The sequence below is a fragment of the Archocentrus centrarchus genome, chromosome 1 (genome assembly GCF_007364275.1).
Source record: "Archocentrus centrarchus isolate MPI-CPG fArcCen1 chromosome 1, fArcCen1, whole genome shotgun sequence".
Lineage (NCBI taxonomy): Eukaryota > Metazoa > Chordata > Actinopteri > Cichliformes > Cichlidae > Archocentrus > Archocentrus centrarchus.
The window spans coordinates 4027740-4170482 of NC_044346.1; the positions used below are offsets into that span (position 1 = coordinate 4027740).

A 142743-nucleotide genomic window follows, 5' to 3' on the forward strand; every position below is an offset into this window, starting at 1 on the left:
GCTATGAACCCTAACCCTCTAACTGTGTGCTTCCTCTGATGGGTGGCTGGCCTCTCTCTTAGAGACTGGGTGAGGAGTGCAGCCATTCAGGAGGGGCTCAAAGCAGAGCCGCTGCTCCTCCACATCGAAAGGAGCCAGATGAGGTGGTTTGGGCATTTGACAAGGATGCCTCCTGGGCACCTCTTGGGTGAGGTGTTCCAGGCACGTCCTACCAGGAGGAGGCCCCTGGGGCAGACCCAGGATACACTGGAGAAATTATATCTCTTGACTGGCCTGGGAACGCCTTGGGGTCCCCCTGGATGAGCTGGTGGAGGTGGCTGGGGAGAAGGAGGTCTGGGGCTTCTCTGCTTAGGCTGCTGCCCCCGCGACATGGCCCCGGATAAGTGGAAGAAGATGGATGGATGGACAAAAAGAGCTTTTACAGAAAAAATATAGTTTCTGATGCATGTCAGTTAGAATTATTATTTTATTTCTCCCCTGTTTGCTAAGTCCTTTAAAACTATATAAATTAAAAAAAGAAAAAAAAGGATTTCACCAGGCACAGGAAAGTCATGTGTTTGATCCATTCATCAATGACAACCTCACCGTCTCATTTATCTTAGCACACGAGCCATAATTCCACCCTGACATGCTTAGCTATGACATCACAACAACACATAGTTACAGTTATGGTCCTGGAACATTAACACGTCTTATAAGAACAACACCGAGACAGTGATTAGTAATACTGAGCATCCAAGAGAGCTCATCAACTAGGCACATAACTTTGCCTCTTTTTAACCTAAAAAGCTGTAGACGTACTGTAGAAGCTGAGGCGAGTAACAGTAATGATAACGCAGCAGATCCCAATCAAAGCAGTTTACTGTCTGCAGACACTTTGTCTCAAGTCAGGTAAAAGTCCAGTATGAATGCTTCTCACATTTGGAACATGGGCTGCTGATGCACTGCTGTGGCTAACATTAGTATTACAAAAACAAGCCTGAAATGCTTGTACCATAACTTGATCCCATTTGTTTCACTGAAGCAAAAACTCAGTAAGTGGAACCTAGCAATTTCTTTTTCTTTTTCACTTGACAACAAATTTCATCAAAACTAATTTATTTAAAAAATAAAAACAAACAACAAACAACAAAAATAAAAACAACTTAGATTGATTATCTTTGCTAAATCTTTTTTTTTTTTTAATTACCTGTTCTTAAGTCATATGCACAGGAAACATTTGAGATCAGATTTAGAAAATGCATCACAGGAATGTTTTTGTTTCTTTATTTTCTCACCAGCCTTTCAGGTCTTCCGCAGACTTTCCATCAGTCCTGCTGAAATTCCTGGTTTCATGGTTATGTTTCCTTTTAGCCCTGCTGTGTTAAACATCTGGATGTTGCTGCATTACAGCCATGACATTCAAATATCAACATCTTCCCTGAGGAAGGATGGGCCATAAATACTAAAATCATCAAAAGACACTGAGAAAATCTACAACATCCTGCATGATAAAGCTCACGACATATTTCTTGTTTTCTTTTGTTGACATGTTCCGTGGAAACACCAAATCCACCACTATTTTACTCCATAATTTAACAGGTATGATCTAATACTTTTCTCCATGTAGTGTAGTTAACATGAAAGTCTTTAAAAAGAGCAAATGTGTTCATTAATTAAACAAGTTTCAGTAATTTCCAGCAGCATATTTTCAGGACTATTTCAGGAACAGGAATATTTTCAGCAGGAGATGAATGCACATTTGGTGCTCTTTGGGCAGCAGGTCATGTATGCACTGCTGTGTTAAAATGAGCTACAGTGTGTGCGCTTAGGAAAATTAATGCACAGATTGGCCAGTGCAACGCTGGGGCTTACTGAAAGTGTTTGTTTTAAAGTAGCTATTTAACAACAATACTGCACAACAAGAGAACTTTGGAGGAATGTGATGCTGACTGATCATTTTGATGTTTTACTAAGACGGAAAATGTTCTCATCAGGCCGATTCCTTTAAGTAAACTTGCAAAAAGAACAAATACACTCTGTATGAGACATAGAGTGCCATTTTTATAATTCAGCTTACTCAAACATTGCTGATTTCTTGAAGTGCTATTGTCATATTCACCCTGCTTTACTCTTGCTTCAACCCCGCCCCCAAACATCTAGCTTAAACACAGGCACTGCAGACTCCTGATTCATCACACCTTGTTATTGGCATCAGTGATAAATAAAAATGGAGCATACTGTTGTGGTGCAAACACACAAGAAAAATAAATGAATAAACAACACACGTGCTGTGCAGTAACTTTGCCTTCATTTCAGAGCGCCTTCTTCTCTGCCTTCACTATTTGCTTTTGTTTATTAGATTTCCGACTCGCTGAATGAATCGTCCCAGTTTGTTATCTGTACCACTTTGCGTCTGATACTCTGGATGGCCAGAGTCACCCCTGTTCAGGGAAGAGGTTCTCTCTTTGTCTGAGGAATATGAATTTGCCTTCTTCACTGACTTGTCAAGGCGAATATTTTCATTGCTAAGCAAAAGCTCATACCGGCTGTAGAGTTTCTCCCTTTTTCTTTGATAGAGAGTCTCTACTTCTTTATCCAGAGTGCTCTTTGAGCCGCAGTCCTGCTCGGCTGCAGGGGCCGTCTTCTTTTTGCTCAGACGCTGAGGAGACAATCTTGAGAATGGAGATTTATGCTTCTCTGTCTCTGATGGACCGCTATGGGAGCTCTGCAAACTGTGCATGCTCAGTGATGGGCTTTTCGTTGTGTGCGCTGCAGCAGGTGCCTGGGAATGGTCTGCCTTGAGTGGCTGGATTGATCCTGAGTTACTACGTGAGTTCAATGAGGTCTTTCTTTGCAGTGACTTCTCTTCTTTTTTGGAAGCTTTCTGTTCATCTGACTGTACCTTCATTCTCACAGAGTTCTGCCTCTGCAGTGCTGCATCCTCTGGCTTTGTTTGCCCCTTTTCTGTGTGCTTGCTCTTACTCCCCACTGCCTGCTGAAGTCCTGCAGATGGATTTGAGACTTCCAGAACAGTTTCCACCTCAGAAATGGATTTCTTTCCTTCCCTTGGAGCATCTGAGCCTGTGCTGTGGGTCACCTTACCATCCCTTCTTCTGGCTTGATCCTGCATTTCTCTTTCTGGAGATTTTTCAGAGTTCTTAGGAACAGCTCCCTCATCTTTGCGAATCTCATTCCTGTCTTTGATTGCTGGCTCCAAACGAGTGTTTGAACTGTCTTTTTCTTCAGGGACCTCGGTCAGAGACTCCATCACTCTTGCATGCTGAATGCTAACACTGCTGGACTGTAAATGAGAAAGCTTGAGCATTGCGTCATTCATTTTCAGGTCTAAATCAGCAGCTGACGCTGTTTTGGACAGGGGCTCGTGCCAGTCGTACGTCTGCATCGTCTTTCGGTCTGAAACCATTTTCACATCATGGTGAGAGGCAGAGCGGTGTCCATCAGTGAGCCTTGGCTCCTTTTTGTTACCTCCCTTCATGAGCTCCCTGTTTTCCTTGTTGCAGCTTTCTTGTGCTGCTGGCGTTGATTCTGAGACACCCTGTCTTAATAAAGACATCAGTTTGGATCTTTCTGCATTCGGATACATGGACCTCAAAGACTCTTGGCTTTGCCTGAAATTGGTGTAGTCCTGCAAACTGAACCTCTTTTGCCTTGTTTCTTCCATTCTGGACTTAATATCTCTTGACCTGCTGTGAATCAGCTGTGACTGATACTCATTTAAGCCTGTGTGACTGCTGTATGGAGACGTCATAGGGGAGCTTGCATCACACGATGCATCTGGAAGCATGTCGTTCTCATTGAGATATGTATCAATCTTCCAGCGGTGGAGTGATGTTTCCGAGTTGAATGGTATTAGGTTCTGGTCTGCACCATAGCGTGTCTGGTGCCTGAGGTGATGCTGAGACATCTGGTTTGGTAGCAGTGAATCCCTGCCTCCCCTCTGTTTAGATCCACTCCTCCTAGGAGCAGCAGGGACTCCAAAGTCCTTAGTTCCCATCTTTAGCCGAGTCATGGAGTTTAACTTCTGAAGCTCGCCCCCATAACTGTGTCCCCTCACGAGTTTCCCCATATCGGTATACTCGGGCTGATGCAGCCTGTCCTGGACACTCAGGCCTCTGGTCATTGTGGCAGAATTGTTAAACCTGGTGTCCTGAACACTTCTCATGCTATGCATCACCCTTGGTCTCGTGTGAATTTTATTGAGAGACAGATGGCTGGAGTTCAGGCTCTGCAGGGCCAAAGTATCTTTGAGGTATGGGACCAATGGCCTCTCATTCAGCAGAAGTGGAGGAACTGTGGAGCGAGCATAGAGTCTTCTGAACTCCTCGTCATAAGAGGAAACCAGTTGACCTGTGACAACCAGGACCATACTCATGTTGATCTTCTCAAATGTCCATGTGTAGCTGAAAAAGAAATTGGAGAACCAATATAGAAGACAAGGATGTAACTAATAATAAACTCATGCAGATCCTAAATATCTAAATTTTGATGTGCTTAATCCAGCAATGAAACATTACAGTGGAAATAAGGCTCAGCAGTGACCAGGAAATGCATCATAAAAAACTAAAGGCTCAGTAGGACCACAACTTAAACACATGATGGTTCAGCTTCATCAAGAAGTGTTCTTCTCATCTCTGATCAGATCTCAAATAGAAGAACTAGTTATGCTGGATTGGCAGATTTGTTAAGTTTGTCTTAGAACAAGCTCTGCAGGTATGTGTCTTTTTTCCTTCTTTTCTCTCTGATATGAACTATCACAGCAGTGAATGTTGTCATCAAACAAGTTTAAATAATGAGGACCGAGTATGTAAAAGTAACCTCTGTGAGCCACAAGCTCAGGCCTCATGCTGCTCTAAATGCACCCTTTGAGACACTTCTCCTGCTCCTTGCTCTGGATGATATCAGTGAGCGGGGATTTTCCTAATATGGTCATCTCAAGCACGCAGAAGCCCCACCCACCTTCTGTTCAAACATTCTGTCTGTGAGGGGCAGCCAATCAGGATAAAGACAACCTAAGTGAAGGAGGAAGGGAGCTAAATAAATGTTTAAGTGTTTCTTTTTCTTTTTTAAATAACAGAGTAGCACAATGAGTTACATGAAATTGCTTTAAAGTTTAATCATGGGAAACCTGAGGCAGCAAAGCTGGCAAGCACGAGTATGGACAGGCTTCTCTTTCAATTTAATCACATCTGAATGGATGCAAATAAGACTGACTCACCTGTATGTTCCATACAAAACCGTCTGGCAGTCCACAAGCATAAACTTCTGTTCCAAACCTCCATGAAACTTCATCGTAGACTGACACTGATACTGCTGCCCCTGAACTGTCCGAACACGAAGGGTCTGGTGGAGAAACAAGAGAATAAATCTTATTAGACTACGTGTTATGTATGAAGGCACTTTTGGCTTATTCACTAAAGATCACCACAGCTGGTATCCCTGCATCTTTGTTTTTTTTTAAGCCCGATGACGTTCCTGACACAAACCGAAATGGATTTGTTTCTCCTTCTGGGACTGAACCGGGGTGCTTTTGGTTTTTAGGCAACAGAATTTAACTACCATGCATGGTAGAGTTGGCTGAATTATTACCAGCCACCAGCTATTTCACATTTGACCAAAAACTTTGTCGTACAGGTTTCAGGTGTTAGTATGTCCTACAGAGAATTCATACATCATCATATTTCCATCTACAGCAGGAACATAGATGATATTTTCTTTATTTGGGCCTCTACTGAAGAACATCTCAATGAGTTCTACACATTCTCAGAGTGGACATTTGAAATTCACATCGGCTTATGATCCTGTACAAGTGCACTTCTTGGACATCCTGATCCATAACAACAAGGAGAACCTATGCATCACTTTGTACAGGAAACCCACAGATAGAAATTCACTTCTACATGAGCACTGAGATCACGTATGCCATTCAATATTCACCTCTGGCTAAAAATATGGCCACTGTTATTCACAAATGTTGGCAGATTGTAGCTTCTGACCCTACTCTCAAACATCCATCTTCTTCTACTATGTGACTGAATGCTGTGAAATCTGGGAATTACAAATGTAATAATTGTCAGCAATCTCACGGATCCATTTCCGTACATTGTTTGACCATGCCTTTCAAAAGAAAAACATTACACAAGAAACTGGAATGTGATTATACCGGTTTGATAATAATTTAAGTGAGGCTGGATATGACTCCTTCTAAAAGAATCACACAGAATTAAATCAGTTGTTGTGTTATTGGTTGTTAGGTTTGTTTTGGGTTAACGAGTTTGGCAGCTTCCGTTGGCCGGTTTGCTATCAGAAATGACTGATATATGTGAATATGATACAACCCTGTATCTAAAAAAGTTGGCTTTCCTACTCTAACTCCTTTTAGCAACAATCTGTGAGCATTTGGAGATTGTTGAGATCATTTGCGGGGAGTTTTGAAAACTAAATACCGTAGGATGTGATGGGCCTTGTTTGTTTTAGTTTTCACCGCATGTGAAATGAAAATAGGCCAGCTTTACACCCATAGCTTTCATTCTCTTTTCCATGGAGCCTTGCTGCTGTGATATGTGCAGAATGTGGCGTGACTTTGTCTTTCTTCTTCACTGTCCTCCCACAAAAAACAACCCCATAGGCAGTTTATGCAAACAGCTTATTCCATGTTTATTATGTGCTCTTGTCTCATTGTCTGTAGATGGGATGGAGCTTATCATCAAACTGAGCTTTCTTGCATATGTTTAGTATTGTGAAAGGTCATATCTGTCACATATTTCATATCACATTTTTCAAACCCTGCCCAAGTAGTTTTAGAGCCTAAATTCCCCCAAAGAGTGAGTGAAAAAGAAACTCAAACATAACTAAAGCCCAGTGTGAAATCATGCATGCTTGCCTCCAGGGTTATTCCATTCATCAGGAGCCTATATGTTTCCATTACTATTAGCTTCACACAAACTCAGAAAAACACGCATAACCTTTGTCACACTCTACATGATCAAACCTGCGCGTCGGTTTTCCTCAGGCTGGTATTTTGATGTGGCTACTGGCTAAGCAGCTTGCAAAGAGATCACAAAGCTGTCACTGTGTTCACTCTGTGTTCACACTTTGTTTAGACAGTTGAAGCATCATCCGATGCTGTTAGACGGGAAAATCCGGCCGCGCTGAGAGCTCTGTCCTGCGGAGGCTGCAGTTGTCTCGTGTGATAATGGCAGGTAGAGACGCAGCAGGGAAATGTTGGTAAATGACTGCGTTTCCACCAGGATACGGAGCAAATGTCAGATTTAATGCATTAAATGCTCGTTTGCCAACAGGAGAAAGGTCAGGACGTTTCATGGGAAACACGGAGGGAAAGCAAATGTAAGGAGATGTTTTCCCTCCATAATATCAGAAAATTACCACATCAGATCTTGTCAGCAAGTCAGCATGTTGCACGCTGTCTAGGCCTGTGTGCGGCAAATGAAGGCTTAATAGTTTATGTCTGACTTTATACAGGTCTACATGTCTGTGCAGCATCTTCTCAGTCTTAAGGTGTGCTGAGCGCACGCACGCACGCACACACACACACACACACACACACACACACACACACACACACACACACACACACACACACACACACACACACACACACACACCTACCTATTCTATCAAAATAAAATTCTTCTGTATCCTGTTATCATTATTTCCAATATTATGATTTTCTTCCCTTTTAAAAGAGGGTTATTTTTAGGATTACTTCTTATCATTGGTCATGACTTAGGCCTCAAAAGGAGCCACTCAGTGGAGTTTAAAATTTTTAAAATATTTTGCAACATGAACATTGTGCAACATGTCAATATGTCTGCTGTGCATGGGAACAGGAAAACTGCATTTGGCACGATGTGGCTGGGAATGCAGACGAGTGTTTACCAGAAGTGATTTTTTTACTTCAGGAAAAGTGGAAAACATAAGAATAGGTGTGCTGTGATAATCACATAACAGCAAAATATCTCCTGTTTTAGTTCACACATGGTATTCTAGTGGAAAATAATAATTATTATAATAATTATTTCAAGGTGCTGTGTTTCTCACCTTTAGGTCGTTGATATTAACCCCCACATTGTGTGACATGTCGAGGAAGCTCTTGACATGGTAATCGTCCAGAAGGATGTAGACCACGACTCCCCTCAGCGTGGCACTGATGAGCTCTTTGAAAATGTCGACATCGGTGAAGACGTCCATCGCAATTGCAATAACCTGGAGGCACATCGGACATGTGGACGTGCTTTTAATTGTGAGAAAATGTCATTTACTCAGTCAAAATATGTCTGAGTAGGACTTTAAATAAAGAATAGAATATACAGTATAGAAGACTTTCCACCTGTAACGAACTTTATCATCGAAGAGCACACCTGTTTAACTTGAAATAATCCTCTACAGAATACATACACTAAAGCACTGTGTAAATATTATTCTTTGCCACAAATACAAGTTAATACGACAGAACTATTTCAGTTAGATATTTTTTTTAAAAGTATTTAAAGTTCTCCTTGATGCGTACTATCTATGTTTGGTACTTGCAGGTGGATGCAGGATTTGTTGTTAATCGCAGTCAGGACTTCAGTAGTGAAGAAGATAACTACTTGATCACAGAACAACAGAGGAATATTTCCAGTTGTTGGTTTACAGTTTGTTAAATTTGCTTTTCTAGAATCAGTTTATTGCTAACCAGTCCAGCTCTGGTAGTTTATAGTTTTCTTTTTCCCCCTTTTGGACCTTTTGCATTTTGCACTCATTAAATGGTTCCCTTCAAGTTTAATCCAGCCTGCCTCCATTTATCTGCATTTGGGTCCTGCTTTAAGACTCCACACAGTCTGTAGCATCTACATATTTTACTTTTGTGGTGTGGGGATGCTTACTATGAGACTTAATATGGATCTTTAACCAGTCATACTTTCTTTCCATCTCATATAATTGAGAGTGTGACTAATCTGAAGCTACTGTGTCCTTGTTATTGTATCTCATGGTTTGTGTTGTGGATCTCCTTGCAGTAAAATCTTCAGCTCACGTCTTCAGCCTTTATTACCTCACCACTGACGGGTGAAGGGAGGTTATTTTTTCACCCCTGTCTGTCTGTCTGTAACATAAATCAAAACGTTTTGACCCCAAACTGATGAAACTTTGTGGAAATATTCCTTCGGGGCCCAAGAACATTTATCAGGATGAGATTTGGTACTCAGGTAAAAACAATTACTGCTTAAATTAAAATACTACACAAAACCCTACACAAAAATCACACACACACATACAATTCATATCTTGACAAATGTTTGTTTCTCTCTTTTTTTTCCATTTAGTTTTTTTTTTAAGGATGCAATCAGGGTTCACACTCAATAAAATATATCCAGACTACATACAGTGGCTTGCAAAAGTATTCATACCCCTTGAACTTTTCCATATTTTGTCACATTACAACCACAAACATAAATATATATTCACTGGAACTTAATGTGAAAGACCAACACAAAGTGGTATACAATTGTGAAGTGGAACCAAAATTATACATGATCCAAAACATTTTTTACAAATAAAAAACTGAAAAGTGTGGTGTGCAAAAGTATTCAGCCCCCTTTTCTCTGAGTGCAACCAGTTGCATTCAGAAGTTGCCTGATGACTGCTAATGACTAAAAAGAGTCCACCTGTGTGTAATCTAATCTCAGTACAAATACAGCTGCTCTGTGACGGCCTCAGAGGTTGGTTAAGAGAATATTGGGGAGTAAACGGCATCATGAAGTCCAAAGAACACAGCAGACAGGTCAGGAATAAGGTTGTGGAGAAGTTTAAAGCAGGCTTAGGCTATAAAAAGATTTCCCAAGCTTTGAACATCTCATGGAGCACTGTTCAATCCATTATCCGGAAATGGAAAGAGTATGGCACAACTGTAAACCTACCAAGACAAGGCCGTCCACCTAAACTTACAGGCCGAACAAGGAGAGCACTGATCAGAGATGCAGCCAAGAGGCCCATGGTGACTCTGGACCAAATGCAGAGATCCAGTTTAAAGGTGGAGGGAATCTGTCCACAGGACAACTATTAGTGGTGCACTGCACAAATGTGGTCTTTAAGGAAGAGTGGCAAGAAGAAAGCCATTGTTAACAGAAAACCATAAAAAGTCCCGTTTGCAGTTTGCCAGAAGCTGTTGGAGACACAGCAAACATGTGGAACAAGGTGCTTTGGTCAGATGAGACCAAAATGGAAATTTTTGGCCAAAATACAAAATGCTATGTGTGGCAGAGAATTAACACTGCACATCACTCTGAACACACCATCCCCACTGTCAGATATGGTGGTGGCAGCATCATGCTCTGGGGCTGCTTCTCTTCAGCAGGGACAGGGAAGTTGGTCAGAGTTGATGGGAAGATGGATGGAGCCAAATACAGAGCAATCTTGGAGGAAAACCTGTTGGAGTCTGCAAAAGACTTGAGACTGGGGCGGAGGTTCACCTTCCAGCAGGACAACGACCCTAAACATAAAGCCAGGGCTACAATGGAACGGTTTAAAACCAAACATATTGATGTGTTAGAACGGCCCAGTCAAAGTCCAGACCTAAACCCAATGAGAATTTTTGGCAAGATCTGAAAACTGCTGTTCACGAACGCTCTCCATCTAACCTGACTGAGTTTGAGCTGTTTTGCAAAGAGAAATGGCCAAAAATTTCAGTCACTAGATGTGCAAAGCTGGTGGAGACATACGCTAAAAGACTTACAGCTGTAACTGCAGCAAAAGGTGGTTCCACAAAGTATTGACTCAGGGGGGCTCAATACTTTTGCACACCGTACTTTTCAGTTTTTTATTTGTAAAAAAATGTTTTGAATCATGTATAATTTTCTTTCCAATTCATAATTGTATACCACTTTGTGTTGGTCTTTCACATTAAATTGCAGTGAAATATATTTATGTTTGTGGTTGTAATGTGACAAAATATGGAAAAGTTCAAGGGGTATGAATAAATTTGCAAGCCACTGTATATGCCATTATCTGTTCATGTGGATCTCACTTTTAAAATAAAAATATCATATTTTACAGTTTTTTTTTTAAAGCCAGTAAAATACATTTCTAGTCTTTCTGATTCAGTAATGTGTGATGGAGTATGACAACACTGCAGCGTAGTGTCAGAGCATACACAATTCTGGGTGTGTGAGGTGTGCTGAGTGCCCTCTGGTTAGAGAGGTTTTTTACCTCACCGCATACATGTGCACAAAAACAAGCTTCTCTTTAGTTATCACTATATTAACTTACTGCTAAATCAGAAACAAGGACCTTTATGATACCCCGTGTCTGCTCGTGAGCTCCACAGGCTCCTGCATGAGCATTCAGAGAGGTGAGGACTGATTTGTTGCTGCAGCTCTAAAGCAGCGCAGCTCATTAACTTACAACTGAATAACTGCACAGAAAGTACAGGATGGAAAACCTTCTTGATGAAGGTTCCTGTGGAAAATTAGGGAATTGCAAACTACCATGACCTGCTATCCTTATGATTCTGGTCATGAAAACCTTCAAAATTTTAAGCTTAAGTATAAAAACAAATTGCCACCAGGCTGCTTTCAAGAGCACATGACATTACTGCTACCTCTACATGGTTGCTACAGCTTTAAAGAAACTTTTCTATCAGTGTGTTTTTTAACACTTCTCTTGGGAAACCTGCTGAAGTCGAAGGACACACTCGGCTGCATCACGCATCATAAGCTGCACAGTAATGAGCACCTTAAAGTGGCTTGTTGCGATGTGTACAGTTTTTGATAAGAAGGCTTAGCTGCTGTAGGAGTATTTGAACTGGTGTAGTCAGCTGATTGTGTGTTAATGTATGTTCAGCCCAGCCCTGCAGTCTTCTGTGTATGCAGAGAACTGTGAGGCGTATAAGTCCTTTGTGAAACTGCACCTTTCATTGTGTGTTTGTGCTGTTGATAAACTATTACCCTTGTATTTGTTGATGAATTTCCCTGCATATTCATCCACACGACAGATGAGCTGTCACTTTTTGACATCACCCCAGGATTATTCCTTATATTTATATGACAGTGGTGAGGCCTCACCTTCTTTGCCTCCTGAATCTGCTTCCGAACCACCTCTTTAACGGTTGGCGTGTTCTGTCTGGGTGGGTTAAACAGCAGGCTGATGGTGGTCTCCATGTCCTCCAGCTTGACCTCTGGCCAGCCCAGGTCCAAGTCTGGCACCTCCTCATCTGACTCAGTTGGGAAGTAGGTGGAGGGCCTGACCTCATCTGCGCCCCGTCTCCCTTCTGAGTCATCCTCCACAACCGGTAACTCTGCATTTTTCACGATGAAGACAATCTCCTCCTCTGACAGGAAGTGGTTGATCTGCTCAGCTCGAATAAACTCCTCGTAGGCTTCTTTACCTCCACAGAGCAGGGCGTAAATGGCCAGGCGGTACGATTCTTTATAGTGTGGCTGAATGTAAACAGGAGCGTCCTCTTCAAGTGAAGACAGGCATGACAGATTGGACTCCATGGATGTCCTCTGATTCTCTATGAGCAGCAGGTTTCTCCTTTACCTTCGGTGTGACATACCACACGGCTGTTACAGGGTACACTGAGTTAAACCTGCTTCTTACCTTTACAAGCTATACCTAATTTCAACTAAAGGGATGATTAGGACAAAAAAAGCAAATACAATATGCATGAATTTAATATTTTTATCTCTGTTTCGGAGCTGGTTACAGCAATATTGTCCACCAGTAATCTTTAATCATTAAACATCACCATGTCAGACAGATGCAGCAACTGTCAACATATTAATTTTACACAGCACTAGAGGTTTGGAACAATAGTAAAGGAGATTTTCCAGCCAATCACATAAAACTTTTAAGCTATTACATTTTTAATGCCTTTAGTCCTCTTCTTAAACAAACTCAGTGCAGATCACTTGTGTTTAGTGCCATGCTGTGAAGACCTGTAAGCTCTCAGCAAAGCACTGCAAAAAAGTACATGTGGTTCACTACAAGTAGGTAAACAATATGAAGCATGCGGATACGTCTTCAGTTACTGAACTTCAAACTGTCAACAGCTCAACATGTTTTGAGTGAAATAGATAAACAGACTTACTTCATAACTGGAAAAAGGAATCCTGGGTTTCCTGATTAATCAGAGGCCAGACGCTTAAAAACAGTTTAAAAACTTTCTGCTCTCTGTCCAACCTGAACCGGCAACACTAAAAGGTGTGGATTCACGAACTCCATACAAACGACTAGCCTGTTGTACCTGCTCTGTTTGCTCCACCGACAGCTACAGTAACAAACCCCACCCATCTCAGCTCACCTGACTTTCAGAAGCAGGTCGGCTTGTCCCTCCAGCTGTCATGAGTTTGGATACATTTGACTTTTGGCTTCATTCACTGTGGCTGCAGGATTTGTGCTACCTCTTCTATGGTGAGGCAGAGAAGTGATTATTCACAGAGACAACAGGAGGAGGTTGAGAAGTAAAGTTTATTGCCATCACAAAGCACTGGGGAGGGAAGCACAACATGTCACAGACAGAAGAACCTCTTGGGTACAGAGATCAGGGCTGGAAGTGAATATTTGTATTCACAGGATAGCTCACCTCCAGATGATAACATTTACCTGGGAGAAAAATGGCTGTAATAAAGGAGCACGTAGTAATCTGGTGTTTGGTGGTAAATTTTCACCCAGGTGCTGACAACATTACCCCAGGTCTGTACCTTCTGACTCCCAGATCATCCAGTTTCATGGATAATTCTGCTGTATTACAACGTGGATCTTATTTCTGTGGTTTTTATAATATCGCACTCGTTGACTTAAGCGCTAAATGTGGGAAACACGGTAACGGATCCGATCCGGGTTAACCACTTAATTGGAGGTGAAACCTAAAATGTTATGGTAATAATCCTTCATTGCACACACAACCACAGTAAGTATGGAGTATAAAACTAAATACCTTTGGTGGAGTATTTATGATGGACAGTTTGGGTCATTTTTAATATTCTCTTTTATTTTGTCCTCCAAAGTTTTGCTTCTCTGTTTGTAACATAGTTCACTGTCTGACAGCTTGTGGCCCATATGACTTACTTTTAGTTGTGGCACTAAGACCCAAGTTGCAATAAAGCATAAGTATCCTTTGACATACACAGCTGGTTGCAGGCATTCCACTGACACTGCACAGTGGAAGGTTGCAGCTTTTAAAACTTTAAAATGAATCTACAAAGACCTTTTATTGTTCTTTGTGTTTATTTCTTGTGTCAGAAGCAACCAGTTTAAAGACAAATGACAGCCTACTGACTGAAAGGTGTAGTCCAGAGTAAGCAGCAGTTTCCAAAGTGGGACTTTGACATTATCTACATCTAAATAAACCTTAAAGTAAGAGCTCATTGTTTCACACCCATGCTTATAAATCAGTGTTGCTTAACAGCCAGCACTAATCCCCCTAACACCACCTTCTACTTCCTTGGTGGAGTCGGAGACTTCATGAATCTGGGTGGAGTTGGAGACTTGACACTGCGAGGTGGAGTAGGAGACTTCGGGGTCGGGGTTGGAGACTTGGAGAGCGGGGTAGATGTGGGGGTTGGAGTTGGGCTCTTCATCGATGGCGCTGGGGTCTGGGTTTTAGAAGGAGTGGGGGTTGGGGTCTTGGAAGGGGGAGCTGGGGACTTTGGCGGCACAGGCGTGGCTGCGGCTGTTTTGGGCTGCCCCAGTTTGGGCTCGGGGATCTGCTCTCCGTGCCTGTAGACGCTGACGGTGATCTCCACAAACTCGCCACCGTACTTGTTCCGTACATTGATGCTGTACTTCCCGGAGTCTTCCGGAGTGACTTTGTTAATGACGAGGCTGGCAAACTTGCCACCGTCAAACGTGACCCTGGTGTGCTCAGTGGAGGCGACTTCCTGCTCGTTCTTGAACCAGGTGACCTCGGGAGTAGGCTCGCCCCACACGGTGCAGGTCAGGCTCAAAGACTGGAGAGGACAGAACGTGTTTCACAGAGTCACAGAAATCAAAAGTAAAAATTGTGACCAATGACAGATGATTTTATAAATTTATCTGTTCTTTATGAACCCTGACCCCAGATTGTGGCTGTAGCTCAGTAGGTAGAGCAGGTCACCTACTGAATGGAAGGTCAGTGGTTCAATTCCTGGCTACTGCAGGCTGCGTGCCAATGTATCCTTGGGCAAGATACTTAACCCCAAGTTGCTCTCCGCCCGTTCCGTCGGAGTATGAATGTGAGTGAATGTTAGACGATTAAAGCACTTAGCTTAATTAATTAATCATGGAAGTGCTTGTATGAATGCGTGTGCATGGGGTAAATGTGAATGTGTTGTGTAAGCGCTTTGAGTGCTCATATCTGAGTAGAAAAGCGCTATATAAGAACTAGTCCATTTACCATTTGAGGTACATATCAAATCATTACATCTTTACAATGAAGTAAATGGAATTTGTACCATGGTTCTCAAATCACTGACATATACGCATTAAAGTCCAGTCGGAGGAAAAAACAGCATTCGACAAATCGTTTTTGTCAAATTGGAAAAAGTGTGTGTAAAAATACACAAAGGGTCCCCGCTGACTATTCACATTTCAGACATGATTATGTCAAAATGTCAGCTAATAAAAACCAAACCTCTCTGCACGGTCAGATTCCACTGAGGTAAGAAAAGAAAATACTTGAAGTGATTTTTTTCAGCAGCATCTTCGTGAGACCTTCTTCACCTTCTAAACTCTTTGTTTTATTGAGAGACGTGACGGCTCAAAGGTCCTCTTTATGTTTGTTCTTGTTCAGTAGGAACACTTTCAGGGCAGCTTTGACCTTTGACCGTATAACTGATATAATTACACAATAAAGCCAACCATCAACTAATATGTAAAAATACAATTTTGTAAGTTGATTGCTGAGGAAAAATCTTACCTTCTGTTCCATAATAGTGACCACATCTGGCAGACCACCAACCACTCTGCCGCGGTCTAAAAAAAAAAAAATCACTTTTTACTCCTGGATTCACTCGAAATCACAACTCCAAAGACTAAAGCAGTTTGTCTTTATATGTTTATGGGCTGATCTAAGGCTCCACCTGTACTTTGAAAATATTCAGACTGCTGTCGAGGTCACGAGGTAAGTTTCTATTGTTTCTCTTGTCTTGTATAAGCGCTTTGAGTGCTCAGACTGAGTAGAAAAGCGCTATATAAGAGCTAGTCCATTTACCATTTACCATGATACACAAAAATCTTTAAAAACATCATTAATCAGTGTAGCGTTAATGAAAGTTCAGTTCTATGGAATAAATACACGAGTACTCTCTCTCTCTAACAGGCTCGATAAAAACTGTGAGATACTCACTCTTCTCAGCAAATGCAGCTGCCCTAAAAGAAGAAGAAGTTCAGTATGATTAACACAATTTGGACACAATATAAAATATGCATGTCAACATTAAAACACTTACTTAAGCCTTAGGTACTCCTCATAGGCATCCGTGTATGCTGCAAATCATTATAACGGACTTCATTATTCAGTGACACAAAGAGTTTTACAGTAACTCCAAGATTAGAAAATAAAATACAGATTAAATGTCCAGAAACATTAACAGACTTCATACAGAAAAAAGGGAAACTGCAATGAAAGAAACACGATCGCACAGATGGAGATTTTTACCTTGTCCGGAGAGGTCAAACGTGCGGGTGTGGGTCTTGATGCCGTCTGAGATCTCGATGGCGTAATGACCCTTCTCCTTATCGGACGGGTCACAGATCTGCATCCAGGCCATCTCAGCTGTACCGCCAATCCTCATCTTCTCAGAGGAGGCGATCTTACTCTCCCTGTAGGTTTACATCACAGACCTCACAACTTAGTTATTAATTCATAGTGGGTGGAAAAACAGACACACACATTTCTATGTCTGTACACCAATTACACACTGACTGATTTCAAACACAAGACAAAAAAAGAATTCAATACTATACATCCAGTGTAAGCTATGAAAAATGTGTAAATGATGAGTTCTTTAAAAATTCTTATATTGTGACTTATGTTGAGTATTTTCAGAATAAAGCTGAAGGTTTAAAAAAAAAAAGCAAAGATGGAGGGACATTTAAGCCAGCTGACAGTTTCAGAAACTTCAAATGACTTCAAAACAGCGTTTTACCCTACGATGAACTGCACATAAGCTGTGCACAAAGTCTGAGGGGGATTCACCATGTGAAGTGCTATGTTGTAGCTGTAGATGAATGAGCGCTGAACATAATTTTCAAACAACTCTTTAGTATTGATTGAGTCTTCGAATGAAACCTGTCATGAACTGTAACGTGCAAACACTTAAAGCTGTTTTTGAGATGAAGGCAGAATGTTTGAATCCTTTTAAATCCTTGTAAAAACTTGTAAACTTGTACACAAATGACCCAACAAGTGACACATTTTGACTCAAATGTTACCAAATGTTGATGTGTGAAAGTACGACATTCCCTTTTATCAACTGAGCTCACCACCCACACAAATACTCAAACAACTATTATGAAAAGTGTTTCATAGTAACAAGAAGAACCTGAAAATTTGTTTCAGGGAATTTGATGCTCGAATGCTACAAATACACTGCTCAAAAAAAAAATTAAAGGAACACTTTTTAATCAGAGTTCAGCATCAAGTCAGTTAAACTTCTGGGATATTGATCTGGTCAGTAAGCAGCAGAGGGGGTTGTTAATCAGTTTCAGCTGCTTTGGTGTTGATGAAATTAACAACAGGTGCACTAGAGGGGCAACACTGAGACAACCCCCCAAAACAGGAATGGTTTCACAGGTGGAGGACACTCACATTTTTCCCTCCTCATCTTTTCTGACTGCTGTTCGCTAGTTTTGCATTTGGCTAGGGTCAGTGTCACTACTGGTAGCATGAGGTGATACCTGGAAACTACAGAGGTTGCACAGGTAGGCCAACTCCTCCAGGATGGCACATCCATGCATGCTATTGCCAGAAGGTTTGCTGTGTCTCTCAGAACAGTCTCAACAGCATGGAGGAGATTCCAGGAGACAGGCAGTTACACTAGCCCTGTGCTTTTCACAAATGAGAGCAGTTACATCCTGAGCACATGTGACAGATGTGAAAGGGTGTGGAGAAGAAGTGGAGTTGTGCTGCCCGTAACATCATTCAGCACAACTGGTTTGGCGCTGGGTCAGTGATGGGCTGGAGAGGCATATCCATGGAGGGATGCACAGACCACTACAGGCTAGGCAACAGCACTCTGACTGGCATCAGGTATCAGGAACAAATCCTTGGACCCACTGTCAGACCCTACACTGTCCCGACCTCATGTGGCGCGAGTATGCAGGCAGTTCTCGGAGGATGAAGGAATCGATACCACTGACTGGCCCCCACGCTTGCCTGACCTAAATCCAACAGAACACGTCTATGACATTATGTTTTGGTCCATCTGACATTGCCAGTTTGCCCCTCAGACTGTCCAGGAGCCCATGATGCCCTGGTCCAGATCTGGGAGAAGATCCCCCCCCAGGACACATTTGTCATCTCATTATGTGGGGGTCATAAAAACTGTCTTTAATTGTCTTTGAATTCAGCCCTCTGTAGGTTGATCATTTTCATTTCCATCAAATGATGTGGCTAACACATTACCCCGTCCATATCTGTACAGATATCCATCATTATTTTTTCCCCCCATTGAGAGCTGATGGTTTTTCAAAGTGTTGTTTTAATTTTTTTTGAGCAGTGTGTCTATGTGGCAGCCTTGGGTAAGCTCACAGACTGCCTGTAAATGGTGATGAACAACAAACACATGAAGAGTAAAAGTAAATATTTAAATAAGTAAACTTTAAAATAAGTAAAGTAAAATGAAATACTTGAATAACTTAAAATACAGTACCAGTCAAAAGGGTGACCAAACTTTTGACTGGTACTGTGATCTACTGGATTCACATAAAGGATTTAAAAAGTACTTGTGCTTCCAGATGGTTTTCATCTCCTCTGTGTAGTAGTTCATGTAGCACTGCAGTCTGATTCCCTCTGGAGTACACTGCAGCACCAGATCAGAGGCAGACGCACCTATTGACACAAAGAAACGCACAGCAACAGACAATCAGACAAAGATTCAAAAATGTCTTTACGGCCAAGCAGACTCACAGTGAATCTGCGCATTCAGAGAAGCTAGGCTTTTCACAGTTGTTGCCAGGGTACACTTATTTTGTTTGTGAACCACTTTCCAGCTCTGTCAGCATCAAACCGCAGCAGTATTTTTACTGCTGCTTTTTTTCTTATTCTGGAAAAAACCTTCAAGTCAAACAAGGTTCCTGGTAACATGAAGCAAATACGTTTTGACAGTTTGTGGTAACTTTGCTGATCCAACCTACCAGCAATCTGGGCGATGGCGTTGATGATGTCATCAAACACTACAAATCAAAGAGGAGAAAAGACACAATAAATACTGTGCAAGACGTCTAACATGACAACACAAAGCACTCACAGCTGACCCCAACCTTTGCCTGAAATGTCAAACACAGATGTGTCCTTTCCTCTGTCGTCACTGAGCATGGCTTTGTAAACACCGTGATCTTTTCTGGAGAACTGAAGAAACACAACATTATATTATATTATATTATATTATATTATATTTTTTAGTGTGGACGGTGCAGATGTTACCAGTGGGAGGGGAAGAGCGCAGGATCCAGACATGACATTGGGGGGAGTCTCTGGTACAATCTCCTCATCGTCTTTGTACCAGTATAAAGTTGTTTCCTTCTTCACATTGGCTGTCTGACAAGAACAAAGCAAAGCAATGAAGTGAAAAAGGTGAAAGAGATAATCTTAAGCCATAACCAGATGGTAAGCACAGTTACAGGAAATCCCACAGAATGACACAGTTTTGTTACCTTGCAGACGAGCATAACGGTACAATCCTCAGTGACAGTAAAATACAGATACTCAGAGAAATGTGGACCTAAAAGGACAATAAAGAAGAATCATGTAAATGAGAAAATTAATGGTCAAATGAAGGGGAAGCAACAGAAAAACCACCCAAATCTCCGCTGCGCCACACACACGTCTAAATTCATTATTTTAATCTTGAAAATGAAGCATTACTTGTGCCAGACTGTTTATAAGTCATCAAAGTGCTGATACCTTGCTTCCTAATGTGCTCTTTCCTCTGAAACTCAGCTTCCTTCAGAGCAGCCTTGAACACTGAATGAGAAAAAAAATGCAGCAGACACAGAAATCCAGTTAAAGATGAAACACTGCTGTGCTGCGTTTCTGTTGGTGTGATCAGAGGAGTACGGGCTTTTATTTTAAAACTAAATAATGAATAACCCCCCCCACAAAAATACATCACATTTTTCAAAGCTTATATCAGTTCCCTTACATGGGTCATAGAGACTGTTATGTGAGGGATAAAAAGTCTCACCATCTCCCACCAGGACCAGGGAGCTCTGGGTTTTGGCCTTGCCGTCGTGGATCTGAACAGTGTACGTGCCCTCGTTGGCTCTGGTGAAATGATCCACCGTCATCTGGATGATTCCAGTCGCCACATCGTGACTGATCTTATGACCCTGAGAGGACAAGAATGAAAACATTTAAGCTTCCAATGAGCATTAAATTTAAATGCTTTTAACCTACTTTTCTTCCTCCATTTGTAAAAACTTAGACTTGCATACAATGTTTACAGTATCTGCTCTGCACATAAGAAACTCCTAGAATAATATAAACAAGCTTTGCTTAGTTTCCTTCCACAGGTTCCTTTGCATATTTAACTAAATACATTGACACTGTATTGTATGCTTCACAACTCACTGATGCTAATTCTTCTCAAGCACAGTGTGGATCACCATTATTTTCTTTCTAATCAGTCATATGATCATGTTAAGACATTTTATGTTGAATCAAACATCAAAGTTTGAAGTCACCATGTTGCACGATTACAGAGATACTGAAAGTGAGACGGACAGATAAAACTGTCTGCCTGCCTCTCGGAAAATTAACACTAACGCTCAAATTATATCACGTCATGAAAGATGTCAACCAAAGCTGGGAAACAGCAGAACAGGAAATACTGGAAGCTTCATATATATGTGTGAAAGTCCCAAACACAAACTTCAGAGGTAGACTTGATGAAACAAAAGCCTGCAAGTAATAAACTACAAACAAAACAGAGGACACTTAATTAATAATAATTCAATTAAAGCCTTAAGAATAAGATGTGTGACTGTACTTTTCTATTAGGACTGAAGAGACACAGAAGAGGGCACGTACAACTTCCATATGATTTTCACAATCACCCAGTTCTGAATATTGACTTATATTAACTTTACCTCCCCACTGGTGACTTCTTTGTCATTGACAATGAATCTGTAGGACACAGACGGTGAAATTTTGACAGCCTGCAGCCAGAAACGCACGTGACCTTTCTCCAGGATCTCATAGTTCAGACCGTGTTTCAGAGGAACAACTGCAAAAAAATATGTAAAGATTAGATTATTATGAAACAGAATGTAAATGGGTCTGATGGTGAAGCACAACACTCACCTGGATGTCTGATGGCATAGCTCAGCTCCAGCATGGTGTTCAGGGCTGCAGGTTTCAAGAAAACAAATAACTGTCAGTGAGAAGAACTATAAGGCTCTGAATAATGAAATCTGTGGTCATTTGTATAATTGCGTTCTGCATGTATAACACTTTACAAACATAACTGACCATCCTCAGTAAGAGTGTGGCTGGCAGAGACCCCATCTGTGTCGGTGACGACCACAGAGTATCTGCCCAAATCATCCTTATCGGGGTTGGTGAAAGTAAGTCTGGAGCTGTGAAAAAAATGTAATATCCATTAAAGTCAGAGCAGGAATTCAACTGTGAAAATTCACAAGCCACTGTAGTTCTCACTAGGATTTTGAATCATTTAAATTCAGGCAGCACAGTGGCGTGGTGGTTAGCACTGCTGCCTCATAGGACGTCCTGGGTTTGAATCCACCTTGACCTCTCTGTGTGGAGTTTGCATGTTCTCCCCGTGCCTGCGTGGGTTTCCTCCCACAGTCCAAAGACATGCACTTACTGGGGTTAGGTTAATTGGTCACTCTAAATTGCCCATATATGTGAGTGTGAGTGTGAATGGTTGTCTGTCTCTCTGTGTTAGTCCTGCGACAGGCTGGTGACCTGTACAGGGTGTACCCTGCCTCTCGCCTTATGTCAAACAGTGTTTGAAGCAGAGCACTTTTGTTTCCTCTGTTATATTTCTTTGTGTTTTAGTCTTCACTATTTCTTCATAAATTCATTTTCAAAAATTCTGGAAAAGAAATATGTGATATGCAACAAATTTTAGGTGCACCTTTGGTCAGTCAAACTTTCAGTCAGTCAGTTCCTGCTAAATGCTAAGCTAACATACCACTGGTCTAAAAAATATGTTTTGTTTTTCTCCTGGGAACTTCAGACCAGCTCTTTATTTCAGATATGAAATCTGATTTAAGCTCGCACGCCAGGTTATTGAGATACACATCACTGATATCTTGAGATTTTTGAATATAAATATATCAACACAATGCCTGGAATTTGATCTATTTCTCACCACAACTGCTTTACCAGAGACACATTAAAGCATATTTCTGTGAGTTTAGCTCAAAAATAAAACAAGGTCAGCATCTGAAGCTCCTACTATTGCATTTGTACTGCAGATCCATCTCTCTTTGCAGGAATCAAAAGTAATCACCCAACATGCTCGCATTAAATTTCCCCTGATATCATTTTTCTATCACTTATATCTTGATGAAATCTTTCCCCTCAGCTCATTGCTGACATCACCCAGAGATGATAAAGTAAAAAGTGCACTCATTAGCTAATATGATTTCAGCATGTTATCCACAAACTAGGCAAAAACAGTTTGTTCAAGTACAGGGTTATTATCTAAGTTAATGATTTTTTTCTAGTTTTTTTTAGGTCAGTTAAAAATGCAGAATTGTAAGTTTTTAATTGTTAAACATATCATGAATGAGCCATTTGCTTTATGAATGGAAACAAAAACAGATCCAGCTCTGTTTCATGTTACCATTTCAAATTCACTGAAGGCGAGCTGACAAAGTTAACGAGATCCGGCCTCGAGGGAGGAAGGAGCACACTGCTGCGTTTACTGAAGGATTCTTTAGAGAAAATCATTCCTGCTGTCACCAGAGAAGAAGCTCAAAGCTCCGTCTGAAGCCTCACTGACGCACTGAGGATGAGAGCAAGCTTACGTTCTGCCTTTAGCTGTGACGGCCACTCTGGGACAGTCACCGATGGGCTTGTAGTTCTTCGACCACACAAACTTGGACGTCTCGCAGATCTCACAAGCCTCAAGAGACAGGAAGACGTCTCCGGTTTCCTCGTCCACACCACCCACAATCTCCTTAGTGCCTGCAAATGACAAGTAAAACCCTCCAGTGAGTAATAACAGAAATAAAGTACCCCGCTTGGCATTACCTCTAAAGTTAATGTCATACTTTTAACTGATACGGCCGTAGTCACAGGCTGTATTATAAAGTGTTACCTCAACAAGGTTTGTGTGCATGGGAATGATTTGCAAGTAACTGGAGGGAGAAGCTACAGTATCAAAGATATTCACTTAAAACGAATTTCCTACCAACATCTGCAGTGTTGATTTTCTTTTTAAAGACATATTGAATATTGAAAATTAGAAGGCATTATAGTCAGGGTTCTAAATTAACACCCGCCAACCCGCCAAAAAATCATTTTGGCGGGTGTTAATAAAACTTACTAGCCAATTTTGCCAGTGATGCAAGAGGCATTACATGCATGATACATAAGGCTCCGTTCTCGGTCATTTATCCCCTGGCAGTACTTCCTACATTTCCCATGAACACTATATGCCTTAACGCTACGTCATGACATTATACGCCCATTGGCTGCGCGCAGTTTGTAGTGAAAATAGCGCGAGAAACCATGGAAATGAACGCTAACACCACTGAATATATACACATATATATATATATATATATATATATATATATATATATATATATATATATATATATATATATATATATATAGATGCTGCACCATTGGTGTCCTGATGTCCTTGATCTTTTTGATGCTCTCCTCACCGTCTCTGCAACAAAAGCTGACTGCGAAAGAGGGTTCAGTGTCATGAAGCAGGTGAAAAGTGACTGGCGCTCACGCCTTAAAGATGATACCCTCTCTGACCTCTTGAAAATACAGTTGTGCTCACCTGACATAACTGACTTTGACCCGTCCAAACCATGTCCAAAGCTCACGCAGGCCTAACTTTGTGCACAAACGTGCAGCAAAAAATGAGAGTAGCTCAGATTCTGATGCCGATTCTGAAGAAGAAGAGCTCTGAAGATGTGGTTCAAATAATATAGATAGATAGATAGATAGATAGATAGATAGATAGATAGATAGATAGATAGATAGATAGATAGATAGATAGATAGATAGATAGATAGATAGATAGATAGATAGATAGATAGATAGATAGATAGACAGATAGATAGATAGATAGATAGATAGATAGATAGATAGATAGATAGATAGATCCCAAACCTGTTTGCACTTTCTGTGTATATTTTATGGTATGTGTTGTGTTTTTCATGCTAACAATGTTAATAAAATTATCAAATGCATTCAGTGGCACTGATTTCTCTTACTTTTACCGCATAAAATTTGGCTAGTGGAAATTCTGATTGGCCGGTAACTTTAGAGAGTTACCAGCCACATTGGCTGGTGATCAAAAAAGTTAATTTAGAACCCTGACTATAATGTGTCTATAGAAATAGAGTAAACTAGAAGAGCACTCAGTAGAGCGCACACCCACCCCAAATGTTCTATGTGTCGATGCCACACTGTAATAGATACCACCCAATGTTATCACTCTCCATCATAAATTACTAGATCACAAAGACTAGAAATTTATTTTATTGGCTTTTAAAAACTTTAAAATGTGATTTTATATTTTAACAAAAACATACAGCAGTAAACAGTAACTGTTTATACCTGAGTACCAAACTGCATCGTGATAGATGACAAATTCACTGAGATGTGAATTTAAAATTTTTGACAGTGATGAGATAGGGATTTTTAAAATTTTTGAAAATTTTTTGGTGACCTTGACCTTTGATCTTGAAGATGAAACCATGTGCTCTTGGGCCCCTGAGGAATATTTCCACAAAGTTTCATGAACTTTGGTTCAAAACCTTTCAGGACAGTGCAAATATGTCAATATTGTCCGTATCTCACAACGGCAAAGAATCCTTTTAAAATTCCTGGATCCAGATGGTGATCCGGATCACCACCAAAATGCAATCAATTGTTACTTGTCTCATGCAACGACTCCAGAAACTGTCACTGAAATACGTTCATAATCTTCTGAGTGATCCTGCTAACAGACAAACACAACTGAAAGCAGAACCTCTCCACCTACAGGTGGGTGAGGCAATGACACGAAAGCGCTACAGCCTCTATGGTTAGGTGTGCTGTATGATGTCCAAATATTTAAAATAAAAGACAACTATCATGCTGGTTTTCTCAAGACTCACATCTGTGAAACTTTCCCAGTGTAAATGTTTCGACAGGGTTTGGTGCAGAGTTGGCTGCATAAGTTCAGAGTGTTACGTTTTTGTCACCTGGAAGAGCTTTAGCGACGACTGGCTCAGACAGCTGGGAAGGCTTTCCGATGCCATGTGCATTGACAGCACGAACTCTGAACACGTAGCTTTCACCTTCCTCCAGTCCAGACACCTGCGAAAACCGACGAAAATGTCACGCGGATAGTGTGACTCGGGTGTAGGAAGAGGTTTGGCCATTTGTTGGAACATGCATCATGCATCAGGGTTGCTACCTGCAGGTAATGACGGTGCACAGTTTCCTGATTCAGAGTGACAAACTCTGATGAGCCCTTCTTAGCCATGTCCACAAAGTATCCAGTGACAGCACTCGCTCCAGTATAAACGGGAGCCTTCCACAGGACGACCAGAGAGTGACTTCTGACCTCACTGAAGCTCAAGTCATAGGCTGGGCCTTCAATTTAAAGAAACACATCATCAGGACCACAGAGAACACACCATGCTCTATAAATACAGCTTAACTTTCCCAAGTTATGATTTCAGAAGTCACTCAAGCATTCATATCTGTAAAAAGTCAGTATCTGTACGTAGATGGGTCACTGCTTAGCCATCACTGATGCTGTGGCTTGAATCTAGATGGATTTTTGACCTTTAATACAGGTCACAAACCTTGAATTCTCATTTTACTGATACATTTACAGGAAGTCAGAGGCAAAACAGCAGCTGCCAAATTCACAGTGCAGTACAGAAGAAATAAAGACAATAGTACAGAATCATGGAGGTCACGGGGACAGTCCTGTACCTGGCTCTTCCATGGTCCAAGCTTCACATTTCATTGGACGACTTGCAGCTGATGGCAGACCGACACCAGCCACGTTACCGGCTGTGACTCTGAACTCGTAAAAGGTTCCCTCCTTCAGATTTTCCACCTAACATAACAGGTGGCATGATCATCAGAATCAATGAATAACTGCCCCAAAGAGCAAATGTAAAGGTATCAAGTTTAGCTACACCTGATCAACTCGTGTCTGAACACTCACAGTGCACATTCTTTCCGTGACAGCACTTAGGTTGACCTCTTTCCAGAGTAAAGTATCCGCGTCCCGCTTATCAATGTAGTAGGCGTTGATCTTGGAGCCACCGCAGTGTTTGGGACTCTTCCAGGCCACAGTTATGGAGGACCCATCAGAGCTCAGCATGGTGATGCCAAAGGGAGCGCTGGGAGTTGCTGAACCACAAAGTTTCACATTCATATTTAAACTGTGGACCACAGAATTTTACACGACCGTATCCAGAGCTGTAAACATTTATTTTAATCAGTGTAAGAAACAATGATCGTGATGAGCTGCATGTGAGCCTGTCATGCGCTTTGTCTCAACTGACTGAGCAGCTACTGCAAAACCACATGAATCTGAAGGTTTTAAACTCTTGTGCTGAGTAACCATCAAACTCTGAAGTGTAAAGTGTTTTAGAAAACTTAACGGTGCAGTCAAGTTAAAAATATGTCTCTGTGTGATTAAAACAGACAATAATAAAAAGTGAAGGTCGATAAAGAGAAAGCTATGGGTAAGTAAGGGGGGAGAAAATAAACACAGCTATTGAATACATACCATATTCAGCCCCCCTGCCTGGACAGAATAACAAAATGAATCACACTGAGCATCAAGTTGGCTCAAAGACTCGAATCAATCTTATGAATCATCATTTCTCTGAAAATACACATTCTCCAGTGCATTTCAAACTTTTTTTTTTTAATCAACAGTTTCAAAGAGCTTTCTAACTTTTCAGAAGTAGCACATAAATGGATTCATAAACCTGAAGTTTCTCGTACCGAGGGCAGGCTCCACGGCGATGGGAGAGGACTCCTGAGACTCCTCACTGAGGCCGAACAGGTTGACGGCTTGCACACGGAACACGTAGCTCTCCCCTGGGATCAGGCCATGCACCACAAACCTGAGACACACATTCATTTTTAAAAAAAAAAAAAATCAAATATAAGTAAGAGTTACTGAAATCACCTGGAACAATTCATAGGATATTTTTATGTAAATACTGTTAGTCTAACACTAATTTTATGCAGATGATTAATGTTACACTGAAAGAAGCCATCATGACTTTGTCTTCAGACCTGAGAAGAGCAGAGCAAAGTATAAATATAACCTAAATATGTTTTTTAAATCATCATTTATCCATGAACTGAAACTCCACAAGCTGCCTTTGCCTCATATTGAGCCCAAGACACTCTGAGGCCCCGGAGCCCTCATACCGTTTCAGATAAATGAGTGAGCGCCGTGGAGTTACTGTACTTGTTACATGAAACAGGTAATTTAGCGTCTTGTGCGACACTCCTCTGAAGGAGGCACATTATATTTATATTTGTTAAACTCTGTGGTTTTGGTTCAGTCAGCTGAGCAGCAAAAATGTCTTTGTCAAACTGGATACGGGTGCACAGCTAAAACTGCACAGCTACAAATTACCTGATTGCAACCAGTGTAAACAAGTATTAATAAGAACCAAAGCCATGTTAGACATTTGAATAATAGAAAGACAGCAAGTATCTATATCACCACCGTGAGAGGCTTTTAGTGTGGCCACAGTCAAAATTCAGTTTTTATGCTCCACATACTTTTCTCTCTCATCTTAATGCCGTTGATTCTTAAGTACAGTAATCCCTCACTTATCGCGGGTGTTACGTTCCAGGACCACCCGCGATAAGTGAAAATCTGCAAAGTAGGGACGCTATATTTATTTTAATACTTATACATTATTTTAGTAGTTATACACTATTTAAAGTTTTTATAAACCCTCCCCACACACTTATACACCAAATATATACTACGCATGTGAAGAACGAGTACCGCAAAAACCCACGAAACAGCGAAAATACCGCGATAAATATTTTACACTAATATTGATTGAAAACCCGCGAAACAGCGAGTCTGCGAAAAGTGAACCGCGAAGTAGCGAGGGATTACTGTAATTTAATGGTGGCCTTGTTTGTGAAATAAAGTTACATTTTCCTAAAGACTGCAATAAGATATTATATAAAAGGTGTGCTATGTAGCTCCTGGTTCTGGCAACCTGCATTCTTTCTTATAGCCAGCAGGGGGCCACAATTCTGGTTGCAGAAGAAGTCTGACTGCATAAAAGGTTATGGTAAAATGACCCTACTGCTCACTTATCTTTGAACTCAGTAAACACTTTCCTGATACCTTTATGTTCTCAACTGAGTTTCAAGCTTTAGTGAACACAACATGTAATTTATGATCTCATTTAGAGACAAACAGATGATAAAGTAAAGCACGCTTTAGGGATCTTTGACAAAAACGCCAAGATGGTGACGGCTTCAAGACAGGACTTCACAAATCAATGAATGATGCCATGCTGGCTACATCCACCATATGACAATTCACAAGATGTTCCATTAATAGTAACACTTACCTGGTATGTTTGAAGGGTTTGTGGTTGCAGGGGAACCATTCCTTGGCTCCAACGATGCGGCCATCGATGTAATATCCCATGAGGTTTTTCTGGTGTTTGGGGGGGTCCCACTGCACAAACACGGATGACTTGGTGTTCCTAGTAGCAACAACTTGACCGGGAGCAGAGGGGACACCTGTTTGCCGAAGGGAAAAAAATGCAATTACTTCACAAGGCTTCATCTGAAAAGATATTTATGTTTTAATAGAATTTTAAAAAAATGATCCATATTTTAGTCACATTTTAAAGCTACATACAAAGAGTGAAAAAAAAACAATTCTAACACTCAACATCTAAAAAACATTTCAAAGGTTCAAATCGTTTTTTTAAGTAAAATCAATTTAAATTTCTTAATGCTTATTGCAAATGTTTTACAATTACTTGAACTATAAATACTGTTTGAAATGTCAGATGATTCATTTGAGACTGAATTATCTGTAGTAAATGGTCAGACAGTAATGTACAGAAGGATCATATTTTGATATCCAAGTCACATGAAAAGAAACTCTTCTGCTTCAGTCTTTGGGCAGATAATTCTTCATACTTTATTATATATTAATAGCACAGTTCCACAGCTGTAAATAAATATTTCTGCTGTAAATCATAAGTTATTACAATGGCTAATTATTTTGGAGGAAATGTATCAGTTCCTTGGATTTGCTTTTTCACTGAGCAGATATCCTGAAGATGAGCTCTGAATAATACTGAAGGTTTGACTTCAGCATCCTTTTCTGCAGGTTTCAGTGACTGCTCCTCAAAAAACATGCACTATTGATTTTTTGTGCAGTTTTCAGTGTTACTGTATATTGTGTGCACAAAGATGGTGATTAAACACAGTGCAGAGGACTTTTTTTAAGATCCAGTGAAATTACTTTGACATGTTTCTTTACAGATGTTTGGGCAGAACATGATGTCAGACGAGTGTTACTGGGATTTCATTTGGATTCAGGCACAAGAGCCGTGAATAATTTGATCTCTTTTATTAGCTTCTTGTTACAGGGTAACAAGATAGCCTCCTGAGCCATCTCCAGGTGCTCCAATCATCACTCACAGTGAGGACACACACATGCAGACAGTGGAGGAGTGAAGTTACAGCTTTATACTTTCATTTGTCTGTACATACCAATTGGAAGCTCGATACCTGCAAAACACAGTCACTCACTTTTAACACAAGGTCAGCGTGGGTCTCTTGTGGATATATTTACATAATATATGCACTGAAATACTTTGCTTAATGTATGTTTACGTGTTTTAGTGGCCGTCCTATTTGGACAAGATCTAAATTCTGGGTGAAGCATGGACTGAATAGAGAGACATTTAATATTTACAATTCTAAGAAATTACAAAGTTTGATGACACATTCTCAATCTTGCACCCAAGTTTCAGCATTTCTTCCCAGGTTTTGTGTGGATTGCGCACATATTGCTGCATATATAAAACTTCGAGTCTGCACTGGTCCTGGCTCTTACCGTCTTCATCAACCTTTTGGATGGGCTCAGAGGGCGCGGAGGCCTCACTGGAGCCATACATGTTGACCGAATATACTCGGAACTGGTACTTTTTCCCGTCTTGCAAATCAAAAACCGGGTAACGAGGGGAGTGCAGTCTGACTGCTGTGTTGATCTGCTGCCATTCTCCAGTGCCTGCTAAGCACTGTGGGAGAGTCAGGGAGGGGGGGGGGGGGTGAGAAGGTACAGCCATCTGTGACCTCATGGATACAGCACAAATAAAAAGAGCAGCTTTCATGATGTCTGTTTTTATAAAGTTAAAGCTCACTTTTATTTTGATTAGGTGACATAGCTATATTAAAGTGTGTGACTGATATAGGAATCTTAAATAACAAAGTGGATGTTTGTGTGTGTGTGTGTGTGTGTGTGTGTGTGTGCAGTATAATCACTCTGATGTACTCTAATGTTAGAAATTCTGCTAATTACAGCTGAAGTGTAACTGAAGAGGAGGCAGTGTTAACATTGTTACTCAAGAACAAACCAAACATGAAGATAACTTTTTCCCACAATTGCATCATATAATAAACAGTTTACTGAACATTTGACATCAAAAATACTAAAGAACAATTCTAATACATCAGACATGTAATAAAGAATTCTACAACTTATGTAAAATTACTTGAAATCTAGCAGCGTTTATAAAGAAACTAATTGACATCTACAGACGGGTACTAATACATACATTACATTTGAATTTCTAGCATATGGATTCACTGTGGGCGACTACTGTATGGATTGTTATTCACAATATATAGATTTTGAATTGACCTGACAATGCAAACAATACATTATAAGCTCACAGTTATATGTGTGTGTGCTTGTAATATATGCGTGAAAACATGCCACCTCCTAAACTGGATGCAGTAAATCCATCGTTACGCATTAATGTTGGGTAGCAGTTCAAACCCACAGAACTTCCTCTAAAGAGGATCTCAAAAGTTCAAAATGTATCATAATGAAATCTGGGGATTTGTCATATAGATTCCTGTAATATTTTTATGTGATATTAAAAATATGTAATTTGGGCTAAGTACAGTTTCAACCAAATGTAATGAAGCTTCACTTGCATGCAGTGCTGATAGGAAATTGGGGAAAATTATAAATTAAAAAAAATATTACTATTAAAAGAATTTAAATAAAAATTAAGAGGACACTGACATGAGAGTTTAAAAGGTGAATGTCTCGTTTATCCCTCAGGTACAGAACAGGTTAAATCGGCTTTACTGACAGAGACTGAAGGCCAAACAGGAAGCAGCACACACCTTCTCGATGACGTACCACAGCGGAGCGCGGCCACGAGGTCTCGGGGGCTTCCAGCTCAGCACGACATACGACTTGAAAATTTCGGACGCGTGCACATTTGTGGGTTCACCTGGTATAGTTACGTAGCCTAGATCGGGAGTGAACAGTGTTGAGGCATAAAGTACACAGAACAGCAGCCACTGCAGAAGCCCCACATTATCCACTTTGTGAGATTTTTATAATGATTTTTACAGCACTTCAACCTTTATCTGTGACCATGCTTTCACAGGCAGGGAGGAGATTAAAGATGCAACACTGTATGGCTTGAAATAATGTATTTCATACATTTTTACTCACAAATGTTTTAAAAAAAAAATACAACTGACTGACCACATCTTGTTGTATGAGTGCATCGCATAATTCGATCTGAGAGATCAATTCAATTCAATTCAATTTTATTTATATAAATCACAACAAACTGTCGCCTCAAGTCCTGCCTCTGTTTCAAAGCTGGTTAAACTCTAAAGGGGCTGATCAGGTAAGCTGGTGGAATTTTATTAAAACTCAAAGTATTATTTTGGTTGCATTCAACAGTAACTGAAAATCAAATGCTACACTAGAGCTGTCACAACCTCAAGTGTGGTTTGGTGGTTGAATGCTCACAGAATATTTTAGCCTTTCATATACAGTTCATACAGTATAGCAATTAGATAAGCCAGAATGTGGACAAACCCCCAAAATCAGATTTGAGATTTTTAAAACCAGAAATATGAACTACCCAAAGAAGAAATTATAACAAGAAATGATAAACATCTTCAGCCCTACAGCCATAAATGCACAGAACCTGCCTGAGAACTTTAGTGAAAATGAAAGTTAACAGTGAAATGTGGGACTTCTACACCCGCTTCATTTATGATATTATACAAAGATTTATTATTTTTAATATTTTCTTTTAGCTTTTTTAAATTAGTTTTTTCAGTTATGGGTTTTTGTTAAAGTAGTGTATTAAATGAGCTGGGAAAAAAATGTAAAAACAAAACTTTTTCAGTTGAAGTGTGAACAGAAAAATTGAAATTAGGTCAAAAACTGCACCACAAAAGTTAGAACGGGGGGGTGGGGGGTGCTGTTTAAACAGAACACATTATGAGCAGATAACTGATTAGATCTAAGATCAGCACATAAATGTTTTGTAATAATATAAAACATAATTCCTTATTTGTTATTGAAAGAATTAATCAGAACTGATCATTCCCAATAACTAGTTATATAAGAAGGAAATATTCAGTGATATAATGAAGTGGAATAAAAACCATCAGTGAGACTCTGATGACTGAAGGTGAATTTTTAATGTGAACCTCCCGTTAAAATGTAAACATGTTCTCATGAAGCTGCTGACGTTTGGAAAGAGTGACGGGTGTTAGTATTTAGTGAGATTGTGAGGAAGTGGTTTAACGGTGGAGGGAAACAAAATGCTGAAACCAGACCAGTCTTTAACCACTGTACCTTCCAGCTCATCATCCTTTATCACTATGTCGTGCTTTCCTTCAATTTTAATCACTGTTGCAGGAAATGACAACAACAGCTCGGTCAGGAAACGCTGGTATCCTGCTGTCCTGTGTTTTGTATTTACCTTCCTCTGTACCTTGCAGTCTTTCACTCTCTGCAGCATCCAGGGCCGTCACTTTGTCTGACTTGCGCGAAGGCCTGCTGATACCGCTGCTGTTCACGGCTCTGACCCGGAAGTGGTAGGAATGGCCCACCTTCAAGCCATGCACTGGGTATTTACAGATTTTCACTGGGGCATCATTGCACTGGACCCAAGTGTCGGTGCCAGCTTCACACCTATGCAACAGATCATTTATGGTAAGTTAACTTTTCACTATCAGGAATTTAAAAGATGAACTCTCTGCCTAACCACTGTGTGATTCCATTTGTAGTATATGGATTCAAGTATTTTTGTTTGAAAAAAAAAAACTGCCAAACATTTTTGAAGTTCAGTAATTAGTCTGAGATGTCTAGGAAATTTTTAAAAATGGTTGTGAACGTCCAAGGTATGATGTGTTCAAATGTCTTATTTTGATCCATTTACAATTTAAAACTAAACAGATATTAGGTTACAATGACATAATGACAAATCTACAATAAAAATGACAGAGAATATTCGACAATTTTACTTAACAAAACAATCAAATTGTAAATCAACTAATCAAACAAGTGATGCCGGGCGCAACAAACTCCATCACGGCAGATGTTTTAGATGATTTGAACGTTGTCCGTCTCACAAACATATCACTCTCCGAACACTGAATCACAGAGATAACACATACACTATATTACTAAAAATATCCACTCATCTGCCTTCACACACATATGAACTGGAGCAACATCCCATTCTTAATCCATAGGATTTAATATGATATTGGCCCATCCTTTGCAACTATAACAGCTTCATCGCTTTTGGGAAGGCTTTCCACAAGGTTTAAGAGTGTTTATGGGAATTTTTGACCACTTTTTGACCATTCTTCCTGACCATTCCTCCAGACACTGATGTTGGAGAAAAGTCCTGGCTCACAGTCTCTGCTCTAATTCATCCCAAAGGTGTTCTATCAGGTTGAGTTCAGGACTCTGTGCAGGCCAGTCAAGTTCTTCCACACCAAACTCTTATCCATGTCTTTATGGAGCTGCTTTGTGCACTGGTGTGCAGTCATGTTGGAACAGGAAGGGGTCATCCCCAAACTGTTCCCACAAAGTTGGGAGCATCAAATTGTCCAGAATGTCTTGGTATGCTGAAGCATTAAGAGTTCCTTTCACTGGAGCTGAGGGGCCGAGTCTAGTTCCTGAAAAACAACCCCACACCATAATCCCCCCTCCACCAAACTTTACACTTGGCACAGTGCAGTCAGATAAGTACTGTTCTCCTGGCAACCACCAAACCCATCTTTGGGATGAATCAATGTCTGACCACACAAATGGACTTCTGAAAAAAATGGTCAAAAATTCCCATAAACACTCCTAAACCTTGTGGAAAGCCTTCCCAGAAGAGTTGAAGCTGTTATAGCTGCAAAGGGTGGGCTGACATCATATTAAACCCTCTGGATTACGAATGGGATGTTACTCAAGTTCATATGTGTGTGAAGGCAGACGGGCGAATACTTTTAGTAATATAGTGTACAGTACCTGGCATTTACTTTAGAAAATCTTCTAATGCAGCTCAATAAATATGACTTATCATACGTTGACTCATTTCCTTGGCATTAAGTGCAGTATAAATCCACTGTATTCATGTTAGTGTGCCAACTCTGGACTATTTTAAGAAAGATTCTTATGCCTTCTCAAGATGAAAACTGACCGATCCACAAAGTATCCGGTGATGGGCGGCTCATTGACGGTGTTTGGGGGTTTCCAAGCAACCAGGACATAGTCTGAGTTGACGTCATAGGCCTTTATGCTCATTGGTGCACCGGGGACTCCAGGTGCAGAGGGAGCAGCATCTAGGGAATGAAGAAACACGGGTTTAAGTATCCTGGGTAGGAAGACTGGAAGGTGAAGCAACGCATGTTTGATGTCTATATACTGATATACAGCGGTACCTAGTATAGAAAAGGATTAAAAACCCTTACTTGATAACTGATGAAACATTTTATGTTGCTAAATTTGGGATATACAGGTAACCTGAATGAAACTTTCACTAATTAACAGTAGGGTAGTAGAGCAGCTGTAAAATGATCCCTCATTTGGTCATGCTCAGGCACTTCCATGATCAGGTTTGGGAGGAACTGATGCAGGTGCAGGTGAGTTTATGAGAACTTGAAAGTTTAGAACAAATTAAACATTTGCATGAAAATGTCACCGAGCTAACTGCCCTTCAATTCATGCACTTGTACAGCAGAAGTACAGAAGTACTTATTCATCTTTTATCTATATTTAGTTTAAGTATTTCTGTTGCAAGACAGCAACCAGCAGGTAAAATCACTGTGGTAACGTCACAGTGTTGCGTGATGGAGTGTCGTGTCCTACCGGAGACAAACAAGTAGGCGCTATGCTCAGCGGTGCCATCCTTCGTAAAGATCCGAAGCGTGTACAGGCCCTCGTCATCTTTGGCCAGGTGAGGCAGAGTAAGAGAGGCAGCGCCTCCGCCCACTGACATCTCTACCAGTTTGCTTGGTTTTAACAGTTTATCTTTTAGAAGACAAGATGGAGGAAACAGTGAGAAGAGACAAAACTTCACAGTCAACTAACAGCGCTGCACACAACACAGCAGATCCACAGCTGAATGAACGAAAGAGTGAAAGAAAATCTGACCATCTCTGTACCACTGGGCGTAGGGTGGTACATTAGGGAGATCGGGGACAACCACCATGGTACACACCAGTCTGATGGAGCTGCCCTCCACACCAAAAGACACTGGGAACCGGTTGAGCAGGGTGACCTCTAGCTTACTGGCATGGATATCAGTCAGATAAGGCACTGGAGGACAAGAATTGGCCCATCATCAGTAATCAGATAATCATATTTTCTTACTCTGTGCAGAGTGTGTTTGCAGTATCAGAATGATGATTTGCAGTTATGGATATAAATCTGGCCTTTATTCAGTGTAGCTGTATGATAATCAATTCAAAATGATCCAAATTCAGATGAAACATGTGGTACCAGGAACCAAAATGAGGTTTAAGGACCACGACAGATTTACTTATCTAAAGGGGCAACCACACAGGAAGCAACTAGCAGCAATGTAGTGACGAGAGACCATAAAGAGTTGAGAACATTCAGCAACATAACCTCTGAAAATGGAAACTTGGCATGTCCTAAGTTTTCTAAACGAGAGTGAATCTTAAATAGGGTATTCCTGCTTGATTAGTTTTGACAAAGAAGATGTCTAGTGTTTCAGATCAAAATGAAAAGATCATGTGGAAGTAAATATTTTCCTAATTGCTCATTATTTAAATCCCCGAACAAGTATATGAATGTCCATCCAGATCACCTGCTGCTCATCTAAAGACAGATCTATGTTTTGTTTTTCTTCTCAGACAGTCACAGGACAGGAGCGGCTTGCCATAAAAGTTTCCACTTCTTATCAGGCCTCTTATTGCGCTGCTATTTCAAGTCTCATGATTCCATGAGGTTGTGTCTGGGCATGACACCTCAATGGCCAAACTCAGCATTACTAACTGCCCTTATGCTCTCACCTAGACCAAGCTGGCAGGACTCCCCGGCTCCTGCTGGTCCTGTGAGGAAAAGAAATTTAGATTCATGTTTACCGAGAAGAACATGGCAGGTGAACAATGTCTTGGAGAAAGAGAGAGGCTTACTCTTCACAGTAACTTTAGCCTTGCTGGTAGCTGTGCCATGCTGGTTGGTTGCCACAGCAGAGTACTCAGCAGTATCACTCACAACACACCTACAAGGTCAGACACAGTAGGAACATGATTTCACTGATTTCTGTATATGAACACTTAGAGCTGATTCGATCTGATTTGAAGGACATGTCCTCTACCCCAGCTTCAAATAATATTTCAGAGACAGTTCTATCGGGGTTGCTGTAACACAGGTCATCTACTAACTGGAAAGTCAGTGGTTTGATTTCTGACTGCTCCAGTCTGCATGCCTAAGTACCCTTGGGCAAGAAACTGAACCCTAAGCTGCTCACTGATGTGTTCATTGGAGTGTGAATGTGTGTGAATGTTAGATAGAAAGCACTTAAGTGTAGAAAAAAAAGTGCTTGTATGAATGAGGCGTGTTGTATAGTCCATTTATTTAGACTACTACAAGGTTAAAAATACAATAACTCGAGGCACAGTAACAGTGTGTAACACAAATGTTTAACTCTGTAACCATCATTTGAACCTGTTACATCCTGATTCAGTCTCGTATTAAACTAATGCATGTTTGTGTTTTTGCTTTTGCAGCACTACAATTCCTTTAAATTATTTGTGAGACTGTTCATCTCCAGATTATGGTGTGCACAGTTTTTATGACGCCCAGGAAGACTACCAACTCCCCTTCTTCAAAACCTGAGCCCATGATATAGTCATGGAGCAGACAGAGGTAAGCTCTTTCTTCTCTCAGCCACATTGAGCGACTGTTTGTTCTCCAAGCATAGAAGGAAGAAATGCAACCTTCAGCCTGGCCTGAACTATTTTAAAAGATGATCCATTTACTCAGCTGTGACGGACATGAATGCTGCATCCTTTTTGTCACTTGGTACTTTTTGCATAAAGAATTTGAAGTTTGGCAAGTAAACCACAATGTCCTCAATGACCTTCAAATGTAAGGACAGTCCAGAGATATTCAAATTCTCAGTGAGAGAGAGGGACAGAGAGAGAGGCTGAGTGCAGCGGGAGGAATTCGTGGCTCGAATGACGCAAAGGTCAGCACTCCAGCACGAACAGCTGAGGGGTCTTGAAGATGACGAAAAGAAACAGGCTGGGCCCTCACCCTCAATTTAGCAATCTTCTTCTCTGTAACTCTCGAGCTGACTATCAATCAAGATAATGTGCTAACAAAATAAAAGTCCTGTAAGTGTAAGCTTCAACACTGAACCTGTCAAATCCTGCTGTCAGTCACACTGTCGTTCCCAATTTGTTTCTAAGTTTCACTCAATCGTCAAAGCGCCTCAATTGACAAAGTACAGTAATGTGCAAAAGTCACCCCTCATTTCTTTATATTTTGCTAGGAAAATAGAAATGAGGTGCAGTGATTTACTGTAACCTGTAAACATAAATGTAAATACAGTATGTAAGACAAAAACAGAGTTTGTACAGTTCTAAAGAGCTGGAAAGTCTGTGTTCATAATAATCATTTGTGACAAGTTCCCCAAAACCACAGTCCCAAACCATGACAGAGTCTCCACTGTGTTTTATAGATGGCTGCAGACACTCTCTGTCGTACCTCTCATACTTCTCGTACCTCCCGTCACGTCTTTGCTGGATTCCCCCCCCCCCCCCCCCCCCCCCCCTATTTCTTAAGGTCCGGACTTTCAGACTTTCTCCTTTTGTCCTACACTTGTTCAGTTTCCTCAGATATTTTAAGGACATACTGCACACCATTCAGAGATGTGTCAAGTTTTCAGGTAATAGCTCTTTGGGAACCTTGTTGGTGCAATTTGTCTGTTATGTGTGGACACAACACTGGTTCATCCCTTGAGTTAGGTGCCTTTTTTGCACTTGAATGGTTCATAGGTCAGTGTTAAATGGCTTCACACACACACACACACACACACACACACACACACACACACACACACACACACACACACACACACACACACACACACACACACACAAACAAAGAAACCAAAAACACATTCCTCTGTAATTGGTCAGGTATGAGGACTGGACTGAAAAAGAGTGAAAAAGCAGCCAATGTCCAAAGAGAAACTCTGAAAGATATTAAGAAAGCCTGGAGAACTATTGCTCAAGAGCACTTTAAAAATGACAATAAAGTCTGGCTCCTTGGAAAAAATATACACAAATGAGGGGTGACTTAAGACTTTTACACAATACTGAATAATATATTCATGGATACATAATTTCACTCCATGTTGCCTGAAAATTAGTTCAGGTATCTTAGTCTAAGTATATACGGCAGTGTGACATTTTTACTACTGTAGATTACCATAGATGTTATTCTATAATCTGTCACTGGAACTTTTACAAATGACCCAAATCACAATGCTACGGCATACTGACATTGATTCAATATTTAAATCCTATTTATATGGTATTAATAATACACTGCCACTTCCCTATTGGTAGCAGTATTGCAGTTTAATGATGCCATCTGGCAGAAAAGGAAAACGATGCAGTAACCAGTACCCTCGGTTACTACCACAGTCTGTGGCTACTGCTGCCACTCAAAATCTTCTTTGAGGATTCAAAGGTGACAACAGCCAATCATTCTGCACCTGGTCGAAGTGTTATGGAAATAACACCACAGTTTTATCTTCTTTTAGCTGTGGTAATGAGATGTAATGAAAATCTGGCATCATGACAGCAGTAATCACCAACACATATCAGTGATTAATAACTCCATTTTACTGTACCAGTTTGCTTCCCTATATTAACTGATCTGCATGGTATTTATTTAAACCTAAATCCAGATTAAAAGAAAAAGCTCAGCGTCCATCAGTTGATTCTTATGAAATTCCTCAAACCAACAAACTCCAATTTTTGATGTCTGACTACGAATGGCTACTCAGAGTTCTGGATAATACATACCTGCTAATGATCAAACCATGGACTCCATACTTGTTCTCAATCTTGTACTTTCCTGGGACGCTCAGTGGGTCTACTGGCACACCATCTTTATACCTGCCAAAGAATCTGAATCAGTGTCACACCACAGTGATGTTATAAACTCCTAAATATATATATAAAAAAAAAAAAAAAAAATATATATATATATATATATATATATATATATATATATATATATATATATATATATATATATATATATATATATATATATAAATCAACAGTGTATGGGGACACAGCACATTAAAAAGGACCATTCATTGATAAAGTGAAATATACAGAACATTTAAAGCAGGGAGAGTATGGTGAACACTGCTTATTGGTACTAAAAGGATCAATGCTAGTGCTACATATTTTGAGGGGAGGGGCATCACATTGCTATAATTTTTCTCATAATAAAACAGCCAATTAAGACCTTTAAATAAATCAGAAGAGCATGAAAATGGCATTACCACACGGAAAAGTTACAGTCAGATCTAAAAACCAACTCGAGTGTGATGGGAGTATTCTGACCATTTAACAATGGGCCTTGGGTTTCCCTCCACAGTGCAGAACAGCTTGACAGGAGTCTTCTCCCACACAGTGTGTGGCCGCAGGGCCACCAGGAAGTCTGGCATTTTAGGGAATTCCTCCAACAAATCCAACCTCTTTGTCATCATGCCCTTAACCTGGAGAGAGAGTCAACCGCATCAAGTCAATATTTAAAGAAAAAAATGACATTTCTATGCACTGTTTCTATGGGGCAGAGACTAAATAAGAACATGCTGTATTCTACTATCACTGTCAACAAATCTGAAAATCTGCCAAGACCAGGAGGACTGCAGAGGTGAGGTCAGCAGATGGTCGTGAGCTCCGACATCAACTTTCAACTTCTGACTTTTTAATATCTGTGTGACGGTCACGTTGGTTGAACAGAAATTAACAGCTGACTATCATCTACATATTTGTAGCATATCTAAGTAAGAGAGAATGATTTGGCCTTCATTTAAGACATTCACACTGCAGATGTGCTGTACTGCTGTACATAACATTTCCACAAACTATATAAAATACTTGTTTCACATATATGCCATAAAAAACAAACAAACAAAGGAAGTATAGTGTTACTTGTGAATTGTTCAGCAGTTGGTTACTAACCTCTTTCTGAATTTCAAGACTTTCCACTTGGGCCTTAGTGGCGATCCTCATCCTGTGAAGCTCTTCCTGAATAACGGTCAGTCCTCTCCCAACATTTTTGCTCACTCTCTGGTATTCCTCAGTCTCCTCAGCAGTCCTAACCACACACACACACACACACACACACACACACACACACACACACACACACACACACACACACACACACACACACACACACACACACACACACACACATCAAATTCAGCTATTCAAATTCAGTTTAGTCATAGCTATTCACCTATGCCTAAACTTGACTCCAGCATCACTACATGTTTGTTGCATGTTTGACTCCAAACTGAACCATTACCTTAAAACACTTTTGCAACACAAGTTCAAACTCAGAACTGTTGTGTTAAGCAGATCAAGCATGACAGGATGAAACTAAACTTGAAGTCAGTTTAATGAGTCTGATCATTACTGTTCCTATAGGACACCAACAGTAAGACTGTGCAAGTGTTTCATAATTAACTGATGAATCAAAAATAGCAATCATTCAAAAATTAGCCAGTTACACTAAAGAAACGCATCATCATCCTGGATCTGTGACCCAGAGTTTTAGGCTGAACTTTCTTGAACTGCACATTTGAGTTTTGAGGTTTAGAGATTTCTTTATTGTTGCGTTCTCTGGTTTTGCTGTTATGGGTCATGCTCTTAGTTTAGTTGTATCTTCAGGCCTTCTTAGTTTAGTTACCTGAGTCTTGTTTCTGGTTATGTTTTGATTCCCTCAGTGTGCTTGCCAAGTCTGTGTTCTGTGTTCCTGTTACTCACTTCCTGTTTTATTTTTCTAGTCTCCTGTTCTCTGTGCATTATGTTTAGTTTTGCTCCTCTTGTCTCGTTAGTCTTATTGTTCCCCTGTGTTTCCACTCCCTCCTCGTTACCCCTAATGCATGTATTGTCCATGTTTCCTCCTGTTCTTTGTTGTGATGTCATCAGAAACTTCCTGCTTGTGGTTGTGTGTCTTGCTTTTTCTTAGGTGCCTGATACGCCTCCTGTTTTGTGGATCAGGCTCCCTTTGGAAGGATTTTGTATTGTTTTTGCTCAAAAAAACAAGTATTAAAGTCAAGTTTACGTAAGTCTTCTGAGTCTGCACTGGGGTCCACACTTTGCCTGCCACACATCTTGTTTCATGACACAAATGTGCTTTCTGTAGGTTGATATAACCTTAAAACTAAGATAGTCGGAGGCAGAACAGACTCACCTCTGTCGGAACGCCGGTATGGTATAGGCTTGTTCTGCCATAGCCTCTGTGGCCTGGGCCTGCACCTCACTCAGCAATTTAGAGCTTGATTTCCTGTTGAAGGGAGAAGCCGTCATTATAAAGTAGCCAAAGGAAATTCCCACCATAAAGGACGTTCAGATTTTAGCTTTGCAGAAGCTCTCACTGGGCTAAAAGACACCAAGATCCACATGAGGTTTCCCTTTGCAGTGATTGTGTAGTAAATGGTGCCAAGCTCTGAGAAATAAACACACCTTTGTCGGCAAACTTGTTGACTATACTGGTTGTTTGTCTTCTGAGCATACACACACAATATAAAAACATTTACACTTACAGTAAACAATAACTTCTGAGGTTACAAAAATCTTAACAGAATGCACAATTTTCAGGAATTTCCCTGCAGATCTGCTCTGCATGGATACCACAACCATTATTAGTTGGGCACTTTTGTTTGCCTGCAGCGAGTGTCATGAACACAATTAACAAATAAACTAAAATTTCATGCAGAAAATTCTTTCCTTGTGTGCTTGGTGAAATTGCCAGAAAATTGACATTCTGTATAGAAACTAACCAGCCCACTACATTTTTCTTTTTCATAGTGCTAACATCACTATGTGTAGTTAATGGCCTCAGTCATCGGTGACATTAGCCATCAGCCATAAGGCAATGGCAGGCTCCTACGTGATAGCTTGGGGATCAGAACTTGGCTTGTGCTCGCTCAGATCATGGACTTAAGGCAGTTTATTGCCTCGCCACTAGTGATGAAAAAGCCAGTCTTCAATGTGTCTATTAAGTTAAGCATGACTACACTGTATATACAAAGAGCCAGAAAGCTTTTTAAAAGCATGATATAGCAATGCAATAAACTGCATACACGTCTTTCATTGACTTGAGTAATAAAATCTGCTGGCAGAAGCTGCAGAGCATCAGCACTTCCTGAAACCCTGACCTAGGTTCAGCTCTCAGATATTATGGACCTCACAAAGACACAGAGCTTTAGAATCACTGATGATCATTTTAAGATATTTCAAGACTGCAAACACACAGTTGTTTGGTTTCAGCATATCTGCACTGTCTCCAAGCACATTTTACATTCCACACATTGCATACACTAGAAATGCAACAGTTGCTGTGTAGTTTTACATGTCATAATACACTGACGTTTGACAAAGGAACAAACTGAGTCAGAAAGAGGGATGAAAATGTATTCCCAGGAAGGCTGATTTGTTCATGAAAATCTGACCTTGCAGAGCTTTAAATTTAGCATCAAAAAGACAAACGAACAGCCAGCTAGGAAGCAGACACACCCACTATGAGAGCTGCTCCTCAGCAACACCCCCTACGTGTAGCTTTTGCTCTATGTCGCAAAGCAGCAAGAGCTGTGCTTTTGAAAGCAGCAGGTAAATGTCACTGTCATACCTTTCTGTGTGCTGCTTGGAAACATGTTTAGTGTGCTGATAAGCATAATCAGTTTTGACTTGGCTCACATGCTTCTTCTTATACCAAGGTATGACTTTGGAAGCCATGACTGGAACACTTCAAGGAGACCTGGCCAAGAGCACCAGGGGGAGGGGGGAAACCAAACATGTGTTAGCCATGTTAGAAATGTCAATACAAGTCTTTTCTTTACCATCACGGTCACTGCAGTCATTCTGTGATACACATTTAAAGTATCAGATGTGTTGTCATCTCTTAGGTCAACAGTATGCAAAGGTGAGAATTTATACCTATACATAACAAATTGCTGGTAAAATACAAATGCAAGAATATCTATTCAACATATTCATCTCACAGGAGGAAAAGTTAAAAGTCCAGCATTTAGGCGACATTACAGCAGTTCCAACTTTTTGCTGGAGCTCAGCACTTCAAATGCGTCCCCCTAACAGCCTCACACAGCTCAGCTATGAATAGCTTGCAGCAGTCTGCCTATTCCATTATTGGATAAATGAAGGAAATAGTGTCATTACCAGCAGAGCACAGTCCTCACACTATTTAATTAAAAGGATTGTGTAGGAAATCAGAGTGATCAGACTGTACAGGAACAAGACTTAAGATCTAAGCCAGCTGTCATATCCACACTCTGCCTCGGGCTAATTGTGCTTCCATTCTGTATAAATAATTATTTCAGCACAGTATCAGTCTTTTTTGGCTGACACAAATTAAGAAAAGAGGGTCAGCAACCTTTTAATACCCTGGTATGAAAGGAAGTACAGCTCAGGGAGATTACAGACTGCCGCTTCACTTTCCCCACACAAGAGACAGATTATCTACAGCCATTTATTTATGCAACACATTTCACTTATCCTAGGGTTGGCAGCAGATACATCCTCTTCCTACCTCATTTTGAAAAAGGTTATTTCTAAAATAAAATTAGCACGCCAGCTAGCAAATAGCAACAAAAGAGACTTACCCCAAGAAATTTAAACAGCGCAAAGCAGTGGCAGAGCAGCCTGGTGCCACTTGGGAAGCACTTGCTGATGGCAACAAAAATATTACCCTCTTCTCACCGAAGGAATGCTGTTCCCCTTCCACCCCATGTATGGATGCACTTAAGACTATATATAGCATTTACCCCCAAATTTCCCTCTCATTCTGCACTTTGCACATGAAGAGTGTGCACCTGTACCTGAAAGTTTAATAAATCATTCTGGAGGCAGGTTTCATCCTCTAAATTATAATATGGGAAGGTGTTTTTTTAGACTTTATTGAAACATTAAAGGAGAGAGAAGAGTTGGAACAGTAAAACAGTGAATGGTAACAGGGTTTGGAAAACGTTTTTTTTCCCCTCACAATATTTCATTTTTGAAAATCAGAAAATTGGCTCTGAAACAGCAGACTGCATTTCTTCTTATTACTGGCAGAAAGTCTCACCTTTCTCTAAAAGTATTAGTATGAGGCATCTCTCCTTTAATCATCAGAAATATCGATCTATGCAAGAGTTAGGAAGAGGTTTTCAGGTCATTTCTGGCAGATCCCAACACTCAAAGCCTTGTGAGACCTTTTTAGGTTTCTCGAGACAGCCTGTCCTCCTTGGCTCAACACTTGCAGGCAGCAGTCAGGCTATTTTTAACAGCAAGTCCTCAGTTACAGTGATACCCCTACTTCTTACTGTACAGGAGCCACTGCAGCTATTTTTATTCAAACAAGTCTATTAAAATAACTAATACACATGGAAATATCTTCTAAGGCACAATTAATACCAGAAAACATCACAGTGAATGAAAAAAAAAAGGTTGAAGGTCTTAAATTTTGCCTGTTTGATTTTTAGTTGTTAAAATGCATTTTTTTATGCTTACAGGATTCTGGTCTACATCTTTGCTCACTTTAATATTCTCAAAAACAAATATACAAATTAAATTCTCAAAACCTGTATTGGATGTCCTAATCTTAGTAATAACTTTACCATTATATCATAATAATTATTACACTAGTAAAACTGATTTTACACATTTACAAACATTATAATGTTTATAAGTGGCCACTAAGTGTATGCGTGGCCAGGAACCTCTACACTTGACCTCACGATTCCTATAATAATACTAAAAATATTTATGTAACACTTATAAATAATAGGCAAAGGTACAAATAAAATAACAGATAAATCTAAGCAATGATTATGAACCATAATTATCAAAATAATCTACACATGTAAAATTGGTGGAGTGAGCATATGCTATGATTTTCACTGGGCGTGACCAGGAGGGACAGCACAGGATGAGCAGCTTGGCTGAGAGGATAGTGGAGGTATTGAACAAAAGATGTTCAACATGGAGCTGCAAGACAGGAGGAAAAAGAGGAAGACCACAGAGGAGGTTCATGGATGTAGTGAAGGAGGACATGCAGAGGATCAGAGTGACAGGGTGAGATGGAGGTAAAAAATTTACTGTGGTGACTCCTAAAGGGATCAGCTGAAAGAAGACGACGTCAGTGGCGACAAACGCTCAGCTTGGTGTTATTTTCTGTTAAAATGCTGCCACCTGGTGTCCATCTGCGTCTTTTCAGACTTTCAGGCTCCAGAGCAAAGTTATAATGCGCTTTAAGGCAGCATACCGAAACTTTCACAATTAAGACCAGAACAAAGTGCAAAAAACTGAAGTAAAAACTAATGAAAATATCATCAGTTTAGGAAAATCTCTCCTCACATTTTTATGTTTTAAATTCACATTTCTAGATTTTATTATTTGATTTGAATTTCTGTGCCAATTTGAAGCCCTGTGACAGACTGGCGACGTGTCCAGGGTGTACCCCACCTCTCACCCCATGACAGCTGGAATAGCCTTCAGCACTCCCTGTGACCCAGAAACGGATAATCACAAAAAAAATGGATGGCTGGATCAGAACTAGTGAAAGTTTTACACATAATGAAATCATACACCGAAAAGCAGCATTACTCAGTCAGTGTACATTTACCCTTTTGTAATGCAGACTAAGACCACAGAAAGTCATCATCCTCAAGTAAAGCCTCACTAACACTGACTGAAATTCACTAACTGCCATAGCTGTTTGACATAATGGCCCTGCGTTAAAAATATTGATCAAGTTAAATGAACAAACTCTGACATAACCACAAACACTTCTGGAGTTGAGATTATTTTTCTGTTAAACAACTTTTATATCACAGTTCTCTTCATTGGTTTCGGTGTCTGTGACTTCAGATCTCCTGCTGGACTCCAGTCTCTTTCCTCTTTCTGGCCCCAGTGCGGAGCATGTTTGTACTGGAAGTAAAAGAGATTATTGGAGCATGATAATGTGATGAGCACGAAGTCCAGACGTTTGAGGTGCCTCGCGTCTCCAGAACGATATTACATTTAGACTGCCCGGGTGCCAACAGATGCAGAGACTTACTGATGCATGAGGACTGCTCTTTTGGTTTTAATTTAATTTCAAGTTTTGCTTTTATTTGGTGTGAACTTATAAACAAGAAGAACTCTGAGAGTTGGTGGATAATAGGCGTTGATTTGTTAATAAGTGGACATGAATAAGTTGAGCTTATGGATAACCAGCTCATTCTTTCTCCTGACACTTTCTTCAAAGATAGAACAAATTTTGGGGTCAACTTGAAAGAAAAGTAGATGTGAAATATAAAAGTGAGGTCAGATTTGGATGCAAACTATAATGTGATATGTAGAATCCCCATATACAAGCATCATTTCCTAAATGTTACCAATACAAAGGCAGCAGAATTTTAAGCATACTTTAACAAATAAAAGACATTTTATGAAAGTTTGACCTTATTTGACCTTGAAGAAGAGGTCAGAGGTGCAAAAAAACATGATACTTAGAATCCACATATATCGTTTCCTGTATGCCAAGATGTAGTTCTTGGGGATATATATTTTAATGTGCAGCACTTTGGTCAACGTTGTTGTTTTAAATGTGCTATATAAATAAACTTGACTTGACATCTTAGCACTGACAGGATTTCCTTTAGAGGATGACTGCAGATAATTTCAGTCTTTTTTTTAATCCTTATTTTTCATAAAATTTGAAATGCTTATGGTTTTTAGAAAAAAAAATGCTCCACAATCTGGCCAGTTTTCTCCTTGGTACACAAAAAAAAATATAAAACTAACAGGCATACTGTAGTGCAGTAACAAATTTACTGAGGACATTGAAGCTCCCAGAGGATGGAGAGGTTAGGGGATATTCCTCCGAAAATAAGAATGTGTGTCTTTACAAACAAGACCGCGATCTACTGTAGCAGGCTATTCATATTCACTCTCCAGAGAGGATGAACTCTCAACTTCAGTGACAGCAAAATTTAAGTATACTGATAATCAACAGTCTAATATACAGCATAACGTAACAGAAAAGGTCCTGTGTGGAGAAAAACATTTATTTTTCAGACAGGAACAACCACACAACAAGAAAAACAGAGAAACTCTATCGTGTTGTTGTTATTACTCTTCTTATTATGGTGATTATCATTATTATTACTATATTTAGCTGTTTCAAACACTGCAAATCTTTGTAATTGATGTTTGTGGGTGTGGAATTCTACCTCCCCACTACACTAAGGAAAACTCCAGTACCCAAGCTCCACCAGCAGACGCTGTAGTCCTACAGCTGCTTCCTCTGGCAGGCGTTCTATACAAAGAGAGACTGTGAATGATTTTAAGCATTAGGCATAAATCTGAGTAAAATCAGAAATGATCAAAATTAAGAAAATAATATTTTTCACCTTTTATCCTGCATTTTTACTGCATAGGAGTAGCCGTGGATACAGGTTGCTTTGCAACCATCACATAATTTGAGCACACAAAACAAATAAACCACAATAAAAGCAGAGATCTGTGCACTAATGGAAATACAAACTACAAACAGCCAAATTAGACTTTTTTTTTTTTAAATCCTGCTTAAGCACGTGTTATATGATTATACAGGCAGGTCTTTGTGAGTAGGAAGAAGAGCACGACATTTAGGTCATCAGGAAAGGTCACCCTGAAGCAGCCATGACACTAGGCTGGATAGTCCTCCTCAGAGGGGAGTGAATGAACGCTAAGCCCTCCCCCTTTTTCCTCTCTCCTTTCTGAGTTGCTGTTTTGGGGCACACACTGGGGGAAGACAGCACCAGGAAGCCATTCTTAAATTCTCTGACTTAGCAGCCAGCTAAAGATGGGACGCGAGAGGAGGGGGGGACTGTGTGTGGAATAGAGGAAAATCAAAGAGGGAAGCCCTAAATCTCAATGGTTTGAGAGTGTGTGTGTGTGTCTGTGTGTGTGTGTGTGTGTGCATGCTGCTGGGGGGGTATAATGAAGACGTCACAAGCTTTAGACGTCACTGAGTCAGGAGACATGGTACATTTTACGCAGAGCGTGGCGACGTAAGAGAGCTGCAGAGGGGAGAGTGGACGGGTTGTCCCTGACTATGTATAGCAATGCTGAGACACTTCAAACACGTGCTGTCTAACGCTGAAGAGGGGACATGAGATTAGATTTTCAAAAATATAAAACACATTTTTCCATTATATCACTTAATATGACTGCAGAAAAAAAGCATAAATCATACAGCATATTTGAGAGCAGTTGTCCTCATTCATTTACTGCTGCTTGCTTAAAGTTCTCATAGGCCTGACAATTAACATTTACAGTATACTGCCAATATAAGGGTTCACTCCCCATTAGTGACAGTATAAGATCTATTTAAAAGGGAAAAAATGTATACATATATTTTGCTCCTATATTTCTATTATAAAATAATTCATACTAAGTTTAGAAAGAGAAGCCACTTTACGACTCAAAGAAGAGTTGAGAAAATGTTTTGTTCTTGTCTTTGCACGATTCTTCATGATGTTTTATATTCTTTGTGACTTTGTGTTTTTTTTTTGAATAAAACCACAGATTGGTGGATTGATAAGTTCACAATGTTTCCCTTCTATTAAGAAATGTCTTCCCAAGGTCAGGAATGACGCTTCGTTTTAAAGCTGTATCTCTGGCTGCTGTGTTGCTGTGGGTGGGGTGTGCGCTGCAGTGATAAGAAACCATTAACACCAAGTCCGACACTCCAGCCGTGCAACTGCATTTGTAGAGCTATGAGAAGATGTTTGGATGTTGCAGCATGTATGTGATGCCCTTCAGCCTGCAGCTGATGCTCGGCGTGTTGCAGTAAGAAGAGAAATAGTGACATCATCATGTGGTTGCCCTGCCTCTCTGCACGTCCACCTCTAGTAGCCGTAGAAACGTATGAGACGTGCTGGCTAGGGGAAGTCTATGGAGGAGAGTGGCAGGGTATCACGCATATGCTGCTTCCTCATTCAGCTCCCAGCTCTCATGCCCCCATCTCCCACTCTCACTCCTATGTCGCCCCCTCTTCTGATCTGCTGCCCCCCCCTGTTTCCTTTGCTTTCACGTCCCAGGTTCAGCCAATCAGAGTGCTCAGTGGGGGCAGGGCAAAGCAGAACCACCATTCCAGTGCTGTGCTGTTACATCTCCCCAGAGCTAACAGGGAGCTAGCAGCTCAGAGGGAGGAGGCACGGTCAAACCCAGCCTGTGTGTGTGTGTTTGTGTGTTTAAGTGTGTGTGCCTGTCGCAGACTAGCAGGCACGGCCACTGCTACACTCTTGTTTCACCAGACTTTTCCTTTTAACCTTGCTTTGCCTCACTGCTTAGCTAAGGCCTGCTTCTTCTTCCACTTCAGGATAAAAAGGGATCAGTGTAGGGGGGAATCAGAACAGTATTCCTTTCTCTCCCTCTTCACTCTCTAACCGCCTCGTAGTAAGTGACAGCTCCTGGAGGACGTGCAGACAGGATGATAGCGGCTCAGCTTCTGGCCTACTACTTCACCGAGTTGAAGGATGATCAACTCAAAAAGGTGAGCGACAACAGCTTTAAACTGCTACAGTGGTCCTGCTTTTTGTTAGACTCCAGTTTTATTTATATTATGTCACAGCAGCCTAGTGTACACCCACAGACACCGGTTAACAGTAGCTGCATGTTGGGTCTGTGGGGTGTATCATGTTGGGAGAAGAAGATGAAGCGTTTGAGAGGCACGGGAGGAGAAGGCCAGCATGATCTTTAATTTGGATATGATGCCTTTTCAGTTTGTTCAGAGGTTAGCAGTATTTGACACAGATGTCCTTGAGAAGGGCTGTGGTCATTGGTTGTGCTGATGTGCAGACAGACCTCCATCACTGAGCTTTTTGGAGCGTTGGTTGCTATGGCATCTGAAGCAGACAGGTGTCTGTGAGGGGTTGCTGGGAAAAGTGATGATCTCCAAGATCATCACTTTCCCATATTCTCGTCCCTCATTGTTAGCTTCTGGTTTTCCCAGTCATTCAGGTTTACTCTGCTTCTCGGTTGTTCCATACCGTTTTACGGTTGCTTACTTAATTTCGTTACACTTTTGGAACACCACAAAAATACAACATAAATTTGTTAGCAGCTTATAGATGAAATGTGAGCCTGAGCCTCTGGCTGCCCACAGAAACTGACTCTGCGCTCAGAACAAATTAGCTGATGAGCAACCCGGCACGATATCCTCCGGGAATGGGGATGCGGGTGAGGGCAGTCAGTATAAATGGGGGTGGGTTCAAAGAGTAGTGATGTCTTGTGTGATGTCACAGTGCAGTAACCACACGTGCCTCGACTGAAGTAGGTTACTGGAACTACTGAGGTAAAAACATTCCTTGAAAGGATGAACGCTCTCCAAAACATGTGCATCCTGGAGAGGACACTAAACTGTAACCATATCAAGACATGGATTTACTAGTGCTACTCATAGATACAAGTGCAGTACAGTAAAGTGGGCTGGCTTAGCCTTGGTGGGTGGACCTTTATTCTTACTGGAAGTCTTTAAATAAGAATTCAAGCGTTACAACATTTCATTTAAAGCTGTATGAATCCTGAAAAAACTGCCAGGGGAAATATAAATAAAATGATGCTTGATCCAAAAAGATGGCACTTTATAAATGTGAATATTTTAATTTACTGAAGGTATCATACAGCTTCAGTGAAATAATGGAACAAAGGGATACATAATAGATCCTACAGGTGTCAGGAAAACTAAGAGGTTATTATGTTGACATCTTAGATGAATAACTGCAATTAAACTGCCTTAACAAACAACCTTAAAAAGATGAAGGTGATGAAAGAAGCAAGTAAAGAACATCCCATTCTCCACTGTTCAATACTCTAGTGTTACTTTATACCGTATACATATAATAGATTGGCTGTGAAACATCAGTGTTACTGTACTTTAAAGGAAGTGGAGGACCCTTGTTTCATCACTTTTGTAGTCAAACTCTTACACTACAAATCAGATGGCATTTTGGAGAGGTTATTAATAATAATAAGAGCAGCTTGATGAGAACCAAATGCATGGACTCTGTCTCGTGCCACAGAATAAGTTTCTGTCCTGCGGTGTGCCCCATGGCATGCACTCTGTGATTATATAACAACAACAAAGACTGTCCTCTGTAAATCCTCCCAACAAACATTTCATTCATGTGTTAACTGTGATACAACTATGCAATGTAGCTATTTTTAACTAATCTTTCATTGATAATTTCATTGTTGTAATATTTTACACAAACACTGCATTTAGCTATACAGACGAGCACCTCATGGTGTCCAACAATACGGGTAGTTCATGGGGTTGAAGTGCCCTGATTCAGGCTCTTTGCCACAATTAGAAGTACTTCCTGTTGCATCTTTATTGTATTTATTGATTTTTGCCCTGAATCCCTGCCATGCAGTGAATTAAGGCTAACAACACAAATCTGTTATAAAAGTCTATGTCAGGAAATCCCAAATTATTGTGTTTAAACCATGACAGCACAGTAGCCGGTGTGTACATGTATTTAAATTAACGTTAAGTGAGTTAGTGCTCAGCATGAAAATTAGTAGAGTATGACGGATGTTTGGCATGCTTTCAAACTGCCCTAACACCTTTTGTATGCACCTGTTCTTCAGATTGATAAGTACCTGTACTCCATGCGTTTCTCCGATGAGACGCTGAAAGACATCATGAACAGGTTCCGCAGGGAAATGGAGAACGGGCTCGACCGTGACACCAACCCCACTGCCACCGTAAAGATGCTGCCCACCTTCGTCAGGTCCATTCCTGATGGATCAGGTAGAGTGTGCATTAATAATCACAGATTGCTGAACTGATCGGGTCAGCTCAAAAATATTCTCCTTTATTGTCAGGGTTCGTACACCTTTTCCAGGATCAAATTCAAGCACCTTTTAAGCACTTCCAAGGTCAATTTTCATGATTTTCCAGCACATTAAGGGGTCATTCACAATTATCAACATTTTCCAAAGTTAACTCTTTTTCAGACCCCCTCCCCAAAAGTGTACAAAGAAAATGTTGATATTTTTTCATGACATTTAATTTCTCTTGGTTTGGTGGTATTTTAATGTAATAGGAAGTATTAAAAACACATCCCGGTGTTGAAAAATTCTGGATATCTTGGTAGTAAATATACTCTTGCCTATCCATTAAAACATTGTATTGCACTGCATGTACGCAAAATGTACATGGTTTAGGGGAAGGATCCAAAAAGCTCTCTCAGAGATTTCAGCTGTCAGTTTCCACTGTGAGGAACACAGTGAGGAAATGGAAGACCACAGGCACAGTTCTAGTTAAGGCCTGAAGTGGCAGGCCAAGAAAAACCTCAGATAGGCAGAGGAGAAGGATGGTGAGAACAGTCATAGTCAACCCACAGAGCAGCTCCAAAGACCTACAACATCATGTTGCTGCAGATGGTGTCACTGTGCATCATTCAACTATTGAGCGCACTTTGCACAAGGAGAGGCTGTATGGGACAGTAATGCAAAAGAAGCCTTTTCTGCACACACGCCACAAACAGAGTCACTAAAGCATATTTGGACAAGCCAGCTTCATTTTGGAATAAGGTGCTGTGGACTCATGAAACTAAACTGCGTTATTTGGACATAACAAGGGGCGGTATGCATGGTGGGAAAAGAACACAGCACTCCAAGACAAACACTTGGTGCCCACAGTAACATTTGGTGGTGGTTCCATCATGCTGTGGGGCTGTGGGGCCAGTGCAGGTACTGGGAATCTTGTTAAAGTTGAGGGTCACATGGATCCCAGTCAATATCAGCAGATTCTTGAGAACAATGTTCAAGAATCAGTGACAAAGTTGAAGTTGTGCCGGGGCTGGATACTTCAACAAGACAACAACCCTAAACACTGCTCAGAATCTACTGAGGCGTTCATGCAGAGGAACAAGTACAACGTTCTGGAACGGCCATCTCAGTCCCAGACCTGAATATTATTGAAAATCTGTGGTGGGATTTAAAGCGGGCTGTCCGTGCTCAGAAACCATCAAACCTGACTGAACTGGAGATGTTTTGTAAAGAAGAACGGTCCAAAATACCTTCAACCAGAATCCAGACTCTCATTGGAAGCTATAGGAAGACTTTAGAGGCTGTTATTTCTGCAAAAGGAGGAGCTACTAAATATTGATGAAATTTTCTGTTGGGGTGCCCAAAATTATGCACCTGCCTAATTTTGTTTAAATAATTATTGAAGACTTTCTGTAAATCCTGTAAACTTTATTTCACTTCTCAAATATCCCTGTGTTCATCTGCTTTATGATATATTTAACTGAAACTGCTGATCTGAACAACCAATGATTTATAAAGGAAAATCATGACAATTATCAGGGGTGGCCAAACATCTGCATACCACTGTATCATCTGAATAGCGGGTCTTGTGCCAAAAAATGATTTCCAGTATTTTCCAAAAAAATGATTGCTGGTATTTATATAGTTGTAAATTACTTGCTGACGTATGGTCTGTCAAGCATATCTCGAATATTATCTCTCATGAATGATGTCAACTCATTTTGAGTCATAAATAACACTCCTGTCACATGGTAGAAGCTGCAATTTTTGGCAACACCGGCAGATAGTGTTGCCAACTTAGTGACTTTATCACTTGGACTTTTCAGACCCCCCTAGTGACTTTTTTTTTTTGTCCAGAAAGTGACCAGCATCAAATTTAGTGACTTTTCCCGGTGTCATCGGGGACTTTTGAAGAGTTTTAGAGATATGCCGTGTTGTTCCAAAAAAATGATTTCCAGTATTTCCCCCTGCACGGTGGCGCAGTGGTTAGCACTGCTGCCTCACAGTTAGAATAACATCTGGAAGGCCTGGGTTCGATTCCACCTTGGCCCAGGCCTCTCCCTCTCTCTGTGTGGAGTTTGCATGTTCTCCCCGTGCTTGCGTGGGTTTCCTCCGGGTACTCCGGTTTCCTCCCACATTCCAAAGACATGCACTTACTGGGGTTAGGTTCATTGGCTACACTAAATTGCCCATAGGTGTGAATGACAGCGTGAAAGGTTGTTTGTCTCTGTGTTGGCCCTGCAACAGGCTGGCGACCTGTTCAGGGTGTACCCCGCCTCTCGCCCTGTGACAGCTGGGATAGGCTCCAGCCCCCCCCGCGACCCTGAACAGGATGAGCGGAAGCGAATGGATGGATGGATAAATCCTGTGCGCCACAGTCTATTTACCGATATAAGAAAGATAATACAGTAAAAAAATAAAATCGGAAATCACTTTTTGGCACAACACCGGAAACATGAAAATTCCGTTGTCGCCGTGTTTTGTGTACATACAGCAATACTGCGGCCCTTCCTACGCTGTGGCATCGCCCGGACCTCTCTTCGGCCGAGGGGGACACCTAACCCCACCCCCGGTCCTCGATTCGTCCTTTGGCGAGTTTTAAGACAGCCAACAGCGAGTTTTCTTACACAAAACTTGGCAGCAGTGCCAGCCGCCAATCACCAGATTGCGTACAAATACAAGCATAGATGACAACACAGCATATAGAATTAATGTACATACCTTCTGAATAAAATCCATCATGGTTTTCTGCGGTTTACTGTGTACGGCTTACATTTTTGATTCAGCTTTTTGGAACAATACTTCCACTTCCCTGTTGAATTTATCTTCGGCGGTTTTGGCTGCTTTCCACACCTGCTGCGCCGCACTCACAGCTTATTCCTGTCTAATATCGTTATTGAGTCTTTCTGTGAATCGATGATGGCCTATTTTAGAAAATTCAATGAAGCCTTTGAATTGATCCGCCAGATCGGAGGCCATATCGCTGCAGACCACAGAACGGCGCAGTGGTGTACAAGTGAACGAGAGCGCCTCCGTGGATGCGCTGAGTTCTACGCTGTTGAATTTACTCGCGAGGAATGACATTAGGAATGACATTATTTGCGGGGATTATGTTTGTAACTTTTGACTTAAAAGTATTCCATATTCGTCTGATCCATAATTGGAGTTTGCAGTTTTCCAGTGAACACTCATTAAAACGGCCACTCTCTGTCTTCGGGGGAGGGGCATGGTCACAAACAGACTGACAGATCACATGCAGACGGGCAGGCCAGACCCACGCGGAGAAATTTTCATTTTAGACTTTATGACTCATTTTATTTCTCCGTTTCATAAGCGAACTGTTCAACCAGATAGTTATATTTTTATTTACAAAAAAAAGCGGTTACAATTTCAAGCACTTTCAAGCACTATATCCAAAATTCAAGCACTTTTCAAACCTTGAAAGGACAATATTAAAATTCAAACATTTTCAAGGATTTCCAGCACCCGTACGAACCCTGTATTGTGTAAGTGCCCAACAGCGCCCCCAAATGCCTGAAGTCATTTGCAGTTCATTTAATCAGGTCAAATATTTTAATAAGCTATTAATAATATTAAAAAAACTAAAAAAAAAAAGGAAAAAAATTCTACATTTTTAAAGGCCAAATGAGTCATTAAATAAAGGAGCATTTTCACTATTTTGCAAAAGAAGCCTCATCTTTAAAGGTTCCCATTCACACACTGAGCTTCTACTTAACAAGAGCTAAATGTCCATCCATATTAGAAGCCTCTTGAAGGGCAGCCTTATGTATCCTGTTTCCATCTGTCTGTAAAGAATGTGCTGATGTGTTAAAATTGCCTCTGTGACATAAGCCTCTTTGTGTTTGTGCTCTGGGTTCAGGCTAAATGGCTCACTATTGTTTTAGGCCTGGGGCCGACAGTTCAAACAGACTCATCATTTACTGTTTTCATGTTATAACACACACGCAGATCAAAACCATATCATGTTGTATTTAACTCAGCTGAAACCGAATCCAGTGACTCTCATATAATCCAGTCTAAATCTTGAATGTCGTATGGCTAGTCTGAAGCTTGGCCTGTACTCAGTGAAGGCTTTTAGTAGCGCCATCAGTCTATAACTGTAAAATTAACGATTAAATATTTGAAGATCTTTTTGCTGGTTTTTGCTCGAGTTGCTGTATTCAAACTTAAAATGTGCACAGAATGAACATCAGGTGCCCCTCAGACTGATGCCAGAACAAGGCCAGTGCAGCGGGACAGGCCACGTTACCTCACATTATAAATAGCCTCGGGTTTCAACATGAAGTCACGGGGATGAAGTAAAGGGCAAAGTTGAAGCTACGGTGAAAGTAAAAAAAGAAGATAAACATTTGTAAGCCAGATCTATAGTGACGGGATGGTTCCCATGATAAGAATAAAAGATAACTGCACCTTATAGTGAAAGTTAATCCCATCCTTAAGGTTTGACTTTTTTCTCTGTAAAGAAAATGAGCAAATGAAGGGCTGAGCTCAGACAGTAATCTTTAATAAGTAATAAGACTAGACGTGGTGTAAAAGCCAGCGAAGATACAAATGTAGAGAGAGCAGCTTAGGTTAAAAATGATCTTTACAGCCACACACATACAGCCTGAATCTCATGGATTCTGCTTTCACTCTGAGAGCTTAGTTGAAATAACTCAATAATAACTTAATATCATTTACTGAACCAAAATTGTGTGCAGAGGTAATAACAGCGCAAACACATTTTTTTTTTTATTACTACAGTAACTATTACTACACATCTGTGGGAACCATTTGCACTCACATTCACCCCTCTGGTCAGTTTAGATGGTTGTCTGTCTCTCTGTGTCAGCCCTGCGACCCCCGCCTTTCACAATATGGAAGCTGGGATAGACTCCAGCCCCTCCATGACCCCTTAATTGGATAAGTGAAATAAAATGGACGGATAGATGGATGGATGGATTTGTGGGAATGCAGTGACCAAAACGCAACTGTCTATCTCACACTAATAATAATTAAAAAAATCCAACAACATATAGCATCAAATCTTTCACAAAAAATCAATTTTTAGGCTTAGAAGATAAACAGTGTGTTTAGTGAGATGCAAACATACGATTAGAATACACATTAAGGTAATGTTTCTTTACTGGCGGGACTGCGGTCACCAGCTATGCCACCTTCTCTATCAGCGGTTGGATTATAGCACTAGGTTTGACTGGCTTGGTTAAAAATCTATGCATTGATACTGAAAATCCAACACAACATAAAGAAACAGGATCGGAGCTTATGCAAACTAGCACTGAGGCTATACCAGGACCACATGCTCTACAGCAAATCACTAACACTTGTATTTCCAGCCCAGATACACATCTCATTCCAGTCAGGTCAAGAGGATTAATAGCTCAACGCAGCAAATATTACAGTCATGGCAGCACTAAATGAAGGAGAGGGTTTTGTTGGAAGGCAGTAGTTGGACTTCTTTAAAATAAAGGCTACAGCTCTGATTCCTGCAACAATAAATCCACATCCACATGCTGTCTTGTGCTCTTATCCAGAGTCATATTTTGAGATAGTTCATTCTTTTCAACTCTTTCTTTGTGAGTCAGTCTGCATCAGTGTCAGGTAAATGCATGTGATTACTTGTATGTGTAAGAAAATGTGTAATATACTGGGTTTCAAGCAGCAGTCTGTGTGCTCCTTTCAGAACAGACTTTAGATTTTGAATCAGAGAAACTGTCGATATGATGAGATCTCAGGGATCATTTGAATTTTGGGATTCTTGCCTGGAACGGCACTGTACCTGGATGCACCTGGTTAGGGGGTCTTCACATGAAAGGCTTGTGTAAAACTGCTATCCTGAAAACTGTCATCCTTTATTTTTCTATATCATAACTGTGTGGTCTGTGATTTGATCAAACCTGTTTTCAGCTCCCAACATAGGCAGCAATCCAACCATTTCATTAAGAGTAAGGAAAATGTACCCGAGGAATGTGTTCTTCATGCCAGTGTTAATAAAAAGCCTTGTACTTTTGGGCAAGAGTGCAGTCATAACTCCAAACATTGTCTTTTTTGTTGCAGTTACTGACAGCATGGACTCTGGTGGATGTCTGTAAAGCTCCTTTTATCTTTCAGTGGGATGTCAAGCTTGGAAATACTGATGGCCTCAGGGACAACTAGCAGTGACTGCAGTGATAGCTCTGATAAAGTATCAAACATTACTTAATTCCTAATAGCAGACATGCCCTGAGCAAAAGGACCATGTTTTTACTTATTTTGGCTTTGAAAAGAACAACAAAAAAAACCCCCCAAAAAGACTAAACATTAATCTCCATAAAATTTAGATTTAGTAAACGTTCACCAAACAATTTCAGATTTAACTGGTAGCCCTAAGTGCAGTAATTCTTTGAGCCATCTCTGAATGGCATTCAGGTATTCAGGCATCATCCAAGATGTCCAAAATATGGGAGGAAAAAAAATCCCGTTTTTTTGGTTTGGTTTGAATACACATTAGGGCTACTTAATCGTTTTAGTGACGAATTGTAAGTGAAAACAATCACAAAACTCAAAAAATGAACAAGCTCTAACGCTCCAACACCTTCTCAATCTGACAGAAAAGGGCGACTTCATCGCTCTGGACCTCGGAGGGTCAAACTTTCGGATCCTGCGTGTCAAAGTGACACAGGATAAGAAACAACCGGTTCAGATGGAGAGCCAGGTCTATGAGACCCCTGATGACACCATCCATGGGACTGGGACACAGGTAAACACAAATACATGCCTGACATTTTTAAATGTCTACGTTATATTCTTCTTATTTCCTGAACCGACCTTATTTATATTTTCATTCTTCTGGGAAACAGATATAAAAAGTAATCAGACATGTTGTAATCCTTATCCCCACCCTAATGTATCCTTGCCCACATCACATACCTAATTAAGAATATTCAATATTGTTGTCTGCCCACCACACAGAGCCCAGTTATATTAAGGTCGGCTCAAAGTTCAGTTTGTGTAAAACGATCTCATTGACGCTTGGGAATAATGAGAGCGATGTCAGAACCCACGCTAACCTACACAGGGACTTGCAGAGAACAGCTGGCAGTCGTATTGTAACATGATAACAAAACATGAACGACTGTCTGAGGCAGTGTGATTGGCTTAGAGCATGACGCACACAGACAGAACAGCGCAGATGCTGTTTAGTGAAATGCTGAACGGACAGCTGGTCAGAAACCTGATATATGAACAGGTTTGTTAACAAAGAAGTGGATTTACATAGTGAGCAATTTTGTAATATAGAACACTGTTTATACACTGTGTGAAACTTTTTTTTATTTAATGTAAGGACACAATTGACAATGACGATCATAACTGACAGTTTAAAAACTTACCAAATCACTTGTCATAGCAATTAACTGTTGAATTAATTAGAGTATATACAGGTATATATTGGCTATTTCTCCAGGAATGGTTTTTAAATGTAAATAGCAGTAAAGCGTCTGTCTGCGGAATATTTTACTAATTTACATATTTGTTGAAGCCTTTTCTAAATAAAGTTACAGGGAGAATTATATGAACATTTAGGGATAAGGACACACAAACTTAACACAATAAAAATGTAAAATTATGATGGCCCAAATGTAGGTACAGTCCCGTGAAACTGTTGAAATGTATTTCTGTTGTCTGCAGCTCTTTGACCATGTTGCAGAATGCCTCGGTGACTTCATGGAGAAACAAAAAATCAAGGATAAAAAGCTTCCTGTGGGATTTACATTCTCCTTCCCGTGTGCCCAGACCAAACTGGATGAGGTAAACATTTTCAGTTGAAACTGCACCACTGATCACTAACTTGCAAAATGTCTTTACAATTACTGTTTACATTTTCTGTTCAAAGAGGTACAAAGATCAAAGGTCATCGCTACAACCTCAAAATATATTTGATAGTTTTAGATTAGCTTCATAAAGGCAATAGAATGGAAGTTTATATGTTCTGTATTTAAATTAAAGTATCATTATAGTTATGTAAGTTTTCTGGACAAAAATACCTTAAAGCACATGTGAGAATGAAGTGTGAGAACGTGTGACTGTGTGACTGGAATAGCAGTGGGCACCCATTTGATCCTCTCTCAGCCTGTCTGATAGTAATTTAAAGTTCACCTTATGAAAGCACTTGTGTTTCAGGCTGTCTTAATAACCTGGACAAAGAAGTTTAAAGCCAGTGGTGTAGAAGGCATGGATGTTGTGAAGCTTCTAAACAAAGCTATCAAGAAACGAGGGGTAGGTTTTTCTCTTTTGAGTCTTTCATGTGGAAGCGGGATTAAAAAAACAAATCACTGTTCTACTAACAGAAATGAAATTCAGAAAGAGAAACGTATGTTTGCTCCATGATTGAATATGAGTAGGATGGACTTCAGTCCAAATTTTCCAGTTTCCAACAGATTTTAACTCCATTTTGTTTGGAGTTAAAACATAACCTTGTGTTCCCAGGACTATCAAGCAGACATCATGGCAGTGGTGAATGACACAGTTGGCACTATGATGACTTGTGGATTTGATGATCAGCGTTGTGAAGTAGGAATCATTATAGGTAAAAACTCAGTGGATTTTCATAGTTGCATTATGCAAATCCGACTGCCCTCGCCTGCATGGACCTATAAGACCATTAAAGCAGAAAAAACACAGACATCCTGCATTCCTCAGGATTTGCAGTGCCACTTTAAAACAAATCATTATTTCTTTTTCTGAGGCTTTAGAAGCAATATTTACCATCTTAAAGATGCCACCTTTTAGCAGTCAACTGCACTTTATCAGCACTTCAGAGCATCCATAGATTTTGAGAATACATTTTAATATTGTTCTTAGATTTTTTTTAAGAACCCAGAAGGGGGAAAAAAAATCATGTGGATTATATCTACTGTTTAAATTCCAGAGAGGACGGTTTTAGTCTCTCGTCAAAGCTTACAAGGACAAAAATCAGACTAGGACTAGAAGCATGTACACAGTTCCACATATGGGGGTGCCTAATATTACAACTAAATAGGACAATGTATTCAACTTTAAATTCAAATAAGAGTCATGGCAGCTGTGCGTCCCTTTAGGAACGGGAACAAACGCCTGCTACATGGAGGAACTCCGTCACATTGACATGGTGGAAGGAGATGAAGGCCGGATGTGCATCAACACTGAATGGGGTTCCTTTGGGGACGATGGGTCCCTGGAGGACATCCGCACAGAGTTTGACCGTGAGATTGACAGAGGGTCCATCAACCCAGGAAAGCAACTGTAAGATTTTTTTTTTAATTAAAGACAACTTTTGAAAGGTTTAATGTCTTTCACTATTTTATTTGTTTCAAAATACCGCTGTAGAGTACTGTTAATATAAGTCAGACTTAGCCATAACAGTAAAGAAACTGCATATAATACACAAAAGTATAGTAGTATGCTTAAATTCTTTGGGATCAGTTCTCTTTGTTGTCATTCATTCTGAAGTTGATGCACACACACCACTGTAGATAAAAGGTAGTTTTGTTAATTAAGTACAACTTTAACATTACCGCTAAAAAATGGTTGTGAATAGCAGTAATTTCTGCAGTGATTTGTCATTTAGATGGATGCAAACTGCAGCTGTGATACCTTGTATGAAAGTACAGCTGTGCTTCTTTCTGAGTAGGTTTGAAAAGATGGCCAGTGGCATGTACATGGGAGAGCTGGTACGACTCATCCTGGTCAAGATGGCCAAAGAGGGGCTGCTATTTGAGGGACGGATAACCCCTGAGCTCCTGACAAAAGGAAAGATTGAGACTAAACATGTCTCTGCAATTGAAAAGTGAGACATGAAGAAAAAAAAATACACTATTCTTCAACAGGAGGGTTGAGGCTTTTATAATATATAATACTTGTCATTTTAGGACCAAGGAAGGGCTGAAGAAATGTATGGAAATCCTGACGAGGCTCGGAGTGGAGCCTTCAGAAGAAGACTGTCTGGCTGTGCAGCATGTGTGCACCATCGTGTCCTTCCGCTCAGCTAATCTAATTTCTGCAACTCTGGGAGCCATTCTGTGTCGCCTAAAAGACAATAAAGGAGTTGTCCGGCTTCGTACCACTGTTGGCATTGATGGCTCTCTCTATAAGATGCACCCTCAGTGAGTAGGTCATAAAAGGGGGACCTGCCAAAGAGTAACATGCAATGCAAAATACTGAATATATGATGCATGTCTTTATGTTGGACTTAATGTATTCCAGAAAGACCTAAAAATGAGAAACCACTGTACTGTGAATTCCTAAGTTACTCTGGGATTGTATATTGTTTGACATATTTCTGCAGTCTGAATATATCATTCTGGTCAAAAACGTTTCTGCACACTTGGAGACTTTTTGTTTTTCCTCATGAGGAAATCTTCTGCTCTCTAAACAGATACGCTCGCCGCCTGCACAAAACAGTTCGTCGCCTAGTCCCAGACTCAGATGTCCGCTTCCTGCTGTCTGAAAGTGGGAGTGGAAAAGGAGCAGCCATGGTGACAGCAGTGGCATACCGTTTAACAGAGCAGGCTCGCCAAATTCAGCAGACTTTGGCAGAATTCCGGCTGAGCAAAAATCAGCTGTTAGAAGTGAAGAAAAGGATGAGGGTGGAGATCGAAAGAGGCCTAAAGAAGGACACCCACAAGGATGCTGCAGTCAAAATGTTGCCCACCTTCGTTCGAAGTACACCAGACGGGACAGGTAACTAAAAATCAGGCACACTGAGACGGGTAGTTTTTTTTTTTTTTGTCTGGTAACTTTTAAACACATTTTCAGGTCAAACTCAAAGTCAGGCTCAGCTGTAATCCCAGCAGATCAGCCCAACTGAATTCAAGCCCACATGAATAGTGTGCATTATTTAAACTGCTGTAGCCTGTCCAAACCTGCTGCACTCTGCAATCCACCAGCACCCCCTGTACCCAATCAAATCAACGTCACATCTGCTGTCACTGATGACCTGTTTTTTGCTGGGATCTTGGTGCTGCTCTCCCCATCTTATGCTTTCCACATATGTGTGGAAGGGTGGGCAAATAATGCAGATGGAAGATTTTGTCACCAGTAATTCTGTCACCTGTAGTCCTGACTTGAACTGTATAGGGTGGTGTACAGTGAAACCACGTTATCTATTACAAAGACCATCACTGTATGTTGTTTATGATAAATTTAGTAGTTACTTCGAGATGACACATATACTCGCTTTAATTATTAAATATGCAGTTTTTGTTGTGTGGCTGAAACGTTCTGTGGCTTCTCCGGCTAATATATTTTGGTTTTCTTTACAGAAAATGGTGATTTCCTTGCTCTGGACCTTGGAGGAACAAACTTCCGTGTGCTCCTGGTGAAGATTCGCAGTGGGAAGAGGCGATCAGTGGAGATGCATAACAAAATCTATGCCATTCCAATAGAAGTCATGCAGGGAACAGGGGAAGAGGTACCAATCTGTTTTACATCTTTGTTGCAGTAACAGTGAACGTCACGCTTACTGCCATTCATCATAGTCTTTAAAAAAAAAAATTCCTTCTTCTGTGAAAACAGGTTCATTGCTACTTTTCCTCTGTTCTCCATATTTATTCCTACTGTAATAGCTTCTAAAAATGAAAGCATCTCTCTAAATCCAAACCTGCATCTGTGGATACGTGAATGGTTTTCACAACTTTGATGACAGGGACTTTTATCTCCATAAAATATAGAAAGTTATCAACAACCCTGACTTCATCTTCCTAATACTCAAATTATGTCTCTTTCCAGCTTTTCGATCACATCGTCCACTGCATCTCTGATTTCCTGGACTACATGGGAATGAAAAGTGCTCGACTGCCACTGGGTTTCACCTTCTCCTTCCCCTGCCATCAGACCAGCCTGGATGCTGTATGTTTTATATATTTTTTCCTCAAAGTAACAACTTTATGCTGGTATCAATCTGACTACAACCAAGTTACCAAAAAAGGAAGAGCATTGTAAAATGTTTCAACTGAAAAAGAGCCTTAAATACTTGCTTCTGATGCTAGTGGAGCTTTCCAGGTATAACAGTGCAAAATGTTGTAGAACCTTTAAACTAAAGGTAGCTTGTGGACACTTAGATTAATAGCTACTTTCTCTATGAAATGTTATTTAGGCTAAATCACCATTTAGCATTTTGTTCTCTTCAGGGTATCCTTGTAACATGGACCAAAGGCTTCAAGGCCACAGACTGTGAGGGTGAAGATGTAGTGGAGCTTCTTCGGGAAGCGATCAAGAGGAAAGAGGTAACCACAGACAACACGTTTAGTCACCACAAGCACCAGTTTATCCGCTGCATTTGACAGATAGTACTTTTTATGGTTTACCGTAGCCCAGGAATGCCACAGTAAGATCATTGTGACAAATTAGAAAATACTATTAAAAAAAAACTGCACAATTTAGTCAAAATTTGTTCAAATAGCCTAAAAATATAATTTATAAAACTTGAAGGGAATTTATTCAGCATTGTTAAAACTATCACAGATTTATTAGCCATCTACTGTATGTACATTTTATACCTATGACTGCTACTTTGCTACTGCTACAAGGCAGTGTGTGTTTGGAATGTGTGGTGAAGAAATTCTGGCTTTTTTGTACCTGTGCCTCCTGTATAATGTGGGTACTGTTTGACCTCATTCTGAATCAGATTGTTGTCTCATGTTGATTTAAAAGTGCTGTCCAGGTTCTGACTGATAGGCCTCTTATAGCAAATACATGCTGCTAACTGTGTTTTTAAACAGTGAAATTCAGCTATTTCAGAGCCTCAGTCCTTGACTTTAGCATTTTTTGGTCTATTTAGATAATTTGCTTTATTTTGGTAGTTTAAAAATCTAATAATTTAATGTCTGTTTCATGAAAACTTTACAGAACAAGGAAAGCAATGAATGGGGATATGTAACCTAACAGACCACCGCATTAAAAACCTCATACTACATCCTTAGAAGTAAAGAGGATTGCATATCATATATTTACACACCAACCATATCACATGACCGCACAGGTGCTAATCTCAGCATACAGACTCCTTTACTGTCAACTGCAATTTTGCAGTTTCAGCATAACACATTTAATCCCACCCCCTACTGTATAAACCTGTGACTGACCAGCAACATTATGGCAGGCATATACAATGAGTATGAGCGATTATGCACTTTAATTTTTAGAGACATTGTTGAGTGTCATTGTTGAAATTCCTAATATCCACATGTTGCCACTTTTGGGTTTCATATATTAATTTTATTCTTTTAGATGGAGAATCCAGTAAGTATTAACCCAAAGTTAATCATTATCTAACAGGTAAAGGTGTGCGGGACTGGACCTGTTTATTGTTGCAGTAGCATGTAATAACACCTGGAAAACATACAGCTAAGACCAAAGCTCCTGGATTTTGCAGGTCTTTGAAACAGCTTGTGTATTTTATTGTTTAGTCTGTCTGTGGGTAAATTGCATTGTGCTCAGTGTGGCATTTGAGAAGTTCTTGGGCGTGATATTAATCCATCTGCCAACACACCCGTCCAGCATTGTTTAGTGAAGAAACATGGACTTAACACTATTTTAACATCCATCCATCCATCCATCCATCCATCCATCCATCCATCCATCCATCCATCCATCCATCCATCCATCCATCCATCCATCCATCCATCCATCCATCCATCCATCCATCCATCCATCCATCCTCTTATCTTGTTCAGGTGGCAGGGGCGTGGAGCCTATCCCAGAGTATGTGCATTTAAAATGAACAAACACTGAATGCATTCTGTGCATTCATTAATAGATTTTAACACAATGCACGACTGATTTCTTGGATTGTGAAAGCATCTAGTTTCTTATTGCAACATACATATATGTAATATTATTATACTTTGTGAACAATATTCCTTCTATTGTTTGTAGGAGTTTGAGCTGGATGTGGTTGCCATAGTCAATGACACAGTGGGGACGATGATGACCTGTGCATATGAGGAACCCACCTGTGAGGTCGGACTGATTGCAGGTAAACACAGCCTACTACAAAAACATTATTCCTAAATGTTTAATCTCTATAATTATCTTGGAAGGTTTACAGGTAAAGGTTGTTGGCAAATATTCTTTCAACAGAATTGTATGGTTAAATATTTATTTTTACTGTTTTCTATTTTTAACTATTTTTTTATATTTGTGTTCACCCTCACCAAACACTTAATTTACAGTTAAAAAGGACTTGATTCAAAAACAGTGTTTTTCTGATTGCTGTGGCTGTGTGTGCACTCAGGAACGGGCAGCAATGCCTGCTACATGGAAGAAATGAAGAACATTGAGATAGTGCCGGGTAACGAGGGCCAGATGTGTGTCAATATGGAGTGGGGGGCATTTGGAGACAATGGCTGTCTGGATGACATCAGGACGACGTATGACCAGGCAGTGGATGAGAACTCACTCAACGAAGGCAAACAAAGGTTAAGAGGCCGCCGGTATCAAACTATTTCACAGAAACAACAAAGCAGACTCGCCACAGTGTTCTACTGTCCATTTCAACATCTTTGCCAGATGCTCTCAACCCAGCAGTTGAGAGAGCATCTTTTAGCCTATCTGTTCATTAGAGAGAAAATAAAAAGTGGTTTAATGTTCCGTTTGTCAGCTTACTGACAAAACTTAGCAAATAAGATTTCATTCCTGTGCGTCACAGGTACGAGAAGATGTGCAGTGGAATGTACCTGGGTGAGATCGTCAGGCAGATTTTGATTGATCTGACCAAGCGTGGCTTCCTCTTCCGGGGACAAATCTCAGAGACGCTTAAGACCAGGGGCATCTTTGAAACAAAGTTTCTGTCGCAGATAGAGAGGTGAGTGAATCATTTCACACTAATTTTAATTTTTGGAATTGGCCAGGGCTGTTTTAATGTTTGACATACTAAATCTTTAATTCAGAGGGCAAAATAGTCTGTCTTATTAAAGTTAAATCCACCCCAAATATATATTTTGGCCCACATTCAATCTGTTTAGTTACTCAGAAGTTGCACTGCAGGTAACTCGAAGCCTTACAGAACATAAAGAGCACACAACAAGCTGCGGTTACAGTCTTAGACCACTGCCAGTGTGCACTCACTTACAACATCAGACGCGGATCAGTTGCTACAAGAAAAAAAAGATCCTTTTCTTCTCTCACAGGATTGTCACTGAATACAGCCACCTGTTGTGCTCTAGGTGACGTAATGCTGTGAGCTGGATTTTATAACAAATGTGGAAAGGTTACTAACTTGCACACAGATGTCAGGACAGAAGACAGAATTGAGTGAATTTATCAAAACAATAAAATACAAGAGTTTCCTGCATCGCCGCTCTTAGAATATGCCGAACATCACAAGTTCATTCGAAAAGAGTTTCAGCACCAGAGGTTCTATTTTACATTTAAAGGCTACAAAAGTGCTGTTGAATGTTTAAGTCCAAATAGTACAATTCATAGAACTCACATAGTTTTTATCATTTTCCACAAAATACTGTTTGTTTCCTACAACTCCTAGCAGGCTTCCACTGACTTTGACAGAATATTAGAAAAAGCAAGAAGTAACCCACCCCAGACAAAACAATGCCAACTGTACTTATTTTTTGAGTTACCATGTTATTGTGTGGTACGCTTTTTAATATTCTGCCCTTGTAGAATTAAAAAAAGGTATGCATACTGAAGGTGAGCAGAAAATTATAAACACTAAAAAGCCAAAAACACTCAGGAATATTATAAAATGTGTGTTTTTATATAGCCACTGCCTGTGGTTTAAATGGTTTAAACAATCAGAATGCTGGTAAATGAAGAGGACGCCAACATGTGCTTCAGCAGGAGTGTTCACAGAAGAGAACAACACACCTAGGAATGACAGAGGAAGGGGGATGTGGCCACTTGAGTTTATACTGTTTAAGCCTACCTTAGCCTCTGGGAACAGCTGTGAGGTATCCAATGACGCTCCTGCTGTTGGCTGACCTCTGACTCTCTCCCCATGCCCCCCCTCTGCACTCCACAGCGATCGTCTGGCCTTGCTGCAGGTCAGGGCGATCCTGCAGCAGCTGGGGCTCGACAGCACCTGTGATGACAGTATTATCGTCAAGGAGGTGTGTGGCACGGTGTCCCGCCGAGCAGCTCAGATTTGCGGAGCTGGAATGGCCGCTGTGGTGGACAAGATCCGTGAGAACAGAGGACTGGACCACCTGGATATTACAGTGGGCGTGGACGGCACACTCTACAAGCTGCACCCACAGTAAGACCTGGGATAGGAACATAATAGAAGGGATGTTTGTGAGAAATTAGACCCGTTCATTTTGAAATGCTACTGTATTTCATCAGTCTGTAAAGGATTACCAAAGATTACCAAACTCGCTGGCCTCAGAGTAGCGCCAACTATTTACTCAGTCATTAGGACTGGAAAAACCATTCAAACTGTGATAAACGATATATAACAAATATATTTATGCTGTTCTTATTTCACATTGAATCATACATGTTTACTATACTGACATCTTTAAGAAAAGCAAAGTGTACTTATGCAAATGTCCAGGATAAAAACTACAAATAATGCACTGTATAAATGTTTGTAATAAATTAATATTTTACTACCATAAAAGCCAATAATTAACATATTATAAAACAATTAAATGCTGCAAACACAATCTACCTACATTTCTTATCCTTACAACACTCTGATATGCTACCACTTTTGATTCTTTGCAAAAAATACTGCTTTTTTTTTTCTTTTTTACAGAAAATAACCCATTTTTGGACGTTTTCTTTTTTGAAAAAGCATCTCAAGGCTAACATTTTAATTCAGTTGTTTGTTGAGGGGCCTCCTTGGGGACTGCTTCACTAGAATTACAAATTAGCAGATTACTACACCAATAAAAATCCAGAGGAGCTCTCCACTTCTTTGCAACACGTCCCAAATGAACATCCTTATTCTACTTTGCAGCTCCTTCTAGCTGTAAAGCCTAAATATGTATTTTTATACATATATATATATATAAATTTTTTTACCTATACTGGAAAGCAACTCATTTTTTTCAAGTTCAGTAGCAAACTGCCTCCTAACCACAGTTGCTCTCTCCTCAGTTTCTCTCCGATCTTCCAACAAACAGTGAAGGAACTTGCCCCCAAATGTGATGTCAACTTCCTGCTGTCTGAGGACGGCAGTGGTAAGGGAGCTGCCCTCATCACTGCTGTGGGCTGCCGCCAGAGGGAGCTGGATGCCCAGCAACATTGAGCAGCCCTGTCCCGTCTGTCCCCAAGAACTACCTGCTGCTCCACCACGACCTTCGCCCACCGCACAGCCTACATCCGTCTCCCCCTTGGCAGCCGTGACTCCACCTGTGCCCGACCTGGTCCACCTACAGCCAGAGAGACAAAGTGCATGCAGAGAATTAAAACTGAATATCTAAATATTTATTTATACTGCACCAGATGGTTTATTATTTCCATGTTTGTACATTTTCCTCAACAGCTTGTCAGTAACCTGATAAATCTAAACTCCTTAGGTGTGCAATATTTATGTACTGCTAATTTTATTTTTATATGAAAGCAGATATATAATTGTATTTGTAAAGCTCGGGCCACTTTAAATCCCAGAGGTCATTAGGATTTTGCACCGTAAACACAAGCAAATGTCTGCACTTTTTATACGAAAGTTACAGCAGAAACATTTCAATGTAACTTCCCACACGAAGGACCTTCTTGACACTGAATGATGAAACTTGTTTCTACAGGCTCCTCTGGTTGAGAAAACCAGTTCTAAAAGGGCTCGTTCCAAAGCTTTGAATGCAAGAGTCACGGCTGTTAAAATGTCCCCAATTTCATGTGCTACATGCTCACACAACGTGCTTGGCTACTAACCCCCCTTTTTGTGTAACTGTCAGTGTTATTCACATATTCCGATATTCCTGCATCACCATACTTTATTCTTCAAGAGTGGACAAGGTAGAAAAAGCTCAGAGAAGTGTTAGCCCATCTTATTGCTATTCGTAAACTATTAAACTTTCGGTGTTGTGATGAATACCATTACTACTCATTGTACGTGCAAATAATAAATGTTTATTGGGCCCCAAGAAGAGTGGACATAATGAGCGCTTTTGTGTGCATTTGTAGCTGAGTGTCAGTGTGTCTTACTGTATGACCTGTAGCTTTCAATGTCCAAAGCTCTGTAGAGACTGCATGCCTTGCATCAATACAAAGGAGGTTACCGGATCATTTTCTTTCTTTTTATTTTTACATCAATATAGATTTGTGATTGACACAGTACAAAGTGAATTCATTAAATTATATTTTGTTGTGGAGTAAAACCTGTGTCTCTTTCTTAAACTGTCAAGCAGTGGCAGAACTTGCAATGCAAGTGGGGAAGTTAGTAACAAGCCGACACATGTTAAGTGCATTAAGTGTGGACCACTCATGTCATAAAGGAAGAGAGAAATGAGCTTTTTGAAACTTGGACTGAGCTGTGTCTGTATGCCATAGCTCAATGTAATTACCAACTTGGGTAGCTGGACTTCTTTAATGCTGGACAATTAGATATTTAATAATACAAGCACGTTCTTACAATTCTCATGGTATTCTACAGTTTGTCTTCCAGAAATGTGGTTTATTTATTTTAAAGGTGCAAGCGGTGCCTTTTCATCACATAATCACAGACGGTATTGTTTCTGTGAGACTGTATTTAGATGACTCGTGACTGTTATTGCAGGTGAAAATCAGGAAATTTACAGACGAGTTCATGTAAGCTAAAAATCAGCACAACAGCAATCAAACATTTTCAAAATGTTGTGCTAATTTCTGGAAACGCAGAATTTGTGTCATCCCTCTATCAGCTACCGGTGTTAAGATAAAGAACCGTGAAATTTTACAGTTGCTCTTCAGTTCTCAAACAAAATGCCATAAAACTACTTTCACTCACGCATCCAAATCAGTGAATTCAGGTGTTCCAGTCACTTCCATGGACACAGGTGTATAAACCAAGCATTTAGGCATGCAGACTGCTTCTACAAAGAAAGAAAGCTCAGTGAATTCCAGCGTGGTACTGTGATAGGATGACACCTGTGCAACAAGTCCAGTCGTGAAATTTCCTCAGTACTAAATATTCCACAGCAGGGGTGGGAAGTGACAAAGTACAAATACTTCATTATTGTTCTTAAGTAGAATTTTCAGGTACTTTTACTCCTTACATTTTTACACAAATATCTGTACTTTCTACTCCTTACATTTTAAAAACAGGCTTGTTACTTTAGAGTTAGCACATTTGAGGGATGTTTTTACTTCATGTCACTGCGTGCCTTAAAACATCAAACCGATTTAAGCCTAAATGGAGGGAACAATAACACATAAAAGTGTGTATCCATCAGTGGGGCTTATTGCATACAAAGACATGAAACAAATAAAAACATATATAATTTATGTATCATTTATAGCGCTATACTCTAGTATAATGACAGTATAAACAATATACTGTCAGCAGAGGGAATGGACATTAGCCAAGCTAGCTTGTGAAACACTGGTCAGTGTGTACACAAAGAAAACCTACTGGAGTTCACAATAGAAATTATTGTGAGCTGTGATCCTTTTCCCCCACGCTGAGAAACTACAACCAGTCTTAGGGTTCCTCCACCTGCTGAATCCCACTTTTATTCCTGACTACTCATTTTTCAGTTTAGGTGTGGAAGCAAAGTCTAAACAGTTTATATTCCCATGTAATATTTTATTATTAATATAGCACAAGGTTCAGTTAGTACTGCACAAAAATATCTGGTAGAAATGTTCTCTAAAAAGCTACTTTTTCCTTTACTTTGAGTACATTTTAGAGCCTGTACTTTTTAACTGTAACTTGAGTAAATAATTTAAGTACTTCAACTTTTACTGGAGTATTTAAGTAGAAGTATCTGTACTTCTACTTAAGTAAGGAATGTCTGTACTTTTGCCACCTCTGTTCCACAGTCAACTGTTAGTGGGATTATAAGAAAGTGGAAATGAATAGGAACGACAGCAAATGAGCCATGAAGTGGCAGGTCACGTAAAATGACAGAGTTGAGTCAGCAGATGCTGAGGAGTATAGTGCACAGAGGTCACCAACTTTCTGCAGAGTCCATCGCTACAGACCTCCAACCTTCATGTGGCCTTCAGATTAGCTCAAGAACAGTGTGTAGAGAGCTTCATGGAATGGGTTTCCATGGCCAAGTAGCTGCATCCAAGCCTTACATCACCAAGAAAATTGCAAAGTCTTGGATGCAGTGGTGTAAAGCACGCAAGCACCGGACTAGAGCAGTGGAGACGTGTTCTCTGGAGTGATGAATCACGTTTCTCCATCTGGCAATCCAATGGACGAGTCTGGGTTTGGCAGTTGCCAGGAGAACAGAACTTGTCTGACTGCACTGTGCCAAGTGTAAAGTCTGGTGGAGGGGGGATTATGGTGTGGGGTTGCTCTTCAGGAGTTGGGCTCGGCCCCTTTGTTCCAGTGAAAGGAACTCTTAATGATTCAGCACACCAAGATATTATGGACAATTTCATGCTCCCAACTTTGTGGGAACAGCTGGCCTCTTCCTGTTCCAACACGACTGCACACCTGTGCACAAAGACATGGATGAGCCAGTTTGGTGTGGAAGAACTTAACTGGCCTGCACAGAGTCCTGACTTCAACCCAATAGAACACCTTTGGGATGAATTAGAGATGTCACTCAAGTTCATGTGTGTGTTAAGGCAGACAAGCAAATACTTTTGGCAGTATAGTGTATTTATCACAAATTTATTATATCACAATTTTTATAGTTATTACAGGGGTGGGGTGGAGGGAGTTAATAATGAAATGATATTTATTCTTCCACCAAGGCCAATGTACAGTGATTAGGAAGGGAAAGGAATTTTCAGCTGCAACCAGGTGGCAAGTGGCTTTTACCTCTGGAGTAGACTCAAAAACTGACCGATTCTTTTCTAGCTTATGCATGCGTTTACTGCATGACAAACATTCTTTGAGTATGCAGCACTGACTCATCACTATTCTCTTCTAGGAGTTAAGGCTTATCTAAGAATCTTGCCCCACTAAGTTCAACAGGTCTGGTGCCTCTCCTACTGGGATTTACTGGAGTAAGTGGATGTACAAATGCTTTGTTAGCCCTTCAATACATGTTCACATAAACTGTAGGAAAGCTTAATATTTAAACACCTAACTACAAATGGTAACCTCGAAATCTATAGATGCATTATGATTTGTACAAATATTTGTATTACATTGTTGCACTTGCCCAATGAAATAACATGTAAGAAGCCCGTAAGTATATATATATATATATATATATATATATATATATACATATATATATAAACTAACAAACCCTGTGTGTATGCATTTCCTCGAAGGTATCTGGGCGTGTATAGGTATGTTGTACATACATGTTTCTGCCGTACGTGGTATTTGGCTTCGTCTGCAGGTATTTGCCCTACTTTTTAAGGTGCACGAGCCTATAAATAATACGAAAAAAAGTGGTGCGTGTAAATTAGTAGTCAGTGGTGTAGCTTGCGTTATACAGGAGAAACTCCACATCCCTTTCTGGGTTTTCTTTATGTGTATGTGTGTGTGTGTATGTGTGTGTATGTGTGTGGTATTGCGTGCATGTGTGTTTGTTACCAGCTTTCATCAGGTTGGGTGCGTTATATGAGGGCTTCCTGCTGCATCCATCTGCCTGAAACTACCAAGCGCCGAACTGTCACTGTACATTTCATTGTAAGTAGTCGCGATTAAACAGTGTGCAATCACACAGTGACAGAAGAACACATAGGTATAGCATTATTAGGCGTTGTACAGAAAAGGGTGGTAGCCCGTTAGCTGCTTACATGCTAACTACTAATTTTGCGCTAGCTAACGCAAGCTAGTAAACTAGCCAGGTTAGCGTTCTGTTTGAGCGAGTGGGCGAGCTTTAGTAGCTGCTAATATGTTATGCTAGAGACGTTGCCAGTTGCTATTATATTCAGCGCTTAACATTTGTGTTTTACTGGACGACAAAGCTTTGTTTGCATGTATAAAATTGTGCATTTCAGGCAGATTTCCGTGCGGGACTCGAGCGGCTAATGTCAACAGCTAACGTTAGCTTGCCGCTGTTAACCTGTTCGCTTATAGCTGGAGGAAACGTTAGCTGGTCAGTCATCACTTTAATCGAACTAGCGATTACACATTTAGGTAACAAGCGCTATTAATTATCAGCATATTTTGCCTCGCTGTCCCCGTGCCTCTTTAGCCCAACTAACAGTTTAATTATCTTTGATGTTGCGTTACCGGCCACCTACTGTGCAAAATAGCCACATTAACTGACCCGGGGAGCAGTTGGACTCGCGCACGGCACGTGCTGTCGTTTGACCAAAACAGGTGTGTCAGATGATGCACGCGACTAATTTGATGATAAATCATTAGCTGTTCAACTGGAACTCAGTCACCTTTCGTTACGGCTGCATTGGCTGGTTCTAACATGAAACCAATCACTGAACACAATGTAATTCAGGAATCCAGTTAAGGCTTATATGTAGAATTTGTCGATCATTTAGTTTAATTAATAAAATTCTTATGCAGTGAGCTAAATGTTACAAATGTGAAAAAATGGTAGTAACAATCCCCGAGCTTTTAGGGTGAGATTTCAGATTTCTTTTTTAGTCTAACCAAGTCTAGAAACCAAGGATGTTGAGTTTAAATAATTTAATGCAAGTTGTATATTTTTATATTTGAGTTTTAATTGTGTGTGTTTGTGTGTGTGTGTGTGTGTGTAAGATGTTTCAGCACTACTGAAAACTTTATATAACGGCTTAGTGTTTAATTTTGTTTATTATGATTTATTTCAGCAGGTTTTAACAGAGGTTAAAATTCTGGTGGAAACGACCCACACTCAGGACCACAAAGGCAGCCCCTCACACCATAACCGCGCGTAGCAGAGAAGTAGTTTGAAAGCTTTTATCAGACTCATGACTGTTTGAGCGGACACGGCCCCACCGTGGCCCATGCACTGTATCCATTTCCCTCCCTGTCCTCCTTATCCCTCAAGCTGACGCAAAACCCCAGACACTTACCCCCCCTCCCCCACCCCCACGCCCACCCCGTTCCCAGTGACTCACCCCCCCCTGCCATGGTGTCCGGCACAGAGACTGTGCACTACATCCACCTTCACAATTCCAGCCAGTCAGTGCTGGAAGCCCTGCGCACACAGCGGCGAGAGGGCCTCTTCTGTGATGTGACCGTGCGGATACACGATGCCTCGCTGCGTGCCCACGCCTGCGTCCTGGCAGCTGGCAGCCCCTTCTTCCAGGACAAGCTGCTGCTGGGTCATTCTGAAATCTCTGTGCCACCGCTGGTGCCCGCTGAAACCGTGAAGCAGCTCGTAGACTTCATGTACAGTGGCTCGCTGGTGGTGCTGCAGTCACAGGCCCTGTGCATCCTCACCGCAGCCAGCATCCTGCAAATTAAGACGGTCATTGACGAGTGCACTCAGATCATCTCTCAGAGGAAGGCAGCAGCGGGGGCAGCAAGTGCGGCTGCCGCAGCCGCCGCAGCTGCAGCCGCAGGAGGAGGGATGCTTGGAGGAGTCCTCCCTAAACAAGAGGAGCGTGGCGGGGGGAAAGGGAGAGAGAGTGGCAGCAGTGGAAGCTGTTCTGTTAGTGGCGCAGGTGGGGGTTACGCAAACTTCTCTAATTTCATTGCTGAATGCGGAGGTGGTAACATGGGTGGGGGGTTGGGGGGTGCCAATGTTAGTGTCAGTGAGAGCGGCCCAGGCCCAATGGATCAAGCTAACACTGTAAGTCTGATGGCGCTTGGAGACATGGGCCCCAGTGCCATGTGTGGTGGTGACACGATGGGCACTGGGGGCGTCCTCATGAAGCAGAGCTCTAGCTGTACTCAGGATGTAAGGTACAAGCTCCGAGACCTGTTGGCACAGACAGCCAACGGAGCCAGCACAAGTAGCACAGGGAACCTCTCTGCGGGCTGCAGCTCCGGCGTGGCCAGTGTGGACAGCATTGGCAGGGACAGCCTCCGTGGCAACACAACTGACCTCTCTGATGACCTTGTGGGGATAGACCGATACAGCGAAGAGGACGACTTGGATGGGAGAGAGCGGGGAAGAGATGGAGACAGAGACAGGGGGGCGAGCCACAGCCGCAAGCAGAGGCAGCCGTTAAGACTCCAGGTAGGGGGATAAGGGGAATGGTTGCTATGGTTACAGTTTTCAGGCATGCAGAGCTGCAACGTTTTCGTTTTCTTTCTTTTTATGCTTTTCCCTCTTCTCACACTGCATTGGCGTATATCGCTGAGATGTTTCTGCACTTTTCACAGTTGGATCGCTCGCCTAAACTTCAGCAGTAATTGCCTAGTTGATAATCTATGGACTTCTGCATATTGACTGTAGGTTATTCAACTTATTACAACCTGCTTGAAGAGGCTGTAGCCGGGTCAATGCATTGTTATTCTTACAGACTTTTTTTTTGCTTCTACCACTGTTGTAAAGGTACTTCTTTACTACTTAAAATTGAAATGGACCTTTTTTTTTTTTCTCCCTAGGTGCTGGGAGGAGAGGGAGTGGTGGTCAAGGATGAAGGGGTTCAGGACGCAGGTGGGACTGTCTATGCCTTGGAGGATGGGAGACGAGATCAAGAGCAGGAGGGATCCCAGGAATCCATGGCAAGTTTTGGACAGGTATGTTAACTCAGAGATGATTAAAAGAAGTACTTAAGAAAAAAAGCAGCTCACCTGTACTGAATGTTTGAATAATTTATCCCCTATACTTGGAGAAGCATGACATTCGGGGTATAACATGTTTTGCAGATTTGAAGTGATAATCCTCGATTTTTAGGGAAATGTTTTGGTAAAATGTCCATTTTGCCTCAGAAAGGCCTTATTGTAGTACATTTGAACTCAGCGTTTGTGCCAGAAGTCTTGAAATAAGTAGACAGGAAAACATGGTGGAGCAGATTTATGCCGCAGCCTGCTGTACCCTGCAGTCTACACAAGGAACATCTGCCATACAGAAAGATTCAGCTCTGCCTGTCAGTTTAGCTGCAGATTGCCACGTTTGGAGATAAAATCGTGTCCTCCGGTTTAGTCAAAGACACAGCAAGTGATCATCGCTTAACCCAACATTGCTTGAATAATATAATCTTGTCTTTGAACAAGGCTTTTACTTTCATCTGAGCACAGGTTATTTTTCTCGTTTCTCTACTTTATGTCCCCAGCAGTTAAAAGACAATGGCTCTGCTGTGATTTTTTAAATTTTTTTAATCTATGTTTACATGCAAAGTGATCTCTCAGAGAGAAAGTTAGAAGCAGCAGAAGCTCTCCTACTTTTTTTCCTCTTACACTGCACCGCTGCTCCCTGTCACTCTGAAGGCTCCCTGCTCACCCACCCAGCGAACAGAGCAGAGAGAGAAGAGAGCGAGAGAGCTGTTCCTGTTCCTTTAGAGCAAGATGTCGTTGCAAAGCAATTGGCTAAATCTTTGCAACAGTGATATAAACCAAAGCACAATGATAGCAGTGAGTGAGGTGGGTGTGGTGAACAAGGCGAGAGCGTTTATATTTTATCAGTAAAAAAAAATATACTAATGCTGCATTTGTGTACAGCCCTGGAATGCATGTGAAATGTATTCTCACTGTGTTACATTTCGATTGACCAGATGCCATCTGGAGGCGTTATTGCTAGTCGCCAGGTGTAAGTGATGTCTGATACCATATTTTTAAGAAAAAAAATCCACTTAATATATTGAAAGGTCATCTTGATCTGACATCTCAAGTTCTCTGACAGAAATCTGCAAATGAGCCTGTCCTCTGCGAGGAAATAAGTAGAGCCCAGGAAAGGAGATGATGCTGGCTGTTGTATGTAGGCTAGCAGTACTAATGCTAGCAGGGTTCTTCACTGACTCTAGTTGTCTTCTTTTTATTATAATTAGTATGAACATTTGATGTCTCTGTCTACCATATTACCCTCACTGTGTGTGTGTGTCATAGTGCCAATACAGGATGCATCAAGGCTGTTTGCAGCTCTGCTTGCTCTGCTGCTCGTTCCTAACAGACTCTGGTAAAACCAAAACATACATTCCTCTGTTATTTCTTGATTATTGACTTAATAGCAGATGTTGGGGTATTTTCCACTTTAAGAAAATTATGGGAGCAATAAATTGTGGACTGCAAGTGCAGATCATTGAATTACTTATAGCAGCCTCTCTCCTAACGTTGGTGTCATTTTAAACTTTTGGCCCAGCAGTTTTGTAGTGTTGTGCTGGTCTAAGATATTTGGCACTGGCACCAGTCTTGTGTGTGTGTGTGTGTGTGTGTGTGTGTGTGTGTGTGTGTGTGTGTGTGTGTGTGTGCACGCTTGTGTGTGTGTGTAACCAATTCTAAATTGGACATTAGTATCACATTGGTGGGAAATGGTTATCAGGATTTTGCCTGGCTCAGACTGGACCTTAGGGATTTGTCTACACAGATAAGCACGATTGGTCTGCATCTGATATCTTACAGAAATGTGTCTATTTCCATTATCTCTGAACATTTGATTCCATTGATCTAAATATTAAACAGAAAATGCAAAATATGTATGACACTAAGTAAATCAAGCCTACCATTTTTCAGAGCTGGGTCTGTAATTTTGTTTTTTATAATGTTGCAGTGAGTTGACCAGGTTTTAATTAACTTTAATTAATTCATTAATTAAAATTTTGGTTTAATTGCACACTTGTGAGAGTATCACATGTGACCATATAACATGTTGCTGCTGAGAGTAAAGAGTCCATAATGAAATCAGAGAAAAAGACACAGTGCTTTGGTATTTTTAATAAACATGAGAATTTGTCAGATCCATGCACCAAACTGGAGCCAGTCTCATTTCCCACATCAACACAGAGCTGAACACTGACCATCTGCTCCCTTGCACCTGTAAGATGGTAGAAAAAACTGGTTGTAAATGTAGGTAATGAGGGGTGTGCTTTGCCTGCATCTTATCATAAAAGGAGACAAACGTGTAGTACTTTCATTTATTAAGTCGAACACGTGCTTTATCTTTCACCTGAAGGAAATGCCACATCTACACAGGAAGTGTTTTAGTTGCATAATGTGTCTTACATGGAACAAATACATTCTAGTTTCCATCAACCCAGTGGTGTAACAGCAGGTGTTTTACTTGAGCCATTTGCACGTATAGATGAGCTGAAGTCTAATTTTACATTCTTGTGATGATTTGGGTCTTCTGCATAGCTGCAAAGTTGCAGATGAACACACCTGTTCAGCATCCAGCAACCATGTTTTTTTTGTTTTTTTTTAAATCCTATGTTTGTGTTTTGCTTTTTTTGTCTTTCAGGATTTCTATGATGAGCAGGGTGTGTTTTCAGAGAGTTTCTGGCCCCAGAGCGAGCCCCCTCAAGCCATGGCTTTTAACCCCAGAGGAAGGGTCAACAAGCCGCTGACTCCGCCTCCAACCACACAGAGCATCAACAACCAGGTCAGTGGCTGCAGTCAGAGTCCTGAGAGGTGTACTGTGAAATCAAAATTAAAGTCATAGTATTTTGAATCACCAAAGTGGCTCTCTTTTTACCTGGTGAAATCACTGTGGTTACCTATGCTGGACTCACAACCTGGTCAGGAGCAGGTTATGTTCAGAATTTCATCTTGAAGTTGTCTGGAAATGCCATGTTTCACATTTTTTATGTGCAAGTTGTTAAGCCATACCTTACTAATATCACACAGGAAGCCCAGCTGTAAAGTTACAGCAGTGCAGACTGCGTATTGCAATGTGCATGGTGATGAAGACAAGGCTGGAACTGCAGAACACACACAAAGAATACCTGTTCAAACAATATCATTAATTTCACTTTGCTCTGAAACTGAAGTGATTTCCATGTTTCCCCTTTTAGGCTGTGGGACAGTAACCTTTAATGGTTAAATGTATCCAGTTTAAAGTTTCAACGCTCTGATACACACCTGTCACGTTAGAAATAAACAGCAGCGCTGAGCGTTGTTTTACCGCTCTGTGCGCTAAATCCCAAGATTAACGATTTTCTTGTCCTATTATATATTTTTTTTATGTTCTTTTAGATTTCTATCCCCATTTCATCATCACTTGATAATGTCTCTGACTGGAGTAGACGACACTTAAAGGGATCCTTTTGTGAGGAAGAGTCATGAAACGCCCTGTTTTATGTATGTTACTATACAGCCACAAATCCATATTTTGAACGAACTGTAAATAATCACGATTTTTAACTCTATCAGCTTATTTAAATGTTTGTTTGTTTAGCATTAAGAGGGGCATTAAGTACAAATATCCAATTACCAAGCAAATTTCAACACTCAGCAGCCACCTTGAGAGGCACCTGGTTCATTTCAGCAGGTATTTTGAAGCATTATTTGGATTAACTTGCGTAGATTAACCGCAGTGGTCACTGACACATAAAAGCGTGTTTAGAAAGATTGTAAACTTTGCTCCAAAATAAGATTTTAAATAGCTTTGTTTCCCCCTTGAAGTTTACTTCTAAGACCACTGAAATTGTCACATTGAAGTTCAGAATTCTTCGAGTGTCTCTCTTACATCGTCTCTGCTGTTGCTTCAGTTGAATGAGAGAGCCACCAACCAGGATGATGTGCTGTACATGCAGGATTTGATACTGAAGGTCAGCTGGAATGCTGTTTATTTATGAGCCGATCATGATCCAGTATGTAGCTTCTACAAGTTAATTTGGAAAGTCAAAATATTCAGTGCACATACAGATTTTCTGTGCCACGTGTGAGGACAGCTTTGAACAGTGTAACACCCTGATTCTCCCTGCGTCGTCTGGAGTTCATGTGTAAAAACAAAGGAATTCCAAAAATGTAAGTCACAATCGTTAGTGAGTTAGTTTAGTTTATTTTAGTTTAAATTTTCTTTTAATTTTCTCTGTTATATCTCATAACTCAAACTATTAGACCTAAAAATAAAAACAGAGGATCTAAAATAGAATGACTCTAGTCACCATTTTCTGAGTAAACAGTCAAATGAGGAAAATTTGATCGGCTTAATCGCTAATGAAAATAATTATTGCTGTGCCGCATTTCATATATAATTATGAAATTATTATAATTGTAAAAGTTATGAAATTATTAATTAATTTTAAAGGTCATAAATGTGAAGCACTCAGCTTATTAAATTGGGTCTGCTTTCTGTAACCATTTCTAAACCTTTTAAATAGCAAGACTGGTTTGATTTAGTCAAGTATTTCATCCAGGTTTGTTTGTTTTTTTGATGATGATGATGATGATGAGGTGATTGATGGAGAATAGATTTTAACGCAGTGCAGCACTAAGAAAACACACACGCACAGCCAGCACAGAACAACAGAAGCACAAACAAAAGCTTCAGTTTAGTGTGATGGACTATATTTTTTTTTCCAAGCCTCAGCCTACACACTTTGATTGGCAGGTGTGCTGACTTTGAAAATGAAAATGCAGAAATTGTCTGTATTTTCAAAGAAATTTTCCAAGGACACAATAAATAAAGTAAAGAGCAAAATGAAACAGCATAACATACCATACTGTATATTTGTACATACAGTATAAATATGCTCTGTACATAGACATAAATCAGGGGTTCTCAAAATTTTGATGACTTCAGCCATATGATTGTTCCTTTAAACTGGAAAATGGGGTGTTCCCAGTCTGCAGTGGTCAGTATCTATCAAAAGTAGTTCAAGGAGGAAACAGTGGTGAACCAGCGACAGGGTCATGGGCGGCCAAGGCTCATTGATGCATGTGGGGAGCGAAGGCTGGTCCATGTGGTCCGATCCAACAGATGAACTACCGTATTTTGCGGCCCATAAGGTGCAATATCAATGAACGGGTCTATTTTCATACATAAGGCGCACCGGGTTACGAGGTGCATGATAAAACATATGTAGAGCGAAACAAAAGCGTCAAATAAGTTGAACTTTATTCAACTCATTCACAGTAACTCAGAATATTGTTCAGTTGTAACAAATACAGAAAAATACCCTCACATTTTAAATCATTCATCTTCCTCAAATTCCTCAATCTTCAGTGTCTGAGTTGAACAGTTGGGCGTTTTCGGCATCAAGCATGCCGGGTTCCCTCTCGCCATTATCTGAGTCAGTCTTGTTGTTGTTGTTACTGTTTTGTTTTGGTTGCGGCACACAGCAACCATTTAATTGTTAATAAAAGGGCAACTTTTGCTGGCAATCTCTCGCCATCTTCTTCAACATCATAACAGACACTACAATATATTCTCTGTTAATGAGGGTAATAACGAGTCATTTCTTCATTTTATATATAAGCCCTTCACAAATCCCATGCACCAGTCTATTTACCGATATAAGAAAAAACATAAAAAAAAAAAAAATCCCTTTTTGACACAACACCGGAAACCTGAAAACTTCGCTGTCACCGTGTTTTGTGTACATACAGCGCTCGTACTGCATTCCTTCATACGCTGTGGCATCGCCTGGACCTCTCTTCGGGCACCGAGGGGGACAGCACACACACCCTCGATTCGTCCTTTAGCTACTTCTAGTGATTTTTGAGACAGCCAACAGCGAGTTTTGTTGTACAAAGTTGGCAACAGTGCCGGCCGCCGATCGCCAGATTACGCACAAATATACGGGCCAGCATAGATGAAAACAGGCCAAATCCATCATTGTTTTCTATGATAGTCATTTTGTGAATCAATGATGGCCTATTTTAGAGAATTTAATGAGGCCTTTGAACTCATCCACCAGACCTGAGGCCATATCACTGCAGACCACGCAACGGCAGCGCCCAACTATTTGAAAAGCGTATGTTGGGTGTTACCCCCCCCGTCGTACACCTTGTACGCTCTGGAAAATGTTGATATTTGTGAAGCGTACCTTATCAAAGTCGCACTAAAACATTTTGAAAGATTTTTGAGCGCAGTGTACCACATAAAATTGGTTCAAGGTCAGTAAGCACAACAAGAATTCATACATACGGCGCACTGGCGATTTTTGAGAAAATTTAAGGATTTTAAGTGCGCCTTATAGTCCAAAAAATACGGTTAATGCTGGTTCTGATAGAAAGGTGTCAAAATACACAGTGCATCAAAGTTTGTCATGTATGGGGCTGCATAGCCATAGACCAGTCAGGTGCCTATGCTGAGCCCCATTACCTGCCAAAAAAATCAACAATGGACATGTGAGCATCAGAACTGGACCACTGAACAATTGAAGAAGATGGCCTGGTCTGATGAACTACAGTTTCTTAACATCATGTGGATGGCTGGGTGCACTGGGTGATGCTTTGGGCAGTGTTCTGCTGGAAAATCTTGGGTTCTGCCATCCATGTGGATGTTACTTTGACATGTATTGCCTACCTAAGTGTTGTTGCAGACTATGTACACCCAGGAAATGCCATGTACATCGGAATACCATGGAAATGGTATTCTCTGATGGCTGTGCCTCTCTCAGCAGGATCATGTGCCCTCCCACAAAGCAAAAATGGTTCAGGAATGTTTTGAGGACCATAACAACACGTTTGAGGTGTTGACTTGGCCTCCAGGTTGCCCAGATCTTAATCCAATCGTGTGGATGTGCTGAACAAACAAGTCCAAATCATGGAGGCCCCACCTCGCAAATTACAGGACTTAAAGGACCTGTTGCTAACATCGTGGTGCAGATATCACAGCACACCTTCAGGGATCTAGTGGAGTCCATACCTTGGTGGGTCAGGGCTTGGGGAACTAATACAGTATTAGTTATAATGTAATACTTGATCTGTGAATATATATATCTGCAGTCAGTCTTGTTAATGATTTTGCTGAGGAGGTTGAAGTCTGTGTTGAAAAGCAGTGGGGACAGAGTGTCTACTTTGTAAATCCCACACTTGACTTGTGCATTTGGCTTGAAGTTGGTCTCTAGTCTTTTCCAAATCCCCATTGAATTCCTGATGAGGGCTCTTAGGGTCCTGTTACAGGTTGATCAGTCTGGTCTTACAGTCTGGAGTGACTGCTCTATCTGCCAGTAGCTGGTGATTTGCTTCTCTGGTAATACTGTCAATTCCTTTCTGGGCCCTGCTTATGTATTGAGCAATATGCCTGTTCATCTTAGCCACTATGATGCCTGACAGGAGCTTCCATGTTGTGCTGAGGCAGGTTATTGGACAGTAGTTGGATGAGACCAGTCCCTTCTGGGGGCCCTTACAGATCAAGACTGTCCAGCCTTTGGTTAGCCATTCCAGGTGTCTTATTCATTAGCAGCTGATTTCATTTGTTTTGCCAGTCGTTTATAGAGTGCAGTTAGCTTCTTTAGCCAGTAGGTGTGAATCATGTTGGGGCCTGTATGCCAGGAGTGAACAAGACATCGATTCAGTGATCCATGTCACTAGGATCTGCAGCAATGATATCGGAATGTCTTTCGGACTAGAGAAGTGTAGTCGGATGGTAACAAAGAGAGGGACTGAGGGAATTGTGCTACCAGAAGGCAACATTGTAGACACAGGATAGCTACAAGCACCTTGGAATACCACAGAAAAATGGGAACTATGAAAAGGTCACTAAGAAAGCTGCAACTGCCAAATACACTATACTGCTAAAAGTATTCAGTCACCCATCCAAATCATTGAATTCAGGTGTTCCAATCACTTCCATGGCCACGGGTGTATAAACCAAGCACCTATGCATTCAGACTGCTCCTACAGACATTTGTGACAGAATGGGTCGCTCTCAGGAGCTCAGTGAATTCCAGTGTAGCTACCTGTTCAACAAGTCCAGTTGTGAAATTTACTGATTGCTAAATATTCCACAGTCAACTGTTAATAGTATTATAAGTGGAGGCGATTGGGAAGGACAGCAACTCAGCCACAAAGTGGAAGGCCATATAAAAGCACAGAGTGGGGTCAGTGGCTGCTGAGGTGCATAATGCACAAAGGTCGCCAACTTTCTGCAGTCATTTGCTACAGACCTCCAAACCTCATCTGGATTTCAGATTGGCTCAAAAACAGTGCGTAGAGAGCTTCGAGGAATGAGTTTCCATGGCTGAGTAGCTGCATCCAAGTCTTACATCACCAAGTGCAATGCAAAGCGCCAGAAGCAGTAGTGTAAAGCACGCTACCACTGGACTCTAGAGCAGTGGAGACGTATTCTCTGGAGTGACAAATCACGTTCTCCGTTTGGCAATCCAATTGACTTGTATGGGTTTGGTGGTTGCCAGGAAAACAGTACTTGTCTGACTGCACTGTGCCAAGTGTGATGTTTGGTGGAGGGGGGATTATGGTGTGGGGTTGTTTTTCAGGAGTTGGGCTCGGCCCCTTAGTTCCAGTGAGAGGAACTCTTAAAGCTTCAGCATACAAAGACATTTTGGACAGTTTCATGCTCCCAACTTTGTGGGAACAGTTTGGGGATGGCCCCTTCCTGTTCCAACATGACTGCACACCAGTGCACAAAGCAAGGACCATAAAGACATGGATGAGCGAGTTTAGTGTCAGGCAGCAGGAACCCAAGTAAGAAGAGAAGCAAGAACAGGAACCATCATGGAAGGACAGGCCCCTGCACGGCATGTACCACTGGCAGATAGAAGAGGTGGCTGATTTTAAAAAAAAAAATCCTACCAATGGCAGGACAAAGCTGGACTGAAAGACATAGAACACAGTAACCAAGTGGCTGGCATAGTATACAGGAACGTCTGTGCCAAGTATGGCCTGGAAGTCCCGAGGTCAAAATGGGATACAGCCCCCAAGGGTGGTTGAGAATGACTGAGCTAAGATCCCGTGGGACATCCAGATACAGATGGGCAAGCTGGTAATGGCTAACCAACCAGTCATAGTCTTGGTGGACAAGCAGAGGAAGAAAGCTGTAGTAGAAGTGAAATGTGGTGGATTCATTTCTGAATCTTGTACTATGTAATATTGACAGCCTGCAAAAAAAACCAGAGTGAAGAGTTCATATCAAAGAGAAATTCACCTTCAGTCCTCATTTTGATCCCATGAATTAAATGTATGGTTGTGAATTAATTTTTTTGTGGTGCTTGTAGACCGTACAAAATGTTACCAAGGGCCATCACTGGCTTATAGGCTGAACTTTGAGAATCTAAATGGACCTTTTGTAAAGAAAACACACATGTATAAAGCTCATTACTTCTATAGATTATCATTTTAATTCTGATATCAGAATAAAAATCATTACCCATGACAAATGGTCTGTATTATGCTCCTCCACAGCTTCTGTTCCAGTACCCAGTGAGCCAGTCGCAGCCAGCTCCATTCTATGTGGGTGGGCCCATGGGTGGGATTGACAGCATGGCGGGGACAGAGCCCAGTCAGCAGGCTCCGCCCCCAGCACCAATGACCCCAGCCCCACCTCCCTCCACCTCATCCTGCTCTGCAGGGCCCTCACCTTCCTCCCAGGGATCTGAGACCTCTTTCGACTGCACGCACTGTGGCAAATCTTTACGTTCCAGGAAGAACTACAGCAAGCACATGTTCATCCACTCTGGTACGTTCACGTCAAAGCAATTAGCCAGCTGTGTGTGCGTACCACAAGGGTGAAGACTACAGATAACTTCAGGAGAAACTGAACATTTGCACATTTATTTATATAGTATTGCATCTCTGTGGCTCCAGCTTTTCACCTCATTTTTACCTGCCAGCATAAAGGTAGAGACGTATTTCAGGATGCTTTCTAGCTTCATATGGTCACTGCCCATAATCAGTAAATCTATAATGAAACAGATTTTCAGATTTAATTTTATTTTTTAATGATTTCAGAGTTTGGTTCCACTGATTGTCTAAAATCTGTTTTAGTAGATATGTTTCTAGTCAAACACAACATTTAGGAGTTTCTTTATATGTTATTAATATAGTTATAAAATAATTTTTCTTATATTGTATAGGGAAGCTTTCACATTTAATTTGGTTAATTTATTCTCTGTTGGAACAAAGGGAAACAGAAACTGATTCACATGTTTTGACTGCTTTGGGGATGTTTTTATAAGTGTGCTTCTGTGCCTGCCTGGCTCCACAGGTCAGAAACCTCATCAGTGCTCCATCTGCTGGCGCTCCTTCTCCCTGCGGGACTACCTCCTCAAACACATGGTGGTGCACACTGGCGTCAGGGCCTTCCAGTGCACCATGTGCGGCAAGCGTTTCACCCAGAAAAGCTCGCTAAACGTGCACATGCGCACCCACCGTGCCGAGCGCACCTTCCAGTGCAACGTGTGCCACCGGGCCTTTACCCACCGCACCTTGCTGGAGCGCCATGCCCTGCAGCACGCCCACCACGCCCCGCAGACCCCAGGTCAAGGCCAGGGGCGTGGAGCCGATATGACCTCACCTACCAAGCACAGCCCTCCTGCTATGGGAGGGCCCTCAGGTATGGCTGGCGCAGCTGGCATGGTTGGCAGCATGGCCAACATGCCCAGCCACGGAGCTTCCTCTACCTAGAGAGAGAGGAGGGAAAGGGGGGGGAGAGAAGCAGGTTTGTGAACCCATTCCTCGAATCAACACGTATTTGCTCCTAACAGCCTTGTTGATCTTTTGTTCTAATGGAAAGAGCGCCATTTTAGCTTAATGCCACTTTCAATCAGGGTTCCTACACAGGCCTGGAAGGCTTTTTAAATTTGGAAAAAAATGTATAGGGTGTTTTGGAATTGCACAAATATAATGGGAACGTGTAGGTAAAAAAAAGTTCAGTTTTTGGAAACCCATTTGAGCTAATCGTAGCTGTAATTCATGTTGTTACATCTGCTGCTAGAAGGATTAAGCTTATAGAGCAACATCATAGCAATCATGCCTTGTTGAATAGCCATCTGAATTTTTTTATTTTTAATTTTTATAACTGAGACTTGTGTAGGAGCCCTGTTTTGAAGAGACCAGAGAGTCACCAAAGAGGTTAGGAAAACTGAGCAGGGTTTGGGAGTGGGTGAAGGTAAAGAAAGTTGTAGCGCTTGTTTTTTTTTTTTTTTTCTCGTAGGTGGAGGTGAGGTTGGGAGTGGGATAACAATTGGGGCTATGAGGAGATGCAAGTTAGGGAAATGGGAAGAAGAGGTTGGTCAGACTGGAGATTTGCCAGGCTTCATTCACCCTCAGTTCATTTAACTGCAGCTTGTGTCGGTTTTCCTTAATTCAAACTTACAAGTTCATACAAAAACAAGCATGGCGGTGCGTAAACACAGTCACAGACACCTACTCTGTGTGTTGGTTTCAAATCAGCATTAAAAGATTCCACAATTTATGATTGTTTCTCAGAAATATACCTTCCATGTATCTCTGACTTTTTGGCCAACTTTAAAAACAGTTATAGCATTAGCCACGCTAGCATCTGTTTTTAGTCCAACAGTACATTAAAGGGGTCGAATAATTGGCAGATAATAATTAGAGCATTTTGACTTCTATCCCTGCTGTTGTATAGCCATTTCTGATGTGTTGACAAAGAGTATTGACAAAAATAGTAATTTTACCCAAAAGAAGATAAAAATTGTTATTCTACAATATGTGACTTTGGTTTAATGCACTAACATGTTAAGATGCCGAAGGAAAAAAAAAATGAACCACTCATTTGGGAAGCAGTTCTCATTTACAAACATGACCTTTAACACCAAGTGTATCACCGCCGACACATTTGTGCAAGTGTACTTTGAATTTTTCTGATAGGAGAAATTGTCGCGTAATTACGGTAATGCAAACGGTTTCTGAAAGCTGAGAAATTGCTCTTCACACCCAACGTAGGGTTATTACGGTAATTTCACTCGCGCTGTTGCCAGAAGTCCGTGAACGGTGGCACATCTGAAACGCGTCGTGTCGGCGACGACACGGTTGGCGTTAATTAAGGTGTTTCCTACTATAGGCCAATTTCTAAAGGTCACTATAATGTGCAGCTCAGTTTGAGCCGTTTTCAGGTAGAGAAACGCGTATCGTGGATTACGTATTCAACAGCTGAAGTTAATGGCTCTCATATTTGTTCTCTCAGCAGTAACATACACACGGGCACATTCTCATTAGTGAAACATTATTATGCTTGCCTTTCACTTTTCAGTTTACCTTCAGCGCCTTTTCTTTTTCTCCCCTCTTCATTTTCTGATTTTTGCATATTTAAGATTGAAAAAAAAGAATGCACTGACTGAGTTAATTGAATTGAATGTGAATGGAGCCTGGCACTATTCAGGAGCAACCCTCAATGACAAAGAAGCGTGCTGATGAATGAATCGAAGACGAAGGAAAATAGTCTGACCGGAGTGAGAATACAGCAGGGAATGAGGGAGGGGGGGGGGGGGGGGGGGGGGGGGCAGGAGGTGTGACGCACAGCAGTGTGAATGAAATTCACCATCATCCATCAGACCGCTTTGTAACATTTTCCACAGGCGCCACCGGTCGGCCCCAGGATCATATACCTCGTACCAGGACGAGCCCCCGATGGCTCAGAGGGACACTAGTTACTCATTTGAAATGTTTGATAAACATTTCAGCATGTTTTACACACACACACACAAACACACACCTACAATTACCTCGGTGGTCCAAAGACAGGCATTATGCTTCGCATCTTTTAAGCTACATCAAACGAAGAAACAGTGAAAACTAAAGCTAAGATAGTTGCGTATACTTTTTGAAAGCTTGCTAAAGTACTTATGTGTAAAATTCCTGTACATCACTATAACGCTCAGTTTGTTCTTTGTCGCTCATGTGATTCTTTGATGCAGAAATAAGGCAAAAAAACAACAAAAAAAAAAACCCTAAAAATGAAAGAGCCATTGGGAGGAAGTTAACCTTGGATGAATATCAATGACAAATCAGTGACTATTATCAGGATTTTTATTATGTGTTTGGTTTTGTTTGTCTTTTGGGGCTCTGGTTGATAATAAATGGAAAGTGTTTGTTGCTTAAAAAAATTAAAGCTTTTCTTACAGCACAGTTAAAAAAAAAACAAAAAATTTTTTGATGTTTTAGTAAGACTAAATTAATCATTAAACTGTACAATCACCCCTTCAAGTTTTGACAAAGTCAAATTCGTGATAATGTTAATTATCACACTAATATTTATTAGGTTTTTTTGTTTTTTTATCTCTATGCACAGTTAAGTTTGCACATCATGTTACTTAATGACCTAATGTTGCTGTCCCCTAAAATATTTGGCCTGAAACTGTTTTTGTTTTCCTTTTTCAGAACCTTAAAGGTGATCTTAAAAAGACCTTATGTGTTCCTGCTTTTCGCTCACTTTCCTCAGTGTTTGTTAGCTGAAGCATTATATGATATTCAGTAGTTTACTTAAGCTTTGTAAGAGCCTTCTAATTGACATGATTTTATAAGTGGACCTCTCAAAAGTGAGACATTTTGAGCGATTTAGATAATTTGAGGAGAAAATTCTTTAATATAGACGTCATTTAAAAAAGTGAATCCAGCAAAGACGTAGATTTGAATGCTTTTTGCCTGGGCTTCACTATAAATATTGACATTAAATGTCCCACTTTAATGTGGAAAATGACTGCTTATTTACATGGAACAGGCCTGGTGGCGCGTGTTCATTGGCTTCTGAACATTGCAAATGAATTTGCAGACTCAGTAGTTTCTCCAGTGATGTGGATGAAAGCAGATTTTAAAGGTAGAGTCTAGATGCTGGAGTGAAATCCCTCCAACTGCCTGTTGGTTATAAGCTATATCTATCTATCTGTCTCTATCTATCCATATATCTATCAATCTATTTATATAGATACACACATTATATACACACACAATATAAATATATATATATATATATATATATATATATATATATATATATATATATATATATATATATATATATATATATATATATATATATATATATAATAAAATAAAATTTTTAAGGCCAAAATGTTGGTGCTCTTTTGGAAATCTTTACCTCATTTGCTAGTTGCCAACACCACACTGTGGTCTGGGTTTGGTAAATAAGCAGTGTTGAGCTGTTTCTGAGGTTTGATCAATCCTCAGCAGTGAAAGTGGTTTTGGTGCATTTTGTCTGAGGCGGACCCTTGTACAGTACTGTAATATGTGTGCTTTGAAGCCATGTCAGCGCATTGTAACGTACTGTGTTATGCCTTTTTTTGTTTTCTGTTTCATTTTGTTTGTTTGTTTTATTGAGAGGGATAATTGCTTTTCTACATTAATATTTCTTTAACAGAAGTTAAATATGTCAGAAGAAGAAACTGTCATTTTATAAAAAAAAATTACTTGTCATTGTAAAACTACATCTTTTATGTATAAAAAGACTAAAGGCATGGTTTTAACTTTTTCTGAGAACTTAGATGTCGTACTCAATGAATTAATTGAATTTTAAAAATGAGTGATTTCAAAGATCTCTTTCTCCAAATAAAAAGTCTTCTATGGCTCTGGGCCAGCTGCTCTTTGTGGATCTCAGTTTCTTCAAAAAACTTTATTAGCTATTTATTTTAAATGTGTGTTTGTTTTTGTACATGTCTGGTAGGCACGTTCAGATATACAGTTGTTATTTTGCACATGCACTCAGTTCTCTGAAATGTAAGGCATCAAAGGGGCCATGTGATGCTGGTGTTTTTACTCGGGTATCTGCTTCTGCTTATCACACAGTGTAAATACAACCCAGGGAAGAACTGTGGCCAAGCGCTTGCTCATAGGGGGTCGTCTCATTGTTGGGTTTTCTCTGTTATTGTAGAATCTTTACCTTATAATATAAAAAAAAGCCTTGATGCAGCTGTTGTTTTGTGAGTTGACGCCATATAAATAGAATTGAATAGAAGCAAAATTTTTAGTTCAAATCTCAACTTCAAACTTAGTTTGAATAAACATGATAAACTGTTACTATAAAACAATATTTTATATATATCTAAACAGACTCTACATTCAAGTGCTGGGATATCATTGGCAAAGACCTGTTATTACTATTAACTGTTTTATATGTACTTTGTTAGCTTAATAACAATGGACAACATAGCCTAATATATTTATATGTGACATGTTCACTGCAGACTACAGTTGTCTACTACAGCTGTCAATAATATAAATAATATAATGAAGTAGGTAAGTGCAGTACTGTTCAAAAGTCTTGAGCCATCCCTCATTCCTTTGTTTTAAGAAAATGGCAAATGAGTTGTGATTTAATGAAACATGCAAATATACACACCTCTAAAAGTATTGGAACAGTGAAGTCAGTCTCTATTTTTGCTGTAGACTGAAAACATTTGGGTTTGACATTAAAAGATGAATCTGAGACAAAAGATCAATATCTCAGCTTTTATTTCCAGGTATTTACACCTGGATCTGATACTCAGGTAAGTAAATGGCACCTTTGGTCTGAAGCCACCTGTTTTTGTTGTCAGCAAAAGAATTGGACCATGTGAGCTTTGTTGCCCAGGAGTATCCTGTTACATTGATTATTCCATCCATCCATTCACTTCTGCTCATCCTGTTCAGGGTCGTGGGGGGGCTGGAGCCTATCCCAGCTGTCATAGGGCGAGAGGCAGGGTACACCCTGGACAGGTCACCAGCCTGTCGCAGGGCCAACACAGAGAGACAGACAACCATCCACGCTCATAATCACACCTATGGGCAATTTAGAGTAGCCAATTAACCTAACCCCAGTAAGTGCATGTCTTTGGAATGTGGGAGGAAACCCACGCAAGCACGGGGAGATCATGCAAACTCCACACAGAGGGAGAGGCCTGGGCCAAGGTAGAATCGAACCCAGACCTTCCAGATGTTGTTCTAACTGTGAGGCAGCAGTGCTAACCACTGCACCGTGCTGCCCACATTGATTATTCAATCAATAAATAGTGCTGAATGTCAGATTTGGGTTGTGCCTGTGCAGACTGTGCAGTTATAGTTAGAGGAGGAACCAGCATGAAACCAGAGAGCTGTCTGTGGGTGGAAACAAGCAGCTGTGAAGCTGACAGAAGATGGAAAATCAATCAGAGCCATTACACAAACATCAGTTATATCCAGTACAAATGTTTGGAACGTCCTGAAGGAGAAAGTCGTCACTGCTGTTCTGAGTAACAGATGTGGAACAGGTAGACTGCAGCAGCTGATGACAGAAACATTGTAATTGCTGTAAAGACCCTAAAACAGCTGTTAGTGACATCAGCAACAACCTCCAGAGGGCAGGAGTGAAGGGACCACAATCTACTGTTCACAGAAGACTTCATGGACTAAAGCACAGAAGCTTCACCAGAAGATCCAAACCACTAATTAGCAAGAAGTAGAAGAGGAAGGCCAGGCTGGAATTTACCAAGAAGTTCAGAGAGCAGCCTCAGGAATTCTGGGACAAAGTTTGGAGAAAGGATCTGCTCATGATCCCAAATATACGAGCTCCTCTGTGAAACACAGTGGAGGTGATGTCATGGTTTGGGTTTGCATGGCTTCTTCTGGGACGGGCTCATTAATCACTGATGATGTCACCATGATGGCAGCAGTACGATGAACTCAGACGTCTACAGAAACATTTTATCTGTCAGTTTAAAGAAAGATGCAACCAAATTGATTGGAAGATCCTTCATCATGCAGCAAGATCATGACCCAAAACTACAAAGGAGTTAATCGGGGGCAGGAAGTGGAAGGTTTTAGACTGGCCTAGTTAATCTGCAGACTTAAACCCTACAGAGCATTTTACCTGCTAAAGAGGAGACCGAAGAGAGTGACCCCTCAAAACAAACAACACCTGAGAGAGGCTGCAGTGAAAGCCTGGAAAGCATCAAAAAAGAAGAATACAAAAGTTCAGTGATGTCAGAGGTTCACAGGCTGGGTGCACTTTAATCTATTTAAGCTGATCTGTTCCAAAACTTTTGCTCACAACAAAAATGTGTGGCTTCAGACCAAAGGTGCTGTCTTCTGACCTGAGTATCAGATCCAGGTGTAAATACCTGGAAATAAAAGCTGAGATGTTGATCTTTTGTCTCAGATTCATCTTTTAATGTCAAACCCAAATGTTTTCAGTCTACAGCAAAAATAAAGAGACTGACCTCACTGCTCCAATACTTTTGCAGGGTACTGTAGCTGGAAATGCAGTTATATAAAGCAAAAACAGTTTGTATAATTCCAACAAGCATGAAAGTCAGCATTCGGTGTGACCACCTTTATTCTTCAGTACAGTCTGAGGTCTCTTTGGCAGCTTTCTTGTAGTTTAAGTAGTCTTCAGGAACAGTTCTCCAGGCTTCTTGAAGGACATTCAGAGCTCTTCTTTGGGTGTTGGCTGCCTTTTGTTCCATACTGTCAGGATGATCCCACACTGATGTTGAGCTCTGGGGAGGCCAGTCCATGACTGATAGTCATCTGCTACTCAGGTATGTTTTTTCTCAGTTGGAAGTGTGTGTGGGATCACTGTCATGCTGAAAAATTAAGGTTTTCCCAATCAGATGCTTTCCACGTGGTATTGTATCAAAATCTGACCAGACTTTTTTCAATACTGACAAGAACTCTGACACCCCTGCCTGAAACGCAGCCCCAAAGCATGACAGAAGAGTGGTCAAATATCCAGGAAGAAACTTGTCGATGGCTACAAATATAGGCTGAGACCTGTGAAGTGATATTTAACCAAATATTAGTGGGAGTGTATGTAAATGAGGCTTAGATTAGAGATAATCTTGTGTTTTGCAGGCATTAACGATGCATGCTGTACAATCATTCCACCTGGAAAAAGAACAGTTCCAGAAAATCATTAAAAGCCCCAAAAGACTGTGACATTCATGTCCATGATGAGTGCATATAAACTTCTGACCACAACTATATACTTCATGTGGTTATTTCAGACGGCTCTGGCTGTGAGCACAGCCGCACTGCCCACCTGCTGTTCAAACCCTCGGTGTGCACGGGTCAGCCAATCAGAGGAAAGTTGGCTTAAAGGAGCTAAAACAGTTTGTTACAGGCAGTGGAGTAACTGAGAGGCTGCACAAAGGCCTGCTATTTGTTTTGGATTGGGAAAAGCTACTCTAGCACAGCGCAAGATCAAATATCAGTATTTGTCAATGTTGGCCTTGATGACATCAGCAAAGAGTACATTCGGTGTAACAGCAGCCGGGGTTTTTGCCCTTAAATCTGGGATTTACATTCATAGTTTGTATGGCTGACTTTTTGGTCCTTTAAAGATGTTTAAATGACCAAAGAGATGAGACTTGTTTTTTGTTTGTTTGCTTTCATAAGGAAGGGTTATTTGTTTCCTTGGCAAAAATAAAAACAAGCATGAGTATTGGCAGAATTTTCCAATCATTGCATCCCTAATGTTTTTTTCGCCAGTTGATGGAAGCTATTTGAAAATTCAGTGACTCACTTTGAATCATTTTAAAACGCCGGTTGCTTCATTAATTTTAAGAAAATTGCCAAAAATTCCCAGCTGTCAGTGTTTGTTTTCTTAGTCCTTTATGGCAGGAAGCAGATGATTTTCCTGCAATAAAGCAGATGTTTTATAGCAAACTATTTCTGCCTGCAAAACAATTCTTATTTTGGTTGCAGTTCAAAGTTTGTCATCACAAAGACTGTAACTGGTGTGCGGTTACTCAGCGTGTTTTTAGTTTGACTTTTTTTAAAAAATATGAGATATTATCTCTCCTGCTCAGCGAGTTTTGCAAAGCAGAAACTAAACATGAAAAATAGCTCCCCTGAATTTCTCTGGCCGCTGATTCAGTGCTGTAGTTTCTTTGTGCTCCTCACTCGGCACAAAAGTCCTCGTAGGTGCTCTCGTGTGTCGACCATTTCTCAAAAATCCCAACAAATTCATCAGGAAGGAAGACAATGTAAAAGCTGTCGCTTCTTGAAGACCCATAGATAATCTTTTTTTTTTAACTCGGGCCTTTGAAGGTCTGGCTGGCTGTGGCTGAACTCTGGCCAGAAGGCATCTGTTACTCAACAACATCTGTTCCTGTTACTCTCTTTCTCCCAGCATGCCGAGGGACACGCAGGCTCTCCCAAGGGTGGCCTTTTGTGTGCGCCATTGTCAATTCCATCATTGTCTGCTGAAGTCTGTTCCCATAAGGCTGCGTGTTCATAAACCCCACCAGAGGACAAGGCTGATGATTTACAGTTATTTGTGTCTTTGTGGGTCAAAATAAGACACAAAACTGACCTGATTTTAAAGAAACTGATTTCATACTGTAGGGGCATTTGTGTTCACACGTGACAAAACTTTAGGTATTATTAGTGAAAAGTTATTTTTGCTAGAAACAGGAAGTTAAGGCTTGAAAAGCAAACCTAAAGTGGTCCAGCAGGCGAGTTTCAGAGCATGAATTACCTGACTGGGTCTTTAGGAGGACGAATAGGAGTGGTAAATCTAGCGTAGGGGTATTGTTTTTTATGAATAGGCCCCCTCTCTCGTCTCCAGGGAGACACTTTCAACTTCTGGCAGTAGCCAACAGTGTGGGCATAGAAAAGCCCACCATGGGGTCGCCAGGGGAAGACAACAGATGTTACTGATTAACTTTGCTCACAGACCCCCTAAAGAAGTGTTTTTCAGAGTGCTGCAGAGAGACAAAATAAAAAGTTGGGCGCAATTACATTTTCAGGTTTAGCAATATTTATTTGGAAAAATAGTCTTGGCTAATTCCTTCATTCAAATACGGTAAAGGAAAGGGTAACATAACAATTTGTACAGTACAATCCCTCTTAAATAACTTTTTCTCAAAAACAAAACAAACAAAAAAAAAAGAAATCCCATTGACCTGAAGTGCCTTTGCAAATATTAAAAAAAGCAACTTAAATAATCATAACAAACATCACAAGTATATAATACAAAATAAAAATAACACAAAATCCTTAAATTAACTTAAATTAAATCATAATTTTAAATCATAACTTGTTTTTTTTTCTTTCTTTATTTTACAAAATCAGTATCAAAAAGCAAGTTTTTTTTTTTTCTTGTTTTCTTTTTTTTTTTTTTTAATTAACACAAAGTTTTCGTGTCCCAAACAGGAAAAGAACTGAACAATACTATGTCATAAAATGGTCTGGAGGGCTTGGGGAAGAAAACGCACTTCAGTTAACACAGTGATCAAGTATACATACAGTCTTCATGGGTGCAGTGATGGGCGCACGGCCCACGAGAACAGCCTCATGAAGAACAGGCCAGTATGGCCAAACATCCACCGTTTGATGCAGTTCCTGCGCTCAGCAACGGCGTGTGGGTTAGAGAAAAGGCCCGGGTGCAAATGTTGCAAAAACAAAACTCGTATATCGTCGCCACGTGACAGCGTTCATTTATATTTTATCTCCTTTTTAACCCCCACTCCCTGTTAGCAGGCAGAACACAAAGCTAAGAAGCAGTTTACTTTCAACTGTAAACTTTTTTTTTTTTTTTTTTTTTTTAAACCCTGCCAGTTCTAATCCCACAGGCCGCCACTGCCTGCGCTTAGTTTCCAGTAGAGAACCAGCTCACTCTGAATATCAGTTAAACGTATCAGCAGCAGTCTCAAGGCGGGACATCTCCCCCTAGGTTTAGAGCAGCATCTGAAGGAGCATAAAAACTCTCCCATAGAGTAAATGAACAACGGGCGGCCCATTGGTGGCTTGTTACACCTGGAGAAACACACACACAAAAAAAAAAAGATGTGAAACTTTAGCATTTTTTTTCATTTATTTCAAATGACCACAGAAATCTAATTTCCAGTTAAGGGTAAACAAAGTAGAACTCACCTCAGTTGCAATTATACATTCGTCCTTCTCCTCTGACATCACAAACACAGATTTGTACTTGGTGTCCGCACATGCAGACATTTCTGGGGCTTTCTTTTCTGATGCATCGCTTTAGGAAGGAGAGAAAAGCACACGTTAGCCTCAGGATTTGGACGCCCGCAGTCTCACAGTATGTTTGACAGAGTTTTATAGTAACCGTTATTTACCATTTTAAACGTTTGCTGCGCTTCTCCTCAAACTCAAACGTGTCCTTGTCCTTGCAGGCCGCCTCCAGCATGGCCTCTTTGGCCGCCTGCTCGTAGTTGACCTCGTGTACGAGGTTGTAATCTGCAGGCAGATGGCGGCTCTTGTAGCTGCTCCTCCCTGGTGAAGATCCCTCGTCAGGGTCCCCGCTGCAGAAATCCATCTTCTTGTTGATATTTTTGACACCTGGCATGGGCATCACACTGATGGCCAGGTCCCTGTCACTGCGGTGACAGTTGTTAGTCAGGTTATTTATTGTCTCTGCTTCGCCTACGGTTTCTACTTGGCTGTCACGCTGGACTTTTGATCGGAAAAATCCAACCAGAACGGCGCATCCTGCCAAAAGCAGCAGCACCAGGGCCACCCCGGAACCAATGGCCATCCAGGGAACTTCTGACCCACGGATGGCAGCGTGCTCTGGAAGCAAGAACTGACAGTTTCTACCTCCGTATCCAAGAGCACATGCGCAGACATAGCGGTTGTTCCTCTCATGGCAGGTGGCACCATTGTGGCAGGGGTTGTGTTCACAGCGGCTGATCGGGGAGCTGCAGTTGCGGCCCGTATATCCCGGCGGGCAAGTGCAGGTGTAGCCATCGGGACCTTCCTGGCACGTGCCACCGTTCTGGCAAGGGTAGGCAGAACACTCGTCCCCGGTGTGGTCACAGTTCATGCCGGTGAAGCCGTCTGGACACTGACACAAGTACGAGTTCACGAGATCCACACAGCGTGCACCTGAGAACAGGAGTCAGTGTTCAGTTCATGCAACCATGTTAACACTGAGCATCTCAAAGATCAAACCCTCGTCCTGTTTGGGCACACTCTCTCTTACCATTGGAGCAGGGGCTGGAGGTGCAGTGGTCAATCTTCTTCTCACAGTTGAACCCTGCGTATCCCGTGGGGCACTGGCAGAAATAGCCTCCGTCAGGGTTGTCAGCACAGCGGCCTCCATTGGAGCAAGGCCCATCAGCACACGTCATGGCGCTTAGCTCGCAGTTGTTACCATAGAAACCATGAGGGCAAGTGCAGGTATATGTGTTTTCCAAATCCTGCGGGGAAAAAAATAGAACAGACTTGACATCAAGATCTGCGTGCTGCTGCATCTGCAGCGTTTTCAGCTCGCTGCATGCTGTATTTGTTCCAGTTGTTTTTCAGGTTTCACATGAAGTGAAGAATGAGTCAAAACAGAAAATGTAGATCAGAAAGAATGAGGGCATGTGACAAAGGCTGCATTCAGACACCACTGGCACTGAGCCACAGTTAACAAGATGTCTCTATTCTTATTCCAAGTTCACTCAAGACGACCCACGAGCACTCACAGTGCAGCTTCCTCCGTTGCGGCAGGGGTTTCCAGCACATTCGTTGACCTGAATCTCACAGCTGGCCCCAGTGAAGCCAGGCCTGCAGGAACAGGTGTAGCTGCCCTGACCAGTGTTGCTACAAGTGGCTCCATTCATGCAGGGCTTGTGGTGAGTGCAGTAGTTGAGATCTGGAAAAAAACACAGCAGCACATGTGGATTAGCCAGAGCACAACACATGGCGGGACAGCAGCAGCGGCGACAGTGTGTCCTTTTGTCCCAGGACACATTTGACTGTTTCTGTCCTGCCAGTGGTTTTTTGTTTCCGTGCCTCCTGTCTTTGCTGTTCATCTGGAAACAACTGCTGCTCTGTTACCACGTCGCCGATCCTGTTTCCCTCCCATCTCTTTACTGGCTTTTTTTTTTTTTTTTTTAACTTTGTGTTTGGAATAAATGAAAAACCAGAGCTATAACATGCCGACCAAACTTTGCAAATGTTATCTTCATTTGTCAAACATTTGTCCACATTTTATCACTTTTCCTCCAAATAAGCTGTTTCATCCCAGAATTTGTAATTGATGCCTGAAAAAAAGCTCTCAGCTTCACATAACCAGATTTTTCATTTCATTTTTACTGGGATGTAGCCTAGACATCCAGAAAACTTCAACTTTTTACCCAATCACTGCCCAGCTTTATGCCACATGTCATGACTTCATTCATCCAGCAACACCACCTCTCTCCCTCCCTCCTCCACAGACTCTCTCCTCACCTTGGTTGCAGAAAAGTCCTCCCCAGCCCTCCTGACAGTTGCACTGCCAGGGCTGCTGGCAGGTCCCGTGGAGGCAGCCTGGGTAACGAATGCACTCATCGCAGTAGCGCCCTTTGAATCCCACTCTGCACCTGTTGTTGTCCAATTAGGAGGGAACACCGGTCAGTCCACTCACATTACTTCACGCATCCCACTAATTAATTAATGACCCAGTGAACTTGTGGACAGAACTTACTTGCACTCGCCGGGTTTCTCGCAGAACCCGTGCTCTTCATCACATCCTGGCAGACAAATGGCTGTACGGGAAAAGAAAAGTACACTTTTTAGACACATTGAGGCAGCTTGTTTTTAAGATTTGCTTTTAAAGATAAAAAAAAGAAAAAGAAAAACCTATCACCTAAATCCACTAAAATTAAGTGAAGTAGTGGCTCCTGAACTCATTAGCTGCTACCTTATACTCAATCTCTTTATCATCATGGCAGAACTTTCAGCTTAACATAGTGCGGAGACAAAGGAGGGAGTGTGTGAGTGCGTGTGTGCACTCTGGGGCACACACGCACTCACACACACAGAGCCCCTCAACCCACCACCCTCTTTTTTTTCTTCTTCGCTGCGGGTCAAAACTCTTTTATTCATTCTGTGTGTGTACACACACATACACACACATGCTCCCCTTAATGTCTCGGATTGGGGTAGATAAGAGTGGACAGCTGGCGAGTGTGTTGCCAGTGCGCGACAGCTGCTCCATTGTCTCCTCTCTGCCGGCAGCTGCCCACTTCAAACAATACCTCCCCCGCATCAGCCAATCATCGACTGGCCCACTTCGAGAGTAACGAATCGGAAGGTAGCATGTAAATTTATGGCACGCGTGAGATTATTCCCAAAAACTTTCCTTAGAATAAATCAAGTGGTCGTGTGTGTGTGTGTGTGTGTGTGTGTGTGTGTGTGTGTGTGTGTGTGTGAGAGAGAGAGAGGGGAAAAGGAGGAGAAAGGAGGGGTGCGCGTGGTGTTTACGCCCTAAATTGCCTTCTAACGGCACTCAGAGAACTTGACTACAGACTTACACAGAAATAAAAACTTTTTGAACTTTACATCACCTTCACTAAAACAAAAACTCTCATTTAAAACGTGTTTTATGCTTAAATTATCCTTTTTTGTGTGTGTGTTTACTTCAAATGTTTTCTTTCCTCCAACCAAAATATTTTTACTCTACAACAGAAAAAATATTTGCAACTCACGTTCAGTGCAGTACTGTCCCTTCCACCCGGCGTCGCACACGATCTCCCCGCGCTCTCCACAGGTGAAGTGGCCGAAGGCGTCATCTCTCGGCCGGCAGAACACCGAACAGCCGTCCCCGTAGTAGTGCTCATCGCACACGAAGCGATAGGAGTACTTGAGTTCGGTCCTTCCTCCAGTGTGCAGGTCCTGGGACCATTCCTCTCCCACAGTCAGATGCCTCTGAGTGGTCATGGTGCTGATAACCTTGTCTGGGTTCTCTGAAATGTGCATGTTGAAGTAGAAGGTAAGGAGGAGAAAGTGCGTAAAAGTGAGAGAACAAATGTAACGGGAGATTCAGTTCCTACCCGTGGAGAGGTCGTCTTTGGAATCGGCGTGTAATGCTTCAATGATCAGCGAGAAGGTCCCCTGGGAACACAAATGGCTTCATGTGACAGGTGGCCAGCGGAGATGTGGCGATAACATCAAGTAAAGGCCCGAGGCGATTGTGCCATACACTGAATGTGCTGAATGCAAACTGCCTAACCTGATCTGATGAAACTAAATACCTGTAAATACTCTGTGAGCATTTTGAGCCCCTAAGTTGTGCGCAGGAAAAGCGCGTTTTTTTTTTTTTTTAAACGCACAGATTTACAAGAAATGGCGCAATTTCGCAGCCTTAACTCCTACTCTGTATGAATGGGTGCATTTACCGGCCACGTGAAGCCGAAGTTAATCCTGATGGGGTTGGTGAACGAACTCTCCGGGATGGCATCTGGGACCTGGAACGAGTTGGAGCCGAGGACGGGCGTCACAGCGCCGCCGTAGGTGCATGGAGGCTCTGGGGACGCGTTGGGCTGATAGTGTTTGAGACAGATCCTGAAGAAGGTCTTACATTCGCACTGCTGCTGGAAAGACGAAGCCAGACCTCCCTTACAGCAGTTTTTGTTGCCCTGTACTCCCTTCTTGTTCAGAAACTCCTGCAACTTCAGCTCAAAAACTCCCGAGCAAAACCCCTGCGGAGGAAAGCGGCTTATTACCATTAAGTATACACACAGCACCGCTTGTGTGAGAGTGTGTGTTATGGTGGGAGGGTAGGGGAGGTAGCGGGTGGGTGATGGTTCATTGTTTGGAGGAGAAAAAAAAATGGATTTGGAAACTTACCTGGCACAGCAACATGGACATGACGGCAAGAGTCAGCAGGATGACGCGCCCCATATTAAATAAATACATAATAAATAATAAATAAATAGAGTGAAAAGTCTTGGGGCTCGGCTTGTCGTCAGGGTGCCTCCTCCTGTTCAGTCCCTCTGAGGAAGATACATTGAGCACGTTTCTGTTGCCTCACGGGGTTTTCTCATCAACTGCTGCGGGTGTCAGCCACGCCGGTTTCACTCATGTCCCGAGGCAGAAAAAAAAACAAAGGATAAATCCCAAACCTTAAAAAAAAAATAAAATCACAAAACAAGATGAGTAAACTTGTGCGCGTGCGCTGTGGTGGGAAAAGCGGTCCTCCAGTTCCGTTATAATCCAGTGCGTAAAGAGGAAAAAAGTGAAGGGTTCCTTGTTTGTTACAGCAAAAATGTTGGGGAGAAGCTTTTTTTTGTGTGAAGGTCTTGGTCTAACCCAAGGGCAGATTTGTCACTGTTCCAACATGCTTCTTTATACCTCCTGATGTCTTTCCTCACTGTGAACTGTGCGTCTGTCTACAGCCAAGGCCGCCTGCCCGCCTGTTATATACGGCCTGACACATGCTATGGTAATAGCATGCAAATGGACTCCCTCCTCCTGCGACCCGACTACACCTCCCAATCTGGCTTGGCTCTCTACAATGGGATCCCATACAAGTACCCCACCGCCATCCTCCTTATTCCCCCCTGTAGCCCATCATACAGTGTTAATACCTGAGCTCAAATAAGGCTGTGTGGAAGTATTTAAGAAGTGAAAACTTCTGTAAGACTCAGACAGAGGATAAGATTTGAGATAAAATTAATTCATCCATGTTCAATCTACTGTTTTCTACTAACTTTAAACAGGTAAACTTAACATTCAAAGGGTTAAGAAGACATAATTGTGATTGTTATTGGTCTTTAGACATCTCAGACTCCTTCTGTCAAAAGAAATACACACTGAAACTGTCAAAGCGGTAACATGGATAAACTCTCTAAAGAGTTTTGAACATCCCATAGTTGCCAGATTTCCTCTTGTCCTGTGGATGTAAACAGCGCTGATCTATCTAGTTGTTGCATCACTGCAGCAACTTCTTTGTTGAGGGCGACTTAAGATGTTTTGGAAGCTGTGCCAATTAACAGTGTGAAGCTGATTCAGAAATCTCCCTCAAAAAGAAAGAAAAAGCGTTTCCTGGTCAAACTCTGACTCAGTTAATTATTTTTCAATCCTCCTCCTCCCTCTTTTTCCCTTCCTTCCTCTCTTCTTTCTCAGCATACACACACACACACACTAAATTTTGGTATTTGTAGCTGTGGGAAGAATTTGATGCTTTGAATTGACTCAAAAGACTAAAGAAAACATTCCTTGGCAGAGCTGCGCAATGAGGTAAACGACATGAGGGGCTGGACTCCTGCTTTTCTATTTTGCTCTCCCCTTCTTCTCATTCTTCGCACTAGGATGAAAAAAAAAAAAAGCCTTTGCATGTTTATAGTTGGGAGTGTGTGTGCGTGCATCCGAGCGCGCGCGCACCGGAGCCGCTCGCGTGGCCAACATAAGGGGGGAACTTTTGTTGTTGTGTGTGGTGGAGGAATAAGTTTGCTCTCTCCCTCTCTCCCCCCTCAGCTGTATGGTAATTCGGCCAGCACCTGCTCTCTCCTCAATAACAGCGTGAGCGCGCCTCACTTGGATGAGCGTGCGCACACATCCCATACACAGTACTCCCCCTGCACACACACTTTTCATGAAGCAAGCATAACAGTGTGTGTGTGTGTGTGTGTGTGTGTGTATATATATATATATATATATATATATATATATATATATATATATATATATATATATATATATATATATATATATATATATATATATATGTGTGTGTGTGTGTGTGTGTGTGTGTGTGTGTGTGTGTGTGTGTGTGTGTGTGTGTGTGTGTGTGTTTCCATGTGGACGTACATGTGCGCACATATGAATAATGAGTGCGAGTTGGGGGGGGTGTTGTTGTTTAATTAGGTTGTTCATTAGATGTGTGATTTTTCTGGTGTATAATGGGGTCTACTGCGAACTCCACGCGCGGGCTGGCGCGCTCTGCACGTACATTGCGTCAGTGTGTTGAGATATGTACGTCACGGCTGGTGTTTTCTGGCGCCTCTCTCCGGCGTTGTTACCTGCTGCCACGGTGCGTCCACACCGGCAGAGGAGGCGGACACCACCTCCACCCTTTCCCAACCCCCCCACCCCCACCCCCAAAAGCGGCACGTTCTCCCTCTTCTTTCCCTCAATTACCTTCACCTCTTGCACAGTTACTTATTACCCCTAATCAATGGCAACAACCAAACAAAGTCCTCCTCCATTAATAAACCTGTCCATCTCAACCATTTCTCAAACCAGACTCGGGCAGAACCGTGACCATCACAATTAACCTCTGATTGAGACAGAAAATGAATTCTATTCAGGGAAAATAGAGACTTCATCAGTCTTTAAGCACTTTGGGATGTTTTAGTGTTTCTAAAACAAGAAATCTGGGTGCAGCAATGAACCTTTAACTTTTGCCACTGAGGTGGTAAAATCACCAAGACCTGCTTTTACCCTCTAATATAACCCCATGCAGTTAGTCATATTTATCATAACGTGTAAAAACGTTAACTGAAAGGCCATTTCTCCACTGAAATAGCCCTATCCTTTACCTGCTGTACTGCGATCTCCACCTGGAGTGACGCACTGAGTTTCTACACTCAAAACCACAAAGGTGCATGGACAAAAAACAGAAAACACAATTAGGATACTGTCCATCGCAAAGATGGTGCTGACTGAGCTCTGACTGTTTAACTAAAGTGCTACTGTAGGGGGCTGCTGTAGTTTAACTCCTGCCCACCAGTAGCTGCGTCAAACAAAAAAGGGTGACTCGGGGTCTGACTATTCATCCATTCTCTGCGCTTTAATTTCCATTGATTGTGAATGCAGGGGGGAAGGAGGAAGGGGGTCTTCAGTGAAGGACCACGACACGCCTTCAGACGCGGACAGACCCTTACAAGCCATCTGCCACTAACTTCCCCCTCCCCTACATATCCAGAAAACGACGTTTATTTCTGTGCTTCCCTCCCTCCCTCCTCAGGCCTGAAGCGCACGTCTCTATGCGCCTCTGTCCACTGGGCTCCGTCTACACTCAACTGGAAGCATGTATAAGGACCTGTAACGGTATGGGCCCTCCGGGGCCATATGGCGAGGGGGGAAGCAAGAGAGTTTTTTTCCTTTCTTGGTCCCAGAAGAGGAGACACCACATGGTCACTCGTGGGAACGTAAACACAGAGAGCATCACACGATATCGATCATATAAAGCGGTGATTGGGGAAGGGGAGGAGGGAGGGTGATACTGTGTGATGATCAACTGATTATTTACACCAATACCTCATCAGTGCAGAAAATACGACTGCAGTCTTCACCTGGACAAGGTGGTCATATGCGAAGGTGCACATATGACGGTGCTAGGGTTGGTGGTTCAATTCCCTGAATGAGGAGGAATAGGTGTAGAATCAGTGCTGCCAGGGTTGGATGCAACTGAGAGCGGGGGTAGAAGCCAAGGAAGAGGAGGAGGAGGAGGGGGGGGGGGGTGTCTTATAGAGGCCACCCGTGCTAGTTCTGAAAGCCTAAAGGAAATGGCAGGTTTTTAATCGGCACGTTCACGAGAGATGCTATTACACACTCCTCCTCCAAGTCCTTCATGATGCTTACTAACAGAAATACTGCAGTAATAACGTGGAGAAATAAAATGTCTTTGGCGTTTCTTTTATGTGTGCTTTTGTATTTAATTTTAAATTACATCAGAATTTGGTTTTGTTATATTTTAAGACATTGTTTTTGAAAGGCCCTCTGGAGACTCATGATTTCAGAGGAGACTTGGACTGTCTCCTTTCAGATCCGCCTGTTCTACCTGCTCAAACGCAGAGATCAACAGGCTCCTTTGTGCCCAGATCAGATTACTGTGGCCAGCTGCTCGAAAAGGGGGCCACAGGCCAGATCCACGTTTCCCCAGGGCTCTTCGGGGCTCCGCGAGGCTCCGCACGGCTTCCCACGGCTCTTCGAGGCTCCCTGTCCGGCCTGCTGTCTCATTTGCATACGTTGCTGTTAGTGGAGACGTGCTGAGTTTAGGCTTATGAGAAGAGTGCGGCAGTAATTACGTTGGGGGCCCAGAGACGCGCCTGCAAGTGTAGTGTGTGTGTGTGTGTGTGTGTGTGTGTGTGTGAGGATGTGTGTGTAGGCACTGGGGACCTAAGGGGGACGTAAAGAAGGAGCTGTACGTGGCCAGTCGCGTGCCAGTGTTTATGAAAACACATCTGCTGCGCACCCTGGGGTGACGCACCACAACACACGCGGGTCCCTAAGAATAAAATCAATAATTCCACAACTGATACTGCGCGCGACACGTTTACCCACAACAAATACTCATGTTAACGTAGAGAGTAATGTAATGATGAGGAACTAAAGGGTTAAACAAACAGAAAAGCTCAGGCGAAGTTTTAACAAGTGAAACTCGTCATTTGCAGAGATCCTGTAAAAGTCAACATGCTTTTATAATCTGTGTATTGTGCAACAGCAACGCTGAAGGTGCCAAAAAGAACAGTACATGAATGTATGGATTAAAAAAATTAAAGGTGAAAAACGCAATCAATGAGTAAAAATGAGCGAAAACCTTTTGTTACACAGATTATAACCCTGGTTTTGGGATAATATTGCATGATTTAAAAAAAAAAATACAGTCCCACCACAGGCTTTACTGATGAAGATGAAAATAAAGGTGAATTATACTCAAGTGTCTTCGTGGTCTGCAGATCTGTACCTCTTGAACACATTAAGGTGTAGGTATGCAGAGAAGACCTAACTTTGAATGACAATCAGTGCAACACTGCAGCCTGTGACCTATAGAGTGCAGTTTCCCAACATCTACCACTTAATTCTTCAGAATTCAGGGTTAATAACAACTGGCAGTTTTAAAGGAAAGGAGGCACAAATTATACTGTAAGTGTTATGAAACGAGTGCCTTCAGAGTATAAAAGAAAGGAGACTGACAGTATACTTGCTGGCCACTTCATTAGTTACACCTGACGACTACTGGGCTGGACCCCTTTTTGCCTCCAGAACGGACTTAACTCAGATTCAACAAGGTTCTGTAAACACATGTTAGACATGATAACATCACACAGTTTGGCAGGAAAATATCCCACACACTGGTACGCCATCACCAGGAGCCTGAACCACTGATACAAAGCAGGATGGATCCATGCTTTCTTGTTGTTTAAACCACATTCTGACCCTACCATCTAAATGTCACGGCAGAAGATGAGGCTCATTAGAGCGGCCAATGTTTTCCCATCTTTTATTGTCCAATTTTGGCGAGCCTGTGCAAATTAGAGCCTCAGTTTCCTGTTCTTAGCTGAGATGCTGTCTTGCATGCTTCGGCTGTAAGGAGTGGTTATTTGAGTTACTGTTGCCTTCCTACCAGCTCAAAGCAGTCTGGTCTTTCTCCCCTGACCTCTGGGATCAACAAGGCATTTTGCACAGACCACTTTCTGTAAACCGTAGAGATGACTGTGTGGGGAAGTCCCAGTAGATCAGCACTTTCTGAAAAACTCAGACCGGCCTGTGTGGCACCAACATCGGGCCACATTCAGAGTCACTTAAATCACCTTTCTTCTCCATTCATGTCATGACTGACATTTCTCACCAAACCACGGGAAGGACTATTTTGAAATTCATGGTACCCAGAGGATGAACCCTCCTGAGTTTGGAAATCTCCTGACTTTTCTTCCATGACATTGGCATTTATTCTTTTAGTATAACTTTCTTTTATAACCATTGTTAATTTATACATTATTTTATTGTTAACAAACAATGAAATGTTTACTTATCAGTAGTAATGGCATAATTTGATAAGAAAACTATTGTTATACGCACACAACATTTTATCTGCTACATCATGTATTTGTTAATGATTGTGAAATCTTATTGCCAGTTTGGCTCGTGATCAGTTGTATTGCCTTGATTTGAACCCCCCCCCCCCCTTTTTTTTTTTAAATTTGTGGTGCAGTGGAACAAGTCAACATCAGCTGTTTTGTTCATAAATGTGTTTGAAAAAAAGTTACTGTTTTTATAGATCAGCCATTTAATATTCGTTGGTAGCATTCTGTTCAAAGCAGGGGCAGCTTCACAGAGTCTGTCAAGTGGCTGTGGGCTTGTTTTCCTTTCATTTTTCATCTTTCTCACAGGATTTAGAGGAAATTGGTATTAGTGGCATTGCTATTTTGAACTATAAAGGAAGCAGAATTGCTGCCAGAAAGCTGAAAACACACTCAAACACCATTATATACTGTGGCAGTGAGTATTCCCCTAACTGGAGCTAGGTCCAAAACATAAGCGCAGACCCAGAACAATTACTTTGAGCTGCATAGAGCACAAAATTCAGACATATAATATTCTTTTTTTTACCCTGAAGGGGTGCAGCACGCCATTTTTCATTCCTAGGTCTAGTCTTATTTTGTCCCATTTAGGCTTAATCACCAGTGTGAATGATGAGAGAGTAAATGGAGGAAGTCCATCTCCCCTCCCCTCTCTAACTCGCTCCCTCTCTATCTCTACAACCACGAGCATCTGCCCAGAAATGAACAGATGTAGGCACCTGCATTGTAGGCTCACATATGCGCACATGTCCCCCTCCTCAAACTCCCTTTCAACCTTCTATGGGACCCAGAGCCCACCACAATGGGGCAGAGATCAGGGATGCAGTAACCAAATACTGCCTATCCCCCCAGGACACTCGTTTTGTTAGAGGCATTGTCACCAGTTATATCAAGTGGGTGCACCAAACAATCTGCTATATGACTGCTCATTTGAGACATAACATAATTCAGAGGGACAGAGGAGGGAGGGAGCAGGGAGAGGGGGGAGCTGGGTGGTGTACAGAGGTGGCTGTCTGGGTAATTTCTGCAGCTCCAGTGTGAAGCGGTAGATGTTTTAAACAAGTGAGCTTAGGTCTTCTTGCAGCTGGGGCTCAAGTGAACTGAATATGGTTAAGTGGCTGTTAGGCTTTTTTGGAGGGTGTCAGGGTGGCAGGTGCTAGCTGGGGTAGAAGGATGAAAGAGAGGCTTGTTGGAGCTGGGTGGGTACAAGACCAGGTTACACATAAAAAGCCTTGTTTTTGTTGGAGAAAAGAGGTCCGACAGCCCACCGGTAGAGCGGCAGTGGATAATGGCGCCATAATAGCCCCGTGTTCCTATCTCTCAGCTGCCGCTGGACGACAGAGGATCCACACGCACCTGTTGTCGTCCTCTATTGTGTCCAGTGAGCATTAGCGTGCTACACCTCAGGAATGTTCCCCGTCCAGAGGCCTGCCTGTTCGTCCCAGGAGAGAGCTTAGCCACGGTGGGATGATGGGATTGTGTCAAGAGTGTGTGTGTGTGGAGGTGTTGGGGGGGGGGGCACGGGAACCAGCAGGGAAGCTTTAGAGGACAAGGCACGGAAGAGGAGGGGAGGCGGAGGTGGAAAGAAAAAAAAGAGAGGGTGAGTGCATTTCTCCAAAGCCAGTGTCCTCTCTTCTCCTCTTCAGGGGCCTGTCCAGAGAGCCCTGTCCTAAATCACTGGCCCCCGGGGGAAGGCTCTCCATTGTGAAGAGATGGCCCCTGCAAGCTGGGCTGCCAGCTGCCACTGCTGCAGCGTCATGCCCCCCTCACCCTCCGCACACATATACACACATACACGCACACACACACACCTCCTCCCTATATTGCCTCCACCTTTAGCAACATGACAATGCTCCCCGCAGCCGTAGCCACAGGCCAGTGAAGAGCATTAAAAAGAATTTGAAGGAGACTCTTGAGAAAGGCCACAGTGGAGCAACACATTTTTTGGACAAACATTAATGATGACAAACGCAAAGCTGGGTTACAGTGCACGACATAGTAACCTGGACAAATCTCACTCCCAGCCCCCTCAGAGAGAGAGAGAGAGAGAAAAAGACACACACACAGAGATTTAGTGCGACTTACTGCAGAAGCCTGACAGAAGATGCAGGGCTTGAAGCTCCCTCTGAACATTCAGCGTGGGGCTTTTTTTTAACTTCGAAGATCCCAGCCTGAGATTTTCTCAAGTCAGAGGAGTTGCTACATGTTCTCTCACTCTGAAAGACACACTTTCAGTGTCATGTTATATAAAATCAGACCCTGATGTGAACCTTTGGACACAAACCATAAAATCAGCACAATTTATCATTCGCTCATCAGGCAATTACACCAATCAACTAAGATGTACTATCTTTATGTCTTTAACAGCTGCCAGCTCAGATCTACAGTCTGTGGAGTACACTTTGATTACAGTTTAAAACTGGACCATCTACTGTAAATGAAGCTGAGATATATGACTGCTGATTAATTGTACCATACAGTATAATCATACTATAATGATCATAGTGTATGCAAACATGTTTGTATATGCCTGATCTCCACCTAAACATTGCATAACCATTGTCTAGAGCACTGTGAGTGCCAACATCTATGTGACGTACACAAATATTTGATACACAACCCACAATTGTATATATTTGTATCACAGAATCATACTATAATGACTGTAGTGCGGGGATTTGCTAGTTATTAAAATTATGTGCTGCACCTTGTACCTTAGTGTTGTGTAACTGTATACATGATGTAGTTGTTCTAACAATTTTCACTTTCAGTTTTTCTGAAAGCTCAGGTAATGTACAGTCCACTGCAAAAGTACTGAGGTCAGTCTCTTTATTGTTGCTGTAGACTGAAAACATTTGGGTTTGATATCCAAAAATCAATCTGAGACAAAAGATCAACATCTCAGCTTTTATTTCCAGGTATTTACACCTGGATCTGATACTCAGGTCAGAAGACAGCACCTTTGGTCTGAAGCCACACATTTTTGTTGTGAGCAAAAGTTTTGAAACAATCAACTTAAATAGATTAAAGTCAACCCAGACTTCATATTTAGTTTCTAATCCTTTGCTTGCAATAACTGCACCCAGCTTGTGACCCTCTGACATCACTGAACTTTTGTATTCTTCTTTTTGGATGCTTTCCAGGCTTTCACTGCAGCCTCTCTCAGGTGTTGTTTGTTTTGAGGGGTCACTCTCTTCGGTCTCCTCTTTAGCAGGTAAAATGCTCTGTAGGGTTTAAGTCTGCAGATTAACTAGGCCAGTCTAAAACCTTCCACTTCCTGCCCCCGATGAACTCCTTTGTAGTTTTGGGTCATGATCTTGCTGCATGATGAAGGATCTTCCAATCAGTTTGGTTGCATCTTTCTTTAAACTGACAGATAAAATGTTTCTGTAGACGTCTGAGTTCATCGTACTGCCACCATCATGGTGACATCATCAGTGATTAATGAGCCCGTCCCAGAAGAAGCCATCCAAACCCAAACCATGACATCACCTCCACTGTGTTTCACAGAGGAGCTCGTATATTTGGGATCATGAGCAGATCCTTTCTCCAAACTTTGTCCCAGAATTCCTGAGGCTGCTCTCTGAACTTCTTGGTAAATTCCAGCCTGGCCTTCCTCTTCCTCTTCTTGCTAATTTGTGGTTTGGATCTTCTGGTGAAGCTTCTGTGCTTTAGTCCATGAAGTCTTCTGTGAACAGTAGATTGTGGTCCCTTCACTCCTGCCCTCTGGAGGTTGTTGCTGATGTCACTAACAGTTGTTTTAGGGTCTTTACACCAGTTACAATGTTTCTGTCCTCAGCTGCTGCAGTCTACCTGTTCCACATCTGTTTCTCAGAACAGCAGTGACGACTTTCTCCTTCAGGATGTTCCAAACATTTGTACTGGTTATAACTGATGTTTGTGTAATGGCTCTGATTGATTTTCCATCTTCTGTCAGCTTCACAGCTGCTTGTTTCCACCCACAGACAGCTCTTTGGTTTCATGTTGGTTCCTCCTCTAACTATAACTGCACAGTCTGCACAGGCACAACCCAAATCTGAAACTGATTGCAGACATTTAGCACTATTTGTTGATTGAATAATCAGTGTAACAGGACACACATGTCACATGTCCCAATACTTTTGCTCACAAGAAAAACAGGTGGATTCAGACCAAAGGTGCTGTCTTCTGACCTGTGTATCAGATCCAGGTGTAAATACCTGGAAATAAAAGCTGAGATGTTGATCTTTTGTTTCAGATTCATCTTTTAATGTCAAACCCAAATGTTTTCAGGCTACAGCAAAAATAAAGGGGCTGACTTCACTGCCAGCTTGGCCAATCCAAGCTCTACACTCACCTCCAATATTTTTGGAGGGCACTTTTTATTCAACTTTGCATTTCATGAAAATGCAAAATAAGCGATGATTTTCAGAATTAGTAAGTCCACTGAAAATGAGATAGAGACCAGAAAATTTTGTAGTTAATTTGGAAACTAACTCGTATTAAGTAAAAATGAAATTTCATTGCAAGTAACCGTGCATTTTGTTCCTTCTGTAAACCTTTTTACAGTTGTGGTAAAAGACTCTCACCAGCTGCACACACTGGTATTTGAAGTTAAACAGAAATACTGTCGCTATGAACTGTTTGAGCATCATAAATATCAAGTGCAAATTTGATGTTATGAAAGCCTCAGCAGGAATGTGATTGAATATATTTTCCTCTTACTCTGTCTGACTAGTGATTTGCAAAAGTCTGTTTCACATGTTAAACCTCAACCCTCTGAAAGGTAGACACCGTGGAAATGGAGTCAGATGAGGGTTTGCTCACTCACATCACCAATTTGAACATATTTATCTGAGGGAAAAATGTTGCAGTGGCACAAAATGAGCTGCGCTGCCTCACCAGGAGGAACAGATTCATTCAAATGACACATTCACACACACTTTTTGTACTCTTTCCTTTTTCTTTTTTTTTAAAAAAAAAATGTCTTCCCCCCACTGCTGCCATCAGTTCCTCTGCTCTGTTGGAGGATTTTCCCATCCATAGCTAAGGGAGGTGTGCTCCATTGTGCGGCTTCTAATGATGATTGTAATGATGGCTTGTCCATCTTTGATAAGAAACAGCACGCCCCTCATTAAAGGCTCTGGGGCCCGGTTCTCATGGCTGCCGGTGCTTCCCCAGGAGTTGGACAGCAGGCGAAGGGGAGGCGAGACGACACCCGTGGCACACGCCTGTTGACCGTGCCACAAAGCAAAAGCGTGTGACACTCGCCCTACCCCCGCCGCTCCTATTGTCCTCCCCATGGGTCCCACAGACAAGACCAATCCTGTTACACCCCTCACCCCCACCCCCCACACACACTGCTGCCCAATACTCCCCTCCATACTTTCTCTCTCTCCTTCACAATCAGTTTTACCAATCAGCTGATCTCTCCCTTTCTCACAGTGTTGCCTTCATCCCCTTCTCCCCCCACCCTCAGCCCACCTCCTCCTTAACCTCCCCTCTTTCACCATCAGCTGCTATGTAAGGTGGAAATCCATCATTGTGTGTAAAGAAGGTGCTTGTGCATGCTGCTCAGCCATTAACACACACACACACACACACACACACACACACACACACACACACACACACACACACACACACACACACACACACACACACACGCGCAAACACTTATTTGGGGTGTGTTTGGTTGGAGCCTGATTGGTCAAGGAGGTTTTGGATGGGGGGAGTTTAATTCATTGATTCACATGTAGACAGTATTTCTTGTTGGTGTTGGTGGAGGAGGGTGTGGCAGGTGGGTGGGGTCTGTATTTTAGGGATGCTGGATAGTGGTCACGGGCGTGGGATGGAGGAAAGAAGAGGGGGAGGAGGAGAAGTGAGGCACAGGGAGGAGGAAGGTGCGGGGGGAGGAGGGGCTGCAGCGGCTGCTGGGGTCAGGACTATGTGTCCTGGGAAAGTTGGGTTCTCCATTTAAATCTGCACATGTTGCGGCCTTCTGGTGGCTGCATGAATGTGCACGCTGACAGATGGCCCCGGCCCATAACTATAGAGTCCAAGCAGCCCGGTCCCCTGAGGGAGAGAGCAAGAGAGTGTGACAGATAGAGAGAGAAAGAGAGAAGGAGAGAGGGTTTGCAGGAGGAGAAGAAGAAGAAGAAGAAGAAGAGAATCTAGTGCTCAGCTGATCCCATCAAAAAGGGAGATGAGGGATGGAGGAAAGGCAGAGTGAGGAGAAAGGCGAGGGATGATGGTGTGTGTGTGTGTGTCATAAAGGGGGAGGGGTGGGCCCTTAATCCCAAACTCTAAATTGAGTTAATGTATTTGCCTGGTCTGCATACTCCAAAAGGAGGCCGGGGGTCCCCAAAGATTCTGATTAGATGTCTAGTTTATCAGATGTTGGAGGATAGGGAGGGTGTAGTTGAGACTGCTTTTACATGAGTAGAATAGCAGCTTTGTGTGTTGTGTGTTGTGTGTGTGTGTGTGTGTGTTTATGTCTGTGTCTCTGTGTGAAGTTTATGTGTTTGTGTGAGCTTTGCCAGCTTCAGATGCTGTCTGATGTCTCCATTCACAGAGCTGGTCGATGTCTGATGTCTGGTCTGGTGCTTTCCATCGACTCTGCTGATTCTTTTAGACAACAACGTCACTGACTGGTTAGATTATGTCTTACTGTAAAGGAGGTGAGAGCTGAGTTTGCTCCTATATGTCTGTCTTCAAATCATTTGGCTCTGATGATGACATTTTTTCAAAAGCAAGAGCATCTTTTGCAGATGACATTTCTTAAACTGAGTTTAAATGGGTTCTTAGACTTGGATTACAGTTTTCTTAGGCTTACTGCATTTGGTACATTATGTCTATGAGAGTGCTCATCAAATGTCATGTCATGGATGAAGCTAAATAAAGTGAGACAATGAAATGGCCTCTTTTTAAAGGGTCAGTTCACTCAAATCATAAAACAGCTTTTCCCCCCGTAACGTTGAATGCTCTTTAGCTGCAGAGGGGTGATGAGAACAGATCAAACTAGCACTGCCACTACTGCTTTTGCTACAGACAGTTATTCATATTTTTATGCACTTTATCAAAATAGGTCAAATTAAAAAAAAATATATATAGAAAGAATATATGCCTAATAATTCTGTACTGATAGATTGTAAGTGGGAAAGAAAATCCTCTGGCCATTTCTGTGGACAACCAATTTGACGATGCAAAGTCATTAAAGAAGCAGACACATTCCATGCAGTGTGCCCCTGAGAAATATATTCTTGTTCTCACTCTGTGGGGTACCGCTGCTGTTAAATGCATGGCAACACACTCTGCCTCCTACATTTTGCCTCCCACACATTTCTCCAGGAGGCTGCAGCCTCCTGGAGAAATGACACACTTCACACAAAGGTGCCAGCTGGGCTTGGTGATGCATTTTGCTCGATTTGTCTGTGATGACAGAATAAATCGAGAGTTTATTTCATTAGGCAGCTATGATCCCAGAATGATATATAAAATGAATCATAATCTTCAGGAATTACTGTGTCTTACCTGACTGCATAAAGGAAAAAAATAAAAAATAAAGTATTTATTTTTGAGCTATTGTGAATTATATAATATTTCATACATTTATCCCAATTAATCCCTGCTAAGCTGCATGGCTTAAGGTTTGTACACCTTAACACACACAGAAAAGATCTGCTTACTTTAATCCCTGAAATCAGAGACAATTTCCTTTTATAAAGAACTTAAAAGCTGAATTAGATATAAGGCTGTGCATGCTTATGTTCCCTGTGATTTTTATTGGGGCGTTAGAGGAGCGTTCCCCCGTCCCAGGCTGCAGCCTCCTCTCTCCAGTTTGGATGTTTTCATCTGTTTTCAGGCTTTCTGTCTCCTTCTGTTCCCGCTGAAGCTTTGGACCCTGCTGCTGCAGCCTGTATGAGTAATGATCATTGATCTGCTTCTACAGTAGTCCTCCTCCTTCAGTCTCCACGGCTGAAGCGATTCAACCACTAGAGGGCGTTGGAACACTTTTACATTAAGCAGCGGCCTGCTGTCAAGAGCTGATGTCACAGTATGGAAACAGTGAGGCAGGATTTTCAACTCTTTTCCCCTTTTTTTCTGCGTGTATGTTATTATCGCGGTTATTTCGTTTAATTTAACGGCAAAACATGCAAAACATTAATGTTTATTCAACAGAGGGGCCAGATTTTGTCTTTGGGTGCTCCATCTGTGATGATTGTTTATGAGGAATCATTTTCCTGTATAAATAATAAGGTAACAATAAATAGCCATACTGTTCAAAATGTCTCCATCCATCCATCCATCCGCTTAGCCTGGAGGGGGGGGGGGGGGGGCTACTGGAGTGTATACCACTTGAAAAGGTAGAGTTTTATATTCTGTCCTTTTAACCTGTATATATGACTCTTGGTTTAAGGTTTCCAGTAAGCTTAGTTGATTTCACTTGGAAAGCTCTGCAGCTTCATATGGTGCTCTGCTCGGTAAGCCTCTTAGGAGACACGACCACAGCAGATGTAGGGAGAATGCCAATCAGGAGCTCCTGCTGAGCAGAGAAACCAGACGTCTGTGCCGCTGCCTGCTCGAAATCTGCGTCATGGTGTCAATAAAACTCTGAAGTTGAGAGCCCAGTCATCAGAAGAAGCGGCGGTCACGAAAATGGAGGAAACTGGGAGTCTCCAACAAATCTGAACCGCCATAAAACTTCTGATCGTAGGAAGAGCCATGCTCCCTCAGGACGTCGGGAAGCAGAAGCCTCGCCTTGTGTCGGACCCGGTGTGCGGAGGAGACTGCACCCCTGTCCCGCCTCGGCGCCTGAAGAACCGGGACTTTCCTCTGAGCGTGAAGCGCCGTCGGTCCGGCTCCGCGCCTGAGCACAAGGTGCACTGCGTCCTGGTTGGAGACGGAGCGGTGGGCAAGACCAGCCTCATCGTGAGCTACACCACCAACGGATACCCGACAGAATATGTCCCGACAGCGTTTGACAACTTTACGGGTAAAGCTTGGTCATCAGTGCACCTTAGTTTGTCTTTGATCCGTGTTTCCAGTCACAAACCCGGTTTACTGGTCCAAAGCTCACTGTAGAAAATGACTATAGCTGTAAAGGACTTTAGTTCAAACATGCTCTCTTTTGATCTTCTTAGTGATGGTTGTGGTTGACGGAAAACCGGTGAGGCTGCAGCTGTGTGACATGGCCGGACAGGTGAGCATCACCTTTTCTTTAGTTTCTAAATGTTAATAAACTGTAAGATGAGACAGGTGCATGACTGGAGTTAGGATATAATTACATGGGTATAAAACCCCCATATAATTTTACTCCCTTCTTCCTGATAATGCGTTGCCACGATAGAAATGGGGGCTGGTTGATGGATCGATTAATGTAAGTCATTAGTGATCAGTGAGTAGTTGTCAGTCATTGGATCTAAAATTAGCAGTTCTTGTTTGTGTTGGCTGCCCCCTGCAGACCGCACGAGGATTTATGTCCAGGACTAAAAGCAAGTTCTGGACTTAAATCCTTCAGGACCCCTTCAGCTTGAGTTGCCCTCCAATCCTGCATAGACCTGCACCCCTAACAGTTTAATTGAGTCTGTATTTCGGGCCTTTTGGTGCTTCTGTCCAGCTGTGCTCCATCTCCCTCTTTTGATTGAGGATCTCCCTGAACAAAAAAATCTTTAGAATCTCTGTTTCCCTCTCTCCTGTCATCATCCTTTCTTTAATGCTAGACTAGATTAGGTCAGTGATAGGTTGTTTTGTTCTTTGCAAAGTAAAAGAAAAAAAGGTTTGGCTCTTCAAACTTTTAGCAAAATCCTTCTTCACTCAGAGTGCTCTTATTACCGTGGATCATCCAGAAATTTCATGTTCTCTGAAGAAGACCAGAAAGACCGAAAGAATTAACATTACCTGCTGTAATTATGCTCATTTCTCATCATTAGGAAGGTATAATTATAGTACAATTTATATATACTGTACTTTACATGCGACTCCTGCATGAGCGAAAACCTGCTCTCACAATATTTTTATAACAGAATTGGCATTTATTATAAACAGCAGAGAGTTACATGATGTGAACTTCCCAATTATGTAGAAGGCATTAGTGTTAGTATGAATAAACAAATTAATGTCTAGAGTCAGTTTAAACAGGAAAATATGTTAAAAGGTTTTATAGTCTGTTTATAACTTTATAAATTTATGCACAGTAACACAAAATGCTGTTTTCATGTGTATTTTATGTGTAAAAACTGCTTCTGAATTTAAGTAGTAACTGGTTTAAAAATACTGAAAACACATAGACTGTATATAAAAGATGGACATGGGCACTGTTGCATTAGAAGTTAGCAAAATGCAGCTGTGAGGCCTTAAGCTGAACATTTTGGTCACTGTCTTGGTCATTTTTAGTGAGCGGTGCATCTCAGTTAAAGGAATTTACTTTTCAGAGCTCGACACGTTACATCTATCTTTTATATACAGTCTGTGAACATCACAAATACCATTGTGCCAAAGTGTGGATAAATCTGAAGCTGAAAATACTTCCTAACAAAAGTACTGTTTACTTCTTTTTGGGGAAAAGTATTTGGCAACCTTTGCTAAAAATATGCAGAGTGAAGCCACCTCTGTCTGTCTGTAAAACAAATCAGGTCGATCATAACCTGCTTCATCTTAATATCCATGCAGGGCAAGCTGGAGCGCCTCCGCCCTTTGTGCTACAGAAGTGCTGACGTCTTCCTCCTCTGCTACAGCGTGGTCCGTCCCTGCTCTTTCCATAACATCACCACCAAATGGCTTCCCGAGATCCGTCAGCATTGTCCCGGCACCCCTCTGGTCCTGGTAGGCACCCAGCTGGACCTGAGAGAAGACGTTCAGGTGCTGATCCACCTGGCACAGAACCAGCAGCGGCCGGTGGGCACGGAAGAGGGCCGGCAGCTCGCCCAGGAGCTCGGGGCCGTGAGCTTTGCGGAGTGCTCGGCACTGACGCAGAAAAACTTGAAGGACACTTTTGATTCGGCCATCTTAGCTAGCATCCAGCAGACAGAGACTAACGGCGTCCAGCAGCAGCAGAAGCTAACTCTGAGGAAGAAGACCCCCGATAAGATCAAGAGCCTCTCGGAGACCTGGTGGAGGAAGATCAACTGCCTGATGGGAGAGCAGAACTGTGAATTCAAATGAGCAGTTGCACAGTTCAGTAACACACCTGAGTGATCGATTTAGGCAGGTGGGCAACGATTATCACCACAAAGAGCAACACAACAAGTTCCAGAAAGAATCCAAACAGCAGGTTAAAATTCTTAAACTGACAGAATTAGATGTAGGAAAATGAACTGCGCAGCCAGCGTAAACGGTCTTTATGAGGTATCTAGAGTACAAAGGCAGATTTTAGTGAACTGCATTATGTAGCTGAACTGCAGACTTTTAGTGAAACACGTACCAAAGTGTAAAAATTAGGATCTTTTCTTACGCTGCGTTGATTTTTGTGTAGCTCAGTACTAAAGTATTCAATTGACATTTGGTTACTAAACCATCAACTCTGCTCCGTTTTGTCCGTGCACAGGCCGTGAGAATGATCATTAGAGTGCAAAGAGTTTCTTAAATACTGAGGCTCTAAGATATTCACTGAAATACTTAAAGTAATGAAGGGAAAATATGGGATGCACTGTGTAAATGAGTAACCGATGCTGCATTCACACTCCTGACAGTTTGAGCTTTTGTACAGCAGCTGGACTGTGAATCTGAGGATACACACAGATGTGTGTTTGAATGGATTATTTCTGATTATTGTGTCCTGATGTTGTTCAACCCACTCATCTGAGTGACTCGGTTTGTTTGTCATTTTTACTCCCAACATTACTGGTACTTTGTTAGCTGTACTTTATTTCTCTGTTTATTGACTGGACTCCCGTTCCTGATTGTGAAATATGCTCAGAAGCCTTGATTAAAACTTTATTACACCTATTAAAGATCATTTCTTTCAACAACGTGAAAAGAAAGAAAAAAGAAAACTCGGGCGGTATTCGCCTGCTTCCTTTGTGCGCTTTTATTTATTTTCACCAGAAAAACATGACATCAAGCTAGAGGCTCAGTCGTTGATTGAATGAAGTGCTGTTGATCACCTAATCAACTCTATGGTCCTCCTGACCAACTTCAACCAGGTGAAGTTACATGGATTAAAAATGCATCTTTACCTTTAGAAATCATTTTTGAAAGCAGGCAGTCAGAGAGCAGCTGACTGTAATCTTGTGGTAAGCCAGCTTTTGGATTCATAGTCAGTCTGGTGGAGGCTCCCCCAGTGGCAGCCTCCTCTAATAGAAGCAGACAGGACCACCTGGACTGGATTAGGCCAGCATATGGAGCCTGCTTCTCGCCACATGGAGGCACGCCTCTCTCATACCTCAAGAAGCAGATCGGTGCGCTTTCAAGGGTTTATCTAAATCCCACCTGCAAACTGTAAGTAAGAAAAAATATTTACAGCAATTTAAACACACAAAATCACACATGGCACACTCACACTGTGTGTTTTTTCACAAGGGGAATTCATTTCCTGGAGTCTCACCTTTAGCTAAGCCCTGTGACTGAGTGGGATATTTTTAATATTTTTACACATGGAAAAAAAAGACAAACCCAGTGATAAAATTAAAAATCATATCAAGACTAAAGTAGAACAAACAATAAATCAAGTGATTTCAATTGTGATACAGGAGAACTTTCAAGTACTGTAAAACAATATTAGAAAATGGTAAATATATAGCCAGAAGAGTTAATAAACCTATTAAATACCAGTCCTTACAAAACTAAGATGAATACAAGTGAAATTATTTGTTTTAATCAAGGCTTTTTTGTCACAAAGCAATAAAAAAGTGTAAATTGTTTTTAGACTTCGTAAGACTTTTTATATATCCAGCTGATTTAATTCATGCCAATAATCCTTTCAGGCAGCATGCTGTCCAGAAGTAACTTTAACAGGTAACCTGACCTGACCTAAATTCCCGGAGGCACAAACAGCCTGACAGATTTTACAAGCAGGTGTGGAGGTTTGCTCTCTGGCTGCTAATGCTCATCACCTCAGGCTTTCACTGAAGGGGGGGGGGGTTATGTTTAATACAGTGGAGCCTCCTGATCTAACAGACTGTATGAGATGTAACTATAAGCTACTTTAGAATTGAGGCTTCTTGTTTCAGTTAGTAGAAGAAGCCTTTGAGCAAAATCAAGTTTAGCTTTAAAAACAATCCTGATTGAAAAGTTTGTCAGCCTCGTGAGGCTGTGATGTTATTTAGTCACAGATGTTGTTGGGCAGAGCATTAATATTAATATTATTATTATATTACATTATTTTTTCCTCAGGCTCAAAGTCAGGTAAAGCTCATTTACATAGGACATTTCACACAACCTGAATTGATACAGGATCTAGAATGAGTCCACACCTGTTTTGTGGAGTCTGAAAGAAACTGAAAGCATCTCACTTTAGAAATAATGATAAAAGGTGCTTTTGGAGATGATGCTTTTGGAAGTTTAGCTAAAAATCACAACCAAGCTTCAGGTGCTCACAGGGTTTTGTATCAGGCGAGTTAACAGGAAGTGACTGTCATGCCTCAAACTTGGAACTGGAATGTTAAACTCAACTGTTTGTCCTTCTTTGCCTGTAAAACAGAAAAGCCTTTTTCACCTTTGATGAGGTCATGGGGAGGAGTTTGTTGGCATAAATAGTTATGAGATCTGAAATATGTTTTTTGTAATTTTAACACAAAGAGGATTTCTGGATGAGTTGATACGCCAGCCGATAAAGAGACTGCACTGAACAGGTGTCAGAGTAATTGGATTCTCCTCACTAATGTTTAATTGATTGAGTAAAAGGGACGTGCTATCTTGTGCCAGATGACAGTAGTCACAAACTAACCAGGCAATGAAGCATCCATCCATCCATCCATCCATCCATCCATCCGACAGGTTGCCAGTCTGTCGCAGGAATAACACAGTGACAGGCAACCATTTGCACTCATTTCACACCGATGGGCAATTAAGAATCACCAACTAATGTAACCCCACTGACTGCACGTCTTTGGACTGTGGGAGGAAGCCGGCGTCCCAGAGAGAACCCACGCAGACACGGGAAGAACATCCAAAGTCCACACAGAAATGGCCAGATGGCGGAACAATGAAGCAACAAATTGCAAAAACACCCTCCAGTGATCCTCTATTGCACCAGTGTAGTTTCTTCACTTCACAGCAGTAAGTTGGAGTTCCTGTAAGCTGTCGAGAATTTCAGACAGGCTAAAAGATGAACTTGGCATTAAAGTGGAAAAAGGAGACTTTTCATTTATTTTGAAGTCAAACCTGCAGGGTAACAATGCTTGCTTTATTTTGGTGGCATCTGAACCTTTGATATATCCTGTGAAATTTATACTCAAAAATTTTCATTGAAAAAATTGTGCTGAATTGATGGGAGAGTTTGGGATTATGGAACTTGGAGTGGGTGTAAATATGATTTGACTGCAGTTTTGAACAGAGCTTAAATTTCATGTGGTCAGCTCCTTAAGTTATGAAATGACGACAGCTCAAAAACTGTAGAAAAAAAAATGACGAAAGAAAAAGAGCAAAACTTCCACCCATGTATGACGAAGGCCTGTAACGAAGAAGAAGAAGAAGAAGAAAAAGCCTTTATTGTCCCACAGAGGGGAAATTTGGGTGTAACAGCAGCCGCAGTTATTATAAATATAAGTAAAAATATAATAATTCACACTAAGAAAAGAATATAAATATATATAAAATCAACAAACAATATTAACCTTAATACTACTAATAATAACACTATATACAATGTACATGATGTGCCTGTGTGTTGAACCTTAACAGGCCGGACTATTTACAGTATAAAACTTGAGAACTATTTAGAATAAGATGATGAAATTTTGGATTGCATCATTAAATATTGCTTAATGTTAAAGTGAAACAGCTGATTCTGAGAAATCAGGTTGGAACTGCGACTGATTCTTTATGGAAGAAACTAAATTAAGTATTCGATACTTTCACCTTCAAATCCTTCAAGTTATTGATATTTGACTTGACAAAGGGTATGTAATGTTAAGCTTATTGATAATACTTAATAATTATTCAATTTTAACTTAATTTATTTTAGTTTTTGAGACATCAGACATCGTTTTTTATGCTTACAGTTTCTCAGTTCCCCAAATCCTGCAAGCATTTGCTGATGTTACATACAGGACAGGACATCGTTATTCCGCCTAATTGCATTTTATGTGAGACCGGCTTCAAAAGTAACTCATGAGTTCACCTCATGAGTTACTTTCAATTTAAAGATCACAAATAGCTCTTTCAAACGTAATGTGACCATTTAACATATGTACATGCGTATTTTTATCATCTCTTTCTCGCTGTGTCTTTCTCCTCCTCCACCACTACTCTCTCTCTCTCTTCACTTGATCCACTTCATCTTCTTCCTCCTCACCATGAGCCTCATTTCCTGAACTGAAATTTCCTGAAGCCTCATTTACTTAAGGTTGAAATTAAAAAGTGAATAATTTGTTCATTACATTATTTGTGAGGATTGTTTCATGTCAGAACATTGTTTAATTAAAGAACCAGTTCTATTGCCAGTCAACCTACATACTAAATGCATTTTTGACCAGTATTAAATGTTTTCGAGCAATAAAACATATCAAACTTTGAACTTGTGTATGCTACTAAATTATTTTTGTGCTACTGAAATATTTAGCTTGCTTGTACCAGTGCGGCCACCTGATAAAGGCCACCCTTGACATGACATGGTCATTATGCTTGATAAAAGACTAAAGCCATTTTGTTTGGTGGTTTGTCCACATCTTATGATTATAAAACATATACGTATGTAAATTATACATGCACTAATATAGGTGTACACAACACTATTTTTCCAAGAAACATTTGAAAAAGAAGAAAATAAAAGCTCAAATAGCATTTTTTCATGCTTTGCTCAGAGTGTCACACCTGGTGCAGGCAAGGCAGGGAGGACCCCAAAGCAAGATGCAAGGCGAGAGCAACTGAAAACCGGCTGGTCAGGAGCCAGCTACACCAGCTATACCAAGAACTTGAAAACATGAAACATGAAGACTCAAAACTTGAAAACACAAAACACACAGCTGACGTCAACCTAGGCGGACAAATGACGAGGACCCGAACAAAGAACTAAACAACACTGAGACTTTAAATACACACAGGGAACGAGGGGTGAGCGGTAACATCTGGGCACAACAGGTGAAATGAATGAAACTAAAAACACAGGAAGTAAAACTCAACACAAAACACAGGGAAGACAGGACTGCCAAAATAAAACAGGAAGCGACTAAACATAACAGATGCAGACCTAACACAGAAAACTGGTAAACACAAGGAACTAGAAAATCAAAACATAGCCAACACAAGAAAACCCCCCAAAAATAAAGCCAAAGCAGAACATACGGGGTCAAACGGACCCAGGACCATGACAGAGTATTTACGGATCTGTCAGGTTTCCGAAATGTGTCCCCCCCCCAATAGTAAACTCATTCCTATGCCCTTGCTGGCCCGTCTTGGTTTCCAGCAGCCTGCAGGCCGGGGCAGTCTGACCTATCGGCCTGGGTTGGAATGAGTGCAGCGTGGTCCCCTTTGGTTGGCAGCGACCTGCTGCATTGACCTTGGGTCTTCGTGTTCCCCATGGACGGGTCCCTGGGTGCAGCGACACTGTCATGCTTGGCCCTTGGCCCATCCCGTCGGAGCACTCCAGACTGGGAAGGCCTTGGATCCCTCGTGCATTGGGACACCTCTATGGAGCTTTTGACTGGGGATATGGCCGGTGCGTGCCAGCTGGGATGTGGTAACCCTGTTCAGGCTTACTAGGAGTCAACCAGTCTGTCTGCAGTGACGAAGGGTAAGTAGGTCCGAGGTGTCATGACCTTAAACGTGAATCAATTTTTTACGAGGACTTGGACCGACCAGGCCTGAAAAATGAATAGGAGTCTATGACAGCTATGTTAAGGATGTAATCTAGAGCCACTAAACTTGGTGAGCCTCTGACGGGACCAAAGGGGACTATACATACCAAGTTTGGTCCAATGAGCACAGATACTTTTCGAGTTGTTCAGAGTGAGACAAATTTTCCAATGAATGGGAGTCTATGGCAGCTATGTCAAGGGAATGCGCTACACCCACCAAACATTGCATGGATGTAGGACACCTCCCACTGACTCTACGTGCCCACCACTCATACTTTTCGAGTTATTCTGAGTGAGACAACTCAAAACCTGGTGTTCATGCTATAACCCTAACCCTATTTAAGTTTTATCCTCAGCCCAATCTTAACCCTGCTCTCTTTCAGCCCTACCTTAACAAAGGAACAAAACGGAAAAAGCAAATGAACACACTCAATTACAGTGAACATTCACACACCTGTGCCTTGGCCTCGCTCCAGAATTTCAGTGGCGGCACAGATAGAGGGGAGAGGGACAGCGGATCAGAGGGAGGGATTAATGATTGGTTGCCGAGGGGCTGATGTTTCAAATGTGGCTGTCGACCTGGATGTCGGCATTGATGTCTTACCCTGCTCTTTTCCACATGGTTCCTCCTGCGTAGTCTCTCCTTGTTCTCCTGCCGGCACTCTGGCCCTGTCTTGCTCCGCCAGGCGTTATCCAGTCGTCCTCCTGCCTCGGCCTCCGTGGTGGGGGCCCCACCCACCGCCTGCGCATCATCAACCGGTAACAGACCTAAAAGAGTCAGAAAGTCACGTCAATGATAATTTTAGAGGGGAAATGATGATCGAGGTATGTAACAATCAAGACCATGCAGTTACCAGGAGCAGTTGCTCGCTAGACCACTCTGATCCCCATCATTTAAACTGTAATACTGACGTGAGCACCCCTGAAGACAGCAAGATTGCTGCCCAGGTTCAAACTTCGGGGTCGGGTGCGCGGCTGGCGGGGGCAGGGGTGGTGGCGGATGCTTCCAGGGGGGACTCGGTGGGGACGGACGTCGACAGTAAAAGAGAAGGCAGGAATTATCAAAAACCAAATTATCACAAAGCTCAACCTAGCAGGAAGCTACAGGATTGGAAAATCCAAGTCAATAAATCCGTCGTTTTTCTGGGGGACTCAAATTTAAACTGTTTTACCACCTTACATCGGTGTTGACATCCAGATCGACAGCTTCCCTGGGGCCAGTTTTTTACCATTTTTCTCAATTGTTAGAAACCACACCGATCAATACAGGGACAGCCCTGGTGGTCCTCTCTGTCAGTCTAAACAACAAATATCAAGATTCAGACAAACCGTCAAACAACTGTGAATGGTTGTTGGTGGTGCACAGTCTGCCTTCCCTAACACTGAGATCTACATAGCTCAAATCCACTTTTCTAGCACCTTGACGCGACTTCAAAACACAATTTAAATAAAATCAATTACTTTATAAATAGCCATTACAGCCATTTACCATGCATACCACCGAACCGTTTCAACACAGTTTCCGATGTGTGCATTGGTCAGATGACACAGCCGAGTGGATTTTGAAGCTCTGGTGTGAAACTCTTCAATTACAAATAGTGTTAGGAATGGATGGGACAGACAGGCGAGCTGGGGTGGCGGGCCGTGTTGCCCCTCTGACCACACAGAGAACCATCAAAAGACCAGGAGGCAAAACTCAGCTGGTTTGTGGGCCAGCAGAGAAGAGCAGAATATTGGTTCGACACACATGGCCTAAAAACCCTAGTGTGTCTTCATGACAATATGTCTAATTTTGAAATATAATAGATATAGAAATAACTTCCCTTACATAATAACCTTGAAATCAAAGTATGCTTAAAAATCTCAATAAAAGTGTTATAAAACACTCTGTGAGATATTGTTTGTCATTGTTTTGTTTTTTTATGTATGTACACATTAAACTAATTAGTCTTTTCATTTTAATGCTGGTTTTGATGCCTACCCCGGCCTCCCAGCACACATTTACTTACTGTGAGAACACTAAAAAAGTCAAGTGAAGAACATTCTCTCACCAAAAAAACAAAAAAAAAAAACCAAATAAAATGAATGTTGGTGTTCTTGGTTGAAAAGTAGGACCAGAAATATTAAAATAGTGGATGATATAGGTCAACCTATGTTGAAAATAATAATAAATTGAGCTAACAATCTGAAAAGCATGTAAACTATGTGAATATTGGATAATTGATAAAAACTAACCAGTTGAAATAATAATTTGCATGTTTCCTTAAGATAATTAATTAAAGAATATAGTTTTAAATTCATTTTTGAAACCCCTCTTATATACAAGATGGCAGCTGGCTAGGTGCTCTCCGTTCCTGCCATGCAATTTAGTTAATGATACTGCATAAGGGGCTTTTATTAAGTGTCATTCTCCTTCAGTGAGGTAGTGTTATTGGTTTGCTGACCTTTTGTTGACCGGCTATTCAGATGACAAATCGTTCCACTGCCACTGTGTACAGTGTGGTGGCGGCATGTACATTTTCCTTACATGCAGTGCAGTACACATTCACATTAAAATTCTAATCAGTTTATTGCACCCTATAAATTCTAATATATAGGTATATCTGTTAATTAAAGGGTGTACCCAACATCTCGCCCTATGACAGCTGGGATAGGCTCCAGCCCTCCTGGGATCCTGAAAAGGATAAGCGGAAGAGAATGGATGGATGGATTTTTATTAGTGCAACAATACAATGTTTTAATAGATAGGAAATAATATATTGATACCAAGATCTACAGAATTTTTCAACACCAGGATGAGTTTTATAGAACCCTGCAATGGACATGGGGGAAAAAAAAACGAGGGAAAAAAAGAGAGAGATGTACTTTTGCAAGACCTCACATACAAATATTCAGCTTGAGCTTTTATTCTATGAATATATATGATGTACATAATCAGGTGTGTGCCCTCCATCACTGTGGTTGTTTATGAGCGGAGTGACTTAGAGGAGAAGGGGGCGGGGCAGCACTGTGTGTGTTTGTAGCAATCAAGTGAAGCGGTGATGGCTCATGTTCATTCCTTCATGTCTGCACAGTTTTGGTTACAACAGGCCAACAGGAACCGCTGAATTATAAATTAATGGCGACTTTTGCTGGCAGAGTAACTTCCTCAGTCAAAATGATTCTTCTACATTGGACTTTTTGATCAGCAGCTAGAACGCAGTGTGACTGATGTTTGGGAAATGTGAAAAATTTTACATTGAGGCACAGTACATTTGAATTTTGTACACAAGAGTAAAACATTATACTCAGGTAAAACAACAATAAGAGCAGATCCTAAAACGTGATACTAAATTAAATGTTTGAATTAAATGTATCTGTCAGGTGTGCTTCTCTTTACTGATGGAATCACTGTGGTTGTCATCAGCACTGAATACTGTCAGACGATGAGCTGGCAGAGTCAACAACGGTATTCCTCCATACTGGGTCCTTGTGGTCCACCCACCTGGATTGGATGGGTAGTTCTCTGAACTGAGAACATGCTGTTCACATAGAAATTGTTTTCTGGTGCCTCTTCTCTTTCTACAGCACAGGTGAATGAGCTCGACTATATTAAGGAATACCGAAATACCTGAAACTACAAGCATGAAAAAGATAAAGATAGTTTTCTCTGTGGGACGGGAGACCATACACTGGGCACCGGCCAGTTTGGCACAAGGAGATATTTGCAGTGGAACTTTAAATAAATGAATGGAGAACCAAAGATGAAAAACTGACCCACACTAAATCCCACTTCCAGGAAGATTTTACAGAGCAACTGGGTTATGTAAGTACAAAAGAGGATGCCTTTTATCTTCACCTTTCCACGATCATCTGTATATTTGCGTTTCTTCAGTTTAGTAAAGTCAGCTTCTTCTTGCTCCATCATTCTCTTCTCTTTGTGAATTATGTGTACCGCATGTCCCAGGTAGACAAGGGTGGGCATTGACACAAAAGTGATCTGTAGGACCCAGTAATGGACATAGGATATTGGAAATTTCCAGTTGTAGCAAGCATGTTCACATCCTGGTTCCATAGTGTCACAGGTGAACTCTGAAACCTCATCTTCCCAGACTTTGTCTGCAGCAGCACCCAGGACAAAGATCCTGAACAGGAAGAGGACACTCAGCCAGATCTTTCCCACTACAGTTGAGTGGGACTGGACCTTATGTAGCAGTGAAGAAAGATAAGACCAGTCCCCATGGCTGAAAACTGATTTCAACAGTGGAGGAAAAAAATACAGTCAGTACACTTACAGAAAAGCACAACTATAGAGCATTCACTGTGTTCTACAACAACTTGTTTCCAATTAAACAAGACAAAAAGGAAATCGAAATCAAAGCATGAAAGAACTCTTCTGTTGCTAAATTAATAAAACAAAAACAAAAACAGTGTGTGATATAAAATATAATGTACATACAATATGGTAACTTCAGACAACAGGAAGGAAACAATCGTGGCAAATACATATAATGTCATTTATACTGTATTGTAAGTATAAGAAAGAAAACATTAAAATGAATCAATTCTTTATCTAATATTAATTTTATTAATATCTGATAATATCGAATAAAGCTGTACTAATTTCTATGTAACAAAATGAGCAAGTAAATAGATAACTGAATATAATAAAAGCACTAACAAAGTTGGGTTTGGTTATTGTAGGGACTCTGTTCTTTCTTCAATACACCATCTCACTGCAAAACCAGACCTTACATTATGACAGAAAGAAACCCAAGAACTGCCAAATTAGCAAACACTGGGTTGCAGTAAGCAGAAAAAAACATTTAAGAGAAGAAACCTCAGAAAAGAACAAGACTCAAGGTGGGCTGGTAGGACTTTTTTTGGATGAGACAGAATGGGAAAAAGTATTTACCTTAATGTTTGCTTAAGTTTTAAATTTTACAGGGCCAGTGCCCCAAAATTACACCTTTGAAACAATGCATTTAATAGGCATAGCACAGCCCTGCTTATTCAAGATTTGCTACAGTTAAAAAAATGCCAGGCTGCTAAAAGGGAACTGAGACTGAGTTGTCTTAAAGAAACACAGAACTGTTTCCTGTGTAATGAACAGGCCTTTTCATTCAAAAATGTGGAAACAAAATGTACTCACTCATACAGGTTCAAATATTAGGAGATCTTTGCCATGAGCTCATCCAAGAAGAACCAGAGTGCAGGTGGTGAAAGTCAGACTGAACTGACAAGGAAGGCTTTAAAATCCTATCTGAGGCAGTGGGTTTGGTCTTACTGACTCATATATACGCAATCTGCTGATCACAGCATCTTCATGAGTCTCATGACAAAGTTTCATAACCTACCTCCCGCCAGTTTCTGTAAAAGGAGCGCGGATGATCAAGAGGCAACATTATTTGCTATCACCGTAAATCATCCTAAATAAAGTCCACACCTTTAAGTGGGAGTGTATTTTGGTGTTACTTTGAAAAAGAAACACCCTGCTGAGATGTCTGTGCAAAAGGGGCAATATGAATCATGTGACCTCAAGGTCACAGACACACACCATCTATGGTAAATGGACTAGTTCTATATAGCGCTTTTCTACTCTAATTGAGCACTCAAAGCGCTTAAACACATTTGCATTCACCCATTCAAACCCCATTCATAGAATCACTTGCATATGAATCTAAGCTGTGTATACATTACTTTCACACTCCAACGCTTGCTTCGGAGAGCAACTTGTGGTTCAGTATCTTGCCCAAGGATACTTTGGCATGCAGCCCAGAGAGCAGCCAGTAATCCGATCTATCTATCTATCTATCTATCTATCTATCTATCTATCTATCTATCTATCTATCTATCTATCTATCTATCTATCTATCTATCTATCTATCTATCTATCTATCTATCTAGAGTCTTGGATAAATCCTTGTTGTATTTGGTGGTTGTTAAACCAATGAACACAGCACCGGAGTGGACAGCTTGATTTCAAATAACTGCAGTTCAAGCTGGAGTAAACATCAGCTGTTAATTGCTGGCAGTTGAAGCTGTCTTTATAGTAGTGTTAATTTCGTCGACAAAATATTTTCGTCATAGTTTTCGTCAACGATCCTTTTTTCACGACGAAAACGAGCCGATTGCTAAATTAAAACCACCTGAAAGGATAAAAACGATGACGATTCGTCAAGACGAAACCATTTCCGAAAGTGTAAATTACTTTTCTTGCGAATTTAACACTTTCGTCTTGACGAAAGTGTTAATTTTCAATTAATTTTGTCATCGTTTTTATCCTTTCAGGTGGTTTTAATTTAGTTATCGTCTTGTTTTCGTCATAGAAAAAGGGTCGTTGGCGAAAGACTATGACAAAAATATTTTGTCGACGAAATTAACACTGCTTTATAGACAGTAGCTAACCCTCCATCCTGCCCTGCTGACTGAGGGTGAACTGAGGTAGTGACCGCTTGGAGGGACAAGTTCAGAAAATGGGCTCGACTCACCCATGTTTAGCCAAGTTTCTATCACCAGGAGAAAATCCAAGAGAGAGGTGAAGAAGGCCATGGAAGCAGGGCAGTAAGTTTTGGAGCCAGAGGTACGATCCACTGATAAGCAAGGCTCTGATATTTAGGAGGAAGAAACAGGTAACAGCTGACTGGAATGATGCAGGATGTCTTCCAGAGGGAGGGCACTTTCCCTAATTGCAGACTGAGGTTGAAGATGTGGTGAAGTGGTTCACCCAGTTCAGCAGCGCAGGTCTTCAGCAGTCGGGTACACACATTGTCTGGGCCCTCTGCTTTCATGGGATGAAGCTTCCTCAGCTGACCCTAACTGTCAGAATGCTTGAAGCACAGGTCGAGGAGGAGGATTAGCCACAATCTTCCATTCCAGCTTATTAATTAATCAAAGAACCAAGAGATTTAAAAAATAATCAGGAATGTGCAGCAACATTGCTTCCATTAAATACAGAAAGCTAATAATAAAAAAAAAGACTCCACCAAATGGCTGGAGGTTAGTGGAAGATCGAAGTGAACCCACACACCGAAGGGAAAAGAGGGAAGCTTCTGCTATCCTTTCACAGCGCAGGTAATACTGTCAGCGTGATCACAGTATTGTTCAGAAGAATCAGTCAGCATAGCACCAAAACATCTGCTTCTATCTTGTTGAATTCAATTGGTTAAATTCACAAAGAACAGTCAATGTTTAATACAGTGGATCCTCCTGACTGAACAACAACTTTGTCACTCTGTACTGCTCGCTAGAGACAACAAGACCCATCACCGATGGGATATTCTCCTGTGATAACAAAAATATGAAGTAAATGTAGAAGCCAGGGTAGGCATTACAGCCCCATTTCATAATCGAAACCCTTCAGCAGACATCTGCTTACCTTCTGTAAAACAAATTTTCCCCTGATTGGAGGTCTTTCCGAAACTTATCAAAACTTAGTTTATCCCTGGGTTAGTAAAGATACAGCACATATTCTGGCAAAAATTTATTTTCAATATTAACAACACGTAAATACAAACTATTTTAAGCATGCTGTAAGAGATTAATTTCTGTGATCATCTTTACATTTCTACAAATACTTTTTGGTACCACATCCTAGAACATACACAAACATTTCCATGGTAAAACAGATTACAGAAAGTACATACTGCACTCTTGTACAAAGGTGTATACTACATAAGGTATTTCTATTTATAAAATCTATAAAACACAGCCAGATACAATACATGCAAGGTATTCACGTTATATTATACTTGTGTGGTACAGGAATATTACTACATAATGTAGCCATATTACATAATTTGCTGATATCAATGAATATGTATAACAACACTATAATCATAAGGCAAAAAAGCATAACACATAACACAATGTTGATTACATTTGAGCAGTACTGTTGAGCAGTAGGTTTTCCACAGAGATCCAGGTAGGGTTGGATAGGTTTTTTTCCTACTAAATAAATACATTAATCATTTAAAAACTGCATTTTGTATTTGCTGGGTTATCTCTGTCTGATATTAAAATGTGTTGATGATCTGAAACATGTAAGTGAGAAGCCATATGCTAAAAGTAAGAAACCAGGAAGGGGCCAAACACTTTTTCATGACACTCTATATTCACGACAGGTCAAGTTACTGATGACCCCAAAAAACAGATAATCCTCGAGAAACAGACGGCAGATCCAGGTTGGTGTTCACACTCTGGGTTTTTTGTTGACTGTACTGTACAGTACCGGGTATCCTCCGAGCCTGACGTCTTGATCTGTGAAGCCTGACGTCTTGATCTGTGAAGTAAACAATAACTTATACCACTATTGTACATGAAGTATTAAAGTATTAAACTTGATGTGTTTTCTTAATCTGACTAGAAGAAAAATTCTCCTGTGTGAAGTGCTGCTCACCCTTCTGGCATTGCCGATGTTAGTGGTGGGTATATGACGCTCTCTTCCTGGTATCGGTTCAACTCACCTGAGCTGAAGTTGGAGTAGACAGGGTCTGCTTGGGTTGTAGCTATTTGTATGCTAGCATATTGAATTTCATCCATCTGTTGAACACGTGGATAAGAGTATTAATGTAATGTTGACACTTGACAAACAAAACTGCAATCCAGCTCTGATAATAATATTGTTAGAATCATAAAGCTATCTCCTCTCCCTAACAAATAGATGTACTTACAGTTAAACATCTGCTACTACATCTACCTCATGATATCTTGATTGTGTCCATGAGTTTATCAGGATAAAGTAGAAAAGCATGAAAGTGGAAGGAGGAGGTGAGTAATAAGGGTGAACAATGTTTCTATAAATACACTGGACGTGATCAGCCTGTGCGACGAGTTTGAGCCGACCGGTGACTCTGAAGTCTGAACACCGTGTTTTTGGATACTTGGACTGGAATGACTGAACTCACCTGTGCGCTGCTGTTTGGCCTCTCTGCAGCCTCTGGTTGTGGTTTCCTTGACATTCTGATAAGACAATAAAATGCATGTAAAAAAACAAGATGGATTCATGTTTGAGCATACAAATGTCCACAGAACTTGAAACAGCTTTAAAAGGGGATCTCTTTAGGATAAGATCAGACAGTAGGAACAAGAGGAATGATTACAGCTAACAGAAACCTTATACCAGGGGTCGGCAACCTGTAATCCGGAAAGAGCCATTGAACCCGGTTTCCACGGAAAACAAAACAGTGAGAGCGCAAATACTGGCGGAAGCCGGTAGCGGCTACCGCGAGTGACGCATATATTGGGAAACGAAAATAAATAAATAGATAAATAAATGATTTTATTTAATATTCAAGATCACGATAATGTTTCAATTTAAAACTACAACAAAAACCGAACTGACAAAAGTAAAATGCACTTCAATTGAATACTTATAAATTACTTCCGTGAGCCGCACAGAGCCGCAGATTAAGCCTGAATGAGCCGCATGCGGCTCTGGAGCCACGGGTTGCCGACCCCTGCCACTATACAATAGTATGAGGTTAAATTATTCAACCCACCTCACCTGCAATAAACTGAACTTATGTTAATAATTGTACTGTAAACAAGTCAGATAAGTCTTGGTAAACATTCAAAGGAAGTCAAGCCAAGAAACCTGAAGGATTGGAGTTTCTGTAAAGATGAGTGTGTCAAGATCCCTCCTGAGACCTGGGTATCAAATACTTATTTCACGCAGTGACATTCAAATCAATCTCCAACTTTCATTTAAGGTGGTTTTTTTTTTCTGGATTTTTGGTTCTTTCTCCATTCTGTATATTACCATATAAATTATGACTATTCATTTGCCAGCTAAGTCTCAGTGGACGTCTTGAGTTGATTAATATAAGTCTTTTTTTTTTTTTTTTTTAAGCCTGTCATGTCTGGCAGTTTTCGCACTCAGAATATGATCCGAATACGCTGGTTGTACCAAACATATTTGCTTTTCCAAGAATAGCTCTTTAAGTTTTACAATAGGCTACTCTTGTTAGCATGTATTAGTTTGTATTTTATTTAATTTAATTTATTTATACCAGGCGTGACAGGCAGAAGGAACGAGTATGAAAAGGAGTGAGAAAGAAAACAAAAACAAAACAAAGGTGAGAAAAGAATAATCAAAGAATGATATCCACCAGTGGCGGATGCTGGTCTTTCAATGAGGGGAAGCTCAATTTCGGCCTACATCATAAAATGTGTCAGTTTATTTATACAGCAGCACCCGCTGGACAGAAACTGCGATAGAAGTCAGAAAGAGTGATAGAAGTCAGTCTCCAACACAAGCAGCTACAAAAACCCACCAGAAATAGAAGCTCGATTTGTCGCTAGTCGTTTTTAACAAAGAAATGCCGCTAAAGAGGATTAGGAAGTCTCCGGTGTCAACTCAGAACAGAATGAAAATGCTCCCACGGATGTTTACACCAAACGATCGCTGATTCCGCTCATTTCGCTGTCAATCAAAAAAAGGGATTCAGCCTCAGACAGATCATCCAATCATCATGCAGAAGCTGAGCGTCCGGGCCAGCCGAGGCCCGCCCCCTGCCCATAGACCCCCAGAGACGCTGAGCGTCCGATGGCGTGACAAAGCCCAGCATTTATCCAATGACTCGTCTCGTTTCGCTTGCAGTCTTAGCTTCGCTATTGAACTCTGTAGACGCTCAGCGTCCACGCTGTTTAAAGCGCTGAGAAGCTGCGGGAACGAGTGAGAGGAAAGCCGTGTCGTTACCAGTGATAAGAAGCTGATTCTGAACAAAGTTGTAGCGAATATTTAGTCAGTGACATGTACACACAACAGTATATATTTGACCACTTATTTTTTGACATTTTAGGGGAAGCTGAGCTTCCCTTGCAGTCTTAGAGCAATCGCCTCTGATATCCACATATCTACACATGCACATACATACGCACACACACCTACACACACACAATCCTGCTGTTGCTTGCAAGTAATGTGTGTACAGTATGTGCCTCTGTCATGGAACGTACTCACCAATGGAGGCAAGAACTGCAATCATATAAGTCTTAGTTTTTGAGACAGCCCTTTGATCTTTGCTTTGCTCCCAGCTCAATCCTCTGTGTATACATTACATTTATCAGATAATTAAATTCAGTGTGTTGTTAGTTCAAAAAGGTTGCCAACCAATTTAGTAACCTTACATAATAGTCGGTGAATAACAAACAGTGATATTAATTGGTGCTTAAAAGGGTTCCAGCAGCATGGAGCATGTCCATTAAACTTCCTGTCCTCCTTACAAATATCATTAAATCACACAATGGAAACAAGAACTAGACTGAGTAACTTCAGCTTAACTGAGGCAAAGCTGAAAATCTTTGATAGTCAATAGATGTGTTTTAGAATACTGTTTTTGAACTGACTTAAAGATAAAAGCCTTCAGAATACAAATCAGATACAATAATATCTCACCTAAACCACAGCAAGAGAAAGAGGAGGATGGCGACCAGAGCTGCAGTAGAGACCGAGAGAGAAACGTAAGTTTCCACGAACCTGGAAACAAGTGAAGCACAAAAAAATGAACCTAATGGTTAATCAGTGACTGAATATCAGACAAACAATTTTCTCATACAAAGAATTAATGCTGTGAACTAAGATCAAAAGAGGCATATGTGAGGATCCCAGAATGGTGTGGGGTCATCATCAGGCAGGTCGGATACTTACCTTGAGCCACAGTCAGATCATGTGACGTGGAGTTCTGACTTCCTCTGGTGTTCTGGGCAACACAGTAATAACTCCCATTGTGTTCAGGTCTGAAGTCAGTGATGGTGAAGATCTCTCCTGATGCTTTTGGAGATTCTTCATCCTCCTTGTACCAGGTGTATTTAGCTTCTGGGTTAGCATCACTGCTGCAGGTCAGAGTCACTGAGCTGCCCTCCACTATCTCAGAGGGACTCACTGACACAGAGGGAAGCTTTGGAGCATCTGGAGGAGGCCGAGAACACCTACTCAGTTACTTTGAAGCTAAAATTAAAGATTCAGTGTAGGAGCCTAAATGCAGTTCTGTGATGTTTAGTTAAAAGGGGGTACCAATAAATAATTTCAGTTAATTTAAAGACAGTTTAAGTTCACAGTAATATTAGCTAAGTGGTTTAGAAGGGATTAAAAGGCTTATTTACAGGTATTTTTACATTATTTTTATGTCATTGTAATAAGTTGATCTTTTAAAAGACATTTGGATGGTTTAAAGTGGATAAAAATGTAATTTATGTAATATTTCTGATGGTGGGAGTATATAAGAGTTTGTTGTTTTTTTTCCAGTTAGTGCAACTTTATTTGAGGGTGTGGGGTACGTTTATTAGGCTGTCTGGCAAGGTGAGGGTGGGGCCCCATGTTTTTTGGCCTCTCTCATTAACGTGTTTTGGATATGATGGATGCTTAACGCACAACTTTGGGAATTTTCTGTACCATCATTTTTTGATTTTGCCTAAGAAATGGTTTAAACTTTTACGAGTGGTTTTGTGGATTTCTTCTTCTATTGAAGATAACATGGGAATTACTGAGAGCATCAAGCCAAGCTCCACAGTGTGGAACCCACATTCAGTTTGTCAGAAACTGCAGTGAAAAGTTAGAAACTCCACCAACAATAATAACATTATAGGAAACTGTTAATCCCAGCTGATAACTGACCTGCTGATGTTTACTTACACTGGACATCTATGAACAAAGACACAGTGAGCTGATCCTCAGACGTGCAGTAGTAAATTCCTCTGTCCTCAGAGCGATGGAGGTGAAATGTAAATACCTGCTGGTCCTAGAGGCAAGATTTGTGTTGCCCTGTGTACAAAGTGTTATTAGCTGGCTGATTAGCATCTGTGCGACAGGTCAGATTCACTGAGCTGCCCTCCACGATCTCACAGAGGGACTCACTGACACAGAGGGAAGCTTTGAAGGATCGGAGAGAAAAGATTTGAAAATACTGTTTGAGCAAGTTGATTTCCTTCAATTGAAATAAATGAAAAATAATGACTGCCCTAATTGTGTTAAAACCAATGTGACATTTTGTTGGAGAAACATTGAAGTGAACTCACACACTGATGGAGAGCCGTAATCTCGTATCCTGTGAAAGCACAGGAGACGGTTTGTCTCCAGGATAAAAAGTCATCTATATAAACAGAAGTTTGCTGTGTCATGTTTTTCTGTCCGTTCTTGAACCAGACGTAGGAAAGAACGACCAGCTGGACTGCAGCTGCTTTTGACAGTTCAGCTCTGCCTCAGTATGAGACTGATGGGACTGCTATTATTCTGCTCACCTTCACCTGCAGAGCTAAATATGACACACAGGGAGTGAATATGTAGCTCTCTCTACATTTTACATCCAAATGCATGAAACGGTTACTTTTCCTGCTACTTCAGGGTTCTAGCAGAAGTTGATCGCCTGGTTTTACGCCATGCTGAGGTTTCTTGTGCGGGGCTCAAAATTTCACCAGTTTGTTGCAATTAGAGGCAACATCCTATTCACGCTTGATTTTGGGAGGTTACAGACAACAAATGGTGATCAGCGTGAACGTGAGGGTGAAAAAAAAGGAAAAAGGAAGCTCAAATTACAATTTCAGGTTTCCTATTAAACATCAAATCCCAGCAGCTGTGAGAGGCCCTGGAAAAACCATTTCCCAGCAAAATGATGTCACTTACTGTTGTAGTTAGTGGATTGCATTAAAAACCTGATAGTTCATGCTGACAATGTGATGATGGATATTCCAACCTAAAAAGTGCTGTTAACAGCTGATTGATCGATAAAAGACCTGGATATAATGTTTCTGTTGTGTATGCTTTTTTACATGATTTCTGCAAACCCATTAGTAGAAATTAAAGCTGGGACACACTGAATGCATGATATGTAAGTGTAACTCTTATGGTTGATATGCAAAAAGAATTATTGCTCTATTGATCTAACCGTTCATCACTCAATTAGCAATGAGCAAGGCATTTTAGCATCTAATTAGATTGCTAATGCGAACCCCCCACCCCCGCTACACGTGCTGGGCTGAATTTTTTCTGGCTAGAACCTGCACTTACTGAAACCCTGCTCACAGTGTGTGTTCATCAGTACCTGTGACAGTCAGAGTTGTTCCAGGAAAACTGTTCTTCCACTCAAACCAGTATGTTTTGAGTTTGAAGTTATACTGGGCTGCATCGCTCTCTCTGAGGTCTCTGATTCTCAGAGTGGAGCGTCCTCTTTCTCTTTCAATGACATCAACACGACCTGCATACTGGGAGTCGTTTCTAAGGTCCTCATGTTGTGAGCCATGCTGCCTCTGATGAATACGTTCAGCACTGAACCAGAATGCTGACTCAACAGGATCTCTGTGACTGTATGTGCAAGAAATGTCCACTGATGAACCTTTGAGGGCACAGATGCTTCTGCTGGTGTACGCCACTGTGTTACAGTTTGAACCATCGACACCTAAAATATATCAAACAGCACTGTTAGAGCAAGATTTGGCAGCAGCAACACAGAGCAGGTGGTGGTTGGGACACTTATTACAGGATAAGTGACAGAAAGTGGCTTTATGTTAGTGGAAGAGTGAAGGAAACTCACACACTGAAGGAGAGGGAAACTTCTCGTATCCTTTTACAGCACAGGAAATGCGTCTGTATACCAAAGTATTTTTCAAAAGAAGACACTTGTTTGTGAATGTTGAGTTCATTCTGGTACCAGATGTAGAATGAGGATCAGGTACACAACTGCTCTGACATGTCACCTGTCTCCAGGTAGGATACAAGATTGGCCAAGTTTTTATCACTTGTACCTGGAGAACTAATAAAAAAAAAACAAAACACAAATATACACAACATTGATTACGAGTAGTGTCCATAAGTAAATCTTTCATTTTGCAATCATGTCATATGTTTTAAGATAAAAAAAAGTTACCTGTGACAGCCAGAGTCACTCCAGGTGAGCCAGCATATTTCCCTCCTGGTTGGTTTGTTATGAATCTGAACTTGTACTCAGCTGAGTCGCTCTCTCTCAGGTCTGTGATTCTCAGAGTGCAGTCTGTTTTATCAAAGTGATATTGAACACGACCTGCAAACTCTGCCTCTGTCCTCAGATCCCACAGGTTCATCACCTTCTTTTTAGTAAACCAAACAACTTTTTCAACGACAGTCACATCCCATTTATTTTGGATGGGTATGTGTATCTGCAGCCTATGTCCACTGTTTGATCCTTGTAAGGCACAGATCTGAGTAGAAGTGTAAGTCACTGACCAGCCATTGTGGCCCTGCACCACTGCAACACAGAGCAGAAACCAAACAATGAATGCTTCTGGTTTCAAAGGTGTGTCCATGCTCTCTACAGTTCATGTCTGTGTGAGCTGAGACAGGACGCCACACACTCTGAAGGTGCAGTGAAAGAATGCATTTAACCTGTGAACCATGAGGCAGCAGAACTGAAGAGAATAAAAAGAAGGGAAGCCTTTCTAAGAAGAAGAAGTGACATGAAATGCAGAAGACTGAAGTGTGAAATACTGGCAGGCCCAGCAGTATTACAGTTATTACAACAAAAATACAAATAATGAATACATGATTAAAACTATGTTTTGTTCAAATCTTGTATCAAAAATTGGGAGTTTGAAATGTTTTCAAAGGTACGCATGTAAATGTTTCATAATTTGATGTGTTTTTTCTTACAGGAGGTACCAACAAATAAAAAAAAGCAAAAAAAATAAATAAATAAACCTGCAGCATCAGTAAATTATGAAAAGTGTAAACACAAATGACCTGATGAAGTAAAAAGACAGACAAGAAGTGCAGCTTCTGCTCCTCTCTGACCCATGGTTGGACCCGTCCTGTCTTTGCTTTGGCTGCAGACAAGTTCAAACACATCAGCAGGTAAACCATATGTACAAGAAATTATGCCCATCACATAATAAATAAACTGATGTGACCTCACACGTAGCTGACGGTGCTGTCCACATCCAGTGTACCCTCTCACAACTATTAAATGCCAAAAGTTTACAATATGCAAAGACAAAGAAAACCAAGTCTTTGGTTTAGGAGGTTACTGGAAAAGCTAAACTGAGAAAATGAATGTAACAAATGCTGAAGAAGGTGTGATCTGTTTCTTCTTTTTGATTTCCTTCCCCTTAGAACGTGCCAGGATCACAAAAAACTGTTGCGTCGTATATCCAGTGAACAAGTAGTGACGATAGTTTTGCGTCACTGTGTTGTTAAATATGACCATGAAATTGAGCTAATCATTGAGTTCATCATTTTACTTCTGCACATCTAAACAATGTTGCAATGTTGCACACAGCATGCTGTGTCCACGTCCTGGGATTGTGTGTGTAGATCTATGCTGCTGCTGCTGTGCGTTTGTGATCTTTGTGTCCTTTCCTGTTCTTGTCATATCGAGTCTGATGACTGAATTTATGAAGCAGGTGCTTGTTGCTTTATTGTTTGTTTCACTTGTGTAATAGTGTATTACAGTGAAAGGTTTCAGTCTTAAAATTTCAAACAGTAGTGAGAAGTGAATAGCAAGAAGTTTGAAGCACAGTGTTTCACTTATTTAATATGAAAGAATTATAAATACTACAGTTTATTTCACGCTCACTGGACTCACTGGACTCACTGGA

At 41.3% G+C, this 142743-nt stretch overlaps 8 protein-coding genes and 1 pseudogene across 16 annotated transcripts; 3 read left to right on the top strand and 6 right to left on the bottom strand.

The window, feature by feature from the left end:
- Window positions 1-1233: 1233 nt before the first annotated feature.
- Window positions 1234-13351, bottom strand: LOC115781414 (protein FAM83B-like). Its single transcript, XM_030731057.1, has 5 exons — window positions 13091-13351; window positions 12063-12540; window positions 8062-8226; window positions 5219-5343; window positions 1234-4403 (listed from the first exon to the last, which is right to left on the bottom strand). The coding sequence occupies exons 2-5, from the start codon at window positions 12495-12497 to the stop codon at window positions 2321-2323; spliced, it is 2808 nt and encodes a 935-aa protein (XP_030586917.1). The 5' UTR covers window positions 12498-12540; window positions 13091-13351; the 3' UTR covers window positions 1234-2320.
- Window positions 13352-13451: 100 nt separating this feature from the next.
- On the bottom strand, window positions 13452-69028 carry myom2a (myomesin 2a). Of its 5 annotated transcripts, XM_030731048.1 has the most exons (38): window positions 44836-44911; window positions 43845-43973; window positions 42408-42500; window positions 41168-41303; window positions 40544-40698; window positions 39992-40084; window positions 37085-37173; window positions 36962-37000; window positions 36078-36242; window positions 35793-35954; window positions 35125-35266; window positions 33418-33617; window positions 33279-33332; window positions 31796-31923; window positions 30495-30678; window positions 30149-30166; window positions 28987-29161; window positions 27377-27498; window positions 26586-26773; window positions 26348-26474; window positions 25821-25999; window positions 25606-25720; window positions 23200-23359; window positions 21674-21780; window positions 21506-21550; window positions 21292-21428; window positions 20388-20532; window positions 20108-20167; window positions 19858-19925; window positions 19628-19741; window positions 19465-19552; window positions 19339-19377; window positions 18928-19033; window positions 16640-16803; window positions 16431-16467; window positions 16328-16350; window positions 15899-15954; window positions 13452-14951 (listed from the first exon to the last, which is right to left on the bottom strand). In XM_030731048.1, the coding sequence occupies exons 2-38, from the start codon at window positions 43949-43951 to the stop codon at window positions 14439-14441; spliced, it is 4533 nt and encodes a 1510-aa protein (XP_030586908.1). In that variant the 5' UTR covers window positions 43952-43973; window positions 44836-44911; the 3' UTR covers window positions 13452-14438. The 5 variants fall into 5 exon arrangements, with proteins under 5 accessions (XP_030586908.1, XP_030586888.1, XP_030586893.1 ...); XM_030731028.1 differs by lacking the exons at window positions 30149-30166; window positions 30495-30678; window positions 31796-31923; window positions 33279-33332 and having other exon boundaries at window positions 33406-33617; XM_030731033.1 differs by lacking the exons at window positions 30149-30166; window positions 30495-30678; window positions 31796-31923; ... (1 more) ...; window positions 43845-43973; window positions 44836-44911 and adding an exon at window positions 68940-69028 and having other exon boundaries at window positions 33406-33617.
- On the top strand, window positions 50673-71326 carry LOC115781425 (hexokinase-1). Of its 3 annotated transcripts, XM_030731068.1 has the most exons (19): window positions 50673-50735; window positions 52835-52997; window positions 59632-59780; window positions 60710-60829; window positions 61202-61297; window positions 61508-61607; window positions 62119-62302; window positions 62691-62846; window positions 62929-63162; window positions 63435-63739; window positions 64321-64469; window positions 64787-64906; window positions 65188-65283; window positions 66287-66298; window positions 66935-67034; window positions 67293-67476; window positions 67707-67862; window positions 69036-69269; window positions 70115-71326. In XM_030731068.1, exons 1-19 carry the CDS (start codon window positions 50673-50675, stop codon window positions 70263-70265), a joined length of 2772 nt encoding a protein of 923 aa, XP_030586928.1. In that variant the 3' UTR covers window positions 70266-71326. The 3 variants fall into 3 exon arrangements, with proteins under 3 accessions (XP_030586928.1, XP_030586935.1, XP_030586944.1); XM_030731075.1 differs by lacking the exon at window positions 66287-66298 and having other exon boundaries at window positions 70115-70265; XM_030731084.1 differs by lacking the exons at window positions 61202-61297; window positions 66287-66298.
- Window positions 71327-76091: 4765 nt separating this feature from the next.
- Window positions 76092-90238, top strand: zbtb45 (zinc finger and BTB domain containing 45). Its single transcript, XM_030731096.1, has 5 exons — window positions 76092-77202; window positions 77574-77708; window positions 80362-80502; window positions 87216-87489; window positions 88018-90238. The coding sequence occupies exons 1-5, from the start codon at window positions 76147-76149 to the stop codon at window positions 88434-88436; spliced, it is 2025 nt and encodes a 674-aa protein (XP_030586956.1). The 5' UTR covers window positions 76092-76146; the 3' UTR covers window positions 88437-90238.
- A 7592-nt stretch (window positions 90239-97830) lies between these two features.
- Window positions 97831-103838, bottom strand: dla (deltaA). The gene is made up of 11 exons (XM_030733811.1): window positions 103308-103838; window positions 102857-103159; window positions 102512-102572; window positions 102167-102424; window positions 101164-101224; window positions 100929-101059; window positions 100181-100350; window positions 99694-99910; window positions 98828-99596; window positions 98622-98730; window positions 97831-98504 (listed from the first exon to the last, which is right to left on the bottom strand). The coding sequence occupies exons 1-11, from the start codon at window positions 103374-103376 to the stop codon at window positions 98499-98501; spliced, it is 2154 nt and encodes a 717-aa protein (XP_030589671.1). The 5' UTR covers window positions 103377-103838; the 3' UTR covers window positions 97831-98498.
- A 13917-nt stretch (window positions 103839-117755) lies between these two features.
- LOC115782810 (rho-related GTP-binding protein RhoU-like) lies at window positions 117756-121165 on the top strand. 2 transcript variants are annotated; one of them, XM_030733253.1, is made up of 4 exons: window positions 117756-118241; window positions 118390-118448; window positions 118596-118625; window positions 119918-121165. In XM_030733253.1, exons 1-4 carry the CDS (start codon window positions 117971-117973, stop codon window positions 120407-120409), a joined length of 852 nt encoding a protein of 283 aa, XP_030589113.1. In that variant the 5' UTR covers window positions 117756-117970; the 3' UTR covers window positions 120410-121165. The 2 variants fall into 2 exon arrangements, with proteins under 2 accessions (XP_030589113.1, XP_030589122.1); XM_030733262.1 differs by lacking the exon at window positions 118596-118625.
- A 7787-nt stretch (window positions 121166-128952) lies between these two features.
- LOC115782801 (gap junction Cx32.2 protein-like) lies at window positions 128953-131450 on the bottom strand (annotated as a pseudogene).
- A 2281-nt stretch (window positions 131451-133731) lies between these two features.
- On the bottom strand, window positions 133732-138499 carry LOC115790178 (B-cell receptor CD22-like). Its single transcript, XM_030743866.1, has 6 exons — window positions 138460-138499; window positions 137831-138091; window positions 137579-137659; window positions 135087-135141; window positions 134580-134721; window positions 133732-134461 (listed from the first exon to the last, which is right to left on the bottom strand). The coding sequence occupies exons 1-5, from the start codon at window positions 138497-138499 to the stop codon at window positions 134688-134690; spliced, it is 471 nt and encodes a 156-aa protein (XP_030599726.1). The 3' UTR covers window positions 133732-134461; window positions 134580-134687.
- A 704-nt stretch (window positions 138500-139203) lies between these two features.
- LOC115780797 (uncharacterized) lies at window positions 139204-142154 on the bottom strand. 2 transcript variants are annotated; one of them, XM_030730215.1, is made up of 6 exons: window positions 142064-142154; window positions 141890-141972; window positions 141042-141398; window positions 140709-140927; window positions 140220-140573; window positions 139204-139433 (listed from the first exon to the last, which is right to left on the bottom strand). In XM_030730215.1, exons 1-6 carry the CDS (start codon window positions 142084-142086, stop codon window positions 139381-139383), a joined length of 1089 nt encoding a protein of 362 aa, XP_030586075.1. In that variant the 5' UTR covers window positions 142087-142154; the 3' UTR covers window positions 139204-139380. The 2 variants fall into 2 exon arrangements, with proteins under 2 accessions (XP_030586075.1, XP_030586067.1); XM_030730207.1 differs by having other exon boundaries at window positions 141890-142073.
- Window positions 142155-142743: the final 589 nt, after the last annotated feature.

Bases quoted from the DNA above. Each gene is read 5' to 3' on its own strand.
- dla (XM_030733811.1), bottom strand. From the start codon at position 103,376: ATGTATTTATTTAATATGGGGCGCGTCATCCTGCTGACTCTTGCCGTC. The intron at 102,425-102,511 runs GTAGGAACTGAA...TGCACATTTCAG, and splicing joins CAAAGACGACCTCTCCACGG to AGAACCCAGACAAGGTTATC. The intron at 99,597-99,693 runs GTAAGAGAGAGT...TCCTGTTCTCAG, and splicing joins CTCCAGCCCCTGCTCCAATG to GTGCACGCTGTGTGGATCTC.
- LOC115781425 (XM_030731068.1), top strand. From the start codon at position 50,673: ATGATAGCGGCTCAGCTTCTGGCCTACTACTTCACCGAGTTGAAGGAT. The intron at 63,740-64,320 runs GTAACTAAAAAT...TTTTCTTTACAG, and splicing joins AAGTACACCAGACGGGACAG to AAAATGGTGATTTCCTTGCT. The intron at 67,035-67,292 runs GTAAACACAGCC...GTGTGCACTCAG, and splicing joins TGAGGTCGGACTGATTGCAG to GAACGGGCAGCAATGCCTGC.
- zbtb45 (XM_030731096.1), top strand. From the start codon at position 76,147: ATGGTGTCCGGCACAGAGACTGTGCACTACATCCACCTTCACAATTCC. The intron at 77,203-77,573 runs GTAGGGGGATAA...TTTTCTCCCTAG, and splicing joins GGCAGCCGTTAAGACTCCAG to GTGCTGGGAGGAGAGGGAGT. The intron at 87,490-88,017 runs GTACGTTCACGT...CTGGCTCCACAG, and splicing joins GCACATGTTCATCCACTCTG to GTCAGAAACCTCATCAGTGC.
- LOC115782810 (XM_030733253.1), top strand. From the start codon at position 117,971: ATGCTCCCTCAGGACGTCGGGAAGCAGAAGCCTCGCCTTGTGTCGGAC. The intron at 118,242-118,389 runs GTAAAGCTTGGT...TGATCTTCTTAG, and splicing joins AGCGTTTGACAACTTTACGG to TGATGGTTGTGGTTGACGGA. The intron at 118,626-119,917 runs GTAAGTCATTAG...ATATCCATGCAG, and splicing joins TGGTTGATGGATCGATTAAT to GGCAAGCTGGAGCGCCTCCG.
- LOC115781414 (XM_030731057.1), bottom strand. From the start codon at position 12,497: ATGGAGTCCAATCTGTCATGCCTGTCTTCACTTGAAGAGGACGCTCCT. The intron at 5,344-8,061 runs GTGAGAAACACA...TTTCTCCACCAG, and splicing joins TTAATATCAACGACCTAAAG to ACCCTTCGTGTTCGGACAGT. The intron at 4,404-5,218 runs GTGAGTCAGTCT...TTTCTTTTTCAG, and splicing joins GTTTTGTATGGAACATACAG to CTACACATGGACATTTGAGA.
- myom2a (XM_030731048.1), bottom strand. From the start codon at position 43,951: ATGGCTTCCAAAGTCATACCTTGGTATAAGAAGAAGCATGTGAGCCAA. The intron at 31,924-33,278 runs GTACAGTGGTTA...CTCCCGATCTAG, and splicing joins AAAGGATGATGAGCTGGAAG to GCTACGTAACTATACCAGGT. The intron at 14,952-15,898 runs GTAAGATTTTTC...TGTCCTCTCCAG, and splicing joins TCACTATTATGGAACAGAAG to TCTTTGAGCCTGACCTGCAC.
- LOC115790178 (XM_030743866.1), bottom strand. From the start codon at position 138,499: ATGGGGCCCCACCCTCACCTTGCCAGACAGCCTAATAAAC. The intron at 138,092-138,459 runs GTACCCCACACC...GGCCTCCTCCAG, and splicing joins TGCCAGACAGCCTAATAAAC to ATGCTCCAAAGCTTCCCTCT. The intron at 137,660-137,830 runs GTAAGTATCCGA...ACTTGTTTCCAG, and splicing joins TGATCTGACTGTGGCTCAAG to GTTCGTGGAAACTTACGTTT.
- LOC115780797 (XM_030730207.1), bottom strand. From the start codon at position 142,031: ATGGGCATAATTTCTTGTACATATGGTTTACCTGCTGATGTGTTTGAA. The intron at 140,928-141,041 runs GTAACTTTTTTT...TTTTTTTATTAG, and splicing joins AGTGACTCTGGCTGTCACAG to TTCTCCAGGTACAAGTGATA. The intron at 140,574-140,708 runs GTGAGTTTCCTT...GATATATTTTAG, and splicing joins GTTTCCCTCTCCTTCAGTGT to GTGTCGATGGTTCAAACTGT.